The 118,853-nt window shown below is 39.1% G+C and overlaps 1 protein-coding gene across 2 annotated transcripts; it reads left to right on the plus strand.

The window, feature by feature from the left end:
• Window positions 1-1,808: 1,808 nt before the first annotated feature.
• Window positions 1,809-86,565, plus strand: TET1 (tet methylcytosine dioxygenase 1). Of its 2 annotated transcripts, XM_067552637.1 has the most exons (12): window positions 1,809-1,879; window positions 2,323-4,140; window positions 10,816-10,866; window positions 32,347-34,891; window positions 38,407-38,497; window positions 39,125-39,218; window positions 61,830-62,038; window positions 63,432-63,582; window positions 66,372-66,461; window positions 66,818-66,955; window positions 75,308-75,647; window positions 84,248-86,565. In XM_067552637.1, the coding sequence occupies exons 2-12, from the start codon at window positions 2,449-2,451 to the stop codon at window positions 85,387-85,389; spliced, it is 6,543 nt and encodes a 2,180-aa protein (XP_067408738.1). In that variant the 5' UTR covers window positions 1,809-1,879; window positions 2,323-2,448; the 3' UTR covers window positions 85,390-86,565. The 2 variants fall into 2 exon arrangements, 1 of the variants encoding a protein (XP_067408738.1); XR_010920660.1 differs by lacking the exons at window positions 1,809-1,879; window positions 2,323-4,140; window positions 32,347-34,891; ... (6 more) ...; window positions 75,308-75,647; window positions 84,248-86,565 and adding exons at window positions 10,237-10,729; window positions 13,642-13,838; window positions 14,456-14,638.
• The last annotated feature ends 32,288 nt before the right edge of the window (window positions 86,566-118,853 follow it).

Raw genomic sequence — 118,853 nt, forward strand, 5'->3', positions numbered from 1 at the left:
CCTGTAGATTTAGATTACACAGGTGATATCTCAACAATTCCAGAGTACCTGAATATCTTTGATTTTTGTGGATTTTGTAACGTAGTATGAAAGACCAGGTATTTTACAACTACTGTATACATAAGAGTAAGGTATTACAGTTTTTATGTACAATTCTAGGACAGAACTAGGATGAATGAATAACATTTATTTCAATTTTGTAATTATTGCGAATGTTTTCTACAAAGGCAGAGTTAAGTGTATTTGGTTGCTGTTCATTGGGAGTATTTCTATTTAATGGTCGTTGTCCATTAACTAAGTGTGAAGGTTGGTCTCAACACTGTTTAAGTAACCTTAGCTTGTCATTTCCATACTGAATGGTTGAGATTTTTTTAAAAAGAATGGGTTTAAAGATGTCTTTACTTGAATTGCCTTAGCAATATTTGCATTACAGTAGCACTGAGTGTGCTATGCACTATAGAAGCCCATAGGAAGAAACAGTACCTGTCCCAAAAAAGCTGGTCTAAATAGATAATACAGACAAAGGGCAGGAGGAAAAACAGGAGCACAAAGAGGCAAAGTGATTTGCCAAAGGTCATATAGCAGGTTCATGGCAGAGTAGGAAAAAAATCCAGGTCTCTTGATGAGTACCCTATTCATCATACCACTCCCTCTCTGAGTGCAACTTAACCTTAATGTTCATATAATCAAGTTTTTAATTTATCATTTTTAAATTAGTGTTGTATTTTGAATACTATTAAAAGTTAAATTGATATTTAAGGCCCTGATCCTGCATTGTTGGCTACAGTTAGTTGGCTGCACCTATGCAAAACAACAGAGTTAGGCCTAGGTGGTATCCGTGTATCTCATCTAAAACAGTGAGCATCTATTGTTCTTGTGCAGCCCCATACACTCTGTAGTTATTAAATATCCCATTGGTTAGTATCTAGTTTTTGTAGACTCTATAGTCTCAGTAGACCATTTATCATTTGGAATGTTAGAGATCAAAACTTTCATGGCAAATGCATCTGATTACAAAAATTATAACAGGCTCCTTGACATAAAACTGTTGCTTAACTCTGAAAAATAAGTATTTATATTTTCTTTTAAAAATCAATGAAAAACAAACACACATGCACAACACTGTGTTTTAAAACAGTGGTTCTCAACTTGGGGTTCAGGACCCTTGAGGGTCTATATATACACTATATTATACTTCAACTGTATATATAGACAATAGATTTCCAAAGGGTTCTGCACCTCCATTTGAAAATTTTTAGGGGTGCATAAATGAAAAAGGGCAGAGAACCACTGTTTTAAAATGTATGTTTGGATTTTTCAATTTCTATAATAAGCCACTCTTCAGATATAAGAGGCTGAAAAATCACAAGAACATTTTTTTAGTGTAAAAACCAAAGATGTATACTGACCCTTGCCCCATAAACAATTCTGATCTGAAAATAAGACTTGAATTTATTACAGAAAACTTCAGACCTGGAGTTCCTTAAACTTAAAAGTTAAGGGGCAAGAGAAGGCCGGATAAGCCTTACAGTGAACATTGATGGCAACAACCTTAACTGCTGTGGAGCAAAGACCATTGCCTAGATAATATATTTATGTGATACTTACAGCAAGATTGTATTTAGGCTTAGCCCTGAATATGGTGCAGTACATAGTCACATTATCCCAGAAAGAATTGTGACTCGGAGTCCCAATTCCTTCCCTTCTCTTTTCCTGCTCAGGGGGAGAAGTAGTAACTTTCAGGGTGCAATTTACTTCCCTCACCTTTCTCCTGACCAGATCTGTTGGCCAGCATGGTTGGTGAAGCAGTAGCTCTCCCTGGCTACTTGTTCAGGGTGTGCAAGTGTCTGTATCAGGTGACCTGTTCATCACCATCAAGGTAGGTTCTATGTGGCCTTGAGGAGGTGGGTCTTAATCCTCGGTGCAGCCACATATAACCAGGCACACTCCTGCCCTAATTATATGGAGAAGGAGGACTGTTAATTAACCTGAATCAAGTTGAAGTGAACTCAAGCTTCTTTTATATATTTGTGTACAAATAATGAGTCAGTAAAGTGTTGAGAATATTGTGAAGTTGCCTTGGTCTTTTGATCTTTGTCCACTTTAGCAAGATGCCCATTTTGAAAGGACTATAGAGTATATGAAAATTAAAAGGCTGCGATATTAAGACTTTAATGTTTGATAAAACTCAAGTATTTCTATTTTTGCCTCGAAGTATTTTAAATATTTAGTTTTAACTAAGCCTGGGATATAATATTGATATACAGACTTATATGATTAATATTTTTAAAAATCTGACCTTAAACTTCTTTTTTATTTCAGATTTAACTCTGTATTATGACAGAGAACAGCAGTAAGAGCGTGCAATTTTCTGTTGAGGTGAAAAATTCTTTCAAGAGCCCATGATTTTTTCCACCACTCCTTTTACATATCAACTACTTCATAGACATGGCTCACCATGCCAGACCTTCCAGATTAGTAAAAAAGGAAGACTTAGGCAAAAGGAAAACTAGCCAAGGCAAAAAGAAATCTAGCCAAGTGAAAAAGAAAGCCAAGAAGACTCCTGGAAAATGCAAAAAGTCAATGCAAGAAAAAAACGATGTAAAGAAAAAGCAACAAGAAAAGAAGCCACCTTTGAGCTCATCAGTTAGATTTCTCAGGAGTAGTGTAACTAGACCCTTATCTGGAACATCTTGGGTAAATATGGAGAAAACTGATAATATTCTCTTTCATAACCAGGATTCTTTAAACTTCAATGGCTTTACAATGTCTCTTCGTAGCAGATCATTCTCCCATAGACAGTCCCAAAATGCAGTACTTACAAGAACCAAGACAGTTACAGCACAGAAAAGATTAGAAAAAAGGGACAAATATGAACAAGAAACCCTCACTATATTGGAAGAAACAAAAATTGAAGCTGCTGAAAGGGCTTTGAAACAAGATTTAGCACAAAATGAATTAACCCCTCCTAAAGTTGAGAACACGCTGTGTGATACAGACATTGAGCCCTCTATTAAATGTGATAGTCAAGACAAAAAGATAGGGAGACCTGAACCAAATGTCTTCATTTCAAACAGTCTACCAAGCAGTCATAATCCAGAAGTGTTGGAGGAGGAGGAGGAGAAGTATGAAGAGCTGTCGTGTGGGTTGACATCAAGTAATATCAATACAGGTAGCTCAGATGAAGGTTTTGCACAGGATTCGCATCTTGTTCCTGCACCTTCTCATTCTGACTCTATCATCATCTCTGAATCAAATGCAAAGGTACATTTAAAAGATTCAGGCTCATCTGGAGAATCTCCTTTAAAGACTGACTTCGATTTGGTGCCTGCTAATAAAAAATGTGATTCAAATTCTGACTCCATAGTTACCACTGAATCAAATTCAATAGTACATTTAGAAGATTTGGGCTCATTTGTTGGATCCCACATAAAAAACAACTTGGATTTGGTGCCTGATAATAAAGAACCTGACTCAAATTCTAACTTGAACTGTAAAAGAGATGATTCAGAATCTGACACAAAAGATGTAGTCACCGTGTGTGAACCAGTTCATCTTGAAGTGCAGCAGCTTGTTAAATATATTGGTACAGAAACTTTAGTTCTGGACTCAGTTTATGTCCCCCTTTCATCATCAAACACAGAAAAAAGAACAGTAGATTTAATCTCTACAACTAAGGTCTTAAAAGAAAATTCTGGACATTCCTCTGAAGGCTCTATTTCAGGATTGCCCTCAACCATAGGAAGCTCTACTCTTACCTCTGACAGAGATATAAATGTACATTCACCAACTGATTCAAAACAGCGGTATAAGGATTCTTCATCACAATCAGGAAGTGTTGGAATAAACTTAAACAGAGTTCAGGAGAACAGGAGCAATAGCATCGGTTCAGCAGAGGCTTCAGAGCCATCCCCCTTTGCAAACCCAGTTTACAGTTACCCTCTCTCATATTCATCTTTGCTCCCTATGTTAGAAAAAAAGAAACGAAGACGATGTGGGGTGTGTGAACCCTGTCTGCGGAAAACTAATTGTGAGGAATGCAGCTGTTGCAGGAAACGCAAAACTAGTCATCGGATATGTAAAAAGAGAAAATGTGAAGAACTGAAAAAGCCACCACCGCCAATCATGCTCCCTTTTGAGGTAAGCAAGAAACAGAAACAATACTCCTTCATAAGATTCGAGATCCATTTGTAAAATGTAAAAAATATTAGTCATTGCACAGATTTGGACAACATTTGATAAAATTTTACTGTAACAATTGAATATCCTGCTCCCATTATAAATCTTGTAGATTAGAGTGAGCTAGTGTTTCTGTTGCTCATACTGCATGCATTCATATAACTAGAGATGGGCATAAGTTTTGGTCTGCTGAAAATTTGGTCACAACGGTGAATGTGGAAAAGTAGACCCAAAAATAGGTAAACTTAATCAAGGGCAAGAGGGAGCAATAAAGATGTCGGGGGGAGGGTCATCCCTCACCACATTGTGCAATACCAGGTACAAATGCCTGGATTTTAGAGAGGCAGGTTACTTGCTCTTTATTTGGAATTCTAGAATAACTTGTTGGTAATAAATAAAATACAAACAGATGTACAACAGAACCCCATGGCTCCATATTCTAACTGCATTTTCTATCTAAATTTCTCTTTTCTAATTGTCTGTCCTTCTGTTACTTGCATTTCACTCATTCTTGGTTACTCAGCCAGGTCTCCTACTTCATCCTGCCCATATATTCTTTATTTCCCTATCTCCTTCTTTCTGGTTCCTGTTCTATTCACTCTGTGCGTCTTTCAGTCCTGGTGATCTGTCTTCCTGCTCATCCTGGTCACAACTTTCTGTTCTCCACTCCCCACGCATCCTTAAAGCCCTCTGCCATTGCTGAGCCTCTCAATCTCTTTGTCTTTTCTTTCCATCTCCCTCTCACTGTTCCATCCTCCCTCACACCTGAACCCCATCAGTCTATTTCTTGTCCCCTGAACTTCCTCTCCTCCCCAAGCCCCAGGAATTATCTGTGTCCCAGACTTATCAATCCTCTGACTCTATTACATGATTTCACTACTCCCACCTAGTCTCTCCAGTCAACTGCTCCAGTCTATTCTGTGCCCACTAGACTCCTGCCCTCATCAGCTGACCCACCCCCATCTCCTCTGTACCTAACAAGTAGAGCTGATTAAAAACAGGTAATTATGTTGTGAACATTTTAATATATATGTAATTTGCATTTTTTCATTAAATTTTTAATTTTTCAACAAAAAATTCTAACCCATATATTTGTTTAGAGAAAAATCTCATCTTTCACTTTTTTTTTCTTCAGTGTAAAAACGAGAGGGAAAAAAAAGTGAGACACAATCAAATTTCTGGGCCAGATTTTCAGATTATGCCAAAATTTCTTTGTGCTGTTGGAATTGTGTGAAAGGACTTTGAAACCCATCCTGAATGGGAAGCTGAGGATTCCTTTAATGCAGAATGCTCTGCTGGTGTAAAGTTGGCATAGATGGCTTTATGACCGTTACTCCCCCAGGGCCTTGTTCAAGGGGAGGGAGGGGATACTTGCAGTCTTTCTTGGCTAGTAGTATAGCCCCTAGGGGACTGTTCCTGTTGGTATAGGTTAAAGCAGGCCTGAAGCTACTCTAACTTGTCCTGGGGGCCAATTCCACCTCTGGCTAGCCCCAAAGTTGGAGGAGGCAGAAAGGCAGGGTAAAACCAGTTTTGCCCCCTGCATCAAGCATGAGATTTTTGCATAGATGACAGTGCCTCAGGAAACCTTCTATTGTATATCTCTACCCCACCACCTACAAGATTTACAGACACGTCAGTTCCATTTCTTCAGAGTAGGCAGGTAGGCAGAAAATCCTTACACCAATGGATGGATGTGGGGTGTGATGTTTGTGTTTTTTATGTGCTGTTTAGGTGGGGGATAAAAAATTTCAATAGCTGGGCCCACAGTTCACTCTGAATGAGGTTTACTATATGTGTCACTTGAGCACTTAAAAAAGGAATAAACAAGTTGGGGAGAGGCAAATATAGAATTTAATTTCAAGATCAATAAATAACAAGCCAGTGAAGGGGATGAATTATGGGGATCCCTGCTTGATACAGCAAAAGAGTAATGTAGCAGCAACATCATACTCAAACATAAGGAAGAGCATAAACTGAGGAAGACCATAACAGAGAGCATTGCAGAGATGAGATAATAAGGTGATTAAGGCATGAAAAAAGGATTTCAGCAGAGACAGGGACAAGGAAAGGATGAATTCCAGCTTTTCTGTCAATCTTTTTTCAAGCTAAACATACTTTTCTTTTCTTTTCTTCTTGCATAATCTGACCTCTTTGTATTTCTGCTTTGCTGCTTCACCTCTTTTTCTTTAAGCCCTCCTTTGCCCTTTATGTTCCTCCAGCAGTTTCATTTTCTTGTGTACTTTTAGAATAAAGGGGTATGTTTTGTAGCGTGCATATCAAATTGACTTAAAACTGCATTCCAAAAAGCCTCCCTGCCTCTTCACATAGATGGCAAGAAGTACTTTTTACCTTGTGAAGTTTCATAAGACTGTGTTGAGCAGAATGAGTACTCCTGACCATTGAATGTTTTCTTGTAAAATTATATTTGAATGAAATACAATGAGTCTTTTTCTTTGAATATTTGTAAACAACAGATCCTGCTGTGACACAAAACTGTCTGAGAAACTGAAAGAAACTGAACAGTATTTCTGAAATACAAATATCTGGCAGGACTGTAGCTTAGAGATGATGAGTCTTGAAGAGGGTGGTGGGGGAGGGGAAGCAGTATCTTGCTGTGCTCAAAAGTTACTTTTCAGATAAGGTAAAAGTGTTAGCTGTTCAGAAGGGAATCCCTGGCTTGCAAAAGGTTTAAGACTGCTCTGGGAGTAGGTTTTGTTTTTCAAATGGAAGCGAATTGGAAAGAGCCTTAGGACTCTGTCCATGGTGTGGAAAGTAGAAATAATATATTTTTTAAAGAAGGGAATCAGACTAGTTTCAGTAGATTGCTGGTTCCAAGGAGCCATAGGTCTGTCCCTCCTGTAGGTGGAATGTAAATATTTTCTGGAGGCGATTCATGGGAGGTGGGGGGTAGCCATTCTCTACATAAAACATAGTTTAAGGACAGCTGTTTCCCTCAAAAGGATTCTCCCTTCTAGTTTCCACTAGAGAAAATACTATAATTACATCCTACCATGCACAAAATGCATACTGAAGTCCTGAAAGTCTGCATGTGGAATGACTTCAGGATATGTCTCTGAAGATACAAAAGAGGGTGGTTATCCTTGCCTAGTGCAAAGGACTTATGACTTTTAAGATTGTGTATGGATTTACCTTTGGAGAGAACAAGATCCACCTGGTAGAATCGATTACTGAGGTCTGAAGTGTGAGTGCCATTATGCACAATCACCCTAGAGAGAATCAGTTGCACATTTGGAGCCAATGTTAGTTACTATATGGTTACTTTAATTAATTTCCACATAATTGATATAAGATTTGAAAACTATATTGGGCATGCACTTACAAGTAACAGCCACATGAAACTTTCAGTAATACTTTACCTTGAGGAATGCAATGGATTTTGCAGCAACATGACATCATGAAAATTTGATTAAAGCATTGTGAGCTCCAGTTCATAGATTGTGTGTGTAGCAAAATTGTTTTTTTATGTCATACATCTCCTTGTGAAGGATTCATGACATTTTGTTACAAGTTGGTAGCACAGAGGAAAAAATCTCACATATAGGATAAAAGATATCTTAAAATGGTATTTTTTATACTTAACAAATACTGCACTGAGCTTTTAAAAATACAATGAAAGTTTTATATTAAATCTTACAGTAAATGTTACAGGAACACTTTATAATATGAAAAACATTACTATGACTATATACCTTTTACATTTTGTCTTGTTTTCATTTCTAATACCAATTGCTGTATCTTCAGCATGCAGTATAGATATTTTAGGTTATTTCACAGCTACCTCTACTACTTTCATTAAGTAGTTTGTTTTATTGCTGAGTCTCACTGTATGTCTGTGTTATTTGGATTTGTTGTAGGATCTACAAGGCAAAATTCAGCTGTGCTGTATAAATGTGGTATAGGTTGCAGATCAGGCTCAAGTGGCAAAGCAACAATTTAGCATAACTTGCTTTGATTTGGCATTCAGTGTACATGCAAAATAATTACCATTTACACTAGTTTGATATTATATGTGGTATTGAGTGTTGAAGATGAGAGGGTATTCACTAAAGAGAAACTGTGAACTTGATATCTAGTTATTTTCAAAGAATGATTTAAAAATCGTTTGAATACTGAACCTGCCCCTAAGTCTCCATGCCATTATTTTCAATTACAATTTTTTTTATGTTAAACACATTTCTTCCCAGTTGTTACTTTTTTAAGACCTACACAAACAACAGGGGAAAGTGACTATATGAGGAAACCCAAAACTAATTATACACCAAGAACTTCCAAATGCACATAGCTAATAACCTAGGGGAAAAATGGGTATTTCTCTAATTTGTTCAGAGTAATCATGCATGTTATTTTCTAACAATAATGGGTAACTATTTTTAACTGATGGTAGAATGGACCTACTTAACTTTACACTCTATGGGTTCTATTTCTTGCTACACACACAAACCAATGTGACTTCCTGAATGAATAAAGTGAACAGCACTTGGCCCTATGTCTCTAAACAAATGGAAAAAAATACATTTTTGCTGGACCATAACTGAGAGTGTCAGGCACAATTATACCACTGACTATATACATCTTTATCATTTTTAATATGGTTTAAAAAGATTAAACCACAGGTATTTTAATACAGCATTAAAGTTGAATACTTTATGCCACCAAGTCCTAAATCCTATCATCTTCAATATAACACTTTAGCAAAACAAATTAGGATTTAAATAGCTATTAGTTATATCATGCAATAAACAAATGGCAACACTGCATTTAATTGATACATTTCAAAATGGATTGTGGGTGCAAATCTCCCTGTTTACACCTCTAGGTGCCTTATTTTCACCCATAATCAAGTAGCTAGACATACATATACTTAGATTTGTGTTATTCAACTGCAGCTGCAAAATATGGGCAATTCTCAGGTGCAAATAGTATCCACACAACCAGATATACATTTCCTTTTATTTCCAAAGGCAGAACCCAAACGCACAACCAATTTTCTGGCTGTGAGACATTTACTGAGAATTCTTTGGGGACGTTTTAAAAAACTGTAAATTGTAATGTATCAAACTAGGCCTGATATGATAGGGTCTGACCCAAAGCCTTTTGAGATCAATCACAGTCTTTTCCGGATTTCAGTGGATTTTGGATGTTTGCCCTAGATAACGTACAATAAATTATTCCCCTTTTTAAAAAGAAAAAAATAGATTTGTTAAATCTAGTGAGAAGATCTATGGGGGTGGGTAGGGAAGGGCAAACCCAGGCTCTGCAAACTTCACATGCTGGTGCTAGGATCCACGTGGAAAATTGGTTCTTATCCCATTCCTTTACTACACTATTGAGGGACAGTTGTTGGTCGTTAGATCATGTATGACAAGCAAAGTAGAAGGAGAGGAGGTATTGAGTAAAAGCTGATGTACCCTGATAGGGGGCCAGAGCGGGGCCCAAGCTGGCTGAGAGCTGAGCCTTCGAGGTTCCTTCTATACTCCTTGACAAATAAAAGATCAACCTGTGTTGAACACAAGGGGCTGAGATCATTTGCACCGTAGGGCAGGATGGGGCGGGGGAGGGGTATCAAAGGAGCGCGCGTCCACCCTTCCCGCCCCTAGCCGTTGAGGCCCTCTGGCAGCACGGGCAGGCATTTATTGACAGCCATCAGAGTTGTGGTGCGCAGAGCGCCTGCGGCCGTGCCCAGAAGGGCGGCGTAGCCCGGGGCCGGGAACGAGCCCCCGCAGCCCAGCCTTGGACCGTGTCCTCGCATCACCTTTTCCTCCTCCTTCCAATATCGCTAATATTATGTAGCCTTGCCTTATAAAGTCAAACTGCGCCGGACCTTCCTCGGGGGGTGTGCGCCCTGCTTCTCCGCTGCCTGCGGCTGGAGCGGGGTCGAGCCGCCGCCCGGCTCCCCTCACGCCGACCCAGCCTTGTTGTGTCAGCTCGTCCCCAGCGAGGCTAGCCGGGAAGGGCCGCTTGCTCCGGGGAGATCGCGCTGAGAGGAAACGGGCTCAGCGGCTTCTCCAGCGCGCGTCGAGCGGCCGGGCGGGGGCCGGGGCCGGGGCCAGATCCGCCGCGAATCCATGTCGCAGCTTGTGCCTGCCCCGTGTCCTCTGCTCAGAGCAAAGCCCACATAGGAGACCCTTTGTTTAGGAAGGGCTAGGCAGGGAAGATCAGTTCGGAGCGGCTGGCCTCGCCTTGCCATTGGCTGGGACCTTTCTGGAGCTCTTTTTGCGAGAGGCATGCCCAGCACGTCCCCAGTGTTGGCAGGCAGGAGCTGCTGCTTTTAAACACCATGATAATAATACCCAAAAAGCAGCCTCAAGAAGTGCTACACTGTAGAGGGTTCCTCTGCAGAAGGAAGCAAGATGGCTACCTCGTGGGTTTTTGCTGTGAAGAATGCAGAGTCTAATTAAGGCAGACTTTTTAAAGGGGGAAAAGGGTCTTTCCCTGCTACGTTTTTATAGCACAGCTTTTTGTTTTGGTTGCAGTGACTTAACAGTGTAAAGTCTCCATCAGTTCAAGTGCTGCATATAAAGCATTATGGGTATTTAAAGTATTACAGTTTTCTAATAAAATTTGGGATTTAATTTTTTTAATTAAAGCTTATTCTGTAATTTGATATTTTTTTAGGTTCTAACTGAAAACAAAAGGCCTCAGAGGAGAAAGCAAAGAGTTTTAAAGGTAACCAATCATTGCTTTAATAATACTTCCCTCCTCTTCCCCCTCCCCATTTTAAACAGTATTTTATTGTCACTTGGTATAGGAAGTCAAAGGGTTAACTGCTGGAAATCAGCTCTTTCCAGATTTTCAGAGGATTAGCTCATTTTAAAAGCATAGAAGGTTTTCTTTTTCTGTCTATACAGTATAGTATGTACGTATTTTAATCTTTCTGCAAGTCTGCAGGCTACAAAGCTTACCTTCTTTCAATGTGTGGAAGACTTATTTAAATTTCATTTAGTCATAGCTTAATATTTATATACTCAGAGTAAAAGTTTGTTTTTTCAGCATAGGTTTGATGGGATCTGAAATTTAAATATGAGATGTCAGAAATATATCATTACAAAAAGTTATATCTAGAAATATTTCTGCAGGAATTATTTCCTTATTTTAAATATGCAAAATAATTGAAGTGGATAGTAAGAATTTAGGTATTGTAAATGAAAGGACTCTAAATAAACATGACTTTTTTTTATCATACAAAACGCACTTAAGTGTGAGAATTTTATTATTTTTTTAAACATTGTTTCATCATTTATATATTTTCAAAAGCTTTGGGGGAATTTGGTAGAAGTACAACATAATAAAATGTAATTTGTTTTAAAATGAAAATTTCACCTATTTCACTTATTGCATGATAAATGGTTCACAAGAAACTGTAATTTGTATAAAGGAATTATAACTTATTCAGTAAAACAACATTAAATAAAATGCTAAGATTAATGAAAGAACAGAGTCTTTGAATTGCATTTGGCTTGCAAATGTGTCCAACCTCAGGGTCTGTTTTAATGTGGAAGCAGCCGAATGTGCATTTTAAAACACTCTTGTATCTTTCATAACAGTAGTTGTAGTGGTACAATAGTAGTAGAAACTCCACCTTCCATTAATTAAATGGATTGACCCATTATAGAACTAACATGTTTCATTAAATCATAATCATGCGTTAATTCTTCATTTTAATAATTGCTTTTTTGTAGCACAACATAAATTCAAACTTAACTTGATTTATTTGTACAAAATATGTGTTTGAAAAATGTTTGATTGCAGTGTGAATTTTTTTTCTCTATTTGTGACAGTGAGGCCTTTCTATAAATTAATTGTTATTCAATTCTATATAATATGACAAGTTATACCAATGTTGTCAAAGGGCAAAAAAAAGTCTGGTGTCTGTCAAGAGGCAGATACAGTGTATTGAATGTCTGTCCAGAGTAGGGCTTCACAGTGTGTTTAAGATTTTATCTCATGTTCATTTGTCATTCTCTGTTTCTGATTTGGTGGCAGGTTGCTATATAGCATGATGCTGTCTCTATTGGCCCTTTTCTTTCTTACAAATTTATACAGTTTTTCATCTTTTTTTTTTTTTAATGGAAAATCTTGTTGATAATTTGAGGAAATATTTAATTTTTTTGAATACCATCACATGTTGGGCATTGGAATAGAAAGTACATTTCTGCTTTGCTCTCTCTTATATTGAAGTGGTTGTAAAGTTATTCCTTTCTGGTTTTAAACTGTACTTTGTGTCTTTTAGTTTAGTGCATGGTTACTGAATCTGTATTTGGTAAGAGTTATTGACTTATATCAAGTAGTGTGTTTCTGGGTGTGTTGTCATTCTTCTAAAAGTACTGGATGTTGTTTTTTGCTATATGTAATATAAAACTAGACTCTCTTTTATCAGCTGCAGTAAACTTTCCAAAATAAAATGTACATCATTTACAGCCTAAATGTGAGTGTATTTTAGAGACCTGATACTCTGGTATAGTAGTTTTTCTGACCCTCCTTTTTCAATTGATGACATTTGATATGCTATAATAAAATTACTGTAGTAACATATATTGAATTATAACACTAGGTTTTTATTTAATGATTGGTGGCCGATGTATGAATCCAGCAAGTGATACTTAAAATTAAATAATAATCCAGTAGCATTTTAAGGAGTTTCTTTGCAGTGTGATTTTGACTGTAATAGTAATGTAAACTTTCTTTAAAGGAATATTTGTAGTTTTCTTTGTTTAATGGAATAATTTGATGGTTTATTTCTAATTTTTCTTAGCTATTTATGAAATGTAGTTCTTGTAAGTATACATTACTGTATGTTTAAAGAAAATACATTTTAATTGATTAATCCATATCTTTTAGATTAAAGCTGTTGAGACTACCACCTTTTCTTAATAACAGTACCTATCTGGTAGAAAGTAAATATCTCAAAATAGGAAAGTATTTTCTTGCTGGAAATAGTTTGCACTGCTGTAAGCATTAACTTCACATATCGGACATATTGTTAAATTACTGTAGCTTTTGAAAGTTACTGTGATACTAACTTCCTATTAGATTTTTAATAATTGTACAGATTTGTGAATAAGCATCTATATAAACTATCTGTCCAACACTTATTGAAGGCAAAAGTAATGTGTGTTTGTAGGAGTGGCTGTTTAAAGCCAAAGAGAGTATTTACAGTTTTCCTTGCAAACATCGCATGATGTCTTCCTACAGATGCAGATAGATACCTTTTTGCATTTTGTTTTTGGTACAAGAGGATCTGGTACTGTTGAGGAGTGCATTTTCAACAAATAGAGGTGTGAGAGAGTCTATTTTTTTCTTTTACCTATTTAATGGTATTTCCTCACCCACTTTGTATATAATGCATCCTGTTTCAAAGTGAGGAAATATTTACAGTCACATTGTAACAAAAGTTGAATATGGCATCATAATTGTCCAGGAGAGCTGCTGTTATCAATACAGATAAAAGTGGAACCAGTCAGGAACCCACTCACAGAACAACAGCTGTTGAAGAAGTGCAGTCACTAGGTTCTGTAATGCCAAGATTACCTTTTTAATGGCCACAGAAGTTTTCTACATTGATGGAGATAATAAAAGAAGAGGCTGTGAGAAGGACCCAGAATTCATACAACATTCAACAATAATATATACACTGCTAAGTGAGTATTACAACTGCATGCATGTACTTTGTGATTGGTTTTGTTCATATGTTTATTTATAAACACCCTAAGTATCCACCATGTGAGCCAGAAAAGGGAGAACCAATGATTGCTGAACTCTGTAAAATCAGTTCAATCTAAGCTCAACAAAAAGCAAGTGATGACTAAATACTTAGTTCTTTTGGTTTATTTGTATCTAATACAATAAATGTCAGATTTCAGCGAATGATGCAAATATGTATCTTAACACAGTTGTACAAAACGGCTCATTCCTTCCCTGTGCATGCATAAATCCCTGTGTGTCTACATAGAACCAGCTTTCAAATATAAAGATAAAGTTAGGATGGCAAGGTTTTTATTCGCCTTGGTCACTGTGCAATTATAGCTATGTTGCTTTAAGAAAACCCACATGATACAAATTTCTGAGATATAAATGTTAACAGAAGACAAGAAAAGCAGCTGCTAATGAATGTGATCATGCTTTTAGTGATCTTGGATTGAACTGGTCTTAAGCCATTTATTCCAACTTGTGATATGTGATATGTTTTTAATGAAGAACGTCTGCCAGAATACAGAGCTGGAAGTAATTCATTTTTATTACTTTTTTTTTTTAAAAGATATCAACAATTTGATGGATGGAACCCCACTGTAATGGAATCTTACAGAGGAGGAAGATAGAATGGTGCTACACATGTTCTATATAATACTATCCAGAAAATGATCATCTCACATTTTGTATTTTTAAAGAGACACTGTCGACTTGAAATCTAGCCAATTAAAAATTATTAGTTACATTTGTACTACATTTGTCTTTGAATCTCTCAGCCAGTTTTTGTGGTTTTCCTATTATTTTTAAAAAGTGGTTTTGCTCCATATTTATTGTGTGAATGGCACACATAAATGAAAGGGAAAAAACAATTGACTATAAGTGGAATGAGCAAAACTAACAATACACAAAGTGCTTTAAAATGCACAGATTTAAAGAAATAGGGATTGGGAAACTCTTCCTCTAAGCTCTTCCACTTATAGTAAACTAGTCTGTTTGTAACAATGATAGGTAACATTTTCATACAGAGTGTTATTTGTAAATTGATCAGGTTCTGTAATGTAATGGGTCAAATTTTTCCCTCTCTTTATTCTGGTGCTACTCAGTTGAAGCCAGTGGGATTGTACTGGTATAACTTACGCCCTGATTCTGCCAACACTTACACATGTGAGCAATTTTACATATCTGAACTGTCCAATTGAATCACAAACACAGACCCTTTCTTCTGTGTAGTGTCCCATTGACTTCAGTAGTATTTTGCAAGGATGCAGAAGTCCACAATACCAGATCACATTTCAGAGTTAGGGCTACACATGTTAAAAGATTTTAGAAGAATAAACATTCTTAAACATACTTTTAAAATTTTATAGAAAATGTTTTTGTGATTCTGAAATGGAGTTTGACTTGTAGTATTAAATAAAAAGTAAGCTAATTTGCTGAGAGGAAATTCAGAGGAAATACATGTCCAGGCATGGAAAAGAGTCAAAGCTTACTTCACAATTCATGTATCATTAGAAATTCTGAATGAAGTTACATTACAAAATAAACTTCAACTTTTTAATCCAAATAACTGTATTGGCAATGTTGTCTGCACTCATTATTGAATGTTCAATAAAAATGATTGATTTGTTTTCCTTAGCTTGTAAAAGTTTTGTATTAAGGTTCCTGAAACTGAAAAGCATTTAAAATTTCTTTCCAAATTCCAAACGTGAGGTGTAAAATTTTGTATGTCTTTGTGTTTATGGATTTAATCTTATGCACTAAAAATAGACAAGCTTCTGAAAATTATTTTTGGCATTTATTAATTCTTTAAAGTAATATTGTATTGACCAAGCAGGCCACTTATTGCCTTCACTAGCTGACTGACCTGAGATAAAGTCAAAGGCAAAACTCCCATTTACTTCAGTAGGACTGGATTTCACCTCTGGTATTTGTTTTATTCCTTAAATATTGTATGGAGCTATTGTATTCAGTGACTAAATAGACCAAGGATTTGCTCCTGCAGTTATTACTCAGGCAAAGTTCCCATTGACTTCAGTAGGAGTCTTGCCCATGTAAAGGCTTCAGGATTTGACCTATGTTAAATAAATCACTAATGCAGAATATTTAACCCAAGCAGAGAAGCTTTTATTAAGTAAATTATTTTTTCAAATAATGAAATATACACATCCATTATATAGAAATGGATCTCAAAGCAAAATACAATAACTAAAGTACTGTGTATGGTATATCTAAAGAAGTTAAGTGGAATCACTTTTTATTAGGTTTAACAGCCCAGGAATAAAATCTGTTCACCCACCATTCCAGCCCGATGGCAGCATTAATAAATATTATTTGACATTCTTGTGGGGAAAATATTAAATGATAGAATTTTTCAGCACTAGTTCAGCGGTCAGTAGTCTGTCGCATCATAGATAGCTGATTATAAACACGTACAAATTGCTATTTCAGTGCTGGTGTCTATCTTGGTAAACTTAGCTCAGTTAAACTTCAGTTAAACTTAGCTCAAAATTTAGTTTTTGTAAAATCAAGTTTACACAGAACCTGTGACCAAAAGAAGTTTCCATGAATCAAAATATAAGAAGTGTAATTTTTATACAAGTAAGCATTGTCCTTCACTCTTGCAGCCTAAACATTACAGCATTGTTCTTGTGCCGAAGAGTGAAACTAGTTAAAAATAAAAGTGAAAGTAATTGTCTGACTCCAAGCAGAGTGCAATAGAAAATGGAAACAACATGAACAGTGAAAAATTAAATTTTGATTTTAGAATCTTTTATTATTTATTTAGTATGCTAGCTGCTTTGGAGATACAAAAGAATAATAGTCCCTATCTCAAAGATCTTTCAATCTAAATAGTCAAAATACAGATGAAAGACATTGAGAAGGGCTGCAACACACAAGGTAGGTGATTGATGACACACAGCTTGTCCTCCCCATGATATTTTTTAATCTAATGTATCTTTAGCCATCCTTCTAATTTATCTGTCATTGACTTGTTTGTTCCTCACTAATAACTTTGTGGTAACACTGCCCTCATTTTAACCTTTGGAAAACAGGACTAGAGCATTCCTATAAACAGAAATTGTTCAGGTCTGGAAAAAAGTTATCCCTCACAATGTATATTTGAGACCTCTGTTATTTATGACATAAAACAAGTTCTCTAGATAGATTAACATGCCTAATATATATTACCATGTCTGAAGTAAATTGGAGCAAAGTACACTATTGGAGTGCAACAAGTAATAAATAATAAAATGAGTGGCAAAACAGATAAACAAAAATGAATGTAACCAGATTCAAAAGTATTTGAATTAAGAAACTAGATGGCACACTGTTTTGATAATAGAAGGTAGAATATTTCATTTCAAAGTTACCAGTTCAAATCTAAGATGCACTGACAGCGAGTGAAAATTGCTTCCCTCGAGTACCAGTTTGGTGAACTATATAAAGTGAATTGTGTCTTCAATTCCTAGTGAACAAATATCCACAATACACTGACTACCCTACCTGATGACATCTCTTTAGTATTCTCAGTAGACAAACCAAAGAGCGTACCCCTATGCCATTGTGATGGAAACTATAAATACATAGACGGAGAGAAACTAGCTTGAATGGATGCATATAAAGACTGAACTTCTCTTGCTTCTAGAGGAAATCACTCCAAATTTGAGTTAAAGAACATTGGGAGGGTAATGTGTGGAAATGCACATTGCTGCTGATCATACCACATTTCTTTTGTGGATTAACGGAGCACTATATTTTCCAGTGCTGTCAGTGTCACTTTTATTTCACTACATTTCAGTTTAGAAAATCAATGCTTGAATGTATCAAAACAACAGTAGTAAAAAACAGACAAGATACTAGGTTGTATTAGCATCTCTTACAGTAGAAATACAATGTTCCTTCTCAGGTTCTCTTTTACCACTGTCCTGAGCTGTGTATTGGATGATTATGTGGTAGAGAGGTGCCATCCTTTACTATTTGAGTTTCTATCTTGCTCTCCCTGGGTCTTCTCTAACCTGGCAGGGAAACCATCTATCTACTCAATGTAGCAACAGATCTGATGAAAATAATTTTAAAGCTCAGAGGACATTTTTACTTGATAATCAAATACAAGTTTTCTCCTTATTACAGTTGCCTTTGAGGGCCATAACTTAGCATCTTGAGAGCCAGAAATGTCTCCAAACCACAGCGTAGATATCACTGGTTTATACTATCATTTAAGAGCTGATCCTGTAGACCTTATTCATGTGTGTAGTCTCATTAAAGTTATTAAACAAGAAGGGTAGCTGGATCAGGCCATTGAGGCCTAACTGATAGGTCCTGAGCACACCAAATACACATTGTTTTTAATGTGAGTTGTGGGTGTTCAGCACCTTTTGGGGTCAGGTCCTTAGAGAGAGAGTTAGGAACTACAGGTGAAGAAAAGAGATTGGTTCTCTAATTCTTTCTTTCTAAAACCAGATCATGCACAAGAAGATAATTCCAAATAGTGAGAGAAGACGTGAAGAAAAATATCTGTGATGAGAGAAACTGGGGAAAAATGCTTGGTATTTGAGGAGCACAGATAAGAGTATAGATACAATCTCCGTTGAGATGAGATTAGCGAGAGGGAGATAATATCTATAGAAAAATTGTGCTGGATTTTGTAATGAACAGGAAGCTAGTGAAGATTTCTGGGGATTGGCTGATGTGTTCCTAATCCAGGTATGGATAGGATGAGGCACTTTGGGCAAACCTAGAATTTTGGTAGTTGAAGGCCATAAAGAAAGAGAATTACTGTAATAAGAAAGGGAGGCATCAATGAAAGTTTTGGCAGAGGGGCAGTGTAGTGTCAGATCTGAGTAATATTCTGAAGGTGAGTGCAAGTTAATTTAATGACCCCAGAGACACAGGAAGCAAACTAATTTGATGACAAGCCAAACTTTTAGGACCTGACAGCAGGGTTGAATATGAAATTTGTGTGGAAGGAGCAGAGCAGATAGAATCGATGTTATACCTGAATACACAGAATTTTTTTTTAAATATTCAGATTAACAATAATGTGAGGAGTGTCGTTATGAATAGTGTTTCCATTCCAAACAATATAAATATGTGCATTGACATTGCCCACAATACTTTAAAAGTTCAGTTCTACCAGATTTGCTGTCATTCTGCTCATTCCTGGATAGATAACTGGTTTGCTAAAAGGAGACAAAGGGTGTTGGAAACTTCAAAGTTAGAAAGAGTTTGCTAATAGTGTAGTGTTGGGTTGGTTTTGACATTTTCATTATTCATAATATGGAAAGAAAAAATAAAACATGCTTGTAAATCAGGAATTAATCTCTTTCTTGGGTATTATTTATTATTATTATTTCTCAGGTATTTATCATCTTTGAAATTACTTTATTTTCTGTAGTAGTCCTTACTGGAAACTATTTCAAAATTCATTATTTTCTCCTAGTCTTCAAATCCTTTGTGAGGTGCTTTTCTCCATCTCTTTCTTTTCTATGGTCCGTTTCCAACAGCCATTAGGAGAATTTGTAGTAACCAAAGATTTAAGCAATGGGGAGTGGAAAACCGAGAGATCATTTGTCTGAACTCTCTGCCTCCTGACTGGAGTTACAGCATTGACCTACAGAGCTTAGGAACTGTAGTTTTTGGTTTTTTAAATATGGTCCTATATCAGGGGACCTTTCTGCTGAATGGATTTGCCTGTATCCATGACCTTTTGGGTGTTGCATGGCCTAAAATGCTTTGGATGTTTTTCTGGTAGACTGAATCCCAGGTGCAGAATAGTTGAACTTTTAAAAAGGCAAGATCTGGAATTTGAATGTTGGAATATTTTATTTCACTGGTTGAACTGGAAGGGAGAGGGAAAGAAGAAATAATGTGACTCCTTTCCTCAACTAGCACAGTTTTTGCTCCGTAGATCACAGATGAGGTAAACAGAACTCAGTTTTTAAAAAGTAAAACCAATTGTCCTTATAGGTTTCAAGGGTAGAGTGAGATGATTTATCAACAAGCTGTGGATTTATTGGTGCACTAGCTAACTATATTGAAACTAAGGGATTGTCTCCATTTCTGCATCCGCAAACTGCCTCCTGCATACCTAACTTTGAGCTCTGGATCCAGGTGTCGCTGGTCTGAGATGTGGTGTGCTGCTTTCTGGCTTCCTTGTGTGCAGACTGAGGCATTTTAAATTCTAAGCTTGTGTTGCAAGTCACATCCAACATTTGCATTGTGCCAACACATGCAGAAGCAAACACTGAGGTGGGCAAGTGGCATACAAAGGCAGTTTGTTGGGTCCCAAGTTCATCATGAATATAAGGGGCTGCTGGAGGTCATTGCAGGGGAAGGTGGGGAATGAGGAAGCATTGGAGTTGCAGTGGGCAGCGAGTTGGAGGCTGGAGCTTGTAGGCATCATTCTTCGGTCATTAATAACTTTGCAGTGTTGTGTCAATGACTCTAACAAATTTTCTCCTGATTTACTCTGGTACAAGGGACAGGCAAATCAGGCACAGAAGCCTGTGTGGCTGTGTCTACACAGCACACTAAGCCTGAGTTTGCGTGACCTGCAATTGCTGAATCAGTGTTTCCAAGACTGCACTTAAGCATCCATACTCCATTGGAAACTGAGCCCCACAACCATAGTGATGCAGCCATACTGCACTATGCAGGTCCAAGTCAGAATTTTGGCATATACCATCATAACCTGGGTTCCTAGGGCTTTCGCCTGCTGAAGCTGTTCTAGGGCTTGGTTCATAGTGGATTGTGGGAGAACTTGTCTGTCTGTCCCATGGGAGCTGGCTAGAAGTGTTGTAGGTGGTTTTAGCTTGTGAACATATCCAGCTAAGCCATTATCTGTTTGCACACTACCAGCAGCCAGAGTCATCAATATAGATCTCGACCCAGTGGAAGAACTTCTCCCCCTTATGATGTCTGTCCTATTACAGGCATCAGGTGGAGCATCTGCAAGATACTGGGGGACATTTTGGTGGACAGTTTTTGAACTCCTGAAGGCACCTCTCAGACAGGGAAATTGACATGCCAGCTGTGTCCCAGCTGATGTTGCTCCTGACTGTTGCCTTAGTCGCAGGTTTCACCTTTGTAAACCAGTGCTTCTGGAGCTGGGCTACAAGCACAGACTGGTGGGACCACATCATCATGCAGACCTGGGATGACAAAGAGTAGGTCCTGAACTTTTGCATGAAGAAGTACATGCTTCTGGAGGTTTATGATCAGTTAGCCTTTAGCCTCTAGTGCCACATGAAAGAGGCCATGCCGGTCCAGAAGTGGGTCGCTACAGCCATCTGGAAGCTGGCTACCCCAGACTGCTTCAGGTTCATGGCAAACTAGTTTGGAGTTGGCAAATCAACTTTGATTGGTGTTTTGGCACCCCCTGAATTGTCCAAAGGCTGCATAGTCTTCAAGACATGATAGCATAGAGGGGACTCTGGGCATGGGGCTGGAGCAGAAGCTGAGGTGCCTGTGGAGCCTGCAGTTTGGGAGCTATAAGCACAAGTAATTGTTCAAACAGCTCCTGTTGCACTCTCAACCTGAGGTCATGCTCCATGAATCTGTCCGCCAATCTCTTATTGTTCTGTGCAGCCTCTGTCTCTCTTTCCGCCGTTCTTACGTCTTTATCATTTTGATATACATTTTGTCCTTCTGGAATTCTATTTGCCAATTAGTTTTATCTAGAATCTCTCCCATCAGCTCATCTCGGATTAACTTTCTCCTGGTCTACAGTGAGTGGATCCGCTTCCGTCAGAGAGCTGCTTTAATTCAAGGTCAAAAGATGATACTTTTTATCAATGGGCTTTATTTTATTCACACAAAAAATACTGGCCATTTCAGATGTCCTTTGGAGCAGCAAAGAAATCCATCACACATCATGATAAGATACACATATAAAATTCAGTTTAAATTATTTCTACATCCCCTTCATTTTTTCCAAGGATGAAGGGGAATTATGAATAGTCTAGTCACTAGGTATGGTCTTCCAATCCTTTCAGGCGGGATTGACGAGGTTCCCAATGGAAGCATGAACTTCTGTTCCAAGCCAGTGGAAGACAGCTATCCTTGTACGCGAAGGAGATTATTAGGCATCTAGTGACTGACCAGCACATCTCAGAATAGAGAGGGCTTGTGAGTTAGAGGTAGCCCTAGTATGTATGTCTTACCCTGGATCATAATCAACTACTTGGAGTTCCTACTCCATGAGAAGTTTGCTTTCATCACCAGCCAGCAATGGTGAATATTCGTAATAAAATCAACAATATGTTGATTTAACATGAAGACACAATAGCGCCTCTTTACAAGTACCCTGTGTCCATACACATTCCTGATTGCCAGACATGAGGACTCTTAACACAAGACTGCCTCCCTTTGCTGTAATTTTGACTCTCACATTAAAGCCAGTAATGGATGAAATACACACTCTGATTTTGTTTGGACAGGATTTTTGGGATTCAGTTTGCAGGCTGTCAGGGACTGTGTGGGCATGGCCAATTTATAGGGTGCACTGTATTAGATGGGAGGTCTACTACAGAGGCTATTAATTGTGGAGTTCCAACGTATATTTACATCAATCAGCAAGTAATGAGTCAAAATGTCATGATAACTGCTTGTTTAACTTTTTTCCTCGTTTCACAGTGTCCATTTTGAATCCCACATGGCATCAGGGGAAGGTGGAGCTGCAAAGGGAATGGCACAGGTTCCATCGTGAACAGAAGTACACCAAAATCCCAGTTTGCATTAGTATCTTACTAGGGACATAAGCTGAAAATTTTCCCCATCAATATATTAATAAAAGTAAACACATCAGCAGAGACTTACTTACCAGGCTATGGCTTCAGCACTTGCTCTGATGACAGTTTTGCACCTGGCTGCTCCCCAGGGTTGTCCCAAATAATTTGTCCACGTACAGATGCAAGATATGCTGTAGCAACGAAGCCTCTTTAGTTACCAGCCTCAGCACTAGGGCCACTTCTTGCCTTTCACCTGGCAGCTGGGTCTTCTCTGGCAGTGCCTGTGACTGGGAGATTTGTAAGGATGTCATCCCCACTCAGCAGATTCTCATGCACCACTGATGGCTCAGTGCTTGCTACAGTTCCCAGTACCCAGTGGAATTCCTAGTAAAAGAGGCAAGAAGATGGGGAGTTTCCAAAGATACTATTGGCAACCTGGACTTTACAGTAGTCTGTCTTCAGCTGCTTGATTTGCTCCCTGCGTTGTTCTGCTGTCCGGTTGATCCGGGCAGTGCTACCAGCTGCTCAGCTATAGCTTTGTAGATGTGATCATTTATTGTGCTCGTGCTGAAGTCAAACATCTTGCCTAAAACCAGAAGTTAACCAGAATCCAGCTGTGTTTCTCTAGACAGCTAGCAGCATGCTTGATGCATGGCTTCTTAATGTTGGCCATAGTTAATACATGTGAGTGTTGACTGTATTTCCAGTTGAGCAGGCCATTTGGAAATGAAGAGTTAAATGCTCAACAGCAGCATTTGAACCAGAAGGTTGCTTCCATTTCCTGGGAAGCAATTGGGAAGTTTTGGGATTGAAGGACTGGGATGCCCTAGTGGATTGTGGGATGGAGTTGGCAGACTCCACAGAATGGAGCCTGGCAACCTGGACTTGAGTTGCATCCACACTGCAAAATGCCTGAGTTTTGACCTAGATCACAGTGGGACTTGGGCTCTGACCCACTCCCCATAGCAGGGTCTGCAGACCTGAGTCCAGAGGGGTTCCTGACCTGAGTCAGACTGATATCTCTGTGGATGGAAGGGCTTAAACTTGAGTCAGAGCCACAGCTTAGTGTGCTGCATAGACATACCCTGAATGTGTGCACCTTTTGCTGGCCCTTTCTTGTGGTAACTCTATGGGGGAGGGAGAAAATAGGAGCTGACTGCTGTTTTCCAAATCTTCTATTTGTTTAAGACTCAAGCTTTTTTGGGAGTCCTTTGCAAGTGGGGGTGAGGATAACAAATACTGCAAATGTAAACTGTCAGCTAGAGCAAACTTTACAGCTGGGGCTGTTGAGTCCGTTGTAAGTAGGTAGAAGAGGAACTCTGAGTACTTACCTTAAAAAAAAAAAAAAAGTAGAACTAACAAGTGTAAAGAGAAGTGATGGGAGGAGGACAGTTGATCTATTTATTTACTTTGGTTGAATGTACCTTTTTTTGTATATTTGAATAGGCAGTGGTGGATACTTCTGAAATCCTGAAGGAGGGGGAGGTCATGAATGAGGGCATCTCCCCCCGTGAAAAACAACATCATCCCCACCCCTTGAGCTGCCAATCTCTCCTCTGTGTCACCAATCTGATCATCTTCCTCAGCTTCCAAACGCCTCCTCCACCCCCAAGACAAGTCTCCCCCCCACACTCACAAACTGACCTTCCCATCCTAAAACACTTCCACAACTCTTCCTCTTTGTGGCATTAAGAAAAAGTCCCAAATGATTAGGGTAAAGGGATACAGAACCTCAATAATTTTTAATGTACTTTTTAAATTTTAATATCATCTGCAGTGGGAAGAGGCGTCACCAGTTTATTCTTTAAATGCTGCCCCAGTATAACGAGGAGTAGAACATTTTGCATCTGGAATTTTTTAAGGTATTGTCATAGGGCCCAATTCAATATTTTATCAAAAAAGTGCTTGGATAAGCCAATGTACTCAGCAGTAGGTATGCAGCTTACTGCAAGATACGAAAGCTCCAGATTCACTGCCATTACATAAATGCAATATAGTTACTTAAAACTGCCAGAGAGCTCCATGATGAGACATAGAGCATCAGCCAGTAGGTGGGCCCATGCATCAACTGTTCTTCTGTATTTAATGGTAGTCTGCCAACAAGTTCTGCACAAGCCTCCATCATTGGCAGCAATGGAGCAGCACGTTGTCAGCTTCTGTATTGACAGCAGCTTGATACATAGCTAATGAGCTATCCCTGAGATGCCACCAGCTCTGTGCCAATCTGAGCAGGCATGGATAGTGTGGCAGTGGGCATAGCTAAAATACAGTAGATGAAGAGAAGTCTTGTGCACAACTGTTCAGCCCCCACACATCTGTTCCCTGTGGATGGACACAATGCACAAGAGAAGAGTTGCACTCTCCAGTCATCGCTGTCATTCATAGGGGCTAAGAGTTTGTCTGCATTACTATGAATGCCAGACTGGTGCCTTCACTGCAGCTCCTTTGTGCAACACTTGGGCAGAACTCCATACATCCAGTGAAGGGGACGAGGCTTGTCATTTGTTGTTATATATAACTCCTCTGGAGTGGCTCCTTCCCTGCCAGGAGCTGGGTCTGTGTATTGTCTTTTATTCCAGGTCATAGCAATAATTGTTCTGGGACACATCCACTTATCACCGGACCTCATGCTACTGTATGTAGGAAACAAAAGGGTTGAAACCAGGATGCCAAACCCATCTACTTTTACTATACATCAATCAAGAGCATTTGTTTCTGCATAGAGTTTAGAGGTGGCTCTGTACTCCTGGTGTGAATGTTGGGTTATATTTACTCTATTCTTTGTCACAATATACAACCAGAATAAGTGAGGATGTGCACTAATGGGGAGATGCACAGGCATTTTCTCTGCATATTTCTGTACTAAAATGAGCTCATCAGCTGAAAAACAATATTTAACACTATGTAGCTATGAACTACTGTCTGCACTGGTATGAGAGAATTCTTCCTTCAGAATGCCAGGCCCTCATTGTTTTTGTTGTGTAGATTGTGTACTGTCAAGAGAAAGGTGTAGTCTGTGTCCAAGTCATCTTGTTATGTTCAGGACACTGTCGCTCTTTTTTTAAAAGAAAAGTAACTATTTAATTCTGACCCTTATCAGAAACTTGGTTTCCAGTTGGCTTTTCATCCATACAAGGAGCATTAGCAGATGCCTCTGAAGGGGTGGATCAGATTTAGTAACTGATACAAGTTAAATATTCAGGCAATTCTCACAAGAGACAGCTCTCCCTGTTTCCTCTATACCCCAGCAGTCTAGTTTTAGATTGATCATGATTTCTTAGCACTTCACATTTTCCCAACAGAGCAGTATTCACCTTAATGAGGGGCATTTTATTGATTCCACTTCATTCTTTAGTCTCTCACTGAAATTAGTCACAGTTTTGTAAATTTTTTAATCAAATGAGTCTTATGTACTTAATGTCCTTGGATTTTGAGACTCCATTACTTGCAGGTGTTGGTCCATGGCTAGATAGCTTTCAAGTTTTGCAACATAGTTTTTAAGATATATTACCTTCAGGTTGTTCAGTTATAGCAGAGGCTCCTCCTGAACTATTATTTGGTCTGCCAGACCTAGACCTGAGAAGATAATCAAGTGAACCCTGCTCTGTTAAGTCCTCTGTGAACATTTATTTTTATAGTGGGGCATAGCAACCAGTGAAACTCGTTGCCAGGGGACGTTGTGAAGGCCAAAACTATAACTGGATTTAAAAAATAATTAGATAAATTCATGGAGAATAGGTCCATCAATGACTATTAGCCACGGGGTCATGGATGCAACCCTGTGCTCTGGGTGTCCTAAGCCTCTGACTGCCAGGTGCTGGGACTGGACAATGGTGGGATGGATCACTTGATGTTTGCCCTGTTCTGTTCATTCCCTTTGAAACATCTGGCATTGGCCACTGTCAGAAGACAGGATACTGGACTAGATGGACTATTGGTCTGACGCAGTATGGCCGTTCTTATGTTCATATAGTGAGCAAAGAAAAAACCAACCTTAATTATTAAACAAAGAAAAGCGACTAGAAATTCTGATCATAGGAATAAAATATATATATATTTTTTGTGACTCATCACCGTTAATATCTTTTCACAAGTAAAAGAAAAAACAATCTAGTGGTCAAATGGTACAGAATATGTTCCAATAAAAAATAAATAAAAAAGCAAATGTCATGATAATTCCAATTCTTATATGGAAAAATAAGATATAAACCAAACCATGCCAATGATATGATTCATCAGGGTCTTTTTTCTTCTCAGTGCATGTGGATAACTTCTAAAAATGTTAGTGGAAATTATGGAGTAGAGGAAATAGTTTGATTTTTAGAATAAAGCCTTTTATTACTCTGCAAGCACAGAGTACAGGCACAACAGTGCAGCTGCACACACCCAGTCAATTGCAGGATTGGGTCCTACGTGACTCTCCTGAGGATTTTTCAAGCATAGGTGTAATATTTGGTTTGCTAAAATTATTTTATTAAGGAACAAAATGATTGAGTGTATTGCAACAAAAGAATTAAAGGCCTGGTCTGAAGAATCCTGTAGTTCCCATACTGTATGTCAGCGGACCTTGTGTGTTGAAGTTGCTCGCTGATGGGTAAACCAGTCTCTGGGAATAAAAGCAAATCAGTAGGTTGTCCTGTTCCTGTTTTTATGCAACTCTCTGATTCTTCAGAACACACCTCTCAACATAGAATCATAGAATGATAGAGTTGGAAGGGACCTCAGGAGGTCATCTAGTCCAACCCCCTGCTCAAAGCAGGACTAACCTCAGTTAAATAATCCCAGCGAAGGTTTTGTCAAGCCGCAGTTTAAAAACCTCTAAAGATGGAGATTCCACCACCTCCCTAGGTAATCCATTCCAGTGCTTCGCCACCCTCCTAGTGAAAAACTTTTTCCTAATGTCCCCCCCTGCAACTTGAGACTGTTGCTCCTTGTTCTGTCATCTGCCACCACTGAGAACAGCCTAGCCCCATCCTCCCTGGAACCCCCTTTCATGTAGTTGAAGGTTGCTATCAAATCCCCCCTCATTCTTCTCTTCTGCAGACTAAACAAGCCTAGTTCCCTCAGCCTCTCCTCATAAGTCTTGTGCTCCAGCCCCCTAATCATTTTTGTTGCCCTCCGCTGGACTCTCTCCAACTTCTCCACATCCTTGTTGTAGTGGGGGGCCCAAAACTGGACACAATATTCTAAATGCGGCCTCACCAATGCCGAATAGAGGGGAATAATCACTTCCTGCGATCTGCTGGCAATGCTCCTACTAATGCAGCCCAATAAGCTATTAGCCTTCTTGGCAACCAGGGCACACTGCTGACTCATATCCAGCTTCTTATCCACTGTAGCCCCCAGGTCCTTTTCTGCAGAACTACTGCCTAGATCATCCGCCCCCAGTCTGTAACATGACAATGCCCAAATGTGCAACAGTGAGTGACAATGGTCCAGAATGCAAGCAACATAAATTTATTCATGCTGGAAGTTTAAAATGCTGGGGGATTCATTCCTTTAACATAAAGAACTCTTTCTTTTACCTCAGTTTCATAATTCTTTTTTTCTAAAGGCAAAAGTGAGGGGACACCAGTTCTGTGTATAACATAGGCAACTTTGGAACTGATGTGAGGGTTGTGCTCAAAATGGCCAGCAACTGAAGGATATGCTGCAGAATCCCTTTATCTCCTGGCATAGAGAGACATAGGACATGATCTGGTGTGGGATCAGGCATTAGAGAGTAGGGGTAGTTTTTCTGTTGACTTCAGTGGGACCAGGATTTCATCCCAGTTCTCATTCTCAATATGCCCACCTACATGGACTAAGGTAAGTGCCTCAGTGAAAGGGCTACCACTTTCTCTGAGCCTGATTTGCTTTACATCCCACAGGCTCTTGATCAGATGTGAACCATCTTTTTCTGTTTAATTACTGAGTAGACATTATTCTCTTCCTTGTTAGCTCTTCTATATGGAACCAGCATAATATAATTTAAAGTGCTTTTTTGCCTTCACTAGCAACAGCCTCTGTACCTACTACAAACTTTCTGTTGAACAGAAAGTAGTTTCACCTTTAGTTCACGTTTGTATAAAATGACATTAAATACAATAAAATAGTAGTTTAAATGCAGCTTCTGTATTGGTTCAGGTAGATGGTCCAGGTGGGTGCAGTTTAACAGAACATTGGTAAATATGTCAGTTTAATGAAAGTTTGTTAAATAAGGTCTCATTTGTTCATAGCCTGGTTTCTCTAGATTTTGGTTTAACATTGTTGCTGAATAATCTGTTTTCACAACCATGACCCAACAGGTCTTGTGCTGTCTCTGATAAAATCAATGGTGTTATCTATGTGTACTTTATGATCCCTGCCTTCTTATCTTATTTTGTTTATCAAAGAGAAAACTGTTTTAACGTGAACACCAAGCTCCATCTGGTGTCTGAGTGTTTCATTTTGAATGGTAGATTTCTGGAAGCATTTCCTGCTGGGTGGTTTGATTTAAATCAAATTGATTTAAATTACCACGCAGGAAACCTTGATTTAAATAATGGAATTTAATCCTCTTTTGCATTTGTACTTTTTAGTTATTTTCCTAAAGAAAGGTTCATTCACATTGCTTGATATAACCATTAAAACATGTTGATATATAATTAAGTATAGCCTTTAAACTAAATTTGATGCTGTTTTTTTGGCTAGCCAGGAGATACAATATATGCACATTTATTTAAGAAATTATATCGCTTAATAAAATTTATTCAAGAGTCTTAAATTTTAATTTTTTATGTTACAAAATAGTGAATGACACATTCATACTAGATCATATTTTAATCAGGATTTGTGTCATGCTGCATTTGGATGAACAGTAGAATTCAATAAACATGCACAAAAACTGCATTTTAAAATGGTTTTTATTATTTAAATAGAACTACCTTAAATATGCTAGATACATAAGAAAATAAGTTTATAAAAACATGTTTTGCATTTAAAACTAACTGATTTATTAAGCAAAGTATTAACTGTGTATAGTGAATTGACCATTTTTTGCTGGTCATGATGGACCAAAATTTCAAAGGTATTTAGGTGCTGAAAGATGCAGATAGGTGCCTAGTGGGAAGTGCCTAAGCAGGTTAGGTGCCTAATGCCTATTGAAATCAATGGGAGCTAGTTAGGTGCTTAACCTACTTAGATGTTTTCAAAATCCAGCTAGGGATTGCTTCGTTAGATGCCTAAGCATCTTTGAAAATCTGGTCCCATGTCCTTTACATTTTTAGAATTAGTAGATTGGATTCTCTCCTACCTGGTTTTTATTCATAGATTGGAAAACAAAAAGAAGCTTTCCTGCTTTTTTGACTCCCAGCTGGTTGCTCAAAGTTTGAATGAACTATCAAATTGAAGAAAATATTCCCTCTACACCTGCTTGCTAAACTCACGCCAAAAGTAATATAAGGCAAAAGGTTTCCTGTACAACAGAAATAGAAAGTGTAAATACCACCACTCTATTGTAAAGACTGAAAATAATATAGATAATTAATTCAGTACATGAAATGATGACATATTTATAATGCATGAGTTGACCTTAAAGTTAAAAATGTTTTTCTCCTAATTCTGTATGTAATTAAAAATGCAACACTCTTTGACTTATTAAAATTTAAGGAGGGTTCATTGATGTAGCTTATTTAAAAAAATTAAATTATTTTAATAGACTAGAAAGTTTAGGCCTTAACTTAAGTTGTTATAATTTCACATTTAATTTAAAACAGGATTATTTTTTAAAATAAAAATGTATTTAATTTAAATTAAAAAATCCAGTTTAAATTACTAATCAATTTCTTAATTAAAAAAGAAACCAGAACATCAATTTGTATTCATCCTGACTGCCTGCTTTAATGTTTTCTTAAATTATATAGCTCTTCCCTTCATCACAACATAATAGCTTGTATGATGCACATTATTAACGTTCTTCCCAACATGATGCTTTCCAACTCTATCTAGTCACCTGATGTGTATATATATGTAGTATATATATCTAGTAATATATATGTAGTCCCAGTGAAGATGGAGAACACATATCACTTAAGAAAAATTTTAGAATATTGTCGTTAAAATGGGAAAATAAGAACATTTGCTCAGTTACATTAGAGAATGTTCAGTGGTCAGAAAGTGTTCTGCTAAGATGCAACCCAAACATTAACTTGAGCCATGTATATGTAGCAATTTTCCACTTCTCATCAGGAGATCCCTATCAATTTGCCACACAAAAGAAACTTTGTGGTGCTCTGTGGCATTAAATATGGTAAAATTCACTCCTGTGCAGAGGACCTGCACAAAGCCTTATACATTTAAGTCTTGCCTAAACTCTGCTAAGGCTTAAGAAGGATTTAAGTGGTGTGTAGTTTTATCACAAGCCTTCAGGGATTTGCATATGCTCAGATCCCCATCCTTCTCCCCTGCTTTGAAAATGTTATTAATGTTGACTTTTTATATTGTCCTCAGGAAGACCTCAAAGTTGAAGCAGCATTAAACTGAGTGCTGGGAGTTCAGACCTCTCTTAGAGCTTTTAGTCCAAATTTTGCTGTCAGTTACAACACTGTGAACTTGGGATAGAATCTGTCCATTGTTTGAGGCTATATGAAGTTTCAAGAAGACAGTTCTGTATTGTGTCATATTTGGAAGGCTTTGTTCACTATAATTAGAACTAGAAACTTTTTATTTTAAATCAAACTCTGAAATTTTGAAGAATGATTAAATTGTTGCAGTGCTGGGGTACCCTCTTAACTCTCTCCCTAGATTCATTATGGTGCATGACATACAACAGCCCTGATGATGTATTGTGCAAGAGGTACTGATACTTATTGCAGCACTGAATTAGTAAAATATGGTTATTCTAAAATCACCATAAAAGTATTATTTACTGTTTAAATATCTTGTACGGCTTGTTTACATGAGAAAGGTCTACAGTATAATTTAAGGTGTGAATTTAAACCAATATAGTTATACCAGTATAACTCCCCATGTGGACACTTATTCAGATATGAGTGACTTTTGGGGGTTCAGCTTACGTTGCTTTAGAAGGGGTTTAAGCTAACCCCCAAAAAGTTATTCTTGTACTAAATAAGAGTGTCCACATGTGGAGTTATTCTGGTATACTGCTTTAATCATATTGATATAACTGGTAAAACTTTCTCATATAGACAGGCCCTCAGATCAGGGATAATCAGTTATTTTTTGTCAAGGTACAAATTTCTTGGTCAAGATATAGGCAAGGTCCAGACTCCAGGACAAATAATAATAATAATAAATAATAATTAATAATATGTAAATTAAAACATTTCGGGTTCTGTTAAAAAATGTCTGTCAGTCTGCATTTGGCCTCTGGTCCGCCTATTGACTACCCCTGCCTTAGATCTTAATTCTGCAGTGAGCTCCAGTGAGGGTGTCTGCTTGTGCAAAGTTCATTGCAGGATTGAGGCCTGAGGGCCTGAATCTTGTTACACTAAAGCCTGTTACATACGCACTTCTTGCCAGAGTGGTGTAAAGGGTCCTTAGTATAAGTGAGAATCAAGTCATTAGTCTTCAGATCTTCTTTTACTGATTGCCTGTGCTACTGGCTTGTTCTGCAGCTACTCTGTTTGCTAATGCTCAATCAGGGCATTCCTTATATCAACCATGAAAGGGCCTAATTAGTGTAGGGTCAGTGCTTCTTACCTTACATTTTAAACAGCTGATACAACTAATTTTTTGTATTGTTTTGTAGGCAGATTTAGAAAACAAACCAGTAAATGGCCTCAGACCAGAACTCATGGAATGCAGTATATGCGGTCATGATGAAAAATACAGGGTGAAAACAAAACAAACACTATCCTTTGAAAATGTACAGTCTAATGAAAAAGAAAGCATGACAGGCTTAGAAGCAGAGAAGTGGACAAATAATGAGAAACCATCTTTTAGCGTCTATGTCAATGGAGATATCCATGGAAATGTGACAGATAATGAACACTTGAAAAATTCTGAAGAAAAAAGAGCAGTCTCTCCCACTGAGTTAGTTGAGCCAAAAAAGTTGTTTGCACAAAACATTAGAAATGGCATTAAAAACATACATTATCCACCAGCAGAATCAGATGTGTCACTGACAAAAGTAATTGTAGAAGAAAGGGCAGATTTGCCAGACAACTGCAGAGAAGATAACTCCCATTCACATCAGACAAATACTGCTAATTTGAATAATGTTGAAAGCACTTTGACAACTGGTGTTTGCTGTGTTCATCCAGAAAAACAAGGAAATGTTTTCCTGAGGCCGAAGTCAAACTATACCTGCAAGATTTTTCAAGGATCTGACAATTCAGTTTTGCAAACCAATTCCGTTGTGGATATACAGGAAAGGTCACGTTCTACCCCTGTGCCTGAAAAGGAAGTCCATGTTGGAAAAGGTGCTGTTAAAATAACAAACAAAGAGACACAACTTGAAAACTCCTCACTTCAGCCAACTTTTTTGTCCCTGATTAAAAACAGAAACTTAACTGTAGAGCAGGTTGTAGCTATTGAAGCATTAACAAAATTATCAGAAGCCCCATTAGAAGCATTTGCACCAGATAAAACAGAAAGTATTGAACGTACAGAACAAACAACGTCCCATTTACTTCATAACTACAAAAGGGACATTTCCTGCTCTTTGACTTCTTCCACATTAAAGGAAATCAAAGAGACTTACTTACAGAATGAACAACATCTCTTGAGTCACTGTGCTCATTCACAGAAGCAGCTCCTTAATAAGGCAGTGTTGTACAATGGCCAAAGTACTGTTTCTGAACCCCATGAAAAATCCGCTAATGCTACCAGTGGATCAAATAGATCAAATTTATCCCCAAGAGATACCAAACCTTTATCTGTTTTAGTACCTAATGCAAAGTCATCTACCAAGAAAAACTCTCTTTATGATAAAGTTAGCATTGCTACGTGTTCCAATAGTTCATGTAATTCCCATCAAACAAGTAGCAAATTTGAGATTCTGAGCCAGTTTGAGAAAGACAAATTTTATAATGATCTGAGCTTGAAAAGTAATTCTGTAATTAAGGAAGGAGGAATTCACAGCCAGGATGAAGAAGATGTAGCTACACAGTTAACTCAACTTGCAGCAATAATTGAATCAAATCAGACAAGCCCAGAGCAGAAGAATGATGTAAAGACATCACTTCTCAGTCTAATATCACATGAGATTCAACCAAAACATAACCAGGATCAGTACCTATTGAAGAAAAAACAAGCTGTGTTTATAAGGCACAATTATAGCTCATTGTTAGTAAAGCAAAAACAGCCAGCACATAAAAAAGGAAAAACTGTACCATGGAAACAAAGGCACAGAAAGAAGCCTCAAGTACCGGACTATCAACAAAATAATCAAAAACAGCAAGAGCAGTTGGCATACCAGCATAGTGAGTTACAGGACATTTGGATATCATCAAAACCACTTGGCCATACCATGGCACGGAATTTGAAAATAGCTGCATCGGAAAAAAAATCTCCCAGAACCAAAGTACAGAAGGCAATGAATCAAAATATTTTATCATCACAACAAAAAACTAGGTTATTTCTTCCACAGACTCAGATAAAAATCCATAGACATCTACCTGAGGTACCATGGGAGAAAACAAAAGACAGGCTGTTTGGCTGTGAAGTAGAAACTGCGCACATCAAAACTGTAGGCTCCCGTGACACATTAGGCATTGATCCACTGAAAAGTGATATTGTTGTAACCTCTTCGCAGTACAGTGGCCTGCTCTCCAGTAACCCTATGGTTGCTTCACAATTTAAAACAGAATCATGTTCAAACAGACCAAGTGAAAATGTACAGATGTTTACAGAAAAATACAATAATTCTCAGGTACAGCAAACAATGAATGTCATTCAGACATGTCCCTTGCCTCACACACTTAATCAGTCTAACCAGAGAGTTCATGAGATATCTGATGAAGACCAAGCAAATTTTCGGCAGAATGCTACAGAGCAACAATTGGATGAGAAGTTGCAAACACTGCCTGTTACGTGTTGTGAGGCCCATTTACCACACACAGTAGAAACTCTCAGGAATATAGATTGTGCAGGTGAAATTACAGTTCTGACATCAACAAGTTTGGGTACTGAAAACCCCCAGAGAATAGGAGACTTGAGATGTTCTCCGACAAAGAATACACTGAGCAGTTTTCTTGAATCTCCTATGAAGTTCCTAGACACTCCTACAAAAAATCTGATTGATACACCTACAAAAAAAGGGCAGTCTGAATTTCCAATCTGTGACTGTGTTGGTAAGTGCCTATTAGGTCATTTTTGCATGCACCTTTCAGATAATATATATTCACATCACTTCTCTTAATAGGGGAAAGCACCCTTTTAATATTTTTTGTGCAGACCCCTGTTTCCATGAGGGTCATTGTATGCTGGGTCCTTGTCAGTTATGCATCAAGGGGAGGGAGGAAGGTGCTCCTCCCCCCACCCATCCTGTGTGGGTATCTTCTGTGAGGTAGTTTTATGGGCTTTCTCTGCCTTGCAACTGGTAATTTTAGTGGCCTGTGTGTGGGGGCATTCAGGGACATGTAAAGGTGAGTGGGGGGAGGGAGAGGCACTTGCTCGCCCCTCCAGTTAAAGGCCATCTTCCCTCCCCTTGGCTTTGTCACCACTGGCTTGTGGCATGGGAGTGGAATCCACTTAATCAATCACTATTTTTAAGGTCAGGAAGGAATTTCCACCTGGTGACAGATTGGCCATGCCACAGGGAATTTTTTTTGGCTTCCTTTGAATACTGTGTAGGGTTGACAAGGCAAGGGACAACATTCATAACTAGAATTGAGGTAGGGCACAGATGGGTAGTCATGATGCCTTAAGTGGTGGTCCTTATGACTTGTTTGTCACAACTTTGGTGGGAGTCCTTGCAGAAGGATTATGGGTGTCAGTTATCCCAGAGTCTGATGTGTAGGGCATGGGAGATGAGGCTAAAGGCATAACAGTTTGTACCCAAGGTGTGGGACCTTGCAGCCATGCATAGACACGGGATCCTCACAGGATGAAGCTGACTCTTTAAGGGTATGTCTACACAGCAATGTCAACACTCTTGCCTTAGGAACATGGTGCACTGTGGACATACTCTGTGGTGGTGCTGTTGATGGGACTCTAGTGCCCATAAGGCACACAAGAGTACATAAAGTGCATAATTAGCTCATTTGGTGGCTGAGTAGAATGACTGCAGTTTGAGAAGGCTTTATACTGAACTACCATCTAATCTGAGAATTGGGCTCTCCACCTCTGTGTTGGGTCACATTGGCAGGAAACTACTCACATGCACCTGTTCTGAGCATAATTAGGACATCAGTCTCCAGGGCTGTTAAAATAAAATTTTGCAGTTCTTAATTTTTAAAATGGGATGTTCAATGAATGTTTTTGTTCCATTTGGTTTTTATTTATTTTTGTCTTGTTTTGAACTTTGACATAAAATGTAGATTTCAGAGGAAAAAAACACACACACCCAAGCCTGGCTGCTGCCAGCTGCAGAGCGGTGAATTTCCTCTTCAGGGCCTGGGATGCAATCTGCTCCAGCACCCTCCCCAGACCCCCCCTGGATCCCTTATTCCTGCTTCCCCTACTGCATCCCAGGAGGCAAGGATAAGGGATCCCCAAGAGTCTTTGGGGACGTTTTGGGGCACCCTCACCACCCTGCTAGTGCACGCAGTTTGGGTGCCTCTGCACACGCAGCCCTGGGGGGACAGGGAGCAAGGGACAGAAAGTGGAGCAGGACTAAGCAGCTGCCTGCAGGGAGGGGGAGTGTCAAAGCTCTGGGCTCAGCACAGCCATGGGAGGGATGACCTCCAACATTCTGGCAGCCGGGAGCTGCCTCCCACTTGTCAGTTTTCCTCGCTGCTCTGGGCAAGTCCATGCAGCTGTGAGCAGGAGCCAGAGCAGGAAGGAGGAGTGCACTCAGCTAGGCAGTAATGGTGCTTCCAGCTGCGTAATGTAATGGGTGCCTGCAGTGTTGCTCATCTCTGCCAGGAACTCTGGGATACAACTGGAGGACTTCTGGGACCTGAGTCAAGTGGGGACCATGTGCGCACAGAAAAGCAATAGGGCTTGGATCTTAGATCCCAGTTTAGCACAGGCTCCGACCCTCCAGCCTTTCAGGGTCCTTGGATCCTGAGTCTGAGCCCTGGGTTAGCACAATCGGTGTGTGGATGCAAGGGGGGTTTGACTTGAGCCTAGACTGCTATGCAGACATACCCTACATAGACTGCTGTGTAGACATACCCTACATGGGGTCATGCTGGGGGTAGGGATTGTGGTGGGAAGGAACTGCAGCCCACAGGTCCTGGGGAGCCCATAGGCCTTCAAAGCCTACAGCGAAAGGACACCATCAGGACTCAGGGTGGCCAAGGAGTAAAGATGGGTGGAGAAAGGTAACTCTGCTTCAGGGAGGATTTCAATATTTTGAAATTTGGTTTAGTTTCAATTCAGAACAAAACCCCCACATTTTGAAATTATCTACAAAAGGGACTGAATCCGTGGCTCTGGGCATCTGCTTGTCAGGGATGCACTGGAGACAAGAGTTCCCTGTTTTCTGGGGCAGGCCACCTGGCAGGCTGCTCTGGAGCCAGAGATACATGGAGCCCAGGCTATCCAGGATCTGGACAGATGAGCAGAGAGGAAATCAGGCAGATTTCCAATGGAACATTGTCAAAATCAAACTGTCCTTGTGGAACACTTACATTTTGACAAATCGGCAAATGTTGAACGAAAGATATTTCATTGGAATGTTTTTGACCAGCTGTACCAGGTAACTGTTTTGGTTGATTTGTTCTAAGGTGCGGCATTAAAAAGAGGTCAATAAAATTCTGGCTAGACGCCTTTGGACCAAACATGGTGTTGAGTGTTTTACTGACACTGTTTACCTGGTGGCACCCATCATATATAGTACTCATGTTTTCTGGCTGTCAGAGCACTCAGGTGACAAAGATTAAATGTATGTCTGCAGGAACAATGAGTTTGTTGCAAGATGGGGTATGAACCTACCCTGCATTAGTCTGCCTCAGATTAACCATCCTTGTAGACTCTGCTGATGCACATCAATGGTTCATTAATTAGTTCATTTTCAAAGAGGAGATGATGAGAGTGCATTAACTAACTCTTAATGTGCATCAGCAGAATCCACAGTTAGTCTGTGGCTGGTTAATGCAGAGTAAATTCACACTCCAGCTTGTGTGAACTTAAATCAGATCAAACAAAACATGCCAATTGGGGCAGATTTCTTATCCTATTCCTAAAATTCTGGTCTTGTGGATAAAGCACCAAATTGGAAGTTAGGAAATCAGTGTCTTGTTCCCAGTCTGCTACAGGTTCCTGTGTGACCCTGGGTTTAACTTTTCTATGCTTCAATTCCCCCATGTCTAAAATGAAGTAAGAAAACGTCCTTACTGCACAGGGGTATTCTGAGGCTTAATTCATGATTTTAAACATTTAGAAATATTCATCTAATAGAAAATGCTGTAGAAGTGCGAAATGTTGTTGTTGTTAATTGATTTATTTAAAAAATAAAGAAAATCAAGGAAAAAATCCATTATCAAGTTAATGGAAGCTAGCAAATTTCACAAGAGTCGCATTTTATTGCTTCTTTAAGAAGAGGCCTATTAATATACTACGTATTAATCATGATTAAAAGCTTTACGATTTTATGCATTTAATTCAAGGGATAATTCTGTAACAGACCTGTGTAGTTATTTTTTAATGTTGTAAATAAATTTTGTAAACGGCAAATATATTTTTCTCATCCTTCCTGCAGAGCAAATTATAGAGAAAGATGAAGGCCCATATTATACACACCTTGGAACAGGACCAAGTGTTGCTGCTGTGAGGGAAATAATGGAGAACAGGTGAGAAAAATCAGTTCAATATATGGTGAGAAAAATAATTTATTATTGTATAAACATAAAAAAAGAAAATAATATGGTATGGCTGACATTATGTTTGGCCTTTGCCTACCTTCTTTCCCAGTAAATATTTGTACCACACTTTCTCTTTCTGATGTGCATGGACTGAACTACTGTCTGCGTCAACACCCAATGTTGTCGTCTTTTTAGAACAAAAGCAATTTTAAGGCCCAGTCTTGCCAAGTGCTGTGCCCTTTCAACTCCCATTGAAGTCAAGATTTTGTTACCAAGAGCCCTGTAGGTAGACAGACAAATATACATATGCAGAAATAGAGAGATGGGTCAAAATAATGAAAGAATAAATGAAATTATAGAACATGTTCTCTAAATACAGAAATCAAAGAGACAATCTCTGTTTCCAAAATGACACAACATTGGGAGCAGTAGTTTGTTGGGGGGAAGGAAGGTGGATTTCAGATTGGTATTTATAATTTATTTTTAATGTAAAAAGTACTTTCTCACATCTTAAAATAGATAAATATTTTGTTTCTCATCAGTTCCCAGTTTAAACTTCTAACAAGTGTTAAAAAGGAGTCTAGATTGTATTAATAAACCTTTTATTGTATACAGGTATGGAGCAAAAGGAAGTGCAGTAAGAATAGAGGTAGTGGTTTATACAGGCAAGGAAGGAAAAAGCTCTCAGGGGTGTCCGATTGCCAAGTGGGTAAGTTTTTCTATTACAGTAGTGGAATTCTGTTTTGTGTGTTTACATTTTATTGACTTTATAGTTTTGCAGCATAAATAGCACCTGGTTCTTGGTTGAATATCTAGCTCTTCATAGATATCTCCTTGCCTGTTACACTTGAGAAACACTTACACTCATGGTATCATTTTATATTTTTAAGCTCTGGTTCATTGAGGAGTCATAATGTAATTTACACCACAGAAAGATAGGTGCTTAAAGGAGAAGTGACCAAATCAAGAACAGGAGGATCATGACCGTATCTGAAAGGTAGAGTCCCTAGTGAACAAAGTTACTGTGAGTAGAAGAGATAGAGGAAGGCATGGATGCTCAGGAGAGATGGAAAGCTATGCAGTGACATTTTAAAACCACCTTTCAGTTCTGTGAGTGCCTGAAGATAACAAAGAAAGTGTGGTGAAAGTGGATAAAGAAGTGCAGCTTTGAGATACCATGGCGCGCTCTACTATCGTTGAGGAAGTGAACTCAGTCCTCAGAAATGTAGATGCTATGGCATTTAGTTTTCACCCTATGTCTTGTATCACTTATTGTTTCATGGGAGCCAGGAAATGAGGTAACAGAGACAAGCTTCAGGAAAGTGCTAGGAAAGAAGTGGTTGCCTTTATTCTTGCTGGAACAATTGATGTAGGGAAAAATCTTGCAACTATATTTTGAAAATTAGCATGATATTAATAGAGGTGGATTTAGAAATATTTTCATTGTGACCTTCAGGACTATAATCAGAGATAGATTTAGAAACTAATTTCATAGCTAAAATGGTGGTGAAGATAAATATAAAGTACATATATTAGTGCTGTGACTGTGCAACAAAAACTTAAGAGATTTATATACTGTGCATGAGCACTATTGAATGTTAAGTGTATATTTATAATGATAATTTTGGAATTACCAAATCATTTTTTTAAATTTAGCACAAGAAGTATTCCTCATATAGGAATCATTACATGTGCATGTGATGTTTTAAAATTCATCTGTTTTGAATTGGTTTGAGGACCCTCAAAAAAGTTATAAAGTTCTTCTCATGGAGGAAAATAAATATTGTCCTTCGAATAGTGGCATTCGAATATTCTTCTTTGAATAGAGTCCCAGTGGGTACTCCACATCAGGATATGCATTCTTCATGAGAGGTTTTCATCAGCAGTGTCCATGGGTATGTGCCTGCACCCTAGAAACCCTTGTGCTCTGGTATGAGGTTATATAGGGCGGGGGAAGGCTCGCCGCCCCCTTCAGTTAGTTCTCTACTGCCTGTTGCTTGAGACAGTTTTGTGGGGTCTGTTACCTAGCTGTGCAGCTTGCTATCTCTCTCACTTAATCTTCCTTTCTTTTATTTGGTATTTTCTTTCTTTTTCTTTCTTTGTTTCTTCGTTATTTTTTGTTATTTAGCACAGTCTAAGGAGTTTTTTGGAGTGGGGGCTCTCCTTCCCTTCTTTTGTCCAGTCTGGGCCTTAATCTGTAACCTAGTGCATGGGTTATGCCCAAGACCCTGAGCTTCAAACCCCGCCAGATCTGCCATAGGTTTTTGCCCCAAGTGATGGACATTCAGGTTGCCTTTGCTGCCTAGGGTGAAACTCACATCCTTATCAAATATAAGATCCACACAGGTTTTAAAAGCAGATCTAAGCAATTGAGGGGGGATAGACTCAAACTCCTGTTGATAGCACTTTGTGAAACCTGCGGGATCCCATTCACCCACCTGTACTTTGGATCCAGGTGCTCAGAGAGCCCCGGCAACCAAATCTTCTGCAAGGTTAAGGAAAGATCTTAGGGGCTGTTCAGCACCATCCAGACCCTCAAAGAAGAAAAGACCCCTTTCTCCAGAATGGGATAAGTGAATAGGAGTCACCTTCTTGATCTGGGTCTCAGGAGACCTAGCGTCCTGATATGGGTACAGCTGAGAGTCCCATCCCTCCAGTACCAAGGCCACAGCAGTAGCTAAGAAGTCCATGCTGCATACCCAGAAGCCATCCAGTAAACAATTTAGAGTGGCACTGGTCTCGGCACCAGACTGAGTGCCTTTGAAAGACCAGCCATCAGTATCGTCTCCTGTAACCAGACATTAAGGGCATAGCGATCACACTTCGATACTGCCTCCAGTGCCACCTGAGATACTGACTCCTGAGGGTCGCTATCCAGAGTCCCCAGTACTATTCAGGCTCCTGGCCCATTAGGAACTTTGAATCATGGGAGAGCATGAATTACCATTACTGAGGGGTACCAAGAGACACGCTCAACCAGTACCACCTCACCTTCTGGAGTCTACTTACCCTCGAGGATCTTCCCTTTGAGGGGCTCACATTGTTTAGTGACACCACATGTCACCTCATTCTCTTAAAGATTCTCCGGTGACACTACGCTCTCTGGGCAACTATAAACCTAATCTGTAAAATCAGTGAGTATTATGTGGTACAGTAGTGAACTCTTTTAAGTGTGAGGTTCAACTTTTGGCTCTAGTTAGTATGAGAGCGGTCTGATCCTTGTCTGGCTAGTTTTACTGCCACTGCAAATGTTCTGGAGAATGGCTTTAGGAACCTCTTCCCGTGTTAAGAAGAGTTCTATCCCATATAAAATATACTATTTTCAGTTAAGATACTTACAATTTATATTGTCAATGTAAAATGTCCTTGGAAAGTGGCTACATTTAGGATTTGAGCATGGCAGAAGAAATTTCACTGTAAAATTTGTCTGAATATTTCTGGAAAATGTTTGCACTATACTCCATCAATTGCTGTCACAGAATGCTCATTCTCCACGTCAAATACTCTCCACTTTCACTTATTGATTTACATAGTGACTTTTATAAGCATCAAAGTGCTTTTCTTCTGCTTCACAGAAGTACAAGTTGGGGCCCCTAATCCTGCAAACAGGCACACTAGTGATGGCACCAACGTGGAGTCCTATGAAGCAAATAATGTGGTGAATGTAATGAGAGAAAATTAAATGTACAGATTTACTCATAGATCAGATTTAACTCTGAATGGACAAGAAATAAGGGGTTTTCATTTCTCTAATTAACTTCTTTAATTTCCATTTATAAATTTAACCCGCTATCTTTTAAATAAAGAAATAAAGACATTTTAGAACATCCATGTCCATTACTTCCTTTGATTAGCAATTGTACCCCATAATATCTATTTCTTCTTCTTCTGCTACTGCTACTACTAAAATGGGCTTGCTGCTTTACATGCATATAATAAGACAGGTCCCTGACCCAAAGAGATTACAACAAAGAATGGCCAAAATTCCTTTAGTTTTTCTGTTCTTGTATTAGTTTAAGGTTTCAGTCCTTTGCTGTTATATTTAATATTAGCTTGACTATCATTCTGACCTCTATTTTCACAACTCTTTTCAGAATTGTGTACTTTTCCAGAAAGTCTTTTCTTCATCTTCCTTTTCTCAGAAAAAGAAAGAACTGGTTTCTCTATATTTTTGTGTTGGTAACTGTGAAATTCTTTTGGTGAAATTCTGGCCCCATTGAAGTCAATGGAAAAACTCCCATTTACTTCAGTAGGGCTAGAATTTCCCCCCTTTGAATTCCGTTAGCACTTTGGCTACTATCAGCAGTACCTGTAATACTGTTTTTATAATCAAATCAGCTAAACTGCACGTAGCATTGTAAACATCAGGCCCATTGTTTTCTTACAAACTAACAGAATAACTTCCACAGACTTGCATTTTTGTGATTTCTGTTTACTCATCACCAAATTGTTTTGGCTTATTTAATACTCCAGGTCAGAATTTTGCCTAAGATTTCAAATTTTTATGTGATCAGCTACCATCTCCTTGTTCTGTGCCATATTGCCAGGGTGAATGCGTCCCTTTTACTTGTTTTTTGTACTCAATGTCATTACCTTACATTTCTTCATACTGAATTGATAAAGCATTTAATGCCAGTATTTCTGGTCTTAGTCATTTTGAATTGTTTTGTCCTTATTATATGAATTGCTAACCCAATTGTATAGTAGAAGTAACATCGCATTACTGTAAGCACATTCTTTATTGCAGGCCATTGATGTATAAAGTGAACACAAAAGGTCCCATTATCTTATCAAGAGCTGAGTGAATCATTAATAGCAAATAATTTACTCGGTTAATTAGCCTTGTCTGAGGGCAAATCAAGATTTACTGTAATTAATTTGTGAAATATTTTGCTGATTAATTTTCTGTATAGGCTGATCATGAACAATTCACTCTGGGCCTGATCTTGAACCACTGAAGTTAAAGGGAGTTATACCATTGATTTCAGTGAATGCAGCATCAGGCTCCGGGAGTATCTGATACCTGTCTCTGTGAGTATAACTCTTATGTCTGATCCACCTCCCATGAATCCCTTCTATTGATTTCAGTGTGCGTTGGCTTGGGCCCATATACACTAAAAAGTCTTGAAGAAGCCACTGGGGCTTTGCATGGAGGTAGCAGATAAACAGAATTAGTGAGTTGTAGAGAATTTTAAACTTGTTCTTTTCTGTGTCACAGAGAACTTGCTCAATGTATCACTCCTAGAACTCTTAAAACAATTAGACCACTTAAGGTTTATTGACTAAGTAGAGTTTAAATCCATGTTATTAGCTGCTTATGTGACGATGTGAAATTGGATTGGCAAAATAAAGCTATTGTGAAACGGTGCAAAAAAGTGAACTTATTTCTTGTAATAACTGTTTTATAAAACAGGTGTGAGAACAGAATTTTGCTTGTAAAGATCTTTGTAAAATACTTTTTGGCTTCATAGTAATAACAGTCTTAAATTATGAGCATAGGCATTTTAGGGCTGGTCTACACTGCCAAGTTAGGTTGGCTTAACTACATCACTCAGGATTGAAAAATTTCATGCCATGTGCAGTGTAATTAAGCCGACCTAAACCCTGGTGGAGACGGAAGAATTGTTCCATCAACTTAGCTCTTGGAGAGGTGGATTTACTACTTCTGTCACTGTAGTAAGTGTCTATGTTACAGCACTGCAGCTGCATCACTGTTGTGTTTCTAGCGTATAGCCTAAGTTACTTCCAATAGCATCACTTGTAGGTTTTAAGTTGCAGACTCTGCTATGTGGAGATTTTCTGACATCATAGTTAGCCTTTGCCGTAAACTTTTCTAAATATAGAGCATACAGGGCAGCCATCTTTCCTAATAGCCAGCTGGCTTCATTCCCAACGAAAACAATAGGAAATGGTTGGCCATCTTTACTAGGGACAACCTCACTTCCACATACTAAGCCTTTAATGAAACAGTATCCATCTTTTCTGAGGCCAGTCTGTGGTTACAGACTCATGGGAAACAACAAGAAAGGGCTTCTTTCAGCTTGTCAGTTTAGTTTCAGGAAGTTTGTATGTGTTATACTAAGTTCTTCCTCCTCTTTTCCCCAGTGTCATGGAATACCCTCATGATACAGTCATCATATCTTTGATATTGCTTCTTGTTTCCTTTTCTACTACAGCTATTATAGAAACACTGATGTGCATTTAATTAAAGATTTTCAGTCCACTTCGACTATGTAAAGCCAGCAGGCGGTATTTAAGACAGTCACAAAAAAATTCATCAGCCCTATTGATAGCTTTCATCACTGTTTGGAAGAGAATGTTTCACTACCATGTTAGGGGAGCTATCCCCTTTCTAAAGCTACCTGTCACACAGCATATATTACTAGATTAAAGCGTAATTTATAGAACACTAAATGTTAAATAAATTTACTATAGCTGAATCAGGACATGTTATGCAGACCAGAGACTCCCCATCATAGAATTCAATGGGAGAAGATGAAAATGATAGTATTTGATATGCAAGCTTTTAAGAATTCCATTGTATTATGTATTTCAAGACTATCTGTGTTGGATAATGTTAATTTCCTCTATTGTTTGAAGAAATACTTTTTGAGACATTTGAAAGGTGCTCTGAAAGAAAGCAAAGCAACAATATAGTTATAATATCTGAGCAGCATTACTGAAAATATAACAAAAAGTCTGCTTTACATAGAGTAGTCTAAAAGTAACAGAAATGGCTGGAAAAATCCTGTAATAACTACATAGGAAGGGAGGAGAGAGGTTTTGGAGGTCAATTTTGTCATTCAGAAACAGCTGTGAGTAACTGGTGAAGTGGAACTGCACCACCCTAGGGGGACTTCCTATCAGGGATTATGCAGCAGACTGTAGTCCTGCTCCATTCCACTCTTCCTTGTCCCTTTTAGAGTGGGTTATGGCTGTTAAAGCTCCAGAAAAGAGCTGTCTCAAGAACCATGATTATGCTTGGAGTTTTGACATACAATTTAATACTATAAGCAATGGATAGAAGAAAACTTCAAAGAGCATAGAGTTCCATAATAAAATGCCAAGACCCTTTGTATGTCTTCTCTGTTAGATTGCAAGCTCTTTAAAGCAAGGACTTTGTTACTGTGTATAGGTACAGCGCCTAGCACAATACAGCACTGATCTTGGCTATGCCACAGGACACTACTGCAGTACATATTAATAGTAATAAGATAAAAAAGGAAAGCTAAAATAATAAATCATAAACTTTTACCCTGATCCACTGAAGAATCCATGTTCTTTATATTCACTGGCCAACTCTCCACCTGCAAGCAGACAGCAGATATATTGAATTTCATGTTATGAAGACACAGAAAATTGGCTGGCTTGTTGGAGTGAAGACTGAAAATATCCTTACACTGTTTTGAAGATAACTTTAAGAATACTGCACTAGTAATTTAGAAGGCAATTGCTATCTCATGCTAGCCAAATCGAGAGAGAGAGAACCAAATCCTTCTGAATCTGTTTATACTGTTCACCATTATTTATTCTGTTATAAATACATAAGATCTTCCATTCTGAAACAAATCATTGCTCAATTTTTTCCAGAATTCTTCCTTTTGTAGTGGCCTGTACTTGATGTTTTAGGGAAAGTCAGAAACACCCCATAAATACACCTATGTCATGCTGAATTATGAAAGGAAAAAATAATTCCTAATCCCTGTGTACAGGCACTTTAAGCATATTGCTTCCTTGCAACTTTTTGATCTAAATATCTAATGAAGATAATTTAGTGCATACTTGTTCATATCAGTATCCTTCTTTGAATTCTCACAGCTGTTTGCCTCAATGATTTCTGGTAACAGTAAATTTCACAGTTTGATTATATGTATACACTGTAACCCTGGCCCCTCCTCACTTTCTTCCTTCTTTCCCATAGTTTACTGGTGTAAATAGAAGCAATGCACGCGCTGGAGCTTTGCACTGATGTGGATTGGTATAGAATGAATTTAATTTGGAGGATTGGTTTGCAGTAGGGTTAACATTCTTTTTTTACTTTCCCATATATCTGTAAATTAATAATGTACAAATTGGATTTTTTGCACTCCTGTGTTGGTCAGTGTTGTGGTGTAATCCTGTCTTATCTCAGTGGAAAATAACATTTTGATCAATTTGTACAGCCAGTGATTTTGCTTTATTTGGGCCTGACTATGGGTGACCCTGCACAGAGTCACAAGTAGGGCAAGGAATAGAAGAAGCCTTCATCCCTTGTGACCCTTCACAGAGACTAGTCACAATCCTAGTCTTTCCACTGTCTTGAGTGTAAAGGCTGGGGAAGTCTATCACCAGCTCAACACCTCGAAGGGGCAGGAAGTGCCACATGGTGAGTGGGGTGGAGCTGTGTACAGGGGAGCACACACTACACCTAGATAAAATGTTTACAAGTGGCTGCTCTGGTATATGCTCTTGAAATAATTTTGACTGAATCAACTAGAATTGCTTTGGTTTGGATGGGAGGAGGTCTGGGAGAGATTCCCATTGGTATAGGGACCCTGCACCCACCCCATCTGTGACTGTGGCTTCAAAACTACAATCTAACCTTTTATGTGAGGACTTTGAAGCCCTTTCTAAATTGAAGATGAATGTGAAAATATTGATAATATAATTAATTACAGTTACCTAGGCCATTCTTCCCCATGTGATTAAGAAAAATTATATAAGGTCAAGTTAATCATTTTCAGGAGGAGAACAAGCAATAAAACTACATTACAATAAAGGTAATGGCCTCAAAACAGTTGCAGCTCCCTGATTCAGGGCTGCCTGGCCCAGACACAAAAGTTAGGACTTCACAGTAGTAGCCCAAATGTACACCACTGGTACAAGGACCTTATACCAGTGATGAATTAGACACAGTGGAATTCTGCTCAGCCAGGCACCTTCCTCATCCCACATACACCCTGACACACACACACTCCCTTCCCCTTAGGACAAGGGTAGGGAGCGGATGGCACTGTAGGTGGCAGAGCTGCCTCTGCCAGCATTCCAATAGCAGAGACTTCACATGCACAGTAGAAAGTCTTCACTGGCTATCTCCTGTCAGCTTAAGGTTACTTTGCATTACCTACAAGGCTATAGCAAACCAGAGAACCTGGCTTAGTATATGCAATTTATTCAGAATCTTTGGCAAACTTTCATTTAAAATATCACTTCTCACTAACAGTGAGACTGAGAGGATACTCCAGTGTTTAAGCTCTATTAGTGCTAGTTGTTGTTATTATTTATTAAGATCAGAATATATATATTTACTCAAAGGAGCTACATTAAAAATGAACAGAATATATAGTTTTAGGGTAGATGGTAGTAACTAGCTAACTAAACTCTTAGAGGACCATTTCCTCAGAAATTCAGGTTCCTGTGAACAAAGTTAGGAGCAGATTTTCCCTGTTATTCCTCACGCAGGTTGAGCAGATAATGTATCTGTTACCTTACAATAGTGAAGGGAGAGTAAAATTAGCATGCCTTTTTGAAACTTATATAGCCAGGAGACTTTGAAATACATGTGGGAGGGCTTTAAAGTAAATTCTCTTGGAGAAAATAATGTCCCCTGGATGCACATTGAAATGGAATTTGTAGTTCCATTCTCCCTGAATAGCTTATAATAACTAGAGAAACTCTGTATATGATCCAGTGATGATCTCAAAATGAATAGTTTTGTGAGTTGTTAGCTCACCTTTCTGCAAAATTCTCATTTAGGGCTATGGCTGTCTTATCATAACATTATAATTTATTGGCATTTGTTTAGTGGACATTGTTTTCCTGCAAATATTTTTCTCACTGTTGGTCAGCTTGGAGGGTACCTCAGCACATAGGAGATTAAAAAGTTTTATTTTGGATCAAAAAGATTTATGATAATCATGTGACCAAAACTGGAACTGTTCTTTGTTTTATGTGTTGGCATGCTGCTAGATGCAAACAATTAGGCACTTTGTGATGACTGCAGAAATACATTTAATGTATATAACGTATAGATTTTAAATATGGCAAAACCCCCATTGTTTTTATTAGAACAATTATGCAGACAAAAAAAACAAATTTAAGATTTACGGTGGAAAAAATGTGAAGCCACTATTCCGACTGTAGCAAATAAGGCAAACAATTACCATGTTCCGTGAACTAAATGAGAGGATACAAATTCTGACAATATATTTCTTTGATGGTGCAAACTGTACTTGTTTGGCATTATAATACAATGGAAAGGGATGTTGTTTGGTACTTGGAATAGGGACACCGGGAGTTAAGAGATTGGATTCTCATTTCTGAAAGTCACTTAAACTGTCTGTGCCTCAGTTTACTAATCTGTAAAATGGATTCTTCTTTGAGTGATGGTCCCTATCTGTATTCCACTGTGGAGTTATGCATGTGCTCAGGGCTGGAGAATTTGAACGCTGTGTCTGTTTGTCCACACATGCACCCTGACTCACCTCGTGCCTTTGACTGAGGGGATAAAGGGCAGGGAGGACTGACCACCTCTCCAGTTCCTTCTCACGGCCCCATGGTCCAGGTCAGAACCTTTACTGTCCACAGCTTTGGCTTCATTCTACAAAATAAGAATAATCTAGTTTGTAAATAGCTTTAACAATGTTAACGTTTTAATAGTTTACTGTTTAGCATTAGATTAGTCTCCCCCCGCCCCATATCCTGTTTGGGTACTAGACTATGCTCAGGACTCCTGGCTTCAAGCTCTGTGCTTCCTACCCACAATCCTCAGTCAGCAACAACCATGTGTACTGCCTTGGGGAAGTTCACATCACAGTGAAGTGCATTATTTGCCAATCATTCCCCAGTCATACCTGAGAAGGGCTGGAACGTCTTCTCTGTAAATACCTTATGGTGAAGACCATGAGGTCCAAATTAGACTCAGGCCAGGGAAACCTCCCTCTCCCGTACATCGGCCTGATTCAGCAAGGAGTGCGCCTTTGCTGCGAAGTCCGACACTGGTGTGGGAGACTCTACCCCTGCAGGCCCATGCAGCGTCTTGTCAGGAAGCTAGAAAGCACTCTCATAAGCATGAAACTAAGTCTTTCTCGAAGTCAGACTCAGCTGTAAGCAAGCCCACTGGCTTGGCCCATGGGAGGAAAAATGATTAAAGGTCCAGAACATAGTTTTTCAACCTGTGGTACGCGTACCCCTGGGGGTATGCGAGACACAGGCAGGCAGGGGGTATCCGGGGAAAAATAGAGTGAAGGGGAGGCAGGTAGCAGCTGCTGACTTCTGGGGAAGCCAGGTGGCAGCAGCCTGCTTCCCATCCTGTTCCAGCTCCCAGCTGGGAGGCAGGCGGCAGTCCTGGGAAGCCAAACTGCAACTGCCCGCTTCCCACCCTGTCACAGCTCCCAGCTGGGAGGTGGGCAGCAGCCCCCAGCTTCTGGGGAAAGCAGGCAGCAGCTCCCAGCTGGGAGACAGGTGGCAGCTGCTACAGTCCTGGGAAGCTGGGTTGCAGCCACCCGCTTCCCACCCGGTTACAGCTGGGAGGCAGGCAGCGGTAGCTGCCCGCTTCCTGCCAGGTCCCAGCTCCCAGGTGGGAGCCCGGTGGCAGCCTCCTGCATCTTGTGATCTGGGTTTGCAGCTGGAGGGCAGCCACCCGCGCCCCGGCTCCGAGCTGAGGGACAGCCTCCAGTGCCCCGGCTTGAAGACAGGCAGCAGCCGCCTGCCCACATCCCTGGGTTCCAGCCAGCACGGAAGCTTCCTGTGCCCCAGCTTGGATTGGGTGGCAATCGCCTACCTCCTAGGCTGGCAGCCAGGCGGCAGCCACCTGCAACTTACCCAGGTGGCAGCTCCCCTCCCTGGCTCAAAGTCCAGGGTCCAGAAAACTTGTCAATTTCACTGCTGTTGACAACTATGACAGCCCCAGATTTTACCAGTTACCCTCTTTTCCTGTCTCTCTCTCTCTCTCTCTCTCATCCTCCTTCCCTGTCTCTCTCTCACCCCTTCCTCCTCTCAAATCTATGCCAAAAAATTTGGTGCGGTGCTTTATATTCCACAGCATGGCATTCTGCTCAAAGCCTCCTAGCTTTGGCCAACATTACCTCTAGCTGTAGGTACATGCTTGAGCTGTGCACCCCTGCTGTAAAGGTGATAACCCTACCTACACTAGATCTGACATCTGTCATATCACAGCCTTATATACTCAGCCCTTTTTCCAACATATGGCTCACATTAGTCTGTAAATATAAAATCCCATGGAAAATTGAGTGTTGGGGTACTTGCTAAAATTTTCAGAAGTTAGGGGGTACTTGCTACTTAAAAGATTGAGAAACATTGGTCTAGAAAACATGACCTATGAGGGAAGATTGAAAAAGTTGGGTTTGTTTATTCAGGAGAAGAGAAGACTAAGGGGGGAGATGATAACAGTTTTCAAGTATATAAAAGATTGTTACAAGGAGGAGAGAGAAAAATTGTTCTCTTTAACCTCTGAGGATAGGACAAGAAGCAATGGGCTTAAATTGCAGCAATGGCAGTTTAGGTTGGACATTAGGAAAAACTTCCTAACTGTCAGGGTAGTTAAGCACTGGAATAAACTTCCAAGGAGGTTGTGGAATCTCCATCATTGGAGATTTTTAAGCGCAGTTTGGACAGACACCTGTCAGGGATGGTCTAGACTCTAGATAATGCTTGGTCCTGCCTTGAATGCAGGGAACTGGACTAGAAGACCTCTCGAGGTCTCTTCCAGTCCTACGATTTTATGATTCTGTGACTTAGGACGTACTAAGTCCCAGAAGCATGACAAGAAAACTCATAGGCATAGAACTCCATCGGTACCAGACTGTGTTCTGTCAGTACCACCATCCCAAGCTCCTCCAAACCCCAAGATGCATCAGCACCAACAAAGTCCAGTCACTGCCAACTTTGGATACCACCCTCTTCGCCGGCTCCAAAAGCCCAGATAAGCAGCACCCCTCTCACACTAGGGAAATCTGAATCTGTTGCCACCCCACAGGACATTTTTGCTCTCCCTGATCTGGAATCCTCTTCTCCAAAGGGCCCCTCCATTTCTAGGGAAATAATATTACCTCCAAGATAATTAACTCCTGGAGGGCGCTTGTCATCCATCCCATACACAATATACATCTGTCTTCCAATGGTACACTGTCCTCCACTGGAACTGGAATCAGCCTTCGCCTCATTGGGAGGTGCTGAGCTATCCAATGAACTGCTCTTCTCTTACCCTGCATATCCTCCACCACCCAAAAGATCCACTCCAGTATGGGACCAGTCTTCAGCTCATCTAACTCAGAGCTGATGGTTCCTCATGGCATAAGGGCTCCTGCGACCATCTATTGATACCTCGTACTGGCCATATTGGGGGCCTTGGGACCAGCACCCTGCTGCAGAATTGAGCTGATATGCTGGGGAGTCACCCCTTGCCTCCCCTCTAAGGGGATACTGAGACCGGCCCCCGGATCCGACAGAGGAGGAGGAACATTACACTCTATATCCAGTGGTTCTGCTGGAACCAGCAAGACTACCATCGTAATCCCCAGATGAAGTGGTGATTTCTACATCCCCTTCCCCCCTTGATGACTTCAGTCAGTTCCAGAACCTTCACAGAGCTGCTGGAGAACTTCAGATTCCTCTCAAGAAGATCCAAGACTTCCACCACGAATTCTTAGGCATCCTGCACACTTCTGGACCAAACAGAATAGCTCTCCCCATTAATGGAGCCATCTGGGACAGTTTGGCACACCCTTGCCACATGCACTCCTATCCCCAGAGAGGCAGAGAAGCATTATTACATGCAGAATTTTTGTTTTCTAAGCCCACTCCCAATCCACTGGTAGTCCATGCCACTTCTGAAAGGGCTAGACAGCAACATCCCCTGCTGACAAAGAGGGCAAATGCCTAGGTCTGCTGGGAAAAATGTCTTATCATCATCCAGCCTTCAGTTCAGGATAGCCAGTTACCAGGCGCTAAGGGCTAAATTATTTCCTGAACTACGCCAAGTTGGTGGAGTTCACTGACAACCTTCTGCAGCAAAACAGAGCTCATTTTCAAGCTCTGGTAGATGAAGGCAAACTGATAGTCAGGACTGCCCTCCAATCTGCAGTCAATACTGCTAATACCTCCTCTAGAGCTATGGCTGCTGCCATCATCATGCACAGGGAGTCATGGCTCCATGCATCAGGGCTCCTTAGGGAGGTCCAGAATACCATTGAAGACCTCCCTTTCAATGAATTGCACCTCTTCAACCGGAAGACAAACAAGTCCCTCCTTACCCTGACGGATTCCTGGGCTATCCTCTGCTTTCTGGGGGTATACACACCCGCCCCTGAGAGGAAGTTTCACTGCCCATCAGTCAAATCTAGACATATTGTTCTGCAGTTTTTCCATCTGAGGCCCTGTGAACCACCATGTAAGGGACAGAGGGTTCAAATGTCCCGCTTCCCTACACCCTCTGCAACAGGTTTGGTATCTCAATCTCAGCCCTTGGTTTGATGTTATTTTTGACAGGAGCCTGAGAGCTGCCATAGTCGACCTTGAGTGGGAGCTCCACAATTCATACTGCTCAGTCTTTTCACTCTATGGGGAGCTGTAACCAAGGATGTTCACCTCTCAAGGAAACAGGAAATGAACCATATATTGCTCCAGAGGAGTCCTACATCACCACTTCCAGGGCGATGCTCTTCTTCTTCCTTGGTCAGACCAGTTTAATGATGCTTTCCTGCCACTACCATTCCTGCAACAAGTACTACGCAAAATCTGTCAGGACAGAGCCTGGGTCATCCTGCTTGCCCCTTCTGGCCCGGACAGTTTTGATTTCTGAGCCTCCTACACATCATCCTCACCATCAATCAACCTCGCAACATTCTCTGAGCTCCTGACCCAAGGGAATAGCAAGATCAAGCATCCTAATTCGCATCCACTCCATCTCAGGGCTTGGTATTTGGATGCACATCATCCTTAGAACGTTCGTGCGCCACAGCCTTATGAGACATCATCTCTAATAGTAGAAAGGACTCTACTAAAAAATGTTACCTAGCTAAATGGAAGCACTTCTCTTCTTGGGCACACAAAAGAGGCATTCTCCCAGAGACTATAGATATTCCTCTCATATTGGACTACAATACATCCTATTTTTGAAGACATCAGATTTGTCCATCAGCTCCTTGAAAGTCCACTTGGCGGTTATCGATGCATGCCATCTACCTTCTCAAGGCTACTCAGTCTTCATAAATCCACTGATCGATAGATTCTGGAAAGGCCTAATAACAACCTTCCCACCTATTAAGATGCCTATTCTCCAGTGGGACTTGAACTGTATTCTCTAAGTACTCAGAAGGCCCTCCTTTGAGCCTTTAGCTCCTTGCTCCATGTCCCTCCTTTCCATGCCACCATGTTGCTTTCCTTGCCACCATCACCTCAGTGAGAAGAGTTGGCAAACTTTATGTCTACATCATCCCAAATTAACTCTTAAAGTATTTTTGGAATTTCACCTTAACCAATCCATTCACTTATATGTATTTGTTCCAAAACTGCATGCTTCTGCAGAAAAGTGAAGACTCCACTCCCTTGATGTTCGGCAGGCTTTGGCTTTCTACCTACAGAGAACAAAAACAATCAGGAAATCTCTGAGACTGCTCATCGCTATGACAGAAAGAGTCAGAGGACATACCATCTACTCCCAGAGAATCTCCAAATGGATCTCTGCCTGCAATCTACTCTATAAGCTTTCAACCCCCCTATGCCCATGGTGTAAGATGTTATTCCATCTGAGCGAAAGCAAGAACTATGGCATCTCTTCAGGAGGTACCCCTCCTTGACATCTGTAAAGTAGCAATGTGGGGCTCCATTCACATATCTATCTGCAGGACAAAATGTCTTGATGCAGGATTCTTCTGTTGATGCCTCCTTTGGGATGGCGGTACTCTGCTCAGCCCTACCATCTACATCCTTGCACCCTCCTCCTTTTTGGGTACTCCTTGTCAATCATCCACAGTGGAATACAATAGGGACCATCACTCAAGAAGAAAAAGAAGAAAGTAGTAGGAGTAGTAGTAATAGTAGTAGTTACTTATCTGCAACTGGAGGTTCTTCAAGATGTGTGATCCCTATCTGTATTCCACTATCCACACTCTTTCCCCTCTGCTTCAGATCTTATCTGATTCATAGTAGAGAAGGACCAACCCATCCTTTATCTCCTTGGTCAGGCGCACGAGGTGAGCTAGGGTGCACGTGTGTGCCAGTGGACACTGCTTTTAAATTCTCTGACTCCACACACATGGTGCGCATGTGTAGCCCCACAGTGGAATACAGATGGACCACACATCTCAAAGAAGTTCCAAGTAAATAACCTCCTCTTACTGCTTAGTGTACCTATCTCAAAGGGGTATTACAAAGCATAATTAAATTTTGTAAAGCACTTTGAGATCTTACAAATAGTGCTATGTAAATTCAGGTTATTAGTGATGATCATACTATGCTAGCTTTTCACAGATAGTCTGCTAGTACTCTAGAGAAGCTTCATCATAGGTCCAGATAGATTAATTAGTTTTTTAACATCTCTGTGTCTAGGTGAGCATAAAGAGATACCACATATTAGCAATGGAAAAGATAAGAATTTAACATGATTTAATAGATATATACAGCAATTAAAGAGTGAGGGAGCAGACGGGAGTGTGCTTCCACTTCCGCACCCCCTGCTATCACTGCTTTGTAGGAGTAGCATCCCCTTCTCTTTGCCTGAAGCACTGAGCAGTGAGAGTTCCCCTTCCTGTTTCAATCTGCTTTAACCACTGAATTTAGAAGAGCTGATTCTCCATTGCTTTGCACCTTTTGTAATCATTTACACCTGTGCAAAATGAGTGCAAAGTAGGCATAAAAAGCTATCAGATCAACAACATAATGTTTAGCACCCACTTTGCACTTATATTGCACCGATGTAAATTAATATAGAATGTGCAAGGCATTGGAGAATCAGATCCTGTGAATGAGGTAGTTGGGAGATTCTGACACAAACAAACTGTTCATGCTGCTTAGGAGAGTCAAACAAAAAAACCTACAAATTAGGAAATTGTCAGTAAACAAGCAATTCACACAGAACAAACATATATAAATATAATAGTGAACAGTTGGAATGTTCCCAATCTAAAGCCACTTAAACAAAACAAAAAGAGACATCTATGCGTTTTTATGGGAAAACAGAGAGAGACAGAAAGAGGGAGGTATGCAGTACCAGAGCAGGTTGGTGGGACAGGATAGGGTAGATGAAACAGCCATAAAGAGGACTTGCTGAGTTATGTGATTTTTTTTTTGGTCCAGTAATTTCCTGTGTTCCCCTATTTTACTTGCAAGTAAAATTTCATATTTAATTGATTATTGTGTCCCATTCATGCTATATTTGAGTTTTAACTGATCCATTTTGGTAATCTTAAACAAATTGCAAAGTAATCAATCATTCACATGACAGTTCAGCACCTAAGTGTGATGTGTTAAGCTTCAACCAAAAAACCTAATTCTTACCTACTCACGTACTTTAATTCATGCACATGCTAATTAGATAGATTGGCTTATTTTAAGGGACAATATACATCAAGTAATTTTTATTCACAGAGAACTTATTCCTTATTCCAGAGTTCCTGCCAAGGGTTGAGACAGTTACTTCAACAATCTAAAAGAAATAATTCAAGTAAGTAGAACTAAAGCATTTGCACAGTTGAAGCAAATTGCACTAATAGCATAACTGAGCTGAACTAAGAAAGAGCAAAGTCGTTTTTATGAGCGTCTCCATATAACTTTTATTCTTGAGCTTTTTAGCAGCAGTGTAATTATGTCATGGTTGGGAAATGGGCTTTTCCTACTGTTTCTATTATACTTTTTAGCTTAATTGTTGGAGGAAGTTCTGGTGTTTTGTGATATAACCCTTTAGTAATCCCATTTTACTTACTGGGCCATGTATTTCCTGAAGAAAATTATGCCCACCTCTACCTTCATTAACTTTTGCAAACATTATGTTGAGCTATCATTTATTTCATAACAACTGTTTATCATAATTTCGCTCTGACCAACAGGTTGTTGGCTCATCATTACCAAGAAAGTCTTCCCCTATAATAGTTTATTCAATAGAACATCTTTGTTTTAGCTAACTAAAAGATTAATTATTTAAATAAGACCTGACAATCTCCTCTAGTGTGGTTAGATAGAGCCCATGGATATAACATAATAAATGAGAGCAGGAGATGGAACTCATTTAATTCTTTAAAATTAAAAGACAGTGTCATTTAAATTTCACGTTTTGAGATATACGAAGTATAAAGCATGATTCTTATAATCGGTGATCCAAAATAAAACATGCTAGTTAGGAACAACGTAAACACAGACAGACTGAAATAGTGATTTTAAAAAATGTGCAAATGAATATGTTATTTCAGATATCTAAATTTTTACATATAAACAGTAAATGTGAATTATTGTTTCATACATACCGTTTAAATTACAAAGTAACTCAGTACAATGAAAACCAGCTGCAAAATACTGTGGAGATCTGACATCTTAAGTAGTGCGGGACTAGTAGGTGACAAAATGCAACACTGAAAGTACAAAAAATGACCAAAAAAATCAAGCATATTGTATGTAAGATACCTGGTATAGTTTTGTGTATACATATGTACGAGCATAACATCAAAACTATACGGAATGAGTTGTTGGTCTCAGTTCAGTCATCAGTGGTTGTTCCTAGAAAAGGCTGTAATAGCAGAGAGACCAATGATTGAATGGTCATACTGACTCAGTTAACCCTCATGTCCAAAAGTTGCCTTTTCTAGGACTTATGGATCAAGTTGGCAGGACACTTGGGAGGGAAAGGGAAGGGAGTTGGTCCTCTTTGCTGCCTGTACTTAGTCTGAGACTAGGAGTTTTCAGTCTGCAGGGTTTAATCCACCACTTTTAACAAGTACTAGATTTCACTTAAAACATTCAAAACACATTTTATAGTATACAGTCATTGTAAACTAGGCAATTTTCTGATGGGTGTAAATGAATACTTATTACAGTTATAGTTTGGCCAAAATGATCTTTTGAAAATCTAGCCCTAAATGTCTGCAAAATGTCATCTTGTAAAATTGGGAAGTTTTTCAGTTAGAACGTTGAAAAACACCTAAAACCATTGCAAATCTGTTTTATTGACTATATTATTGCACTGACTAAACCACGCATCCATCTTAATAGTTTTAAGTCATTTGCTAAACAAATAATTTGGGTGTAGGCTTGATAGTTTGTATGCCAAATCTCAGTCCAACATAAAATTAAAATGGCAATTGAAACCCTTTTAAAAGTTAATTGACATTTTCATTTGTTTTCAGATAACACTGGCAGTACTTTTTCCTAGTTTTTATTGTTTTCTGTTTGTTTGCATTACATCTTTTATAATAAAACCTTAAAAGTCTTAAAATTATGTTTCTTTTCCTAACAGCTTTATCCTTTCACATCCTGTAAATATTGATTTCCCTTCTCCCTCTTCTATACATTAAGGAGCAAAATTAATCAGATGGTAGCAACAGATTAACTACTTCCTTATTTTGTCCATTGCATCACCAACCTCATGAGTAATACCAGCAAAGCTCTTGGGAGAGGGTTTGCCAGCTAATTTGTACACAGTCTGCAATCTAGAAAGCAAATATAGCAGCTTGTTTTGATATGTTTGTTGCATATTTTTTTTTAATGTCCTGTATACATATGGTCCAATGTAAATAATAAGTAAGCGGGGATTGATTTTAAGCATTTTTAATTACAAATTCATATACAATTGCGAGCGCAACTATCCTATACTGTACAATAGTAACAATCTACTAATTCCATGTGCTCTGTTGAGGAGGACCATCACAACGAACAGATGCACCAACACAAAATATAGAAAATCAAATGAGCTAGTGTGGAAGGCAGCCAGGGAGGATCCAACTGTAAAAATATCTGGAAGCAAAGTGGTGCAGAAGGAATGAAAAATCCTAAGAAATGCAGTTACAGATAAATGGAAGGAAGCAGTTGTCTTACCAAAGAATACGAATAAGAAAATGCTGCTGTGACTAGTTTGGTAACTGAGGGGAACAGAGGAATTATAATAATGACAATATTATGACCTGAAAGGCAGTGTGTTGTTATGTGGTTTGGGGATCCAATAACGGTATCACATTATCTACTGCATACATAATGAAGCAAATACCAGCAATATTTAACAAGTATGATGGCTGTTTAAAGGAAACTGTACTTTATTTTCCTGTCCATCATTTTTTCTGGACTGTACGTTTGGAGTTTAGAAATGTATGAGTGCTCACAAAGGACAACTTTCTTTTGTACTGAGAAACTAAGCTTTCTCATACCAGTTATGAGAAGCTTCAGCAAGAGAAAAACTAGGGAGATTAGAAACATCATTTTTTCTGTTGAACAATGACATTACATTTCTCTTCTCTTGATGAGGTTGAAGAACTGTATTTTTAAAAAGTCTATAAAACATTAACTTTCATGAATTCTAAATTATCTGTATTGTGTATCAGGCATAATAGTCTTCCTATAAAAGCTTCCAACCTGACCCAAATGGAAGATGAAGTATTTTCCTACTTTTGTTATTTTGCCTTTGTAACACATAGTGGTTGCTTAGTCACTAGCAGGAACATTTTTTGAGGAGTGATACCTCAGAAGTAGTTAGTTGACTTTTTGTTTAATTTAAGGTATATCAGTGTTTGCTATGTGTTTTTATTCAGATCTCACTTTAAATGATTTGTAGTTGTCTTTCTCTTAATACAAATGAACACAGAGCCTACTTTTTCCAGCTAAGCTTGCAGTTTGCCTCTGAATCCATTAATGTTAAATCTGTTCAACACTTTCTGCTTGTTTGTGAGTTTTCGGGGAAACTGCAAAGGTGGCTGGTCCCCAATGTTAACTAGTCAGAATGCTTCAGATATTGATATTTAACTAGGTCAAGGATCGCGTACTACAGCTAGACTCGTGTGGCAATAACAAAGAGGCTGGGTCATTGACCTGATAGGCAACCCACATGTTGACCCAGACATTAAAAGTATCATATGTGCAGGTGAAGTCCTCTCGCCTTTTTTCCTTTGCAGTCCATCAACATTATCTGACCCACATGCTAAATGTGTGGGTTTTCTGTGTAATGTAGTGTAATGAATGCTTGTGTTCTTATATATTATTGCTTGTATTTCTGTTGTTTCGTCACATTTGTCAGATGATCCTAGCTAGTACAAGGGGGTAGTCAGGTGAATAACCTGGTTGATTGATTCACTGACTCCCACAGATACTGGGGAACTGGAACAGAGTATCGGCAGTTTAAGGGTCAGATATCTGCAACAGGTGGGTTATACCTACCTCTCAATAGTTCAATTTTGTATGTGATTGGGCCATGAAGGAGAGATTCGTCCCAGTGTTATTCACGAGAGGTCCCAGCTCCTACTACATGGTTATTTAAGCTGATGAATGGGGCCTCAATCCTTTAGTGCAGGGGTGTCAAACTCACTGATGGTGGCGGGCCACATTTTCATAAACTGCACTTCAGCAGGACCATGCCCTAGGAGCAATACCCTCTGCTGAAAAATTCGGGATGTCTTCCTCTTTTCGGTGGCTGCCGTCAAAACTCGCCGCGTTCAAAACTCGCTGGCAATGTCCTCCGCCGACAAATCTCTTAAAGTGGCAATGCCATACGCAGAGAAATGTCTTAAAGTGGCACTTTCAGCGGCAGCACGACTCACTTAAACTGGCCGAACGCGGGCCGGATCAAAAAGGTTCGCAGGCCGCGTATGTTTGACACCCCTGCTTTAGTGGGAATGGCAATGCTCCATGGAAAGACCACAGTAACCCAGCAGTTTTATCTGGAGAATACAAGTCCTTGCCAACCAAAATTTAATCTACCTATTATTTAGTATTACTTTATTTGTTATTTATTACATAATATATGCAAGTGTATTCATACACAGACTAGAGTGCAATGTAAGCAAATACCTAATGAACAGATAGAGTAGGATATCAAGCAAATTTTTCCCTAATTTTGCAGGCATTATAAAGTCAGTAGTGCTCCTAATAAATTGTTATTATTTGTATTATTATAGTGCCCAAGAGCCCTAGTCATGGACCAGGACCTCATTGTGCTAGGTGCTGTACAAACACACAACAAAAGGATGGTCCCTGCCCCAAAGAGCTTACTATTTAAATACAGAGGAATTGGAGGCATCTTTTTTTCCTTTTTTGCAACATTAGTAGTAAAATGACCCTGTATTCTGTCCAGTCTTTGGTACGTGGTATTGAATGGGTGAATTTGGCTAAATTACTAAATTATGTCACCACAGAACACAATCTAACTTCAGTTCTCTTGAGAAGTTTTTGTAAGGCCTATATTGATATAAACTACATCAAGGAAAAGTCTTACTCTTAGTTTTATTGCAGGAAGGGAGAAAACATTGTACTTTTCATTGCTTTCCCCTAATTATATTATCTCTAAAGATGGTGTGGTAATAACTGTAGAAGCTATGCTAAAATACTAATATATGTAATTTTGTGGTAAATTATTTTACATACTTTTATTTTACTTTTTAGTCTTATCAGTACACTATCAATTCAGAGATGTTAGGTTTTCAGTGGATTGATTATACCAGGATTGTCATTTTCTCCTATACTTTTTTTCTTCTTAACCCATCTTCCTGATTGTTTCTACCTAATGGGGCACAAAAGAGACTTCCTGATTTCTTATACAGACCAGAGTGCAATGCAGAAACGTGCCACAGAAGAGGATAAGATATGGTCCTCTTCAGAGCCCATCATTGTTGGGACCTCTTTGGGAAGCAGTAATTTCTACTAGAATGTTTCAAGTCTAGGCCCTTCCAGCCTAGAAAATAGACATTCACAACGAATACAGAATGATTAAATAATATTAAGCTTGTGATATAAATTAGTTAAAGTTAGGAAGTTCCAAGTTTATAGAACCTTAACTTTGGCTCTTCTTGTTTTTGGTAGCTTGTTTAACAGTCTGAGGGCTAAATTTTGTTGTTAATTAAATGCACGCAATTTGCATTGAAGTTAATTGGACAGGTCCCAAAAATGACTCTTGTTGACTTTTCAGTGTGAGGAGTAGGTATGTAGCGGAGGGCAAAGTTTAGCCCTCAGTGTTATTGAAGCATTTTGTTTTGTTTTTGTTTTTGTTTTGAATGTAATTTATTTAGTAATGCATAAAAAGATGATACAGTGAGCCAATAGGGGTGGGTTTTTTTTCCAGCAACGATGTGGCATTAAGATCTTAGAAATATTTCCTTTCCTAATCTAAGAATGAATAAAATGATTCTTGCAGGTGATACGAAGAAGTAGTGATGAGGAAAAGTTGCTGTGCTTGGTACGTCAGCGTGCAGGACATCACTGCCAAACTGCTGTCATAGTGATTCTTATTTTGGCCTGGGAAGGGATTCCTCATCTTCTGGCTGATACATTATATAAAGAACTGACACAGAGTCTCAGAAAATATGGCTGTCCCACAAGCCGTAGATGTGCATTAAATGAAGAGTAAGTGAAGTTCATAGTGTCTGTTTATTTTCTCCTTATTTTGTATGTTAGTCTGCAAGAAAGGAACCATATTAGATTTAAAAATCAAAATAAATAAGCTTATTTAAAAATACAAATTATTAGGTATCATCTTAGTGTGGTGTTCAATTCCTGTTATTCGCTAAGAGCCAGACTATGTACCAGATATGTATGTGCTAAGAGAGTACAAGGACTGCTCCCTCTATTTGCACCCCAGGCCTCTCATCACCCAAAGAGATGGGAACGAGGTGAAATGTGATTGCCACCCTGTACCAGTTTTGGCTGGACATGAGTGGAAAGCACACTGCACCTTCCTGAGAAAAAGCATAATATGTCCACTCACTCTTTGTGCTGAGATGCCCAGAAGGATTGCATCTTCTGGTGGTACAGTTCCTCCAGGATCTTCCCTCTCAGGCAGTGTGGCTCTACACCACCACCAGTTTCAAGTCATATCAGATACAATCTAGCCTATAATGTCCCTAGGTGGGGTGTTGTTTTAATTATTTGTAACACTTTTTCAAGCTCTTTTGTAAATGGAAACTTGTAAGTATCTTACACTTTTTAGCTAGTTGTACCCACATTTTATATTGATTTTGATTTCTCCTGATTGGACTGTTCTGTTGGTTTGTTTGTTTGTTTGTGTTTGTTTTTTAAGATTGTCATTATTTTGTATGTTGCAACATTTGGCTTCTGAAATAAATGTAGATACCAAGATACTGGAGGGACAGTGGAGGCCTCCTACTCTGTGGGGGGTTTTTTCTAGGCAGAAATAGAGCGTTCTTTAGTAGTTTTGTCCTATTCCACATACTCGCCTTGCTCAACTGTCTCCACAGTTCTCCCAGATACCCACCTATAAAAAACTGCTTTTACAAGCAACCATGGCTCAACCATTCTCAGAATCCTGTATTCTTTCTGGGAGCAACTTAATGGGTTCATCTATGTTAGCTTGCTTTCATTTCAAAATGTGGATCACTTTTGATATTCAGGTTCTACCCATAATCAGAGCTATGAACAGTGTTTATTGGGATGGGGGAAAGCCGTAGTAAGAGTGCTTGCATTTTTTAAATTAGTCAAAGCTGGAGAAGTCAAAATTACATTAATGTGGGAATAACAAGGAGATATATATTTTCATGTTATGTAAAATTTTTGGGGCTTGTGTTAAATTGGGAGTGACTCTTTAAGAACAGTAAGCCAATCAGACATTCATAAAGAGATAATTATTAGCAGAAACAAGTGATTGAAGGTTTCAGATATATTTATAAATTATTTCGTTATTTTATTATGGATGGAATAGAAGTCGTGTAAGTAATCATGTGTGCCTAAAGAAAGTTTCTATTTTGCCAGCTGATTGTTATGCGTGTTATCTGTCTTGTAGCCGCACTTGTGCATGTCAAGGACTTGATCCTGAGACTTGTGGAGCATCATTCTCCTTTGGCTGTTCATGGAGTATGTATTTCAATGGCTGTAAATTTGCCAGAAGCAAAAACCCCAGAAAATTTAGACTTCTCACAGATGATCCTAAACAAGTAAGTTCTTTTGCTGAAAAGAATTTGATAAGAGTATTTAGAGAACTAGTGCTAGAGTCTACAACTGTCCACTCATTCAGTTACATACACATACGTGCCCAGTTGCCTGCGCACCCTCCCCTTCCCCCACAGAACTTATAAGGCTACCTTTCTCACCACTTGATGAAAATTCAGTGTATATAATGTCTAATGTCTATGTAATGTAATGCCCTAAAAATTATTCTCACATGGCTATTATGTGTCTCTTGATTTGGTTTCTGTGTGCAGGATTAGCATCACTGTATTTTATTTGTGTTCATATGAAATGTTCATTCTGTGTGAACATCTAATAGAACAAAACAGATTTTTATAAACAGTAATACCAGAGTGTGACACCTTGAGAAAGCTTGTTACAGACTTCACTCCTAGATGTTTCTACATTGTGTCCATTCACTCATTGTGACTAACCTAAATAAAGAAGTATAAAACTCTGTTGGACACCCCAAGGTTGCACTCCTGTGGTACAATCTCCCTGGCTTGTGTTGGAATAAAAGAATGGCATCCCATTCTGCCCCTTTCATACTGCTGTCTTCCCAGCTAATGGACTGATGCTCCTATCTACCATGTATAATGGACTGGGGTTTTTTGGGTACCATGCCTCCACAAGACACCCATGTCCTTAAACATGATGCAGTCAAATAATTACTGTTTTATTATTTCATGTGAACATTACTGATGAGGGACAGCTTGTATAGCATAGGAAACAAAAATTGATTATACAAAGAGTACATACTAAAAAGTGTCTAATAGATTTGTTTATACTGTTGGAAAGCTTTTGGCGAAGAAAGGTAAACACCATTCAACTTACAAATATCCACTCTTAAAAATGACAGCAGACTCCTGTCTTATGCAGTGACATGCTTGCTCACCCAGCATGAGAGAACCTGAGAATAACCTCATGGTCCCTTTTGCTCTGATCTTAGCTGTCTCCAGCCTCACTTCGCTCTGGAGGGCTGAGGAAAAAGATTGTCTGCACCCTGGCCAGATAACCTGATATGCTTTAAAATAAATATTGTTTAAACACATCATATGTAAGTTGTCCTTACTCTTAGTTAATTAGATTCAGTATTTACTTGGTTTATTATCTCATCAATGAACCTCTCCTCCTTCCCTGTCCCATGCCATGGCTGCCAGAGAGCCCAAAGCTCCAGCTTCTTCAAATTCAGATAAGAAGGGTACTTTCATGCTTTTTTGTGCAGTTTTGACATTCATTCCTTCTCAAAAAAGTCAGCCTTGAAAAACCCAAATCTTCTCTATACCACTGAGGCTAAATATTTCCTATAAGTGCTGCATTTTTCCACCTTTCCGTTCACAGACATGAATTTCAATTAGTTTAGATATCGTATGTTAAAAAAATTACAGGAAAAAATTCAGGGGAAAGTCATATCACAAAGCCTTTATTCCCTTCATTTGGGCTTGTCAGTAATTCTAACTAGTGGGTATTTCTTCATCTTAGCTAAATGTTGGATATTGATCATTTTGCAGATGTCATAAAACTAGGAGGTATAGCAAATAAAGAAGAAGATAGATTCAATGTACAGAGAGATTTGGATCGTTTGATCATTTGAGGCACTGGACGGAGTGAGATGAGGTTTAATGTAAAGAAGTGTATGATAATACATTTAGGTAAGAATAGCATATAGTATAGATTTAAACTAAAGATCTGTTAACTAGAATACAGTCGAGAAGAAACATGGGTTAGCTGTAGATAACAAATTGATTATTGTATGAATTCACAGTGATGCCATTATGTAAATATAATACAACACTGAAAAGTGTGTATGTGTGCAGCTACACATGCACACTCAGAAGGAAAAATCTTGTGCAGAACATATCAAGTTATAATGCTTTGCTGCTTTGTTATGTGTTTGTAAGGCTGCAGTTGGAATCGTGCAAAAAATACACAATTAAAAAAACTATGGGGAGCAATTTTGGGGCAAATAATAGGGCTTAAATATGACCCCATCATGGAAAGGTTCCTAGTTTATCAAATTTTCATATTAATCTGTCTCTATGAAGAAAAGAACCCTGGCCCTGTATTAGAAATCTCCTTAGTCCCTGCTCTAACTGAGACCTCTGCATCTCTCCAGAGGCACTCAGTCACCATCAGATATAACCATCAAGATCTGTGGTGCAGCAGGAGGAACTATCTTCCAAACAAGAGTTTGAAAATGATGTACTAAACTGGTGGGATGACTCTGCAGATATAATCAGCAGTAATCAGTAGGATTTTTCAGATGGAGCAAATCTTTTATCAATTTAAATCAAAACAAGTTTCCACAAACAAAAACATAATAAAAAGATTCCCCAACATGGGGGTTCTCCCAGTACTTATCACATGAGTATGCTAGCCTTCCCCCAGGCATTAACTCCTTTCTGTCTCTGGAATAGCCTGTTTATAGCTCTTCCTCAGACTATCTGTGCAAGTGAAGGGGAAAATGGAACTGAAGTTAACCCCTTGTGTACCAGGGACGAAGTAATGCTCCTGTCCACTAGCAAAAATGAATTGTGTATTACACTATTTGTCTGACTTTTTTTAATTTACAGTGTTTTTAACAGTTTTGACACTTTGACGTGTCAAAGAGCAGGTTTATTTTAAACACAGGAAATAGAAGTCAAAAAAATAAAACATAAAATTGAAGCCATGTTCATTTTGAATTTCCTGACTTTGATGGTTTGTGTCAGTACCTCTCCAAGCTGGGTTAAATGTTCTAAGTAAATTATAACTCCGTAAATGCTTTTGTCTGTAGGAAGAACATCTTGAAAATAATTTGCAAACTTTAGCTACTGATGTGGCTCCAGTTTATAAGAAACTTGCTCCTGATGCTTTTCAGAACCAGGTAGGTCTGTGAGATTCAGGCAGTAGAATTGTAGAACTGGAGAAAATGTCTTCCTGACCCCAGCTGCTGGACAGATTATGCCTTAAAGATTAATTACCCCTGTAAATTATTTTGTAATTAGAGAATTTTTATTATTTATAATTCTAATTCTAATAATTATAGTCTAATAATTCTTTAAATCTGACTCATGTCTTATAGTGAATGTCATGTTAATTACAGGTTGCACAAGAAAGTATTTACTTTCTGATAAAGCAGTCTACCTGATTACATTTATTTAGTTAAAATGCTTTTGTGTCCCATAGAGTCTGAAGTTGCTCAGTGTCCTCTCTAAATAAACCTAATTATTTTATTTTTAGGTAGAAAATGAACACATGGGCCCAGACTGTCGGCTTGGATCCAAGGATGGTAGGCCTTTCTCTGGTGTAACAGCTTGCATAGATTTCTGTGCCCACGCCCATAAGGACACACACAATATGCACAATGGAAGCACTGTGGTATGTACATATCATTTTCTCATTTGTGCTGTTTTATGTTGTGATTTTTAAATGCTGCTTTATTTAGTGATACATTTGCATGAAGTTTTTAAGGTGCTGAAAGATTACTGTTTCTTTGTATAAATATTCACAGGAGTCAGGTGTGTTTCTTCATTATTAGCCTGCAGAAGGCATGTTTTCATTTTAGTATTTTGCAGAGTAAGAAAAGTAAGGGTGCAATCTGGCATAAAATACCTTCAGCTGTCCCAGATATACAAGCCATGCATGCTCAGTCTGTCTCAGGACAGATAACCTATTCAAACTAAAGGTTTGATGTCCATAGTGAAATAAAAGAAACATGCCCTGCTGCTAAGAATTGCATAAACTCCTGCAGAAGATCTTATGTAAATTAGCTTATCTGTAACACTTTTATCACTCCCAGTTTTCAAATTTACCAACTTCTCCTTCCTTATCACCATGGTGCCTGACAGGCTGCAGGCTGTTGAAGCGATTGGTAGGAAAATAAACAAGGTAATATCCTGGGGTATATGCTGGAGTTATTTTAAAAAGTCTTTCTGGTATTAATTAAGGGGAATAGTCTCCCATTGTCTGAGTGTCACAGTGTGGAAGGAATCCCTCTAGTTATCATTCTTTGGTATGTGGTTGATGCCATATATGTTCATTGTATGATTAGTGAAAAAGTGAGACAAGGAACACTGTTTCTACTAAATGATTTTTTAGAAAATGAAGAACTAGGCCAGAAGACAGATAAGCTCAAAACAAAATAAATCCAAGAATGCTTTTGTGACTATATTGTTATCAGCAGTTTGAGCTTTAATTACCAGCGCTTTCTGCATAGTTAGGATGCTTTTATGAATGTCACTGGAAATAGCATTCCGGAATAATCTCAGTATCAAAAAAATGTATATGTAAAACCTCTGTGTTAATTGGGATTAGTGTCTTCTTCAAAAACTGGAAAATTAAAATTTAATTTAATATATTCCTGTAGTTTAAGAAATATAGCCCAGTCCAGCACAGTACTAGAGCTTTGTGCCCAGCATTAAGTGGAGAGTAGTCCATTCACTTCACTGGAAGTACTCACATGCTTAAAGTTAATCATGTGCTTAAGTGCTTTGTTGGAATAGGGATCTCTGGCTTTAAATCTGGAAGCAAATTTAAAGTCAATCAATGGACAGCAATCCTAAATTGACTTGTACTGTTTTGCTAATAGTGAATGTCTCAGATAAGATTATGAAATAGCTTATAATATAATTAACAAAACATATTTTACAGAATAATATAAAGCTAATAGGCTACTAAAGTACATACATTGTAAATGTATTGAACTAGAACTTCCCCAATATGGAAATTCAGAGGAAAGATTTAAATATTCACAATTTGAAAATGTGTCTTACCTTTGGAGACTAAACTGTGTATTTGACATTTGTATGTTAATACAACTTGAATATGTCTAAACTAAGATTATTTTGGTTCATGCAACATTACTTCTTATTAAAAGACAATTAAATGGAACTTAAGTCTACCATTAACTATTTAGGAGTGGACCCTAGAAAGAGAAATAATGATGCAAAATACAGTGTATCAGAGTAGGAATTGCTTAGATGAACTTGAATCAATATGGGGTCCCTTTAAAGAACACACTGGTATCAACTGAATACACATTTATTTATCTAGCATCATTGGTGTTATTTCAGCATCAGGAAATATTCATTAGGGACACTTCTGTATTTCTTCGAATATTTCATATTAAGTGTGTTTTGTGAATTATTCCAAATCAAATTAGTTGTGAAATCTTATTCTTTGTTAACTTCATCTTTAGCTAGAGCAATTTAAATCTAGTTTATTCCAGGGGAATTGATTCTATGGAGAGCTCATTTGAGTAAAAATCTGAAGGTATTAAAACTATATTTTTGTGGGAAAGCTAACTGGTGTGTAGCTATGAATATTTCCTATTTGTTCTATCGTGGTGTGAAAATACCTAGAAATCCTACAGAGGTATGCACTAACCTGTTTATTTGGAAATACTGAATGTACTTTATCTTTATGAATTGCACTTTATGAAAGCATCTTTTTACCTAATAAATATAACATCCATTTTCACTCCATCAGACTCTTTTTATCTTTTTAACAGTCCTCTTAGGATGATTCAGGTACATGACTAATGGTGTTAAGATAGAGTGTTCCCTGGTCAGGTGAAGCTGTGATTGCAATTGAATGGCACAAGGATAGAAGTATAAGAATTAAAGGTGTCAATCTGAATTTGTCTCAAGTATTTCTCTTGATTTAAAGAATTAGCTGAAATGGGTCAACTTCATCCCTGTGTAAATCCATTGAAATCAGTGGCTTTATACAAGGGATGAATTTGGCCCAGTGAATTTTACAAAAAATGGGACAGAAGTAACTAATGAAAGCATGACTATACTGGTAGTTCATGTCCTATGGTACATTGCCCCTGACAATGGCAGGGGAAATGGCAAATGAGGGGGGGACTAACTACAATTATATGTGTCTACCATTCAGTCTGTGGCACTAGCTGTGGAAAAAGTAAAGGGAGGAAGGTGGCTCTGTGGTCCAGGGGCTACTGTCTTTTTGGCCTTTCTCAAAAAAAAGGAGAAGATGGATAGAGTAGCAAAAGATACCTGCACAGAAATTATCAATGGCTGAGAGGAAACTACTATACTTCAGACCCTACTGCAGTTCCCTAGCTTTAAATGAAGTTGGTGAGAGGAGAAGAGCTGATAGCACCTTTCAAATTGCCCATTCAGCTTTTCTTCACAGCTTGGCAAAAGGGCCCTTCCTCACTTTCACAGCAGCACAGTGGTGCCCACAGATTTCTTCTTTAAATAGCACAGATCCTACAAACTCACTCTGGTTCATAACAGTAAGCAGCTTGGAGGTTCATGAAGAATAAATGATGCCATACCAGTCTAATCATTGTTTGTGATCTGCTTAGAACTCTGATATGGTAACTGAAGCTAATACAGTGGATGAGACATATATGGCCCTCTTGAAGCATTAGAAACACTGCTTTTAATACATTTATTAGAAAAAAATAAATTCAAATAAACATAAGCAACACTACTTTTAAAAAAGTCTGAAAAATGGCTGATGGGCAAAGCATAATTATAAATGGCACTGCAATCACTTTGGATTTCACAAGTGTTAACATAGGAGTTTTATTTTTATTTTAGTAGTTTTATCAATGATCTGAAAGAGGAAACAAACAAACAAAAAACCTAAAAAACACTAAGATGTAACTTCTCCTGGCTTTGAATCTTCTGCAAACATTGAAAAGATATAAAGTACAAATCCAGGGCCTGATTCTTCTCTCTCACACACCTTCCACTCCCTGCAGTGTAAACCATGTCAGTGATTTGAAGTTAACAAAATTACACTTTTGTGAATCGAGTACAATAAGAGTATCGGACCCCAAATATCAAACCTAGAGAGATTAGAAAAATTGGCAGAGATTCATAAAATAGGGTTCAGATTGGGAAAAATGCAGTAAACTTTTCTTTTTGGAATAATATTCTGAACCATAGATATTGCATGTAAGGTAGATACTCAGAATGCAGAAATGTCATGAAAGACCTAGGACAGCTAATGCATAGCATCTAGTTCATTATCCGAGGATAAAATAAAAGAAAGATAAAGAACCAATGCTATATTGGGCCATACATTCAAATGTATAATATCACAGATCAAGAAGGCAATAATTCCTCTGTATATATATAGCATCAGTGTTACTTAATTTGGAGTACTGTGCACGGTTTTCACTGTTCCACCAGTATTTCAAATAAGATTGACAAATCAAAGAGGATGCAGAGAAGGGAAACAAAGATAGTTAAGGGATAGAGGATTTGTCCTATGAAGATAAGGAGAACTTTAAGTGTTATAGAGATAGATTATAAAGAAGAGATGATATAATTATCTACAAAGTATAAATGTTTCACTGTTAAGGAATGCAATATTGTCCAGAGTGCTTTAAGAGGAGAATAATAATTAACATTCAGCTATGGAAAATTTAAGCAGGACACCAAGAAAATTTTTGAATAATTTTTGTAGACTATAAAAATAGTCTAAGGAAAGTGCTGGAATACCCATCACTGGAACTATTAAAATTTGTGCGAGGCAACTTGTAGTTAGATGTTCTAAAGGGAACGTGCCTTCATTTGCAGAGGGAGAAGTTATATGATCTAGTAAGTCTTTTCATCCTTAGCACTCTAAGACGAGGCAAGAAGCAAGAAGATCAGAATAAGAGATGGCTGGAATTGACTAGGATAGTGCAAATTTACAACCTGGCTGCAACCTTAAAATCTGGAGATCTAGCTCCATCTAAAGTCACACCATCTTCATCAACTCATCTTGACCCCTAGTGTGGTTGTTGGAAAGAACCAAAAAATGCCACAGTGATAGGAGGCTGATAAGGAGGGCTTTTGAAAGGCTAGCAGTTGCATAGTACTGGCCAAATACCACCTAGGCTTGTGGAGGAAGTAAGGGAAGCCTGTGTTATTAATGGTTTTACAGGAAACTCTTTATCACATTTGAGTGGAATCACTGTTAGCATACTGTCAAGTGTCAGAGGAGTCATATCAGCCAAGATTTCAAAAAGCAAGAGGGAGATCAGGTCAGACAGTGGATTTATTTAAAGGTTTTTTTAATATCAGTATCTTAAGTCTGAGACAAAGACTGACTGACATAGCAGGACCTATGATATGGAACTATCATTTGATATTGTCTCCAGTTTTGGATCATGGAACATAAACCAGCTATGTCCAGGCACCCTGCAAATCGAGTACATGCCTACGATGTAGCTACCAAGGGTGCTCAGAATTATGTTTGGGTATCACACCCTACAACACCAAGTATAACTAATAGGTTTGGTCAGAATGAAAAACAATTAAAACCCTGAGGATAAGGACGATCAAAATACTTAAACTAACACTGCTTACTGGACAAGTATACAGTTGGGTCATAAATATATTGCACCCAATATAAACAAAAAAAACCAACTTGTTGACCTTTGTATCTAAGGAAATATTGCTTATGTTGTGTGGTACTTGTGGGAGTTATAGATGTTCATTCTTGCCCTAGTGGGCACAGGCAATTCACAGATATCAGTTGGTCACAAAGGGGTACCTTAAGAACAACTGAATAATAAGACGAAGTGTTTTATTATTAAACATTGGAAGTGTTTAAGGGTCAGTCCCTTCTAACTAACTCATATGATACAAGTGCAGTAATATTTAAAGATCAAGGCCCACATTTTCAAAATGCATCCACTAAAGAGCATGTGCTCAACTTGTGCCGAGCCACTATCCAATCCACATGTGTAAATTGTGGATTTTCATACATGCTACTACACCAACTTCCATGCATGCATTAAATGTTGTTTGCACTTCTGAAAATATAGGTTGATCGTTAATCTGGTTTATGGCTGATAAAGGGTAGAGATTTACTATATAGTTCACCAATATGCTTTATTGTAGCATTGTAAAAATTGGTGACTTGGTCACAAGGGAAATGAAAATCGGAAGGATCAGAAATTAACTCCAGGAAGTTATTTTTCCCTGTCTGAGTGCATTTTCTGTGATCCAAAAATATGTTGTGTACATCATGATAGCCAATACAAGTATAAGCTGTTGGAAATCAGGCAGTTACAGGAAGATTTGGTAGAAATTTGTCGGAACTGTATAAATATTAACAATATTTTGAATATGTACAAGTGCAGCAACAGCAGGTTGAGAGTTAGATGCGTAACTGCTATTTTTGTCTTTGAAAATCTCCCCCCAGTCAACAAGTTGGCCAGTAGAGTTAAGTACTGTAAGTGTGGACAGGCATAACAGTATATGCCTGTAAATGATCTCTGGCATGGGCAGTGGGTGGTGGCCTTCCCTCGCTATCAATCCCCAGGGGAAGCCACACCTTCCCACCGCTACGTCCTGCAGGGAGGCTTAAGATAAGCGGTAAAATTAGCAGTTCTGGGCCTCTTCGGCCTAGCTGGGTAATCCCCAAAGCCCTGAACCCCAACTCTCAGGCGGGGCAATCCAGCAGTCTGTGGCCCAGACCCTCAGTCAGGGTCGGGTAGGTCAAGTAAATAGTCTCCAGCACAAGACAGGGTGAGCACACAGTCTATAGCCCAGGCCTTCAGGCAGGGCAGGGCAGGCAAAGTACACAGTCTCGAGCCCTATGCAGGGCGAGCAACAGTCTCTTGACCCAGCCCGCCGGCAGGGCGGGGAAGACAAAAGGGGAGCAGTCTCTAGCCCTGGGTAGGGCGAGCAAACAGTCTATATAGCTGGGCCCTCAGGCAGGGCAGGGCAGGCAATGTAAATAATCAATAGCCGTAGGCAGGGCGAACAAACAGGCTAAGGCTCAGGCTCTTAGGCAGGGTAGTCACCTTGAGGTTGGAGTAGAAAGGGGAGAAGAGGACGCAGGCCCACCCGACTCCACTGCATCCCAGCCCAGGGCCCTGGCAGTGGCAGGATGTCCCGCCACTGAGTTAGCAGGGCTGCAGCTGAAACTTGCTGACTTTTCTGCAGGCCACAACACAACTGGACTGTCGTCTGGTTTCCCTGGGCTCCTTCCTTCCCCCTTTCCCTGGAGTACTTGGGTCTCAGCGTCACCCTCAGTCTCTTCAGAGTATTCAGCTAGGGGTAGATTCCACAGCCCCTCAACGTCATTGATCGGCAGCAGGTCTGGTAGCTCTTCAAGGTCGCAGGTATCAGGTATCTCTTCTAGTTTGCAGGGGGTTGGTGGCTCCAGCAATTCCTCCAGATTGCAGGGCCCAAAGGTCCATAGGCCCAGGAGTCTCCTCTGGTTCGCAGGGCTCAGGCAGCTTCAGCAGGTTCTCGGCGCTCCAGCCAGTTGGCAGCTCTAGCAGCCTCTCCTCAGGCTCAGGCCCCAGCACCAAGTTCTTCTCCCCCAACTGAGCTGTAAAGCCCGCCCTTTATACTGCCCCTTCTAGTCCCACCTCTCTGCTTCTGGTCAGGTGAGAAGGAGGGTTGGACTTCTGGGTTCCACCCCCTATTGGGGGTTGCCCTTCCTTGCTGTCTATATCTGAGGGAGGCCACACCTCCTGGCTGCTACAACGCCACTCATCAGTTTCTAATTGCTCCTTCAGTTTCCCTTCTTGAGAGCCCTTCTATTAATCCTGTTTTAAAATATCATCTAAAAAGTTCTCATTTCTTGTCTATGCCTCTTAATTTCTTTCTCTCTCTGCTGTTCTGCAACCATTCAGCATTGCATATAACTTTTTTATAAATCTCTAATTAGATTATTTATTTAGGGTTTTTTAGTTTGATTAATTATATTAATAATTCTATAAAGAATTTTTGTGTTGCATTTGTATCATAGATGTGCTATAAAATAAAGGTTATTATTATTATTCCCTCCTGGAACCTTGGGCAAGATGACAAGATTCTGGAAATTTTGGTTCAACATCAGTGATTGGGATCACATATAATCTACATGCTTATGGAATGACATGTTTGCATTTAGAAATCATCTGTCATCTTTGGGTGCTCAAATGGCTATATGTGGGCAGTCAATACCTCACAGGACAAATGGAAAATTAGTAAAGCCATAACATTTTTGCATGGTTTTCTAGTAATGCTGTATATTTTTGTGAAAATGAAACGTTCCCTTATGAATAGCATCAATATATTGATTAATGTGTGATTTATCATAGACTTGCTTATACATGTAGAGCAAAATTTATCCTTTGAAGTGCATGGAATGTAACAAGATAAATTTAGTCTGTATTTCTCTTTTTAAGAAAACTAGTGGTGATTTTAATCACTCTTTTAATTTTCTACATTAGTAATGGGCAGAGATTTACAAGTTTTGAAGGACTACAAAGGTTCAGCAATGCTTTGGAGCCATTTTAATAAATACCCTCATATTTATCCAAAACTATGGAGTGGGGGTCATATCAACCTCAATCCAAGCAGGTTTCTCCTTTCAAATCTTGCATTTTAGAGCAGCATATAATTTAATTGAACAGAAGGACTGGAGATTTGCTGGACCACATCACTTTATTATAGTATGGAGTCAACTTTTACAGAGGTTTGAATTAGAGTTGGGAGTAAGATTAAAGTTTGGAGTCATTTCATCTTACTCTGTAAGAACCAGTTAATCCATCCTTATTCTAAATCCCCTTTCAGATCAACACTGAGATTGTCAAATGTATGTGTTTAAAAGGCCTGTTCCTCTGTTATCCTATGGGTCTAGTGGGGAATGTTTAGGGCTAAAAACCCAGTTAAAAGGATAAATGCTTAAGCATTTAAATAACTTCTGTAACTTTTAAACTGGGGTTTATTTTTTCATTTATATCTTTTTTTTTTTTTTGGTCAGGTTTGCACGTTAACAAAAGAAGATAACCGTTCAGTGGGAGTGATACCAAATGATGAACAACTGCATGTGTTGCCTCTTTACAAAATTTCACAAACAGATGAATTTGGCACCGAGGAGGGACTAGAAGCTAAGATAAAAACAGGAGCAATACAGGTGCTTACCGCTTTTCCCAGAGAAGTACGAATGTTAGCTGAGCCACTTAGAGCTACAAAGAAAAAGAAACCAGATACAAAGAAGACACAAGTTGAAAAGCAGACATTAATGGATAAGAAATATTCAGCACCAGTAAAGTTGAAAAATGGAACTTCTGAAAATCTCAGTAAAACTTCACAGTATTTAGGTAAGTGATTCTTATACTGTGCTATGTGTGTTATTTCATTTACAAAAAAGTTGCCTCCTCAGCATTCACTTTTATAGAAATATGTACATATTGCACCTTCTACAGACTAATGAAGGAGTCACTATATTCAGATATTTTTGCAAAAGGGAGCAGGTGACCGCACAAAAACTTATGTATAGTACTACATTGTGAAAATTATAGATAATGATATGACCTCAGTAGAAAGGTTTTAAAGATCGCTTAGTCTAATAATGACCATAGGAGAATTTTGAAATGTTACTTCAGGGAGAGTTCTCTAAATGTCAGTCATTTATACAAAGAAGTACAAGGACTGTTTCTCCACATTTTGTGTGGCACCTTGTTTATGATCGTTTTTCTCTTCATAAGGAGTGTAATTTGACAATAGTTTTCTTATTTGCATCACTTTGGTTATATGGACAGTGCAAAAAGCAGTCAGTTTTACCAGATTAAAGGTAAAAGTTATGTTTTAATATTTATCATTCTCATTTTTTCCTTTAAATGTTGTAAGTAAAGGAGTGAGTGGTAGAATCTGATACTAGCTAAATAAAGCACACATAGATTTTGCTTTGTATTATAAAGAAATAAAAATGAGCACATCTCTTTCTGGAGCAGTCTCTGATCTCACTTTCTGCAGTGTAAATGTGGCATCATTCCACTGCACTCTGAATTATTTTAGATTTACACTGCTGTATCTAAGATCACAGTTTGATTCTGAAACTCCCCGGCTACAGGGAGTGGAACCCTGAGCAGGAGGACACTGAGGGAAACTTAATCAGAGTGCTCAACACACTGCATAAAGCAAGCCACAAAAGATGATGTTCTGTCCACAGCCGGGCGACCATACCCACAAAGTAGGCCAGAAAGGCTAAAAAAAAATCCAAAAATATCAAAGGAAAAGAAAAGGCATAAAAAAGCCGGGAGGTATTAATCCTCATATGAAGGGTACATCTACAGGGCAATAAAAAACCCATGGCATCGAGTCTGAGAGCCTGGGTCAATTGACTTGGGCTCAGAGAGCTCAGGCTGCTGGCCAAAAAATTGCAGTGCAGCCACTCGCATGGGAGTCTGGGCTCTGACTCAGTAAAACACCTGTCCTTGGCCCACATCAGCTGCCTTGGGCTTGGGCTGTGGGGCTATAAAATTGCAATGTAGATTTTTGGTCTCAGGCCGGAGCCTGGACTTTGGGACTCTCCCAAACCCCATGAGCCCAAGTCAGCTGACGCAGGCCAGCCATGAGTGTTTTATTGCAGTGTAGACATACCCTCAGACATCTCCTTCTCCCCTGAGGAAGGTAGCTCTCCGATTCAAGTTCTGAGCAGGCCACAGCAAAAATGCAACAACGGCTTATTTTAGCCCTGAAATGTTTGAAACCATTTGAAATCATTGCAAAAAACCATTGCATCCACAGTCCAGATCCAACCAGAGCAGGTGCTAGAGGACAAACCTAAAGGCCGTCTAAACCTGCTTTCTAAATCTTCACCAGAGACAGCAATCCCATCAAACATGAATGAACATTAAACAAAATCTCACATCTCCTGGATACAGGAGAATATATAAAAGGTTCCCTCAGAAGAAAGATTCTTAGGATTATACTCCATTTTATTCATTGTCCAGAAATAGACAGGGTAGAGGGATGGGAGTGTTGAGCAATATTGGGTCTAAAGCGGCTCAACAAATGGATGAAGAAAACTAGATTCTGGATAGAAACCCTAACTTCAACTATAGCATCACTGTCTCAAAGGGGACTTCCTTGCTTTATGGATTTAACTGTGTATCTCCACAGTCCCATGTAACCATGCATTGCAGACTACTGAGATTTGTATCTGGCACAGTCCAGTACCAGTACCTAACTCTCCCATTTGGCTTTCATTGGTCCCAAGGTCTTTATGAAGATGCCGGTGTTAGTAATAGGTAGACTTAGGGCACTCGCCTATATTCCTTCCTAGAGGACATCTGGATGAGAGCTCCAACCCAAGCAGTAGTACACAGTGCCACAATTAGGACACTGGATCTACTTCAAGCACACAACTTTGTGATGAACACCAAGAGCAGCTCCTGATTTCTTTCACAAAAATAGTTCACATAGGAGTAGAAATAGACATTTATGTGCCAAAGGTCTATCCATCACTGGACAAATTCCACAGGACCTGATATCCGTGTCGATAAAGTGAGCAAGACCAGCCAGAGCTCAGTGTCTACAGCTATTAGGCCGCCTGGTTTTGTGGAACCACCTCATGAGTGAGGTCCTGTATCAGTGCCTCAGGACCTTTCTTCTGAAAGTATGGAGCCATTCACCAGAATGCATGAAGGATTGAGTATTGGTCCCAAACTGAATACTGGATTCTGTAAGATGGTGGACAGACCCACAGAACATGCACAAGGGTTTTTCTACGTCTTCCAGACTCCCAGTACTCACAGCCAATGCCAGCCTGATGGGATGGGGAGCGTATCTTGGGCATAAGACAGTGCAGAATATCTGGAACTCTAAGGAAAGGAGCTAGAGCATGCACCCATTGGCCTGAATCAGGAAGTCTTTATTGTGATTTTGCAGAAGTTCAGCCTTGTGGCAGTCGACCCATTCACTAGTCGCTAGAACAAAGGACAGCTGAAGTACTTCACTAGGGAAGCAGACCCCAAATCCCTGGGGATTGATGCTCTTTCACAGAGATGGCCACATTCTCTGCCCTTCCATTTGTAGAAAAGGTGATCCAGAAGATAAGGCGAGGAGAAGCAAAGGTGATAGCACTAGCTGTGCACTGGCAAAGGAGACCAGCGTGTGAGACCAGGCATCCTTTAGCAAGGCCAGCTATCCACAGCTGACAACCTGGCTATTGAGAGGAAGTTTTAGCCATGCTAAAACTATCCTCCAAAGTGATTGGAACTCTGCACTCCTCTAGACAAGCTTAAACACTTGAAGTACTACCACACTTGTAATCCCTACAGTTACTCTTTCTCTCCAGCACGCTATTTTATTTCCAGTTTTCTGATTTTTTTACTGTAGGTTTTACCTCAGAGATTAGCTGCTTTCTCAAATACTTTTCAACATCTAAGTTATTAATCATCTGAATCTCCCTTTTCTATCTATTATCAATATCTTCTAAGAACTTCAGCAGTGTAAGATAGCTGTATATCCAAATTTCTCCACTTTAATTTTATGAAAACTACATGATTATATTATTAAAGAAGCATTTAATCAAGTTACGTTTATATAGAGAGGGAGTTCCATTTCCACTGCAGACTATGATTCTCCTATAAAAATCAAGGGCTAAATTCCTTAATCCAGGTGAGCTGTGCTTGGAGCAGTAAAATGGGGAGGAATGGGGAAGGACAAAGATAGCTTTAAGCAACCATTATGCTCTCTTGTTTCTGGGGTTGGCTGGCGACTGGGCTGGTGTCTCATGCGCACTGTGAAAGCTATTCAAACTTTTGCCTGGTTGCCCATGGGATCAGTGAAGTACCCCAGCCACACCCCCTGTGCCAGTGGCTGAGAAGGGCATGGTTTAGCATTCCCAAGAGCATTGCTATGCCACCAGAAGATTCTGAAAGACAGGTTTTCGGGTGCTGTGCAGTGCTTGGAGCAGCAACAAAGCAGTTTGATCACACTGGTTAACTGAGCTCCCAGAGTACTGTATGTCATCAGAATCCAGGCTGGAGAAAGATTGAAAAGAACTGGGAAGTGATTAATCAAAGGAAATAATGGAAGTAAACCAGCTACGGAGTTTGGAAGTTGGTTAATATTGCTCTTCCACTTAATCGCTGCTAGATATTCAACTGCAGCCAGCTAGAAGCAAAATGAAGCTACTGCATAATTCAGTCATGTAAAAGAATATGGGATGTGTGCACGCGCAAACGCACACAAACAACATAACTTGAATATTTTGACTTTGAGCTCATCTACAAGGCCCCCATCTCTTTTCCTGAGCTTTTTCTAAGCAGGTGAGTTGAGGGATATGTGTTATCTATTGCAAGGGGCTTATATTTTTTAGTGGATCATTTTTGGAGAATTTATATTCTGTAAATTGAAGTCAATTTGGATGCATAAAGTACTGTTTTCTGGATTTTTCTCCTTAAATATACATATTTTATTGTTTATACAACCTCCTGCAGCAATACAGGCATTATAAAATACATTTGAATAAAGTAAGTAAATAATGAAGAAAGCTTAATTGCCCTATGTTGATGAAAAACGTACTCCTGAGAACATACACTTACTGCATATAAATCACTGTTATGGAGGTATTAGTAAGTCAATGAATATTTACCTGTTTTTTTGGGATTGCTGGTACAAAGGAATGGCTTTAGTGGGAAAACACTTTCAATCTATTGCATGTTGATGAGTTCCAGAGGGCAGACATGTTAGTCTGTTTTTAGCAAAGCAGTGAGAGTCCTGTAGCACCGTAAAGACTAACAAATTTAGTTTTATAGATTTGTAGTTTTTAAGGTGCCACAGGACTCTCTCTGTTTTACTTTCAATATAGTATGTCTTTTGCTTGCGTCTTCTCTGTGATCTTGGAAATGGTGTATGCGATCTTGTTAATTGAAAGATTGTTTTTCTCCAAGTTGAAAAAAATATTTTTTCTCATAAGAAGTTGGTGGTGAGCAAACAAAACCCCTCAAAAACAGAAAGTATGGAAATACAGTTAAGTTCACCCAAACTCGTTTAACTCTTCCTTTGTGGGCTTTATCACAGAAAACCTGAAAACAATGGAGGAGTCCTAAGACCAATAATTGCCCATCTTCATCACTTTGGTGGCTAAAAATTGAAAGTGATCTAACAGGAGTACCTTGCATTGCTGATAGACTAATGTTTATCAATTTAGCACAGGGGTTCTCAAACTGGCGATCATGACCCCTCAGAGGTTATTTTGGAGGATTCACGAGCTGTCAGCCCCCGTGCTTGCTGGGAAGGGTGGCATGGCAATGGGGGGGTCATCACTTTTGTGAGGGGGTCATTACAGCCTGAAGTATTTTCAAAGTGGGTCCCCGGTCCCAGCAAAAAAAGTTTGAGAACCCCTGCATTTACACCAAAACATGGCAATCTTTTCAACCAGTTTAAAAACATCTTGAGTCTCTCACAGAATCTTTCCTGTTACTCTTTTATATGCAGGGACAGGTGCATAGAATGAAAGATCATTAAGAGGTGGGGGGCAGTTAAGATTTTATAGGGTGACCTTAATATCCATATTTCCAGTTTGTTTTCATGCAGTCTTTACACTGAAATTCCAGGCTAACATTTGGGAGGTGGGGGTGGTGGGGTTGCTTGTTTGCTTTTGAGAAAATGACAGTGTTCTTTTAAGGATCTTTTCCCTTAAATAGTGGATATATATTTACTCCCTTAAATCCATTTTAGGAAAGGCCTTTTCTTTTTGGTTTGGTAATACAGTTCTCCAAAGTCTGTAGACTTCCTTGGTCTCAGAATACAGTACTCTGACTTTATTTTACGCTACTTATAATTAGAATACAACTGGATAATATTTATTTCTTTTTTATTCCTTTATGCCACTCATTCTTCATTAAATAAATCACTATAAACCTTTTATGGGAAAAATGAATGGCAAATAGTACAGTTCCCCTTTGATCTTAACTCTTATTTATTTTTTCAGTGGAGTACTCACAGATAGCTCATAAAACATCTTCTCTTCCTATTATAAAATGTTTTCATACTACTAAAATGCCATGGAGTAATCATGACAAATTTTTCAATCAGATAAACTTTGCATTTGTTTGAATGATGTGGCAGCAGAAGCAGAGTGAGTGAACTTTGTTAAGCATATTTAGGGCCTCATCTGAGGCCCTAAATTATTGTAGTTTGTTGTTATGCTGATGAAGAAGAGCTTTTTTTTAAACCTTCAGGCCATGTTTAGGGTGCTATTTTGAGAATGTACAGCCTACATGCAGCATTGATATATAGTGACTGGCTCTGGGGAGTCCTTTTTGGATAACTTGAGTACTAAATGGGGTTTTCTCCTCTCTACCCACTGCGAATACCTGACACCTCCTGATCTGAATACCTTTATATTTTAAAAACTTGTGCACTTTGGAAAGGTGCCCCCTTTGACAGCCCTTGAAATCATATATGCACAGAGTAAGTAAAAGAAAGATAGTGACACTGCAAACTTCCTCTTCTGCTAATGTGCCTGTATTCTGTTTTGGATGAATCACTTTTAAACATGAAAGGCTAATTAAGTGTCCATAACCATTCAGTCCTTGGATTTTGCTCATTCCATATAGGTCACCAAATTGCCATCAGATGGTACTGACTTTTGGGGTCTCTATTAGGCTGAACCAGTGATTTAGAGAATAAAAGCTCTGTAGCTAAGCTTTTCAGCTGGCTGAATAAATGCCAATAAAAGTGGGTCCCAAACTGTGAAACCAAAACAGGGTAATATGCTGGTCAACTCCAGTAGACCAGTTTGTGTTTGGAGAGGGGGGGTCTCTGGTGTCGTACATGTACACTCAGTAATTTCTGTTTATCCAATAGTTTTGAATTAACTTTTCAGGCTCTTTTGTAATACTTTTTCTTCCAGTCATAACCCTCTCTTGTCTCTCTTGTTTTGGTTTTATTTTCAGAGGAGTTTGTAGCTCCACATATTACAAGATCTACAAAAATATATTTTTGTGTTTCTCTGCTTGAATATGGATATTCTGTAGGTGGAAAATATTAACTTCTACCACTATGTCAAATGTAGTCTCAACATGCACAGTTGCCTTATCAACTGGAGTTCACTGCCAGGTGATTAAGAATATATATTAGTAACCACAAAGCAATGTGAAATTCTTTCCAGCAACTGGGCATTTAATTATGATTCTTCTGTCTTTACTAAGCTTAAATGTATTTTATTTCTCCCTTGGCTTTATGGTATGTACCCACTGTGTCACTCAGATTCCATTTTAATTACTAGGCTAACTTACTGTGTTTTCAGTTTTTTAGGAAGGCATCTGTATTCTTTTTACTAAATGACTAACATAGTTTTATTTTGTATTCCACTAAGGTCTTTAAAATAAAAGAATGATAAAGTTTTTAATACTTAGAAAATTTAATCTAGATATTTAACCTTCATAAGTTAAATCATCTGTGTACTACAGTAGAACCTCAGAGTTACGAACACCTCAGGAATGAAGGTTGTAACCCTGAAATGTTCATAACGCTGAACAAAACATGGTGGTTCTTTCAAAAGCTTACAAATGAACATTGACTTAATATAGCTTTGGAAGTTTACTCTGCAGAAGAAAAATACTGCTTTTAATCATTTGAATTTAAAATGAAACAAGCACAGAATAGTCTCCTTAGCTTGTCAAATCTTTTTTTTAACTTTCCCTTTATTTTTAGTAGTTTATGCTGAACACAGTACTGTACTGTGTTTGCTTGTCATTTGTGTGTGTGTGTGTGTGTGTGCGCGTGTGTGTGCGCGCTACTGCCTGATTGCGTACTTCCAGTTCCAAATGAAGTGTGTGCTTGACTAGTCAGTTTGTAGCTCTGGTGTTTGTAACTCTGAGGTTCTCATGTAATTGGATTATCTGTTGACTGTATACCTCAGTTTCCTTTTCTCTCATTCGAGACAGAAATAAGGATATATAATTTTTTTTAAAATCCAGTACTACTTATATCCAGTTAGAAGGGCATCATCTACTAAATTCTGTAGGCAGTATTCATTAGACAGACACTTAAGCATTCCATATATTTACAAAACAGAGAAGAAATTTATTCAGAGCCTGTCTTTTATGAAAATGTTAAAGAATTGTCAATGGCATTCCAATTTGTTAGCAAGGCAGCCATTAAACAATTCCAAGTCCTGATCCAAAGCCCATCAAAGCCAACGGGAGTCTTCCCTTTGATTTCAATGAGCTTTAGATCAATTTCTTATTTATTACAACAACAAGCCAACTAAGGAGGGCACCACATGAAAATGCATGATTTGCAACAGGCCAAGAAAGACTAGCTATGACTAAAGAACTGACAAAAATCAAGCCAAATATGTTTCAGACAAAATTGGAACCACTCTAGTGTTTGACAAACAAATGGAAGACAGAGCCAAATCAGTTGTTGCAATTCTGCAAAAATGGATTTACCTGGAGCATCTCTTCAGATAAATCCATTGAATTGTGTGAGTAATAATCTGCTATTTAATTAAGCACAGTTATTGTAATAGAGGAAGGTTTTTGTTTTTGTGTTGAATTGGAAACAAGCTATAATAAATATTATTTCTTGTATTATAATTTGGAGTAAATCAATCATTGAATTATGATAGTTCTTCATGTGGTGCTTATTTGATAAAAGAATATTTTACAGAGGCATGAATAAAAAAATTATGTAGGATTTTATGCAAGTTTTCTGTTTTATACACCAGCATTGACCAGTCTGTAATGAAATGATTAAGACCCTGATTCAGCAAACTACTTACACATGCCTTAAAGTCACAAATAGACTCAATGACATAAATTTGATCATTTTGAAAAATGCAGTCACTTGTCCATATCTTCCAAATTATAGAACAAGTAGGAAACATCATTATAATAGCTATATTTTTAATAACTGAATAAGGAAAAAATACTTACATTTTGGTATGCATTTTTTTTAGGGAACAAAACAGATGCTTTGCAACCTGGAATAAAAATGGAGTCTTCAGATCACCTTTATGCCATGAAACATACTTCAAATGCTACTAAAAGTTGCTCTGTATTAAAACAATATACTGCTTCCTCCCCTTTTAAGGTGGATAGTTTACATCCATATTCGTCATTAACACGTAAGCCTAGCATAACAGCAGTGACTGATATTCAACAAGATTTTTCAGTTCCCTACGGGTATTTTGAATGCAGTAGTAAGCAACCTCATGTGACACCTTATATTAAATGTAAAAATTTTGATGTGTCAGTCAAAGATTATACTGGAATTTTGCTGAATGAAAAGAGGAATGGTGTGCCACCAATTCTTCCAGATGTTACAATTTCAGACCACCCAACCCTTAAAGACCCCCTGCACAGTATACTTGAACATCAACAAGATGACAAGCAAAACTGTCAACTTCAATTAGAAAATGCTCCTTTCCAGTTGATCAACCCTTGTGATATGTCAGTACCATTAAACTCTCCAACAAAGGATGTAGCTAGAAATGAAGCTAACACTTCTCATAAATGTCTAGTGGAAAAAGGTGGCTCTCATCAAGAACAGATTTGTGATTTGGAATCTGTCGATGAAAAGAAAAGAAATGTGCTGGCAGAACCAAACGATTCTGAAGAAAAAGCTGAGGAAATGTGGTCAGACAGTGAGCACAATTTTTTGGATGATGATATTGGTGGTGTTGCCGTGGCACCTTCTCATGGTTCTATCTTAATTGAATGTGCAAGACGTGAACTCCATGCCACAACACCCATTAAAAAACCAAACCGCAGTCATCCCACACGAATCTCTTTAGTCTTCTACCAACACAAAAATTTAAATGAGCCAAAACATGGATTAGCAATGTGGGAAGCAAAGATGGCTGAGAGGGCAAAAGAGAAGGAAAAAGAAGCAGAAAGATTAGGGACTGAAAATACTGAACTAAAATCTAGCAGCAGGAAAACCAAGCAGAGCAGTGAAACCAGAGAGATTTTCTATGAAGAAAATGAGTTCAACCAAATTCCATCACGCAGAGCGTTAACAGTAACTCAAGATAATGTAATAACAGTGTCTTCTTATGCCCTCACTCGAGTTGCAGGGCCCTATAACCATTGGGCATAGGTTTTAGTAGCTGATGCCTTGCCTTGGTGCAGTGTTATACAGTATTTCTTTAAGGTGCTGTTAAAGAACAGAGTCATGTGTAGTTTACTATTTGTTCATCTCAACCATTTTAAGGCTGAGGTAAAAATGGGGATTTATCTTAAACTGTGACTTTATATTTTAACATTTGGTGGTGCTTGAGCACATTTTAAGCAAAAAAAAATGTATAGTTTTAATATGTTATAAAAGAAGATTTTGGTTAGGTTATTAACCTTGATTGAATCATTCAGTTTATTACCTTTAGGAAATTATATTTTGGTGCTTTAAATCAAATCTGTTTACTACAAAACAAGTCATTTATAAGGATTTTAACAAATTCACATTTTATGATGTAAAATCAAGTTATACAGTGATAGCTCTACACAGCTCTTGGTGCTTAACCACATCAAACAGTAAAAATAAGCTGAATTATTACTTCATGGTGCCATTGCTCCAACAACTTCCACTCATTGCTATAAAGTCCAAATTACAGATCAGCGTTTTAAGAGAACCAATGACATTTTCTCTCTTTAGAGTTTTCATTATGTATAAAAATGAAGTTATCAGTAGTGATGGTTGGAAGTTGTTTGTAAGCTGTAAATATATATTTTAAAAGCACTTTCTATTTTTAAAATTAACTTGAAATAGTATAGTATAAGGATCATATTGTCTAAGGTTTGTGCATACTCTACAGAAGAAATCATTTTGTTCTTGCTGTGTAGATTTCCATATTGTTACAATTGCAATATGTATGCTAATAACATATGTGATTGTTTTTAGACTTTCCCTTTTTCCATTGAAGATTTTTATGTTACTTATAAACAAAAGAGTAATAAAATGCAGAAACTTTTAATTATTTACAAATATGGAATGAAGAAACATCTTGTCAATGTGTGTTGCTATTGGGAATTAATGTTTGTTTTTTTTAAGACAGAAGTTATTATGATTTATTTGAGCAATAAGCACATAAGTCTCACTCATCTAGAGCATTGCAAGTTATGTGACACAACCAAATGTTCCTAATGCCTCAGGGCAGGATCATTTTGGGATTAAAAAAATATCCCCTAATATCCCTGCCTTATTCTCATCTGAAAAACAGTTAGAAAAATGAAAAAATAAGTGTTAGAAAAGTAAGACATTTTCAATATCCAATGTTTAACAGAAAATTTTAGTTAATAATTCCCTTCCAGAATGTTCACTAGCTAATAAGAATGCTTTTTCAGGTTGGTTTTTTTTTTTTACATGCATGTTTTGTATCATTTTAACAATGATTTATACATTTCATATGGAAACAGTTATTAGTTCCAAACATTTGAATTTATGTTCTGCATTTCATTTGGAAAATTGATATATCACCAAATTACTATGGTTAAATTTTGCTAAACGAGGAAAAGTAGACACTCCATTCATAAATACGGTAGCATCCCACTCTTCTTTCTCTGATTCTCCTCTCCTCTTCATTTCTGTTTTTATTATTTATTTGTTGAATAATCTAATCATCAAAAAAAAAGTTATTTAAGTAAGACCTCATCCTGCAATCCTTACTCAGCTTCTCAGTCCAATTAAAGTCAGTGGAACTACTCCAGTAAGGCCTACTTTTGTGCCTAATGGTTGTGGGATCAGATCCTACGGGTCAAACTCTACCTTAATTTTGCCTGTGAATCCTCACAGTGTATGTAACCCCATAAATGTAACTGAGGTTAGTATTTTCTATTGAGAACTTATATCAATAATATACTTGATAATACTATAATGCAGTGGTGCTATAACAAAAGTAATCTGAAATGTCTAGATCCACTTTATCTAATACCTAGACAAGGTGCTTTTTTCTTGAAAAGTTCTATAATTGTGATATTTACAGTTTTGGTACAAAGAATATGTGAATTTTATTTTTTACACACAATGCTAATTAGAACCCTGATCCTGAAAATACTTACACATGGGAGCAGTTCCAATGAATTCAATGAAATTCAGTGTTTGCAGGATCAAGATATAAAGTTGCAATCACTATGTAATGATATTGGGCTAAATCTAAAATCCTTATGTAGACTGACTATTGAAATTAACAGGAATTTTGATGGCATAAGGACAGGAAGATTGGATTTGGACCCATTCTTTGTATTTTATCTAGTTCAAAGTAAAATTTGTGAAAACCCCATATGCTGCAAATTTTAGTTTAAAGCCTATTAATTCAAGTAGAGGATATAAAGGGATTGTAAATATTAAAAACTCAATATTATGCCATCATTTTGTACCAGCAGTTTTTTGCTTCTTGAATATGTAAAGTACAGTATACATTAAATCATTGTTATTTTGTGTGCCTTAGAGTTCCATTTTTAAACTTGTCTATTTTTGAGAGGCTCAGATAGAGTAGAAATTATAGCTGTATATACAGTAAATAGTATTCTACATTGCTCCAGCTGCTTCAGCAATATATTTGCTATCTGAGTACCCTTGTCTAACATCGTGGTCAATTATCTACCAGAAGGATTACTTTGCTACTAGTAAGTGTCACTGATAGGTTTAGACATATTTTCGTTTCATGGTGCTTTCATTGTGCCATATACATATATAATACAGAATGAAGGAATTATTTATTTCTCAGCAGTTCTACTAAATACTAAAATTTTTATTTCAAATGTAGTAGGAAAAGTTTCAGAACTGTTATTCTGCCTACAAGAAGTTCAAGAAATATTAAAATGTCTGATACAGGAATTTCCATTTGAATCCTTCCATAAAATGCCTGACCTCTAAGCTTGTGCAATTGAAGTGCTAAAAACACTTTATAGAGAAAACAGTAGCTTTCCTCAAAAGCTGGGAAGCAGAATAGGGGCATCTTCAAGTATTTTTGTCTTTTACAAGGTACTTAGCTGACTATCAGTAGGGACATAGCAAGTCCAACAGGGAAATCCAGCCCTAACAAATTCAAAATGGCAATGTTAAAAGAGAATAGTATGTTTTAACATAATAACAGATATTCACATTATTAGTTGGTAGCTGATAAAACCCTCAGGACTGCTTTATTAAGGTTATTGACATAGTTAAAATATAGTGTCCAAACCAAATTACATTTTCTTTACAATGTATAATAAGTTTCTGACATGACATTTTTGCAAATCAGACCTAATAAGAAAATTAGCTGGTCAAGTTTTATTTCCTGATATGGCATTTAGCAGGTTATCTGAAAGGCAAATATTTTCTAGTAAATATACTGCAGTATGAGAAATACATCTATTTACTGTATTTACAGCTGTGTGCTATTTATTGTAGCATTTCAGAATATGTATCAGTCTTGTGCACACTGATCAGTGTTGTATTGAATAAGATTGTCACTTGCAACAATATTGTCTTCTTAAAAGTTACAAATTTTAGGAAGTGACTCTTTTCCTTCCATTCCACACAACTCCTCTGTGACTTCCTCTCACCCTCATAGACTCATAGTCTTTAAGGTCAGAAGGGACCATCATGATCATCTGGTCCAGGGGTTGCCAAACTCACTGACCCTCCGAGCCGCATACATAAGAACATAAGCACGGCTATAATGGGCCAGACTAATGGTCCATCTAGTCCAGTATCCTGTCTTCTGACAGTGGCCAATGCCAGGTGCTTCAGAGGGAATGAACAGAACAACAGTCTTAAGAAGTTCAAGAGCTGGACTGCACCTGCCAGATCTCGGAGCTTCAGCCCTGTGGTGGGACTAGGGGCTTCAGCCCTGCCAAGAGAGGGATCTTGGGGCTTCAGCCCTGCCTAGAGAGGGATCTTGGGGCTTCAGCCCCACGGGAGGTGCCTGACAAGGCTCTGGGCTCCAGCACCACTCCTGCTGAAGCCCCAAGCGTAGGCAGCCACACCCCGTGGGGCTAAAGTCCTGAGACACCCTTCCCCACTGGACAGAAGCCCTTAGCCCCATTACGTCGCCACAGGGCAGAAGCCCCGAGCTCCTGCTGTCAGTCTGGTAGGTAGAGAATAGGAGTGAGCATGGGGGGATCCGTGAGCACACTTTAACTGTAAAAGAGCCACAGTATGGTTATTTCTGATCTAGTCTGACCTGCACATTGTAGCAGCAGTGTCTTTCCAGACTGGCCAGGTCAGGAACCACATCTGAAGACAAGATAGCTGGGGAAAACTGTGTAACTTCCCTTGATCTGTAACAAAACTTATATTGATGTCAGTGGGATTTATTATGCTCATAGATAGAGAGCACTATAGGGCTCCAAGTCTTTAACTCAAGAATTCATGACAGGTTGTTTTTTTCCCCTTTTTACATCACCTCTCAGTATACCACCAAGGACTGTTGCAACACAACATGGCAACCTTTGATTTTCTAGCAGGAATATCCCTAATCCCTCTCTCTAATAGGCCCTGAACCATCACACCACCCTCATTCTGGAGAAAAGGAGTAATGCTCTGTAGGGAATATCACTCCTGTTTGACTCTCAGGGCCACTGCTGCAATAGTACAATAGTTCCCATTGAAATGGTGAGTGTTACCTTTGCACTTCTCTTGCTCATGATGATCTAAGGAACGAGGTACCAAACTTGTATCTTACACTTAGAACCCACAAATAGTAGCAGAAAGTCTGACTTATAAGGCCATATGACCAGCTCACCTCAAATATTGTAATAATACTGTTCAAATCTCATACAAAGACTTAATTCTTCACAAGCTACAATTAAGATGTAATCATATTTTTCTGCAAATAATCCTGATTTTATAAGTTAGCATTTTGTACTTACAGTGACCACCATTAAAAAAGTCACTTAGATACCAGAATGTGTCTCTATACTTAAAATAGGGAATAACTCTAGTATCTTAAGTAACATGGTGTGATAACTATAAGTAAATGACAATTTTTTAATGCTTACTAGTATACTTACTACACAATAGTTTTCTCCTTTAAAAAACCTTTCCAACACCATTTCAGTATTATGCTAACTTTAATGGGTCATCTTCTACTCTCATTCACATCTATACAACTCTGCTGCAGTTAATGGGGCTATGCAGGTGCAAATGCAGTAGGACTTGGGCCAGTATGTTAATATGCTTCTGGTTAAATATAGAATTTTTAGGAAAACCTGTTAACAAAATTGTATTTGCATTTTTATATTTAAAACGTAGGGCTCAATCCTATCCTAACATACACAAGAGAAGATCAATCAGTATGTCTCTGTGTGAAATCAGCTATCTGGTCAATCCAAGTGATAAAATATGCTTTCAAATATACAGGCTGCCTAAATGTCTCATTTCTTCTCAAATTTGCATAGAAATACTTGTAGTATGGACACATACTCCCTCCCAATATTTGAAAAATTAACTAATATGCCAGTTTTCAGACTATTTACATGTAACAACATTTGTGATATTCATGCACGATTAAATGAATGGCCTCTCACCTCCATTGTGGCAGTTAAAATAGCATTTCTTTAGTAGCAAGATCTTTCTGACTGGTCTTTGCAGTAAAATTGTCATTTTGCTTTATTTCTCACATATGGATGAGTTGGCTGCCTAACCATAACACATTATGAAAGCCCTTGATCTTGTATTGTGAAATTATAGATGAGCAACAGACCTACAACATATGGCAACTGTTTTTTAATTTAACCAAGTGGCAGTTCAGCCTGTAACAGCTATAAAGCTGTTATCATCAAAGTAAAGTGCAGAGAAACGCACAATAATTGTGTTATGACATTCTGGCATTGCATTGCAGTCTCTATGCCATAACAGTTTCTGTGTGATGGGGATGTGTCATCACATCATGTCACTAGTGTACTGATGTATCATGTTAATTCCATTCCTCCATTTCCTTTTGCGGAATTAATTTCTTCTCTGGTCTCTCTGTCCCAACCTGTACTGGCCTCCAGAAAAAGAAAGGTCACTCTTTCTTTGATCTGATGGATACATGTACCCTGGACAGAGAAGTTAACACTGCTGTAATCTCCACCCTGCTCAATCTGCCTCAGATCCAGGTAGAGCAAGTGGAGGACTAATCAGATATATGAAACCCAAAAGAGTTATAAACCAGGCTATGAAGAGCCGCATGCAGCTTGTGAGCCATGACTGAAGTTGCTCCTTAAGCCATTTCTTGTTGCCTAGGTACTGTTTATCCATGTCACCACTGTTTATTTAGATGTATCCAATTTTAAATATACATTTTATAGTAGGTATGTAAAACTATGGCACATTTATATCAGTCTCTTCCTTTTTAATCTTACCTTAGAAGCAAGGTCAGTGTAAAAAGTGTTCTGTATTTTAGTGGAGTAGTATGATCAGTGTTCTGGGATTATCTGATATTTTAGACAAACTGCCTTGCATTATATTGTTTATATGGTACTGAAGTATGCTGCTGTAAAGCTATATGAATGCTGTCCCCTACATCTAGAGTAACTCTACTGAAGTCAATGGAGATACTCGAGATATACACACGTGTGACTGAGATCAGACTCTGTCCTCTGTCTCTGCTAGAGATTGCCTGTTTCCTTCTATGGATGATTCAAAGTTAGTACACACTTCATGTTAACTTTATCATTATATTAAAATATTTTAGATGTTTCAGAGGAGTTAGTTAAATGTTTCAGTTTGAGTGTAATATTTGTGTCATTTGTGTGCTGCTTTATTTTTATAAATAATGGAGATAATTCTAGGAATATATTTACATCTTCTCCCTCTAGGACATTTCATTTGCTAGCTTCAACTACAGGCATTAACTTCTGTTCTCTATAGATGACACTGAACTCTACAACTCCCTCGGTTTATGCTCTGATTCCTTTGTAGTTCATCTGTATATACTCATTTTGGCTGTCAACGCTTGGTGACCCTATAGCCTTTAAATGCTTTAAATACTTATAATTTCCTGCACACAAGTCTTCTAATTCTCTTTAGCACAAATCTTTACTCCCAAGGGTAGCACTGTAGGTGTCAGCCTTGCCCCTGACTTTTCTTTTTTAATCTCATCTCTCCTTTGTCTGTAAATATCTTTATCTCCATCCCTGAAACATTACAAGAATTTATTATGGTCACGCTTTCAAATTCTGTATTCATGTCAATCACTTTCTGTCTTATTAGTTTTCTTTTTATCATCCTGTTAGATCCTTACTCTTCCATGGAGTCCAGAATGCTGCAGTTATATTATTTTTTCACCGGAAGAAAGGGGCATTTCAGTCCACCCTCTCACCTTCACTGATTCACTATCAATCTTCATATTCAATTGTAAACTGCCCATTTAGTTTTCAAAACTCTCCATAAACTTTCGGCACCCTATCTTTCTGACCCTTTGTCCACACTCAGCCAACAAAGTCCACTTTCACAATATTGGCCTCTGCCCACAGTCCCAATTCACCACAGTTGAAGATCATTCTTTGCTTGTACTGCTGCATCTCTGGCATTCTATCCTTCCTTTTGAGTTACTGTATGATTTACTCTGTTCAAATCTTGACATCGCAGATTAGATTATGATGCTCCCTGCAAAGATGGCAAACTGGGAGATCGTGCTTCTTTGCGTCTTTGGTTTGTCCCTGTACAGGGATCAGCATTGGTCCCAGTGTGAAGTTCAAGGACTGCATAAAATTATTGCCACCACTGGCACTAGACTCTCCAAAGAGGAGGGGAGTTATGGATTTGCCTGTTCTTCCTTCCTTCCTGCAGCAAGCAGGGCTAATTTGGCTTGAGCAGGAAGGAGTTGAATGTAAACTGCACTCTCTGAAAGGGTATAGGGGTTCCAGCTTTGCTGTGTGCTTCTCCACTCTGTCACAATCCTCATAGGGACTCCTACTGTTGCCCAGCTTCTTCTCATTCTCCCAACCCCAATATGGGTTGTGGTTCTCTTTAGCCTACAAATGACACTAGATCCTACCCACTATTGCATCCTTCAATTCTTCCCCCACCATAGCTAATCTGCAAGAATGCTTGCATTTTTACTCATTTTAACGTCAGCTCTTTTCTCCTACTGGATCTTCATACATGTCATTTTTCCTTTTCTGTTTGTATGAGTTGCTGTGCCCAACTTTAAAGTTCCTCTCTTCTGTCTCTTTCTGTTAAGAATTTTATGACATTTTGTATGAAGGCTGCTATATCAAGGTAAGTTGTATGGTGGTCTGATTCAGAGCCTGCAGTGTTAATTTCAATGAAATGAAATTGATGGTACAGTGACACAATGCTCATTGGTGTCTAGTTCTAAAATGCTAAAAGCTCCCAGTGATTTTATTTCCAGTGATTGCAGGAGTGGGCCTTAATTGCTTTATATGTTAAGAGTCATACATCCAATCACTGCTTCAGATTGACAGTGTTATTTTTAAATGTGGCTGTACTATAACTCAACTGCTCTACCCACTTTCTGTGCCATTAGAGTTTTCCACATAAAGTCAAAGGGCACAATACTATTATAAATAGATGCCAATGTGTAGGAAGTAGAACACAAGTGACAGTTAAGCTACATAGAGATGTCACATGCAGTAGACTGAATGTATTCAAAAAATTTGCTGTTGTAGTTTCACATTGGAATAGATGTTAATCATTTGACACTTAATCGATATCACAATTGTTGCCACAGAACATTTTAATACTGTATTGTGGAAGATTTTTATTAATTAATTGTTTGATAAATATTTTAGATGTCTTACTCTAGTTTCTTGTTATATACTATTTTAATGCAAACTTTTTTTTAAATATAAAAATAAAGTATCTTTTTCTCATTTATGCTAAGGCCCTTTAACACCCCTTTGGGAGAATAAAAGGACATTAAAGTGGGAGTGAATGAAAGTGACACATAGTAAGGCCCCTTTACTCCATCAGAGTGTTGTAAAGGAGCCTTAGTGTAACTGAGAATCAAGCCTCAAAGGTTGACTGTGCAATCATCAATGGATGATCTTCTTTACAGTATCTCTACTGCACACATATTGGCCAGCAACATCCAAACCATTACGCAGGTGTGTAGTTTAGAAAATTAGAAATGTAATTTAGAAAAATATTCTAATCTAGCTTCTTTTGTAGGATTTAGGTATCCAACTGTAGGCTGACCTCCTTTCCCTATCCTGCCTACAAAAAGAATGTGGTAAGGGATTTGTACCTCAAATTAGTGACCTCACTATAGAGCGGATAGAATTGTTAATAAAATTAATTGCAAATTTGGGCAGTTTTTCTTCAAATAATTATTCACAAAGTTTTTATTATTATTATTGTTATTATTATTAGACAGCTTTACTTGACCACTTGAAGCAGGGTTGTGAAAATTCACCCAGCTCCATTCTCTGCTGACATAAGATCCAGTGGAGTTTGTTATACTGTGTAAATATTGCCACACTAGAGGGAAATGTGAGGCACAAAGCTGAAAGCCAAAGTTTTCTCACCACCCTAATTGTGGTGATACTAGATAGCGAAACCATTGGCCCAATCCTGCATGCCTGAGTCATGTAAAACTTCCATTGATGCCAATGGGAGTTTTGCATTAGCAAGCATTGAGCCTCATAATCCTATAGTATTGTATTGGAATTATAAAATGATCCCCTAAAAATAAACAAATGCTGAGGAGAAGAAACAAACAAAATGTTTGGTTTTCATTCTTACATGTCAAAACTGTGGTGATACTGTACATCACTATAACAGACTTCTTTTTACTTTTGTGAATGTCACTTTATAATTCTAGCAAAACACAAGGCAATCTTTGCATTCAGAATGTTGTGAGCCTTTAGTCCTCAAAATAAAGTATCTCCTAAGATTAAAAAATTATTACAAAGCCAGAGAGGCAAACTGAATATTCCAGTATAGCTAAAAGAAAAATCTAAGTCTTAATATTGGACATTTAATCCTTTAACATTTAATTCTTCTACTATTTCTTTGCTGAGTTTGGAACAGGACTGTTCTTGGTAATATGACAATAACATGACATGTCATAAATGCAGTTTAAAAATTGACATTATCAGAAACAACCTTATTTTTTAAGGCTACAACATAACATTCAGAGAATGCAGTTTGATTTTCTTCTGACTATTATGAATGAAACTAAAAAGGTACAGTATGCCTAAGCAGAAAAATTTATTTTTGGTTGATCAATATATTCCGTATATTTCTTGCTTTCTTTCTTTGGGATGCATTTAATATTTATTTTGCAGCTTTGAACTTCTGTGTTTTGGGGGTTTGGTTTTGGTTTTGTTTAGGTTTCTTTTGGGTTGTTTTTTTTTTGTTTTTTTTTGGTTTGGTTTTTTTGTGTTATCAACCTACTGTATTTAGACCTGAAAAAATGAAATAACTTTTGAAAGGCAAAACACAATTTTCTTTTTAACATTAACATGTTTTTTAGTTCCTAATGTACAGGGAGGGGAAAAAAAAACAGAAAGAGAAAGCACTTCACTATGTCACAGTATGTACAGAAGAAAGTATAAAAGTTATTTCATTTCTCATACATTCGGGACCCAATTCTCATCTAATGTAAATCCACATAGTCCCATTGAAGTTAATGGAGTTATGCGGATCTACATCAGTGAGGATATGACCCTTGAAATCTTCTCTGCAGCAAAGGGAACTCTTACCAGCAGTACTTGAAGACTTCTGAGTTGTAACTGCATGTTACTTGAAAGACTTACTTAAACTATGTTTTTGGTGCAAGCAGTTGTTGTACATGATTTCATGTTTATGTAGCAAGATTCATTGAAATGTTGATACTAGTATTGAAACATACATGTAAAGATTGTTGTTGTGGAAATTGTCTGTTCTGTTATATTTTTCTTGTGTGTCTCTATCTGTTTAGAACGTAAATTTTCATTTTTTTATTGTCCTAACTGAATAAGGCTAAATGAATACTGTAATTGAAAATATATTTTAAATCTTGTCATGAGTTTTTAAAAAAAGACTATTACAAATTGTATCATTCCTGATTACACAGAACTTTGTGGGTGGTTTTAAATAAATTTTATACTTCTATTTTGCACTCAGTAGTCTAATTTTTCTTTCCTATATTTATTACACTTCTGTTTTATAAATATACATTCCAAAATAACAATATAATTTCTGCGTTTTCAAACAAATTAAAATAGTAGATTTCTGCTCATATGTGGCCTGATCCTGCTGAGACAAAATGCACATTGAAGTCATTTGAAGAGGACAGAAGGACTGGGCCACTATAGGCCCCAATCCCATGCATCATGTTCCAGGATCAGGACCATAGTCTTTAATGTAGAGCAAAATCTTACACCCATATAATTGAACGTATTGGTGAAATTTATAGTATTTTAAATGTACTATTATGTACATTTTTATTTTAACAAGCAATAAATAATCACTGATTCTGTACGTAGGAATAGTTTGGTATTACAGCATATATGAGGATGCTGATAAATTCTGTTCTGCTGATCTGAGAGGACTGACCATTCAGGTTTGGGGGGTTTTTTAATTAAAAAAATTCAGTCCAAAAAGCTTGTATTATAAAGTTCTTTCTGAAAATTGGAACCCCCAAAAGTTAGGAAATTCTACTGGTCTGAGGCTTCAGTAACAGGAAGGCTTCTTGCCAATCCGGGTGGATACTGGCTGTGGCTTTTTATAGTGACTAATTCACCAGCACTGCCTCCACTTTTTCTCCACACCATACTTAACAACTCTTTCAAGAGATACATACTTTCCACAGTTAAATATACAGTTGTATGTCAAGAGTTGGAGGCAGTTTATTATCAGAAAATGTAGGATGAATTTTCACGTCAATATTGTTGTAAAAAAGATGTATGAACTATAAGGGTACTAGAATATTTATATATCCTAACTGGGCCCTTTAATTTTTTAGGGTCATAGGGCTTTAAATAGTAATGTTCTTGTCATGTATTTTGCATATGAGTTACATTAATTATTGCACCAACTCTTACGTTAATTTTTGTAGGGGCTATATTTCAGTGTTTAGAAGCATCCTACTATCTGATAACAACTACACTGAAGGAGCATGATACTTCAGTTCTAATACTGTCTGATCTCTTGATGATTTTTATGCTGGTCAAAGACAGATTCCCATTGAATACTGCTGGTTCACATTTTTTTAAATATCCCTCCAGATAATCCATTGTAAAACACTCTTTGGGATTATTCACTGAGGGTCAAATTCTGACAAATGCAAAGGGCCCACACAAAACCCTACATGTCACCTAAACATGACTTACATAATTAAAGTGGCATTTAAATAGTATGCATGGCTTTGCCTGGACCCTTTGCAGTAGAGTGAATTTTAAACTCAGACCTTTTTTTTTAAACCACGAACAAAACTTTATGCTTTAGCTAAAGCTATTCTGGGTTAAGAAATGACATTAGCTTTAATGTAAAAAAAATAAAAAATTCTAAGGCAGCCTGTTATGTGTTTTGGATCCATGACACACTGAAATAAATATTTAAAAAATGTTTAAATCTAATCCCAGACATGGCACTAGCTATTAGTTGAACAATGACTTTGTGTTTTCTCAAAGTGAATCTAAATCATCACCATCTGCTCACAATCTGATCAATTTTTCTGAATGAACATAATCCTGATAGAACTTCTTCTGCTTTTATAAAACACAAAAATTATCCAAAATTCTTAGCTAAAGCACTTTTCTTCTTCCAAAGGGCAGAATCTGACCCTTCATCTCTGCTATATTCTCCTGCCCAGCTTTTCTCTCCTAACAAATGGGTAATATTTCTCATCTGTGCAATTCTGGGAAGGTCCAACATTGCTTGTAGAGGCTTCAGGACAGAGTCACACCTCTTCAATTTAGGCCACCAGAAATTTTGCCCACTGCTGCAGAAGTTGGCTGTTCAGTCTCTTGTGACCGTTTTGTTTTACAAGGTTCTTTTGTATCCTTTTTCACATAACAACATTGGTTCAGTTTTAGCTCTACTGTCCCCCAACTGAGGAAGCTATTTAACACTAAGAATATAGCCCTCTGGTTCCTCAGTTGTGGCATCTCTTCAGCAGGCTTCCTATGCACCCCCACCACAGTAGTGGAAAAAGTCCAGCAAGCACTCCAGGTCCAAGAGGTGTTACAGTCAGCTTTTCAGAAGCCACAGCCACCAACTCACACTCTGCCAAGGCATGAGGCTTTGAGTTGGACTCGGCACCAGGTCCTCAACACTTTCCCCAAGCTGCATTCATGAGATGCCTCAGCCAAGAGCATGAGGATTCCCAAAGAGAGGAGAATCCCTCATTGTCTTCTCAGCCATAAGTCTTGCAAATGGCAGAGGTTCCAAAGGCAAAAAGGCAAAAGCAAACATACCCTTTGTAAGGAAATAATTTATATTGTTAATGAGCAAGTGATTTAAAAATCACAGTTTATATTGTTTTTCTCCTTTGCCCTTCTATCTTGAGGAAGTGTTTGCTGGTTTTTTTTCCTGAACAGAACTCTCACTGTGCTCTCTATGAGACTCGTTGCAGCATGTTTGGGCCTGAGGAGAAGCATGTCCCTCCAGCTGCAGCAAAATAGGAAATGGGCTTATCTGGCATTCAGCCGTGCAGATCCTTGCTCAGAATGTAGGCAGCGGCGGAATAGGAATTGTGCCACTCTGCTTCTCAGCCAACAAGCACTTGATCTTCCAGGGAAAGAAACTCAGACTTGAAAGGGGGGTGTCTCTCTCCCCATAAGCTGGCCAGAACAGGCACATAAGGACTCCATTCCCCATGTTGCTGTGCTATCATGGGATTACAGGTAGAGTGATCAGATAGCAAGTGTGGAAAATCAGGACAGGGGGTGGGGGGTAATAGGTGCTTATGTAGGACAAAGCCCCGAATATCAGCTCTGTCTCTATAAAATCGGGCCACGTGGTCACCCTAATTACAGGTGGATACATGAAAAGTCCTTTCCCAGATTCAAAATGGCTTCTGATTTACCAAGTAAAGCCCCATGAGGTATTAGATCTCTCCTAAAGTACTCAAATGGGTACTAGCCTTGGGAAGCAGGCAGGCAACCTCTCAGGGTCCAGAGACCTTCTACTGGGCTATTCCCACAGTCAAGGTATTTGACTTAGTACCTTCCCTTGACTCTCTCCTGTAAATTGCCAGGAGCAGTACCAAACACACCAACCCTTACAAAAAAAACCAAATCCCAAAACACTGTTGACTCTTCTAGGACAGGAAGCCAGCACTTTGCATGAAATTTATTAATATTCATAATAATCATGAAATAACTTTCAAGCAAAATTAGAAACAGGGTGTCCCTTACTCTCCTCTTTTGAGCATAACATACGATCCAAATGGAGTCTTCTAATTAAAACCAAACGTTAAACTAAAATGTTACATTAAAAACAAAAATAATATTTGTAAGTTTGCCAACCAATGGTTGGCTCAGCAGAACCATTCCTAGTGAAAAGCACAGAGACCTTCAGAAGGGGACTTCCTTTCAAAAGATCCCATAACCATCAGAGTGAGGACACAACATTGAAATTTCAAAGCCATTCAGACCAAATGTATTTCCCATACTTAGTAAGGAAAATCTACTTGGTGGCAGGTGGCTTTAATAGAACAAGCAGGCACAGGCAAGCCAGCACGCTGGACTGTACGTAAGCCAGTTTTCCATGGCAGCTGGCAGGGGAGCCTCCAGAGATGTCAGTCGGGGAGCCTCCAGACGTGTGTGTGTGAGGTGAAGGGGTTGTGGCAGAGAAGTGGCACTGAGAAAGGGGGTTTTAGTGATTGTTTCGCTGCTTTGTGACATACATCCCACTACTGGAGAACAGAGATGTATCCAGGCTGGATTGCTCCTGTCCTACAATATAATTCTGTCCTGTTTTCACATAATGGGCTCTAAATTACTAGTTGTTAGACTTCAATTCCTTGTTTTTTAAAGAAACCCATTTCCTCTCTTTGATTCCACTGTTACAATTTTTTTTTTATTAAAGACTATCATTTCAGCTCATTCATGTTATTAATCACAGAGGGTTTGGAAGTTTTTGCTGCATAGCTGAGGCAACAGCTGCTCCAAATATTAGTTGAACCTAGCAGGGTTGTATGCAATAATCTGTACCACTGCTAATATTTGAGCTGCAGCTTCCCTGTAAAGAGAGGGCTTCGTTGCCCAGAGTAAGAGCCTTCTCTTCTGTCACATACCTGCCATCTTGAGCAGCCTTCCTCTGCTGACTCACTGTCCTTCAGCCTCCCTCTCATTTTTCATCTAATTTAAAAATTCATCCAGAACCATATATTGTCCATTCCTTTTAACTTTTTTCTCTACTGATATGTTTATTTTAACTTTGTGGGCTAAATCATCGATGTTGTAATTCCACTGAAGTCAGTGGCTGAATCTGGCAATTACGGCGATAATTAATTCTGTGAAGTTACAAGAACATCCAGTTTCACAAAGGCCCAGTTTCCTCCTCCCGTCGGCCACAGATGTATTAAAATTGCAATACTAAGGGAACACAGAGTATATTGCTATTTCACCGCATAATGAGCTCTCTTATTTAATCTTGGGATGTTAACTATTCAGATAAAAATCCACAGCTAAACCTTTGGGTATAATGCCCTTAGGTAAAAGCTAGAACGTGAGGCCTATATTCTGATATGGGACTCTAAGGATATGTCTACACTTAATTTAAAAACCCACAGCTGTCTTGGACTTATGGGGCTTGGGCTCATGGTTGTTTAATTGTGGTGTATACATTCGGGATCAGACTGGAGCCTGGGCTCCAGCCTAAGACCAAATTTCTATAGTGCAATTAAACAGCCCAGAAGCCTGAGCCTCACAAGCCCGAGTCAGCTGACACAGGCCAGCCATGGGTGTCTAATTGCAGTGTAAATGTGCCCTAAGTACTACTGCAATATAAATAAATGCTCATGAATTTCAACTTGAGGTAAAAGGTCACGCACATCTCTTAATGAGATCCTAAGAGATCATGAGCCCAAAATAATTTTGTGATCATTTCCAGTTAAAGAGGAAATATTACAAATAGTTAAGTGCCAGCAATGTACTTGGTGCTTAATATTACAAAATGAAAACAGTGCTCTTCTAAGACTTTACAATCTAAAAGTACATAAGTTTCTATCTACTTCCTCCCTCTGTTGTATCTGAGCACCTCACTATCCATAGAGTGAGTTCCTCATGAGGTAGGGAAGTATTCATCATATTTTATAAAGGGGGAATTCAGCAGGCATAGGATAAATTACATGATAAAATCACAGAGGAAATCTATGACTGAGTCAGGAACTGAACCCAGGTTTCTGGAGTCTAAACCAGGGCCCTATCCACTACATCATCCTTCCTACCCCTGTGGCATAGTAATAGCCAAAATATCTTTATTGGCTTAGCGGACAGTGAAAAAGAGCACAAATATAGCTGAAGGGCAGGAGGCTTCCACAAGATATTTTTGTTAAACATTTGGTCTGGAATTACAGGGGGAAAGAGAAGCATTTCTGTGATGGTTATGTTCACAAATGCAAGAACTTAAGAATATGGAAGTGACTGCTTTCTCACCAAGGCTAGGCAAGACAACCCTTTCCTCCCCAGAACATGCCTGTTGAAATAAAAGTGATCTTTCTGCCCTCCATAGAAGGACAAGTTATGAAACCTTTACTCATGCTGATTAGCACCTTAATCCATGAGGAGCCCCACTGGAATCAATGACTCAAACCCCTCATTGTTGTACAGCTCAACATGAGTCAGCATATCAGAATCTGGCCCACAAATTAGTGCTTTAACACCAACCCACTGGAACAGCCTGAATTTTTTCTCTGTAAGTTTCAATTCAAGTATATATTTTTCTGTGTTTAACAAAAATACTTAAGAAATGAAGGTGCAGTTCATTTAGTATTCTAGTTAACTCTGTACTTGTAAAGGAGTTGTCTAAGAGTAATGGTGGTGTCATTAAAAATTTTGCTATCGCAGATGTAACATAATGGCAGAAATTTTCTGCTCTCCCTCTCCTTACCCCTTATCTCTCCGTGCTACCTCTGGCCTTCTTTTCCTTGCACGTGTGCGTGGATATGTTCAAGATGGATGACAACCAGAGTAGACAAAATAGTAAAGTGCATACATAAGTTTCATGCAAAATCAAGTAAGTTTTTATTGCTATCTATGACAGAAGCATGCAGATTTTGATTGACAGACATGTAAAGGGTGATTCTTAATTCATTGGTCTTGGAAAAAAATCACATAAACCCCAATGCTATTTATTGCTAGGCTAATTTATCAAGCCTGTAGAAATTTTCCTCCACAAAGCAAAGTAGCAGTGGTTTTCAACCCATGAGCTGCCTGCGGCCCAGTCAGCACATAGCAGTGGCCCATGTGACATCCTCAGGGCCATACAGGTCATATTGTGTGGATGCGGCCTCCATAACACAGAGAGCTGCATGTGTAGCCCACAGTGGTAAACAGGTTGAGAACCACTGTACTAAAGCAGTATTGTTCGGAGCATGAGATGCATACATGTGTGAGGACCCTGGAATAGAAAATTTTAGAAATGGGTTCCTAATGTTTCCAGATAGCAATATTTTTGTATATTATATTGTTGTAGTTTTTACCCATTTTTTAAAAACATTTTTAAATAGCCAAGTTATTTTACTTATGTAATGAGAGAAATAGAAGAATGAGGGAAATGTTTTATGTCCCTTTAAAATAGGGTGAGGGCACTGCGACTGGGCTATTGTGAGCTGTGTGCTGCTGCTGTTGTGTTGAGAGATGTAACTGGGAAGGATGCAGCTGCAAGACACAGCTAGGAAAAGTTAGAATTCAAAGAACAAATAAAGTTGCCCTTTAAAAACAAAGCACGGCCAGCATCAACCGAAATTAAAAGCAATAGGGCAATCTAAAGGGATTAAAAAAAAATATCATACACTCTGTTTTGGAAAAAGGAGAAATTAAACAGCTCACAATTGCCAAGGAAAACAAAGCGTTAAAGTAAAATTCATTAGCCACTCAGATTGAACGGAACATTGAAGCAATCATTAATCAGCAGTTTAAATATTCTTCTCACCAAAATTAGTGTGGGGGAATGCAGTTCACCCATACTAATCATGCAAATTATCCATCCCAAAAAGGATATATGCAAAGGTGTTACCAGAGACATTGTCAAAACTGTGAATGGGGAAACTCGAATAAATGCTCTGACAAACTAAACAAATTCAGAGTTAAAGCAGCAAACTCTGTTCTTAGCTTACTCCACTGTATGGCAGATCATTACATGTAACCTCATTTTACAGCTCTTAACAATAAAAGGATAATGTTAAGGCATGTGGTTGAGTTAAACCTCAACTGAGCTGTTGTGATCTTCACCTCTCATTTAAGATATCTGTGAGACACTGCCCCACCTAAAACAAAAAGAGTATATAATCCCCCCAAGTAATTTGGATTTTGTGGGCATAGAGCTCCACGGGGCACTGTCTCTGTGGATGGGACAGAGACAACACAGAGAAAGAAACAGAAGCAAAGGGAGAAAGCCAATCAGACACAGCCTAGACGCACAGTAATGTGACCTTGAGTTAAAGCTAAGGAAAAAAGCTTTTTGGATACAGAGTGTTGGCTGGAAAGGCAGGCTTGGAACAATGAACAGAGGAACAGTCACCTGCTATTTGATTCCTACTCTGTTAAAAAAAAAAAAAAACACAGGACTTTGTATATTCCTGTAGATAAACCAGTCTGCAAATAAGAAAATATCGGACTCTATCATCAGTTTCTACTCACAACTGGAACACCTACAGAGCTCTGAACTTAGACTAGCCACTCAGTAAAAAAGGGCTAACTGTAATTTTACATACCATGAGTTGCAATCCCTAAGCATAATAGGGTTGAGTTAACCCTGATTTTTTTCCTTGTGTCTATGGCTTCAAGCCAGGCCAAACAGACTTGTGTCAAATATTTAATATAATTCCATGTACCAAAATGTTTAACAATGGATGTTTCATGCATTCAGGGAATATAAAAGCTTCAGTATATTATGCAATTTCAAGAAAAGCTTAAGATAAAAATTATTGTGCAAGAACACAACATAGTTAATTTGTTCAGAAGATTGCACACTAGTCCTGTTCTTTATGATTCAACCGTAAAGAAAAAAAACTTGACTCAACTTTTATTGATGAATCTCAGGTTTTCCTGGCACTGCAGGATAGCTGGAAATGTAGAAATATATTTGAATATGATTTTCTCCTGACCTTTTGAAAAAGATGCATAAATAAACCTATCAACAGCTACAGAGGACAGGCTCCAGTAATAACACTTACGTATCTAAGTGTTATTAAGAAATTGAACAGAATGCATTTTTAACAGGAGTAGCACAGAAGTGTAACTCCATGTTTTTTATTTGGGTTACATAATTTAAGTACAGTGGAATAACCACCTCCCTGTGGTGTAGCCAATAGAGCTAGCTTATCCTTTTAGTTTATTTAGCAGTAACAAAGGGAACCTACAGCCCTGTATCCTGTAAGACATTGGCTTACGCAGGTTAGCATAAGTGAAGCAGGCTTGTGGCCCTAGCATAGATAAAATGGCCCAACAGTTACCCTAGATTTTGGGGAACTGGGAATAGCTTGCTTAAGAGAAACATTGGTGCATAACAACACCAGGCAACCCAATGACCCTTCAGCTCCTTCACTGTTATTATCCACCACTGACCTTCGGGCATTGGGGTCTGGACTCAATTGCATGCCAGGGACAGAGTTGGTCCTTTGTCTCTTATCACCAGATCCCCAAGGAAGGGCGTGATTATATGAGCATATACTAGGAATATTTGTTTAAGTGGTTTGGAGCTTTCTTGTCTTTACTGATTGTGTTAATAAAAGTGGCTAGGGCTTTGCTTTGCCCTCAGTGTGAGTGTCTTTGCCATCATACACCCTAGGGTTCCCTACAGATTATTGAACTCCTTCATTTTAATTCTGTTGTGTCTGATTCTGGGACTAGAATCCTTTTACCCCCAGCTCATTAAATTAGTACCAATTCCCAACCAATACAATCATTAACCATTAATGAATCAGGCTGCAGTGGTTAGAAAAATGACTTGCACATAATGTAAGAAGAGATCCTAAAATGTAAGCATTTACTGATCATTGTTAATCTTCATGGCCATAGCCTCACATATTAATGTGAAACCATTGATTTGCATGTTTTGACAATGAATTTTATAAACTGCTAAAATTATGTCCATTAGAACAGGGACATTACATTAATAAGTGTTTTATCTTTATTTTTCTTGTAATCGTTTTTTATTTTTATGTCTCATTACTTGTACTCACTTAAAATCTCTTTGTAGTTTTACCTTATCGAGTATGTTCCAGCTGAAATGTCTGGGTAACTCCATTTGCAGTTACAAGCTGTGTGCATATTATTCCCTTAAAGGAATTAATGACTTGATATATTTGAACTGTTCAAGAGCGGGCTGGGCAATATAAGTCATACATTTCTGGGGGGAAATTTGGCACTGCAAGTGTGTGGGGTCGCCATGTAGTAACCTTTAAGGCTCATAAGAGCCAAGGTGTGGCTGGCTGGTTGCAGCACACATACCTGGGAGTGACTTACATGTTGAGGCTGTTTGTGAGCAGTCCAGATTGGAGGCTACAGCAGCAAGGCATTATAAAGGGCACCCTATGTTATAGGGCAGGGGTGACCCAGCTACTCATTGGTCTGGATTGTGCCTTGGTATGTCACAACATCTAAGGCACATTTTGAAGATATTAAAGATTGATTTAATGACAAACTCTTGCTAACTGTGCCATGGGTGGTCAGACCTAAAGGTGAAAGCAAGAATTTAGCCTACCAGTTAGAGCTGGTCCAGGACGGACAGAGTCCAGGAAACGAGCCAAGGGTCAGTACCAGAAGGGCAGATGCCAAATGCCAGAGCCAGAGGGGGTAAACCAGAGCTGTAAAACAAAGGCAGAACCAGGGATCAGCCAAATACCAGAACTGGAGAGTCAAGTGGAGTCTTAAGCCAAAGCCAAAGCAAGGGGCTGAAGCTGGAAGTCTGAAGCCAGAGGAGAGTAGAGCAGGACCAGGAACTGGAACCAGGGCTGTACCAAGGGCAAGCACAGCTCTAGGTGTGGTACACATTAAGCAGCCACTGAACTGCTGTGTTGGCCAGGCTTAGAAGCAGTGCTGCTAAACCAGCAGCTAGTCAGGGGCTGTGGCCACTGTGAGGGTTTTAAGGCACTGCAGCTGGGTTCACTGCTTACCTAGCAGCACAGTTAGTTTTATTGGGTTGCAGGATGTGGGTGGGCAAAACCCTGCCCCTAACTGAAGGCCCTTACCCCAGTCTAATGGAAGGAGCTAGTAAGCCTGGAACTCAACTAAATTCAGGGGACAACAAATGAGAAACGTGACAGGGTCAGACTGGATGGCTACCGGAAGTGCTACTATTTGAGCCCAGGGTGCGCCCGCCCACCGCTAAAGGCCCCTCCCCCAGCCTAAGGGGAGGAGCCACTGGATCCAGGACTCAACTGAATACGGGGGACAACAAATGAGAAAACAGGAAGGAGTGTGATGGTCAAAGGGTCAAACGGAGGGAACCAGAAGGGGAAACCGAGCAGAGAGCCCCGGACAGCGCCCACTGCTCCCAGAAGGTTGCCGGAAAGTGCTAGAAGTCCGATATATCAGCCCCAGGATCAGTAAGTCGCTTTTTCTCCTGGTAGCTGAGCAGGGGTTACTCCCGGTTAATTAATACACCTGGAGCCAATCAAGGCCCTACCCAGGACTTGTTAAAAGCCTCCCCTCCAGAGAAAGGGTGTGGCTGGAGTTGTGGGAGTGAGGTAAGTGACCATAGCATGTGAGCAGGTGGGTTTAGGAGAACGAGCAGAACACTGGCAGGAGAGAACCCTGTAGGTACAAAGACTGGGGAAGGGAAAACCCTGCCTGAAGAGGGCAAAGGACCTTTCCCAGGCCTGGAGGCCTAAGGGAAGAGACCTCCCAGAAGGGAAAGATTGAACTGGACATTTGGTTTGGGCACTACCATGCCTGTGGGGCTGTCAGGGGTCAAGAGCCTTCCTTGGCAAGGAGACCAGTAAGGGCCCCTGTCCAAGCAGGGCCCAGACATTAAGACAAGGGGCATGGGGAAGTAACCTAGGGAAGCTAGCAACTTTTCTGAAGCCACAGTGTGAGGCTGTGGCTTGTAGGGTCCCTGGGTTGGGGCCTGGAGTCAAGGGTGGGACTAGGCCCCTTGCACCCCCTACCAGCCATTCACTGGAGAGGCTAAAGCCCCAGCGAAGAGCCAAGGGCCTGTGAGAACCAGAGACAGGACTGGGAACCATCAAGGAACAGCCATTTTAGAGTGGCTGCATTACCCGCACCCTCCACTAGAGGGTGGAAGAAACACTAAAGGGTGAAGGAGTTCCCTGACCTACTCCTAGAAGGAAGCGCTGGACCTACTGAGGTAGAGGAAGAGCTCTGTCCCAGAAAACAGGAATGAAGGTCAAAGGGTTAAATGGAGGGAATCTGAGAGGGACACTGAGCAGAGAACCCCAGACAGCATCCACTGCTTCTCAAAGGTCAGTGCAGTTAGTCAGGGAGCAGGCAAGCTGTTCCTCACTGGGTTGGTCTTTGACACCTGGTGAGTCTTTCTTTCAATTGATTTATAATTTGTTATTAATTTTTTTTCCAAATACAACAAATATACCAAAATACAAGATTCATCCTAATACACAAAGTAAATAAAGAGGATTAGGATAAAGGGAGGGAGAGGGAAGCGACATATGTATCTTCAGGTTCTATGTTAATCATAGATCTCTAAAAAGTCAGTACAAATTTGCTTTGAATTTTTCAGGCATTCCCTTTCTTCAGATTGCCAGTTGCTCATTAGCTGTAAGTTCAGCCATATCACTGGCCAGGCATCAATATTTGGTGGGGATCAACTTTTCCATTTTTGCAGGATTAATGTTTTAGTGACCAAAGCTGCAGATTGGAACTGTGCTGTCTTGCTACCAGGTAATCTCCACGTATTAGGACCATATCCAAGAATTAAACTTAAGGGAGAAGGTTCCAACTTAATATCCAATATCAAGTTGGTCCTTTGACCCATCTCATATCTGAAATTCTTGTTACAGGGGCACTTCCAAAACATATGAGCTAATGTAGGACTATACCAAGGGAATTACATTTCCAACAGCAATCAGCATTTATGAGACCCATTACCATTAGCCTCTGTGGGGACCAGTATATATGAAAAAGTGTCTTTTGGTGAATAAACTGTAATATCAGGACTATAGTTGCTTTTTTAACATTAGATAAAATTGTATTCCATTAGGTCAGAGATAGTTGTGTATCCAAATCTCTATTCCAAGCAATTCTCAAATTATCAATCTTTGGCAGAGTTGTTTGAGCCAGAAAATTGTAAAATGATACCGCTGGCCAAGTAAATCCAGGAAGTTTCCTCCAAAATAATAGAAGCAGTGTAGGTTCTGGAGCTCCCAATGCATCAGGTCCAAATACACAGAATAATAGAACCAGAGGGTTAGAAGAAACCGCAAGGGTCATCTGGTCTACCACTCTGCCAAAATGCAGGATTATTTGTGTCTAAACCATCCCAGACTGGTGGCTATCCAGCCTCCTTTTGAAAACCTCCAGTGAAGGAGCTTCCATGACCTCCCTAAGTAGTCTGTTCCATTGTCCTACTGTTCTTACAATTAAGAAGTTTTTCCTGAGATTTAATCTAAATCTGCTATGCTGTAGTTTGAACCCATTGCCTCTTGTCCTAACCTTTTTGCAAGAGAGAACAAGTTTTCTCCATCTTTTTTATGGCAGCTTTTCAAGTATCATGTTCCCCCCCTTAAGTTTCTCTTTTCCAAACTAGACATACCGAGTACCTTCAGCCTTTGCTCATATGGCTTGCACTAGATCATCTTTGTAGCTTGCCTCTGGATCCTTTCCAATTTCTCTACATCCCTTCTATACATTGGTGACCAAAATTGGACACAGTACTCCAGTTTAGGCCTAACCAGCACTGAGTAGAATGGTAATATCACCTCCTGTGACTTGCATACTATGCCTCTGTTAATGCAACCCAAAATTGCATTTACTTTTTTTGCAACAGCATTTCATTGTTGACTTATGGTGAGGTTGTGATCCACCACAACTCCCAGATCCTTCTCAGCATTTGGTTTTTCTTCCCTAAGTGTAGCACCTTATATTTGTCTTTGTTGAACTTCTTTTTGTCGTCTATAGCCAAGTTTTCTAATTTATCAAGATCCCTTTGAATTTTAGGTCTATCCTCCAAAGTGTTTACAGTCCCTCCCATCTTTTTGTCATCTGCAAATGTTATCAGTATGCTTTCTATTCCTATATCCAAGTCATTAATAACATTAATAACTACCATTCATAAGTCAAAGCTTTGTCTGGAGATATTGCCATGCTCTGGAACAGGGCGAGCCCCAAATTGTTGCTGAAGATCTGAAAATGTTTTAAATTTATCATTGTCAATTACCTATGACAGTCATAATTCCTCTGTCCATCCAGTCCCTCCACATCAAGGTTTTGACTTCAATTTTAAGGATAGGATTGCTGTATAGGACTACTACATGGAAGAATGGATGGAAGCAGAACTTTCTAGCCAAGTTTGACCAAGCTTGCCTTATAGCTATTATTGTGGGAGCTCTGGAGCCATCAGGATCTTTAATAATTTGATCCTATAATGCCTGAAAGCAGGAGAGAGTATACCTATTCTGGTTCAAGCTGAACCCATAGTGTACTCATACCTAATAGCCACAAAGATGCCTATCTTAACAAAAAGAAGATACAATCATTTTCCAAGTTGGGGAAAAAACAAAATCCTCAGATTTTGTGGGGGGGGGGGGCGGGGGGGGGGGGGGGGGCACGACGACGACACCACGACGACACCACGACGACGACACCTGCAATTTGTTCAGAGCCAGGGTAGGTTTCCTACCTGTGCCTTAAAGGAATGTTCTAAAAATATTAAATTTCTTAAAATAAGTTTCAGGACTAGAAATAGGGAGACCCATCAGGATATACAAAATCCTACAAAGGACATTTATTTTTAGTGTATTAATTTTACCCCACAAACTGAAGGTTAGTTAATGCCATCTCCCCAAATCATTAGCCATTTTGGCAATAATTGGTTCCTCATTTATTTGAGGGATATCTTCAATATTTTTGGGAATCAATATTACTAAATATTTCATATGAGGATTGCCATTGAAAGTCCCAATTTGAGAAAAGGCCTTTGTGGGTGTGACAGAGTGTACCAACCTCATAATGCAAACAGAGTTAATGAATTGCTTGGGACCCAGGCGCCCATGCCCTCTCACCCTTGTGAGGCATACTCCCAGTAGAAGGAGCATTCATAAGGGAGTATCTCAGCTCAGTGAGAGCTGACGGAAGAGGAGAACAGTTGTGTACAGCAGCCTCCTGCCAGGATGCTACCAGAACTCTGAGATGCCAAAGCCGAGCCTCCTAGCTGCAACAAGGGAAGCTGGTCAATGGTGGGAACCAAAGGGGATGACTTGCTACTACTGCCAGGGGAGCTGCCAGAGATGAAGCAGAGGAAGCATGAAAGGGTAGGAAGTGACCCAGGAGACATGCTTGGGGATATTGAGGCCTAATCCCTGTGCTAGGATGCCTGGTTCTGAAGGGCCCTGGGTCAGAAACCAATGGAGTAGGGAGGGCCCAGTTTCCCCTACCCTTTTGCTGTTGGGTGGTACTGCCACCAGGCTAAGTGGCCACTGGGACTCTTGCCTCTCGGCAGTACTGCCAGGAGGAATAACCAGCCCCCTGACAGTGGGCATATTTGTTAATATCTAAGATTTTTGCTCACCCAATTAATTTTATAGCCTAAAAGGAGTACAAACATATTAATAGTGATTAGTAGGTTAGGAATGATAAACCTGGACTTAGATACAAATACAAGAGCATCATCCACATACAACATGCTCTGTTTGCCCACCCTGATACCGTGAGTGTGTTGATTTGCTCGGATGGCAGTGGTTAAAAGTTCTAGAACTAAATCAAAGAGAAGAGGAGAAAGCAGGCCGCACTGCCTTATCCCTCTCTGTAATGGAAATGGGGCAGAAATAATACCATTGGTAACTACTCTGGAAATTGGATTAGAATATAAAAGCTTAAGCCAAGCAATAAATTGTTTACCAAATCTAAATTCTGCTAACACATGAAAAAGATAGCCCCAGGCTATGTGGTCAAAGGCCTCTCTGGCATCTAAAGAAAAGAGAGCTAAGCATTCTTTACAATCTCTCAAAGCAGGAATAATATCAGTCAGTTGACACATTATCTGAGCCATGTCTATTACAAAGGAAGCCTATCCAATTTATGTGTATGATGTGTGAGAGAACTTTGTAGCTAAAGCTTTACTATGTAATTGGACAATCTTAGCATCACAACTGATTAAAGAAATTGGCTTGTAATTACTATAGAGTCCAAGATCTTTCCCAGGTCTAGGAATAACTGAAATTACAGCTTCTTTTTGAGTAGGCAGGAAAGTTCAATGATCTTGGCCTCACTGAACATATTAAATAATCTAGGTGTTAAAGTTTTAGAGATCTTTTGTAAAATTCAGTCGGGAACCCCTCTGCTCCAGGATTCCTTCCAACCTTCATTTCTTTTATAGCCTGGGGATATAGCAATTTCTAGAGAGGCAACTAAATGTTCCTTCTGAGAGTCAGATCTGTGGCAGAGACAATCCAGTAAAAAAGTTATCTAGGGCATCTTTACGGATACCCTCTTCAGCTAAATATTGTTTTGAATAAAAGCTTAAGGAGACTTCTTGGAGAAAGAGGGAAATATTGAAGAACTACATAGTACAGAACAATCCTTTTTATCTTCTTAGACCCGGCTACCAGAAAAACTGATGCCATTTCACCTCATCCTACCAGAAGACATGGAGAGACCACTTATCCAAGAGGCTCCTCTGCCCCCTATCCAAGAAGCCTCCAAGACACCCTCTCACAAGGAAATCAGGGAAGAAAGTCCACTGGAGCCGACCCAGTTTAGCCTTCTTCCCATTACCCATGTAGTGATCTCCAAGAATCCAACAAGACAGGAAAACAGACCTCCTAATTAAGTCTCTGGAGAATTTCAATCATAATAAACTGAAAAGCTGATACGAGGTGAAATCTTGGGCCCATTGCAGTCAATCGAAAAACTCCCATTGACTTCAGTGGAATCACCCATCAGTTCCTGTTGATCTTTGGGACTTTGGATATTTCTGAACCTGGGGGGAAGGAGATGGATTTTGGGTTGGCACAGACAGAAAAGTGTTTGGAGTATGATGCACCAGACCGTTACACCATTCCAATTCATGTGCTGTGAATCATCCACCCAATCCCAAATCTAAATACATCTTAGGTTCATCATACCTATAAAGGAGGGTCCACATACAAGCCAGGGAAATGATAACATTTATTAAAGTACTATACAGAACGTGTATGTAACATATTTTTTAAAAAGACATGGAAACCAACAAAACATAACCTGACTGAATCCATGAACAATGACCAAATGTGAATGTCTCTTCACCCAACCCTTTGCCCTCGCCCTGACAAGGGGGGAACAGTGGGAGGAAATTGTTCTTGAAGACAAATGGGGATGTCTTCTGTGGAGGGTTTGGGGAGTGGGGACTTGGTGGGGTTCGGGGACTCCTGCAGGCTCATTGCTCCCCTCTTGGACACTCAAGGGTGTCTCCCTGCAAAGGGTTTCAGGTGTCAGTGGAGGTGTGGTCCCAGGAGTCCTTCAGGCTCCTCCCAGTAATTTGTGGGGGTTGGGTCCTCTGCCTCAGCAGCATCCTGGGCAGCAGCTGGTAGTAAAGTGCAGGTGGAGGTGGTGGTCCCCAGACAGGTGCAGTGGCCACATCAGCAGGCAGACCCCAACTCTTTCAGTCACCAGTTTTATCAGCCTCTCCATAAAGGAATTCTCTTATTCCCTACAGTGTACCTCCTTCTCCATGAACCAGTTGATCAATGTCTCTTCCTGCTGAACAGCCACATCCTCCTGTGCCTTGAGCAACTCAAATTGCTCCTGGTTCATCCTGTCCATCCTATGAGCAGCTCTTCCGTGATCGTTCTCCATCTGCCTCTGGGGTGCTGTTCCTGCCTGACTGGTGGAATGGTTTCCTTCTCAGGAGCCAAAGGTCCTGCCAATTTAAAGACAAGACTAGCATTATTTTATTTTTTTCCTTTGGCAGAAGACAAGAAATCCCCACCACATAACATAACTTGACTGTAGAAGGCCACAATATTGATATTTTTCAGCACTGAAGGAACGCGACAGTTAGACTATCCTTGGTTCTCAGGCAACTTTTGCAGTCCATTAGGCAGGAGCAGAGGCTAGTGGTAAGATAAATATACTAATGTTTTAAAAAATTTAAAATGTTCGTAGTGTCTCAAGTGGGGTGAGAGATGGCAGTTCCTTCCAGGGGCTATGTTACTCATTTTCAATGTCTTCTTTAAAGGTTAGTGTGACAGGGTTGTGGGAGCAGCCAGGCTGCTTCAGTCCCCAGCCACCGGTGTCCTAATTAGAAGGAATGGGAAAAGGCTGAGTAAACCCTGAATGGGATGTGTTAATGAGGAGGAGCTGCTCCGCTTGTTAGGCCAGGCTCCATAAAGGCTCCCAGGAAGGAAGTGTGATGGGGGGGGAGATAAACAGCCAGCAGAGGAAGAAGTGGCAGAAGAGGGTGAGCTTCCCTTGACCCATGGCTGGAGCTAAGAGGCCACTGGGGCTGTTAGGCCGGAGTGTATATCAGTAGATGGTTGTGGGATACGTTTATAAATAAAGAGCACTGGTGGGAGCACAAAGCTGCATGTTACAGTCACACAAAACACAGTTAGATTTGGAGAACACAGCAGTTTTCAAGGTACCAGAATGGAAAAGAGAAGTGGCTTTCCAATCCTGAAATCCAGAAATCCATGCCAGACAGATGTTTCTGCTAATGGTCTCCCCTCTACATAATGTTGAATGAAGGAGTTTGGTTAGCAATGAAGGTGGACCAAGAAGATTTGTACTGCTGGTGAACCTCAAGACCCATCTGGAATTTCTGCCACAGCAGAAATATTCTTACAAGATTGGGAAGCAGTTTGACTGGAAATTGTCTGTATTCTAAGTTAGCATATGGAATTCCAATGCAAAGGGAGATGCAAATGAGGAAAACCACCCACCCCACTACACTACAGCATCACCAGAAAATCCTGCCTTTATGCCTGCCTAACAATGGTGAAATGGAAAAGGAAAGAAAGAGACATGCCACAACTTTATTTTTTCACCTGAAGTTTCTGATCAGCACCACATGGCACAGGAGTTTCTTCAGCAGAAGAACATCATACTGTGTTTATCCAATTGCCAGACTGCATCCTTCTCCCACCTCCATTTCCCCTGGCTTGTGCAGCATGTCTCAGTGTGGGGAAAGGCCACATACTAGGAACAGAGACAATGAATATGTCATAATCTTCCAAGTAAGAAAGGACTGCAGTGACTAACTTTTACTAAGACAGCCAATGCATCCCCTTTTGCTTCCATGATCTAACTCACCTCTACCCTACGTCCTTTCTGTCTGGCTCCACTTTGTAATGGAACAGTGTAACATACTGCTGGGGACACCCAGAGCTGTAAACCATTTTGTTACCTCTCTGTTTCAGCATGAGTGAGCTTTGCTGGAGATTAGACTGTGTGTTAGCTTCCTGCTACATCAGTCTGTATTCCTCACCAGCAAACTCCTCAGGGCTCTCCTGGCCCAAAACTTGCCTATTAGGCAACAATCAGTGAACTCCAGCCCTTGAGCACCTCAGAGATGTTTCTCTGCAATGCACAGCCCCTATCACAGAATATCGTTGAAGATATTAATTGTGCTGCTCTTTTAAAGAGTCAGTATATTACAGCTTATTAAATGGGGTAAACACAATCCTCTCCTTCAAACACAGCACTAAGTTGGTTTATAATAAAAATAAAACATGTTTATTAACAAAAGGACATGGGTTAAGTAATACCAAGCTGAAGAAATAAAGATAGAAATACTTAAAACAAACAAAAGTAAAAATATGCTTTCTAATGGTTAAAACCTAACTTTAAAAGCTTCAGTTTTTATTCAAGGTAGTTTCCTCACCAATCTTCCTTTCCCAGTAATAGCTGGCTAACTCTTAATTAGGATCTGCACAGCATCTAAGGTGCTGGTTTTCCTTGTCTCCTCAGATGAAAGATAATCCAAAGTCTTTGTGTGTGTCTTTATATTTCAGAATCTGCCTTTGTTTCAATGATCAACTCCAGCCTTTGGGTTCAGTCTCCTATCTCCTCTGGATGATCAGCTCCATCTTGAATAAGGTGTCCCTGGTGTGTTGCAATGTGCTGCTTCTTGCTGCAGTTTTACAATGTACATGTTCTCTGCCTGCATTTTCCAATACAAATGAATAGCCCATTGATTTTGGCCACATCTGCTTTGAGGTGTTGGCCTCTTTCCTTTGTCTTGAGAAATCCTGTTCATCAACTCCCCCTGACATGCCTAGTTTAAACAGCTTTTAGTCATAGACTGTAAAGCATAATATCAGTGAGTATCCCTAATTCCACACACAGCATTCTCCCATACATTTCACAATGATATTATTGATGAGTGTGTTAATAGTTTTCAGATGAAACCTCACAAGGCATATTTTGTACAAATATCATGGCAGTAATGTTCAGGTCTGAACACAGGGGTGCCTAGGGTTCAGATGATAAAATCAGCGGTGAGGGTGGGGTGATAGAAGCACTGAAACTGTAATCTTCCAAGGGACAAAAGACAGCTGTTACTCATTTTAGATGAACTATAAGTTTGGGGTTTTTTTTTACAACTGTCCCGTCCCTAACTAGGACCTTTCTAAGCTTGCTCTCTCCCAGTCTGCACTGTCTCTGGATCATCACTGCCTGCATGATGGCTGAGAAATGCACAGAAATGGGCACATTTATTAATAATCTGTTTTTCAGACAAAGTTTCTGCTAAACGCCTCACAGTGGTTCATAGGAAATCAATAAAATAATTTATTTATAGCTGGATCTTTCTCAGGGACCATTTAAGAGAGAGGGCTGAGTTTACAATCAGAAAATGTAACACCGGAGCAAGAAGGATATTGGTGGGTGTCCATTGAACTTATGAGCCTCAGGTTCTGGTTCCTGCTGCAACTTGGAATCCTCCTCTACCACCATGTGGGAAAGGCACAGAATCACATGCTCCTCATCTTCTGGGGCATCCTTGCCCAGGCCATGATCAGTATCTTGTCAGACAATGAGGCCAACAAAGTTGAGGAGGGGATCATGAGCCACTTCAGGCTCTGTAGTGGGAACCCTTGACAGCCCTGGTCCAGTTTATCATAGAATAGGCAAATACAATAAGCTCTCCTGGAGCAATGGTTGGAATCTTTTGCCCTCTTGTACAGGAGCCTCAAGTGCTTGATGTATTCTCAGCACATGGCTGGGTCCGTTAAATACCTGGTTGCTCCAGCCTCTATGAAATTTCCTGGTGCACGTGTATGTTCCTGCCAATCTGAGTAAAGCGGTGGAGAACAATGTACTCTGAACATACACTGATCATCACTTGGGGGTGGTTTGTAGGACAAGTGGCTGCTCTTGGAGCAGGTTCCATGGTCACCTATAATAATCAAAAGAGTGCATCAGAAAGCAGTTCTGATGTGGTCAGTGCAACTCACTATTACTGGCATTACTGGAGGACAGAGACCAGGAACTTTTATAGATTTGAAGAAAAGGGTTCAGAATTTTGTAAGAATGGAGGTGTGCTATTGACACTTGAGACCTGGTAAACACCCATTACCCCATCCACACTGAAAACCAGTATGGGTATGGGCTGTGCCACAGCCTGAGGAGTGTACTTACCCACATCTCCCTGTCGTGCTAGCTTAGTTGCCCTCTACTTATCTTCTGAATGTGCTTCTGAATGTGAACATTAGGGGGGTTATGGCTCAGGTATGCATACGGGCACATGTACAATCACTAGTGTAGATGTAGCCTGTGAAACACATTAGCAGTGGGGCAATTCTACAGTGGATGGCTTTATTATCTGAAGAGGTTTAGAACAATTTTGATGAATTTTTGAATACCCTTAGGATACAATATACAAAATATACAGATCCCAGAGTCACAGCTTCTACCTCAGAGCAAAAAGTTAATCAGGATCTTATGATGCACCTTAGAAACTTCCAACGGGTGTATTTTTCAGGACACTTAAATGCTGATATGGAAGAGCTAAAAGTTTAAAACCATGTTTTGTCATGGCTTGCATGACAATGTTAAGTTACTTCTGCTTCTAGTTATGTCCCCTAAAGAAAACACTATGTGGGAGAGTAAAGAGTGTGCACATAATATTTGGAATAACCTTTATAAGGGCTTTTTTCAGAAAATGAGTGAGGAAATGCATTTTCAGTTCTATCAATTACCCTGGATATTACAGTTAAAATGTGAGCAGATTCCTGTCTTCCCTGAACAGAAAAATCAATAGGGATGAGCAAAGTAACTTTCCACCACAGGAAGAGGAGGAACGGGTGGATTGCTATCCATGATAGTGGGAATGGTCATAATAATTAGCAGAATATGCCCTCTAGAGAAAAAAATTATAGCTATTACAGGAACCACAGTCACAGGAAAAGAGGGAGAAGCTAGAGCTGACCAGGAAATCAAATTTCAGTTTGGAAACATTTTCTCTCCTAAATTGGCACAAAAAGTCAAAAATTAAAAAATTGAAATGGAATTGAAATCACACACATTTTTCATTTTGAAAACACTGAGATGGTGTTCACATTGAGTGAAATACTAGCTTCCTTAGGCGTTATAAACAAAATTTTATTGCAGTAAATGTTATCAAAAGTGAGGCAACTCAAGACCACTTCAGAAGAGGGCCAGCGGGAAGCAATCAGATATGTACTGTTTTACTGCCTGTTGCTCTGCTTTTGATTCATTGCTGTGTATGGGCCTCCTCCAACCCAGAGGCTGGATCTCAAAGTACTTGTCTTAATTGTTCCCTCTTTACTTGGCCAGGAAGTTTATAAAGAGTTTCAATTTAAAGAGGTAGGTGTCAGGCCCCACTAGTTTTGAAAGGATGTAAAAGGTTTCAGTTTTTCATAACTGCTGCATTGAACTTCTCCCTCTCCTCTCCCGAGCCAACAAAAGTAGTGTGGATAGCCAATAGATTTAGTTTAATTTTCTCCACTGTATGTACGACTTTCTCTGATGGAGGTACTTTATTAAGTCCAAGTAAGTTTCTCTCCAAAATGACATAGTGTCTTCATTCCAGAAAAAATCAATTTGGAATGGTATATGCTGGTCAGAAAACACAAGTATACAGTGGTTTAGATCAACTGAATAAGGTGGTCTGGGCATTAAAAGGGCGGAGACTAAGAAAGTCAGTGGCACCCAACTAATACATTTAATTAGTAAGCAGTATTTCCTGATGTTCAATTTCTTTTTTTTGTTTATTCTCCTCCCATAAATCCTTGTTAACCTGGCTGATTACACCACAATTCATAAAATATTTATGTATCCACATTTTCACAGAGCTTTTTCCATGCCATTCTGCTATTTGTTAGCACTAAAGTAACAACAACCTGC

Source organism: Emydura macquarii, unplaced genomic scaffold (genome assembly GCF_026122565.2).
Source record: "Emydura macquarii macquarii isolate MOO-44397 ecotype Brisbane River unplaced genomic scaffold, CSIRO-AGI_Emac_v2 contig_1390, whole genome shotgun sequence".
In the NCBI taxonomy this organism is placed as follows: domain Eukaryota; kingdom Metazoa; phylum Chordata; order Testudines; family Chelidae; genus Emydura; species Emydura macquarii.

Coding starts and splice junctions, on each gene's coding strand:
- TET1 (XM_067552637.1), top strand. CDS start 2,449: ATGGCTCACCATGCCAGACCTTCCAGATTAGTAAAAAAGGAAGACTTA. Junction 34,892..38,406: donor TCCAATCTGTGACTGTGTTG/GTAAGTGCCTAT, acceptor TCCTTCCTGCAG/AGCAAATTATAGAGAAAGAT. Junction 66,956..75,307: donor TGCACAATGGAAGCACTGTG/GTATGTACATAT, acceptor TTTTTTGGTCAG/GTTTGCACGTTAACAAAAGA.